This window comes from Acanthochromis polyacanthus, chromosome 1 (assembly GCF_021347895.1).
Source record: "Acanthochromis polyacanthus isolate Apoly-LR-REF ecotype Palm Island chromosome 1, KAUST_Apoly_ChrSc, whole genome shotgun sequence".
Taxonomy (NCBI): Eukaryota; Metazoa; Chordata; class Actinopteri; family Pomacentridae; genus Acanthochromis; species Acanthochromis polyacanthus.
This window is the reverse complement of record NC_067113.1, coordinates 30,907,326-31,051,504: the sequence shown is the minus strand read 5'-3', so window position 1 is coordinate 31,051,504 and position 144,179 is coordinate 30,907,326. Positions and strand designations below refer to the sequence as shown.

At 38.4% G+C, this 144,179-nt stretch overlaps 6 protein-coding genes and 2 long non-coding RNA genes across 18 annotated transcripts; 2 read left to right on the top strand and 6 right to left on the bottom strand.

The window, feature by feature from the left end:
* Positions 1-2,016: 2,016 nt before the first annotated feature.
* Positions 2,017-16,922, bottom strand: si:dkey-33c12.4 (uncharacterized protein LOC560112 homolog). Its single transcript, XM_022216809.2, has 18 exons — positions 16,741-16,922; positions 16,425-16,471; positions 14,460-14,532; positions 13,480-13,661; positions 13,232-13,315; positions 13,084-13,140; positions 12,773-12,955; positions 12,399-12,605; positions 11,372-11,426; positions 11,195-11,285; positions 10,968-11,109; positions 9,310-9,414; positions 8,279-8,387; positions 8,011-8,194; positions 7,607-7,681; positions 6,733-6,835; positions 4,336-4,430; positions 2,017-3,342 (listed from the first exon to the last, which is right to left on the bottom strand). Exons 1-18 carry the CDS (start codon positions 16,766-16,768, stop codon positions 3,189-3,191), a joined length of 1,974 nt encoding a protein of 657 aa, XP_022072501.2. The 5' UTR covers positions 16,769-16,922; the 3' UTR covers positions 2,017-3,188.
* A 19,597-nt stretch (positions 16,923-36,519) lies between these two features.
* Positions 36,520-106,790, bottom strand: dctn1b (dynactin 1b). 7 transcript variants are annotated; one of them, XM_022216846.2, is made up of 31 exons: positions 106,666-106,790; positions 95,470-95,721; positions 93,177-93,255; positions 86,692-86,723; positions 82,151-82,195; positions 70,732-70,749; positions 68,735-68,755; positions 67,260-67,436; positions 63,876-64,073; positions 62,391-62,595; positions 61,276-61,354; positions 61,010-61,169; positions 60,829-60,933; positions 58,802-58,993; positions 58,597-58,713; positions 57,497-57,649; positions 53,932-54,092; positions 53,487-53,655; positions 52,160-52,228; positions 50,538-50,750; positions 50,284-50,445; positions 44,562-44,693; positions 44,322-44,450; positions 43,384-43,526; positions 43,136-43,302; positions 42,894-42,905; positions 41,739-41,866; positions 40,533-40,719; positions 39,390-39,463; positions 39,187-39,276; positions 36,520-38,476 (listed from the first exon to the last, which is right to left on the bottom strand). In XM_022216846.2, the coding sequence occupies exons 2-31, from the start codon at positions 95,695-95,697 to the stop codon at positions 38,339-38,341; spliced, it is 3,783 nt and encodes a 1,260-aa protein (XP_022072538.2). In that variant the 5' UTR covers positions 95,698-95,721; positions 106,666-106,790; the 3' UTR covers positions 36,520-38,338. The 7 variants fall into 7 exon arrangements, with proteins under 7 accessions (XP_022072538.2, XP_022072512.2, XP_022072526.2 ...); XM_022216820.2 differs by lacking the exon at positions 106,666-106,790 and adding an exon at positions 100,502-100,902; XM_022216834.2 differs by lacking the exon at positions 106,666-106,790 and adding an exon at positions 100,502-100,902 and having other exon boundaries at positions 82,175-82,195.
* Positions 46,729-51,027, top strand: LOC127535321 (uncharacterized). The gene is made up of 2 exons (XR_007944175.1): positions 46,729-46,846; positions 47,714-51,027. It is a non-coding gene; the product is annotated as an uncharacterized LOC127535321 (long non-coding RNA).
* LOC127535319 (uncharacterized) lies at positions 103,802-112,653 on the top strand. Of its 2 annotated transcripts, XR_007944169.1 has the most exons (4): positions 103,802-104,062; positions 106,715-106,823; positions 108,786-109,005; positions 112,489-112,653. It is a non-coding gene; the product is annotated as an uncharacterized LOC127535319 (long non-coding RNA). The 2 variants fall into 2 exon arrangements; XR_007944168.1 differs by lacking the exon at positions 108,786-109,005 and having other exon boundaries at positions 103,826-104,062.
* LOC110967038 (probable N-acetyltransferase CML1) lies at positions 107,901-110,906 on the bottom strand. Of its 2 annotated transcripts, none has more exons than XM_051952925.1 (2): positions 110,761-110,906; positions 107,901-109,320 (listed from the first exon to the last, which is right to left on the bottom strand). In XM_051952925.1, the coding sequence occupies exon 2, from the start codon at positions 109,306-109,308 to the stop codon at positions 108,634-108,636; it is 675 nt and encodes a 224-aa protein (XP_051808885.1). In that variant the 5' UTR covers positions 109,309-109,320; positions 110,761-110,906; the 3' UTR covers positions 107,901-108,633. The 2 variants fall into 2 exon arrangements, with proteins under 2 accessions (XP_051808885.1, XP_051808889.1); XM_051952929.1 differs by having other exon boundaries at positions 107,901-109,317.
* On the bottom strand, positions 112,265-114,412 carry LOC110967304 (probable N-acetyltransferase camello). Of its 2 annotated transcripts, none has more exons than XM_022216877.2 (2): positions 114,270-114,412; positions 112,265-113,362 (listed from the first exon to the last, which is right to left on the bottom strand). In XM_022216877.2, the coding sequence occupies exon 2, from the start codon at positions 113,351-113,353 to the stop codon at positions 112,679-112,681; it is 675 nt and encodes a 224-aa protein (XP_022072569.2). In that variant the 5' UTR covers positions 113,354-113,362; positions 114,270-114,412; the 3' UTR covers positions 112,265-112,678. The 2 variants fall into 2 exon arrangements, with proteins under 2 accessions (XP_022072569.2, XP_051808891.1); XM_051952931.1 differs by having other exon boundaries at positions 112,265-113,365; positions 114,270-114,403.
* Positions 114,413-115,759: 1,347 nt separating this feature from the next.
* Positions 115,760-120,156, bottom strand: nat8 (N-acetyltransferase 8). Of its 2 annotated transcripts, none has more exons than XM_051952946.1 (2): positions 120,033-120,156; positions 115,760-116,895 (listed from the first exon to the last, which is right to left on the bottom strand). In XM_051952946.1, the coding sequence occupies exon 2, from the start codon at positions 116,881-116,883 to the stop codon at positions 116,209-116,211; it is 675 nt and encodes a 224-aa protein (XP_051808906.1). In that variant the 5' UTR covers positions 116,884-116,895; positions 120,033-120,156; the 3' UTR covers positions 115,760-116,208. The 2 variants fall into 2 exon arrangements, with proteins under 2 accessions (XP_051808906.1, XP_051808897.1); XM_051952937.1 differs by having other exon boundaries at positions 115,760-116,892; positions 120,033-120,150.
* A 1,266-nt stretch (positions 120,157-121,422) lies between these two features.
* slc39a8 (solute carrier family 39 member 8) lies at positions 121,423-141,342 on the bottom strand. Its single transcript, XM_051956079.1, has 8 exons — positions 140,847-141,342; positions 139,499-139,661; positions 134,567-134,736; positions 134,369-134,491; positions 133,482-133,643; positions 129,730-129,931; positions 125,914-126,098; positions 121,423-121,823 (listed from the first exon to the last, which is right to left on the bottom strand). Exons 1-8 carry the CDS (start codon positions 141,063-141,065, stop codon positions 121,677-121,679), a joined length of 1,371 nt encoding a protein of 456 aa, XP_051812039.1. The 5' UTR covers positions 141,066-141,342; the 3' UTR covers positions 121,423-121,676.
* Between the last annotated feature and the right edge of the window lie 2,837 nt (positions 141,343-144,179).

Here is a 144,179-nt window from a genome sequence, read left to right as displayed (position 1 = left end):
ATTTAAAAAATAAATAAATTTGTGGCACTTTTGTTTCCAGATTTTTGCTATCCTTTTACAGGATTTTTTAATTTAATTTAATTTTTTTTTTTTACAGTGAACAAATTAAGTTTTCCCAATTTGCATTTCCATGTTATTTAAGAAGAGTTATTCAGGCCTATGTACTTAATTGCTCTAATTATGAACAAACTGAAGCTAAATTGCTCAAACTAAAAACGTTAAATTGAAAGTACAGCGTTTGTTTTACAGTGTACAAATAGAGAGAAGCGGCTGTATCGGAGAAGAAGCTGCACATTTTTATTTTATTTTATGCGGAATGGACTTAAAAAACAACATTACAGATAATTGGAAAAATTCAGAATATCAGATTTAATAATCAGTCAACCTCTAATGTAAACAATTCCAAAAGCTCCTGAAATTTCAGTATATTTTCCTTCAGCAGTGACTGTAAATAAACTACTAAATAGACACAACCTGTAGTGTACGTCAGAGCTCTGTGGCTGCTTTGTTTACTGTCAGCATTAAGTAACCCCCATCCAACTGTCATCAGATATTAATTTAGATGTGGCTCTAATAAATCCTGATTATGTTCCAGCAAAGACTTTAAACCAGCCAAAGACAGGAAGACAGAAAGAAACTTCATGCTGGACCACATCACTCATAACAAGCAGCCGACTGCAGGAATTTGTTGTCAATAAAAAGATTCAGACTTTGGTGTGCTGCTCCAAAATCCACACGCTGATATGTTTGTAGTATCATTCCTTCAGAGAAGACAAGCAAACAGCAGCAGCCCCGCTAGGAAGGTCACGAGGTTCAAGCCGAGGCCTGAGAGCCCAGTATTGCAGAGCTGCATTTATTTTGGCTTCCTGAGACGCAAATCAGACTGTTGAGATACAGCACGAGTCAGCTACTCCCTCAAGTCACATCAATAGTTTATTTACCAGCGGAGAGAAACCACAGAATTAGAATAAAAATTAGATTACGTGCAATGCATTCAATTACTGCATCTGAAAACTTCTCTTGAGCTGGAGTGAGGAAGATTTTATTTATTTTTTTGCTGCGTAGCTATTTATCAGAAAGGAAGGAGTGGGAGAGGAGCATGTCATGTCTGCTGGTTCAGTCCTGTTCCCTTTATTTCCTCTGGCTGGGAGGGAGAGAAATCTGCTAAAAGCTCTGCAAACCGCAGTCTTTTAACAAGATGCACTTAATCACGCCGCTGTTTGCTCTGGTGAAGTAAGGGATTGGCTTTGTCCGGACACAGAGAGGCGAGATGTTGATTCCGGCCGGTTTGTGAACCCTCACCTCTTTATCAGCCTTTATCTGCATTTGAACAGGTTTTCTCGTGGGGGGCAAACGCCAAAGTGGACAAACGAGATTAAATATAGACCCATTTTGCAAGTTGTTAATGTATCAACCGCATGTCAAAGTGGGTTCACCAGGAGTTCATGTTATTAGTATTACAGGGCTTTCATGCTCTCAAATCTCACACAGATCAGAAGGGCTTTGTGAGGTATGCCACCATCAGCCAATTAATGCCCACGAGCACAGCTGCTCTGCCTGGAAGGTCGACACTAAGCACTTCTCACAGCCTCAACCTTTTCGTCGTTTTCAGGTAATTATTCAGCTCTTTGGAGGCGGTTTTGTAACTCACACCCCAAACATTGCATAACAGGAGTCGCAGAAGTGACCTTGAACCGTTTGAGTCAAATAACAAACACGGCGGGAGAGGGGATCTACGCAAATCCCACCCACATTAGTGGCAAGGAGACCGAAGAGAGGCATCTTGGGCTTAAAGAACGCTGCTTCAGATAAAATCCCAAGGAGAACGGTTACTTTTCAGGCGTTTAACCAGCGCTCTGAAACTTAGCGTGGCCCAAGATGACCGAGATTCTCACTCTAGAAAAATGCAACAGGACTCACAGCTTGAATTAATCTTAAGTCATGGCTTCCTCTGACCTCCTCACGAAATCCCAAATTCCAACAAGAGACCGGAATAATGGTGCAGACAAATCATGCTTGAGCAGCTTAATCATCATGACTTTATTATTCTTAGTTGTGAGTCATATTCAGGCTCTTCTAAGCTCCTCCACCTACACAAGTCTTTGGTCTTGTGCTGAATCTATGTTTACACTGCCGTTGAAAAGTTTGGGGTCACCCAGACGATTTTCTGTCCTCCACTTTTATTCATGTGCTAACATAACTGCACAAGGGTTTTCTAATCATCAATTAGCCTTTTAGCACGATCAGCTATTGTAGCATTAGAACACAGGAGTTGCTGGAAATGTTCCTTTGTACCTTTAAGTCCATTAAAAATCAGCCATTTCCAGCTAGAATAGTCATTTACCAAATTAACAATGTCTAGACTGGATTTCTGCTTAATGTTATCATCTTTGATAAAAAAAAACTGCTTTTCCTTGAAAAATGAGGATATTTAAGTGACCCCAAATTTTGAGTGGCAGTACACAAATCTAACACTCTGAGTCGAGGCTTGATGTTTCTTTGGACTTACCCTTGATAAACTGTATTATTTTGCATGCAAACATCACTACACTCAAACAGATTCAGCAACAGAAAGAGCACTGCAATAAAATTTTAATGCACAAAACTACAGAACTGAACTGTCGATCACTGCATTCATACAACAAAGGCAGCGTTACGAGTAACGAGCACAGTTTCAGAAGAAATCAAACGTGGCGCATTGAATGTTCCGATAGAACAACTATTTAAGAATCACAGCCTTTAAAATGAAAGCAGACAGTTTGCAGCCCTAAAGCTGAGGGACAAATATAACGCTGCCACCTAGTGGTGACTGGAAAGCAACAGAAAAATCTGTAGAATCGATTTTTAAAAGAAAGAAAAATCACTATCTTTAAACAGATGAGGTCGCAAATAATCCCTGACAAACTCCTAAAGCTGAGGGATGCTGAAAGCTTGAGGCACAATGCAACTATAAAAAGGCACGTGGATTATTTCTAGAGTACAGTAGTATGATAGATGTTTGAGTTTCCTTTAATTCGTACAGTAGCACTGATCATGGAGCACAAATTTCCCACAATTTTCCCCTAAAATCCAAAACACTTCAATTGTTTTTGCCCAATTTTCTCAGCAGAAACCAAAGCAAGCAGGGCCGTCACCGCCACCGCGTCAAATCTGAGAGGAAACCCTGCATGCTAGCGGGTTTATTTTTTTCATTTTTGATTTCCTGCGTGCGGCGGAAATCCAAGTCTGTTGGTGAATTTGCCCTTGTCAATGTTCTTGTGCTCCGGGATGTGTTTGTAGATGCAGTCCTGCCTCGTGCAGCCCGTCGTCCTCCAGAAGAAGCACTCCGTCTTCTTGAACATCCTAAAAAAAAAAAAAAAAAACAACCGGAGAAACAATTTGTCATGAAAAGATTACATTTTAGGGATATATGTTGAGGGCTGCATAGTGAGGTAGTGGTTAGCACTTTCGCCTTGCAGCAAGAAGATCCCCGGTTCAAATCCCCGGGTGGGCCTGGGATCTTTCTGCATGGAGTTTGCATGTTCTCCCTGTGCATGCGTGGGTTTTCTCCGGGTACTCCGACTTCCTCCCACAGTCCAAAAATATGCTGAGGTTAATTGGTTATTCTAAATTGCCCGTAGGTATGAATGTGAGTGTGATTGTTTGTCTGTATATGTAGCCCTGTGACAGACTGGTGACCTGTCCAGTGTGTCCCCTGCCTTCACCCGAGTCAGCTGGGATAGACTCCAGCACCCCCCGCGACCCTAGTGAGGATGGAGGATGGATATATGTTGAAGCTTAGGGTGGATAAAGCTTTAAATAAATACTCTAATTCTGTGTTTTTATTGTTAAAATCCAGGAGCGGAAGGTCAGCTGTGGCAGGGGTTCTTCAAAAAAGTAAGACCAGTTCTGGTATAATTTGCATTTGTAGAACTAATGATGTTTTCAGAAGAACTTTGGCAAACAATCTTGTGAGTGTTAACTGTACTGAATTCTTCTGCATACATTGTTAAAAAATATTTCTTACTTCCACTGAGTTTAAAGTTGCACAACATCAAGATACAAGATAAGCCTTCATTAATCCCACAGTGGGGAAAATTTGCAGTGTTACAACAGCAAACATTTAAGGAATGTAGCTCAAAAATAAAAATAAACCAACATATACGTAGGTAAAGTTGTAGAAATAACAGTATTGAACATTATCAGTGACATTGCAGAAAATCTCTCATGAATAAAATACTGAGAGAATTATACTGATATTGCACAGATCGTAAAGAATCCCATCATTTTTATGATTTTAATAGGTCAAAGTTAAGCTAAATGTCAATACAAGGGGCAAAAACAGTACGTTCTTACCCTGGGCGCATGCCGGCGTCGGTGGACATGCCGAGTCCGTTGTGGGTTTTATATGGATATCGAACCGTCAGAGGAGCCCCCTCCACCACCATTCCCTGTAAGAAAAACAAAAACAATCAACATAATCATAATCGGGTCATTTAATAATCACTTTTTATCCAATAACGCACTGAATTCCGTTAACTTGAACATGTTTGTAAAACTAAAACCCCCCTCAAGCATCTCCGTCTTTCTGTAATTACACTTGAATCTATTTATTTTCCATTATAGATTAATCTCGCCACTCTTTTCTTGAACGACTGATTCATTATTCTGTGTATAAAAGGTTTAAACACGTCTAAAAAAAAATGGCCATCATTTTCCCCAAATACCAAGGGGATTTCTTTAAACGTGTTTTTCTGTTCGACCACAAGTTCAAAACATTTAAAAATACATTTAAAAAACTGCACATATCCACACCTGGTAGCTTGTTTTCCAGGTGCAATATTTAATTTTCGTATATAATACTACTTTTTATGTAATCTTCCTTCCAGTCTTATTTTTGCTGGCTGATTTTATTTCAGTATTTTATCATACTTCCAGTGTATCCCATTACTTTTCTAATTTAGGTACTTTGTCATTTTGTTTTTTCTGAGCAAAATCTGACACAAGAATTTCCTCCGGGATTAATACTTTTTTTTTTTTTTAAATCTCATTTGCAACCAAAATCCAAGCTGTAGCACATGACTGTTTTGCTTAAAAGAAGCCAAAACCTTCCTATGTTTCATTATAGATAACAATTAATTTTTATTCAACTAATCACTTCAACTTCAGTTTGACCTATCGGGGCTAAAATAATAATACTACAGTGCATATTTACACTGCACACAGCTGGAAAAAAGACTAAACAAGTGTTGAAAAATGGCTAAATAGCAAGAAAAATGTGATAACTGATTTCCGTCTGGTACGAAATTTTAGTGAACACTTTTTAAGCATCTATTTGTCCTGAGAAAGTTTCAGAAGCGAGCCGCAGAACTTAAAGAATTAAAGCACCTCCACAGAGAAACAAGCTTCAAGGCTGATTTATGTGATGGAGGAAATAATGCTGCAGTTTTGAGGAACTTTAAAGCATAAAAAAGTTTCCAGAGCAAAGAAAAGCTGTCAGTCACACCTTTAAAAACACCATCAAAAAAAATAAGGTTTTCTCTGTTCTCCAGCTTCCTGCTCTACTTAGAAAACTCTCAAACATCCTAAAATACATTCAGGTTTACCTTTTGACGTTCCCCATGATCACGATGTTTGTTGCCTGTAATACCTCAGGAATCGGCCTATTTTAAGTTCAAACTAACTAAGGATCATGAATTAGTGGCGCCAGCTTAAGATTTCTGGTGAGTGTTTGGTGTAAAAAACACAAAGCTGCCGATTGTAAATAATATTTTAACCACTACCTAAATGAGGATTATTGTTAGAACAAGAAAACATCTCTGTAGATGAACTTTCTAACTGGCAGCACATCATTTGATTGCACTTCCCCACCTATTTTTGGGCACAGCATGGTATTAATTAACCCTGCATGCTGATGAATAGCTCATTTACATACCCTAGTTTTGCACTGATGTGAGGACTGACTGAGGTATTAGCAGCAGAAATATATTCAGTCTTTTCCTGGAAGTTGTTTGATACCTCACCTATAAACTGAGCACCTGCAAAACACCTCAGTAGCTGATTATCTGCTTATTAATAGATGCTATAATTTACAGATGTTCCCTAAACGCCTCACATGCAGGCTGCAGTAGATTCTGCTGAGAAGCTGCAACTGTATGAGCAAAAATGACTTGAAAATAGTGAAATAAGGTGCTGTAATGTTAGATTAACAAGTGGAAACTATCTGCGTTTGCTATGCAGAGCTCATTTTAAATGTAAAATACGAATTGTGAGAAGCCAAAACTATGATTATCATTAAAATTTATTGAAATTTTACAGCTCTAGCATTGCGTTAGACAATTTTAATTGACTGTAGAGTTTTTTTTTCTTCCCTTGCTCGTCTAGTGAGTCCATGTGTGTACCTGCAAGCACCTTCCTCCTTTTGTTTGTGAAAATAATCCGCTGCAAACCGCTTTATTTTTGGAACATGAAACACCTTCCTAGCTTGTTTCACGTGTCAGACAGTTACAGACTCACGGTTTCCACCACGATGGCTTCCTCTAAAGCTGCAGACGGAAACCAAACCAGCCTAATGATCATCAGACGCTCCCACAAATTCAACTACGGGAAATTCTAACTCGTACGCCGTCAAAAAATAGTCGCACGTGCAGCTGTTTTTAGTCTGGAGCCCCAGTTAGTGGTTCAAGTTCCACACATGAGCTAAACGTCTAAACATGCATTATATAAATATCAATCAAAGTGATTTCTACTTGCATTAATACACTGGATGGCTCGGTCACACTCCTCCTTCCTGGTGTAGTTGACAAAGGCACACTGATGCTCCAGCAGCATTTTGATGCTGTAGACCGTCCCGGCTCTGAGAGGGACGATGGAGAGATCATTTAAATATATGAGCAGCAGAGTACCACACACTACCTGTTTTTAATGTATCATTTTCAGTTTGTGCACAAGAAAAGCAGTGTAAATAAGATTTAAACATTAATCGACTGATAGAACATAAATATTTTGATAATCAAGCAATCCTTAAGAAGATTTAAAAGCAAAAATTGCCGTTTCCAGCTTCTCCAATGTGAAGTTTTGAGGGTTGTCTTTTTCATATATGATGCATATTTGAGTGCTTGTGGACAGAACATGATCTGAAGAAACTGTGGGAACTTTTAGTAGGCATTATTCCACCATTTCTGGACAGAAAAACAAATATTTGAGAAAATAAGGACATTATCAATTGTGAAAAACAATCACAACCCGAGGACAAAACAAAACAAAAAATCATGATAATAATCCTATTTCTTACACTTTGCTGATGTAGAAAAAAAACTAAAACAAATATGCAAAACAGTGCATAATTATGATGGATGAAAACTGGATTAATAAGCAAATTTATTCTTTTTTTCTGAAGATTTGATTATTGGAAAATCTGCACATTTTGTCTTTTTCCTCTCCAGTATTCGCTGATATCTCCATTGAAGGCAAACAGTTTAACAGTGCAGGAATTCTTATTATAATTTCATCTTTAGTCACACTATGTGTGGGTTTTTTTCTTGCATTCTCATCTTCATTCCAAAACTGTAAACGGACACAAAGACGTGCTCTGGTGCGTGACGGAGACAAAATTGCGATACTTCACCTGCTGAAGAGCTCGTGGAGTTTCACGTAGGTCATAGCGGGAGGCAAGAATCCAACCCAAACAGAAAAAAGATCCCTTTAAGCAAAACACGAGATACAAATAAAAAGAAAAGAAAGAAGAAATAATTTAAAGTTAAACCTCTGTTGCATTCTGAGCGCAATCAAGCAAAAAGCCTTGAAACCCTGAAAACAAAGCTCATCCAGCCTCGTTTCTACATCAAAACCAGGACATAAAATTCAGTTAATATTAATTTAATCTTAATTTGTCGACTCTATGTAACTACAAATGTGTCTAAATGAATAAACTAACAAACAGCAGTAATAATGCGACATGCTGACAAAGTACAATTTAAGACCACGTTAAACAAACAATAAGTGAAACTCAGCTAGCGAATGAGAACTTACGGTTTTCCTGGATTCCTAGACGGAGGCGTCGGCGAGTGCGATTTCGCTCTGTTTTGGTCCAAAGCCTCAAACTCTCTGCCGTGCTGCGTTCGAGGACGGCTCGTTTGTTGGACGGTCCATTCTCCGTCGTCGGGATGTTCCTGCCCCGCTGACGGAGCTGCACGGTCCCGTCTGGCGCCAGCACCTGAAGAAGCGACCCGACAGTAAAGCTGCTCAGATCCCCTCGGTGTAACCGTTCCGATATCTAGAAACATCTCGTGATGTTCACCTTCAGGATTTTGGTTTCCGTCGCCGGCAAACAGAGCTTCCACAGCTTCCTCTAACGTGGCGTGACTCTTCAAGGCCTCGGAGCTCTGACTCCAGCTGAAGCCCATTTCCTGAAATACAAACACATAATGTAAACAAACAAACAAAAACACACAGATATCAAAGCCGCACATGAGTAGAGATGTGTGTTGTCAGGATTTTAACAGTACTACCACTACTACTTGTACCATTTTTAACCGTACTCTTACCGGTATTTTTGATATTTTTTAAATGAAGCCTGCTTTATTTTCCTCATACGTTCTGCACATAAACAATCCTTTAGTAATATTTTAAGCAGAAACGGCTGTTTGTAGCTTTGCAAATGTGAAGTTTTGAGATATGTCTTGGTGGTAAACTGAAGATCTTTGACCGTTAATTGGACAAAACAGCATCTGAAGAAATTGTGAGAACTCTAAACAGTTTTTTCACTATTTTGTGACACTTTGTTGGGTAAAAACAAATACTTTTCTTTAAATAAAAAATAACGCAGGACGATGTTTTTCCTGTGCAATATTACTAGTTTTTAGGAAACAGTTGAGTCGCTTCTTTTGCCTCCAACAACAACATTCAGTTGTAGAAAAAAGTGTAATATTATTGAACGATGATGCTCTGAATTTTTTAGAGTGGATTCATGAGTTCAGCCAAACAATCTGCTGGTTAATGTTAACTTTCAATCATTAACCAGTGTTTGTATATTTAGTTAATTCATCATTAGCCTGCTAGCAAACGTAACGTATCCTGTGAGCGATAAACTAAAGCTGAGTGCTCTAAAGGTTAATATTCTCCGTCTGTACGGCTGGAACTTCTGCTGGCTGTTCTGACAGATTATATCAGAGGATACAACACAGGTGATAGAGGAAATTTTAGTATTTTTTTCCATTTATTCTCAGAGCTTCCTCATAGATCTCTGAGTCACAGTGGCATTTTTTATTCGGATTTTTTTTTTTTGCATTTCTTTTTTGCTTCGTAAACGGTTGAGTTTTTTTTTCCTACCATGAGGTGCAACGTCTGCGCTCGTTTCAGCTCCTGAGCAGCTTCAACGCTCGTCTTTTCCAGTTTCAACACCTCCTTGTAGATCAGAGAGGCTTCGTAGTATCTCTGGAGGAGATAGATTAAGAAGGATCATGGGCAGTAAATAGGAATTTAAAATCATAATCCAAGTAATAAACCTGAAAAAGCTGGGAACTCACAAAAAGTTGTCAGGTTATTAGGTAAACCAAGTTTAAAATAATGCCATCAAACAATCTTTTAGAATTTATTTTAAGAAAAAAAGGGCAGTTTTTAAATTTTCAAATGTGAAATTTGGAGATTTTTCTGTCATACATGATTGTGAACAGATTACATGACACATTTAAGTAACTTAACAGGCACTTTCTCACCATTTTCTGACACTTTGAGAAAAACTAGTAATTGAGAAATTAATGAAAAACTTTTGCCGCAAATTATTTATATAAAAAAGAAATAAATAAATACAAACTTCTGCAATTTATTAGGTACACCGAGCTTAAGATAATGCATTAAAACAATCCTTAGGAATTTTTAGAGCCGCTTCCAGCTTCACTCCACTTTAAGAAATAACTAATAATTGAGAAATTAATCAACAAGAAAAAAAAAAAAGTTGCAGCCTTAGAAAATTATTTACAAATAAATAGAAACTTTTTTAATGTATTAGGTAAACCAAGCTTTAAAAAATTGCACTAAAACAACCATTTAGAATTTTTAAAGCAAAAACAACAAAAAAATGAAGCCGTTTGTAGCTTTTTTTTCTACACCATACATGATGGTGAACTGAATATATTTGACATCCAAGTAAATTGGAGGAAACAGGAAATTTTTTTCAGACCTTTTTGAGAAAAACTAATTGAGAAAATCAATTAATCAATAGCGAAAAAAAAACTGTTAATTATTAAATAAGTAAAAAATGAAAACAAGCTTTTGCAGTTTGTTTTAAAGCAAAATAGGCAAAAAATGAAAAGCTTTAAGCTTCTCAAATGTGAAATTTTTAGGTTTTCCTGTCACACAGGATGCTGAATTTATTATATTTGACATCTGATTAAACACTCACTATTTTCTGATGCTTTTTAGGAGAAAAACACAATCGAGAAAATAATCAATTAATAAATGGTGATAATGCAGAAAATTACTTATGAAAAAATAAATAAAAATCCCAACTTTTGCAGTTTATTTGGTACATGTGGTTTGAAATAATGCAGTAGATGCAAAAAATTCTATCTATATGAATGCTATAATTTTAGTTTTTCTTGTTAAATTGTTAAGGAGGAGGAAGTGTGTCGTAACGTTAAATAGTTTTGTGCTTTACAGACAGCTGTTCCCATTTTTCTGTCAATGAATGAAGCCTCATTAAATAACAGCATGAATAGACACCTCTTAGCTGAATATAATCACTTTTACGATGGTGGATTAATTGGAGGGTGGCATCAGTTTATCTGCTACTTACGTCAAACAAAAGCTAAAAAATATGCTTCAATCTCACAGCTGCATAATGCAAATAATACATGTTGACTATACTATAGATTTGGTAGATTATAGGTGTAAAAATGTCGCTCCAGTTGCATCATTCAGAGGAAATCTGAGAAAATCATGACAAGAAACACAAGCGGTGTTAAGTGGAAAGAGAAGCAGCGGTTTACCTTGAGCCCGCAGAGAGCTTTCCCTTTCCGAAATAGACCTTTTATCCAGTTTGGTTCCATGGAGAGCGCGACGTCTGCATCCCTGAGTGCATTTTCATACTGCTGTAATCTTTCAAAACACAGGGACCGATTTCCAAATAGCCTGAAACACAATTTGTGGCCGTTAATGGAAACCGCTGCCGCGTGGTTTAATGACAGCGTGAGTCAATCTGTGTCCATCTTCTTACTTAAATTCCTTTGGGTTGTGCTTAATGGCGTCGGTAAAGTATCTCACTGCCATTTCAAACTGTCCAGAGGCAGCCGAACGATTCCCCATATCTGAAAATGAAACCGCAGCGATGCCCTTTTCAGTAGTCCCACATTTTTTATTTCATGTCAGTAGAAGGAGGAAGGTTTTTACTCACTGGCAAGCTCGATGCTTCTTTTTGCAAACTCATCTAAAACCGGTTCCACTGTTTTCTGTAAGAATTAGTGTGAAATTAGACTGTGAAACATGAAAACATGACAGGAAACACAGCATTTGCATAACACTGTGTCTAGGCACCAAACAGTAATTATTATCTTCAAACATGTTTTAAAGCACAAACACCAAAAAGGAGAAGTTATCAGCTTCTTAAACGTGAAATTTTGAGGGAGGTTTTTCTGTCAAACATGACTATGAACTGAATATATTTGATATATTTTTTCATTATTCCCTGATACTTTTTTTAGAGAAAAATACAATCAATCCATCAGTAGTAAAAAAACAGCTGCAGCCGTAGAAAATTATAAAAATAAATCAATAAATGTAGACTTTTGGAGTATACCAAGCTTGAAATAAAAAAAAAAAAAATCTTTTCAAATATTTTTAAACCAAAAAATAAGCTGTTTCTAGCTTCTAAAAGGTGAAATTTTGAGTTTTTTTCTCTCATACATGATTGTGAACTGAATACATTTGTATACTTTTTTTTTTACACTTGAGAGAAAAATAAACAATGAATCCTTTCAAAGATTTTAAAGCAAAAATAGCAACAAAAAAAGTTGTTTCTCAAATGTGAATTTTGAGGTTTTTCTGACATACATGATTATGAACTGAACATATTGGCTATTTAGAAGTAAAAAGTGTTTTTTCACTAATTTCTGACATTTTTTAGAGAAAAAAGAAAATTATGAAAAGCGAATAAACACAGTATTTTGCAAATTACATATAATTATTTTACCCTATAAAGGGAAATAAAATGACCAAATACAACTAAACAGTCAGACTTTAATGGGAAGGAATTGGATTTTTGCGTTTCTAATCTGATGAGAATTTCAAATAAAGGTTACAGGAAAAAGAAATAACTAAACTGTAGTTCTGGTGTAACTCAAATGTGATCAAATTAGTGTAATTCTGACATTAGTTTTTGTATTTTTGACCCTTTTGATAGGAGTATGTGTTAACTTTCCCACCTCTCCTCTGGCTTCTGGTTTCTCTTCTTTTTTCTTTCGAACTTCAGGTTGTTTCTCAGCAACTTCCGGCTTTTTCTCCTCGGGCTGCCGAACTTCAGGTAATTTATTTGTATCTCTTTTTGTTTTTTCTTTTGCAGGACTCTGGTTAGACGTCTCCTCTGGCACCGATTTAGCAGAAGCAGCACATGAATTATGTAAATCCTCATTCTGCGGTGGACAAGACAAGACGGTTGCTGTGGGCTAATCACCTGCAAGGTACTTCAATGAAAAGCTCACGTCATTCCTAAAATTATGATTAATATTAGAAAGCGATTCGTCGACACATGATGAAACGTCTGACCCGAGAACGAACCCAGACTGTTAAAGTCGATTACCTTTTGCTCCTTGTCTTCTTTTTTATTCACCTCAACAACATTTATTTCTTCAGTATTATCACTTTTCTCATGTCCACCTGCCTCAGTTGCATTTTGAGAGGACTCCATTGCCTCTGCACTACTTTCAATTATAGCGGTATCTTCTTGATTTTCTGAAGAATCTGACTTTGCTTGTTCTTCCTCCTAAAATGAAAAAAAAAATGGCATTACAAGTGATCAGACATGAATTAAAAAGACCTTTCTACCTGGATTTTAATTCCAGATTGTAATATTTTCATGCAAAAACAATGAAAGAATGAAATTAGACTCACATGTAAATTTTCTTTTTTTGCATTCTCCTTTTCTAACCGTTTCTTTTCTTTTTTACGCTGTAACGAAAAGAACATGTGCAATTATAAGAAGGAAAAAACAACAACAACAACAATCAGAATCTGGTGAAATTATAATATTTAGGCTCACCATTTTTTTACGTTTGTTTTTCCTAGTTTTTTCTTTACGTCGCTCTTCTTCATCTATTAATTCCTTTGCAATTTTATCAGCCTCCTGACAAATAAGAAGAAAAAAAAAAAGTATGACTAATCCATAGAAGAAATCCCAAACACAGTGTTCAGAGAATAAAGTTAATTTATTCTCCACAAACACATGAGTCAGTGAGAAGCTTCTGTCCGAGTTTCATTTTCAAACAAACAAAACCAGAAGTCCTGTACCTCATCGGTGAGTTGTTTTATCTGTGGATGCGGCTCTAAGGCGCCTTGAACAGCTCTGCGTGGACGATAATATGGATCATTACTGTCGTCATCATCATCGTCGTCTTCATACTCGTCATCATCGTCGTCCTCGTCTGAAAATATGATGTCGTCCTCCAAGGGTCTTAAAAAACCTCCAAGACCTCACAGGAAAAAAAAAGACAATAAAGTTACTCCAAAAGGGTGCAAAATATGTTAAGTTCTCGTACGATTAACGTTCATGTAGTCCTGAGGGTCAAAATTGACCCATTTTAAAGTTTGAAAATGTGGAGAGAAAAAGCTATTTCCACAGTGAAACTTCTGATGTCCACATTTTCAACATTTTTGGGAAATCTTTGGACATTTTTTGGTGGAAAAAAAGAAATGTTAAAAATGTTTCTTTAAGAACATTCACAAAAAAATCATCCAAAATCCAGCAAATTTTGCTGGATTTTGGATGATTTTTTGTGAATGTTCTTAAAGAAAATATGCGTAATCACTTTAGATATTTTTAGGATTTCTTTGGAATATTTTCACTCATTTTTTGAAAATATTTACAAGAATTGTTTTGCCCAATTTGGGGGATTTGGCAAGACAATAATTGACAAAAAAAAAATCAATAAATCAATAGTAAAGAAAACAGCTGCAGCCACAGACAATGAAACATTTTCAGAAATATAAATTTTTGCTCTTTATTATGTTCACTGAGCTTAAAATAAGGCAGTCAAATACGTCCTTCAAAAGTTTTTAAAGCAAAAATAGAAAAAAAAAAAAAAACATTTCTAGATTCTCAAATGTGAATTTTGATTGATTTTTTGTGAATGTTTCTAAGAAACATTTTTCACATTTCTTTTTTGCCCCCTCCAAAAAAATGTTCAAAGATTTCCACCCCTATCTTCATTCCAAATCCGGACCAGATATGCGTTATAAATTCACAACAAGAAGTTCAGAAGAGGCCTCACCGAGCAGGGCGGGTGCGAGAACGTCCATCAGCGAGGCTGAACTGCGACCGCTGATGTAATCCACCATCGACTCCTAAACAGGAGAAACCATCAACAATTTGAAATAAACCAACAACCTGAAACAGTTAGGCGGCTGACAGACAACTTAACAGCATTTAGCTTAAGAGGGGAGTCATAATTTAAATATTTTCCAAGCAAAAATACTCAAAAAGTCACTGGTTTCTTGCTGGTTTAATGAACATGTGAAGACCTTCTACTGATCTTATGGCTGCAGAAAAACGACTAAGTGGACTTTTCAGTGGAGAGCTGTCAAGATTCAACAATTTAACAATATAAAGCTATCGTTTCGTTTCAAACTGAGCTTTGAAACGAAGCAATAAGCAAACTGGGAAGGCTGTGATTAAATATATTCAAGGTGTGGCTATTAAACAATGAGAATAATGCTGTAGTTTAATTTTATTTAATTTGAGCAGACTGCAGCTGTCAGGGGATGTTTAAGTATTGTGCAGGGTTCAGACATGCTGCTGTTGTTGGAACTACTATGATTATTTTTCCTGTCAATTAATTATGCATCGATCAGTTGTTTGTTCCAGTTTCATCAGCAAGCCAAAGATATTCAGTTTACTGTTATAGAGGAGGAAAGAAACCTGAAAATATTCCCATGTAGGCAACTACTCAAAGATTTTAGTTTGTTTTTCTTTAAAAATGACCCTACACTGTTAAACCTACTGTCAGAATATTTGACAACAAACTAGTTTTTAAAATGTGAGCACTTCTCTGTTTTTATTCTGATTGTTAGTTGAAAATCTTTGCACTTTGGTCAAACTGTTATCTTTATAACACGTTTTTTATAGAACCAAAGTGCTTTCCAGTTGAGAAATAAGAACGACATTATGAATTTACATGACAAAAGCAAATGACATTAACCCGATACATCAGGCAAAATAGATACCAAACTGACTCAAAAAATATTAGGGTTGAGACCAAACAATACAAAGCAGCCTGACTAAAAGAACAGTATGATTAAAACCTGGAAATATTACATATAATGCAAATGTATTAGACTAAATTAAATATTAAGGTTAAAACCCAACATTAAATCAAATATAAATTAAGCTGACTCAGATAAATCTTGAGGTTAAGACCCCACAATATTTTATTTTTATACATTTATTGACATTATATGCGTGTTTTATTAATGTACATACACACACAATATTGAGGTTAAGGCCTTACAATGTCATTCATATATATATATATATATAATAACAATTAGCTGATCAAATATATATTAAAACTTTACAATATCATACATATATTGTGAAATGTATCAGACTAAATTAAATATTGAGATCATGATTAAGTATGATGATACACACATACATATAAATTTGTATGTATTCCTATTATTTGCTCTAGATTTGTACATATATTTATCCCTAGTTCTTCATTTTGTCATTGTTGCACTGACTGCTCTGCGTGCCTTTTTAATTGCCCCCTGGGGACAAATAAAGTTTTCTGAATTTACTTATTTTTACACTATATTATACTAGGTACACAAATTTACCAGGCTAAATTCAATATTAAGAACCAAACCAGTTATCTCAAATACAATTTCACTTGCCCAAATATATGTAGTTACACAAATTGACACTACCATAGCTACAGAGTTTGAAAACTGATTTATTGATCAGCAGTGGAAATAACTCTGATTAGCAGCAGTAATCTGCAGCTTCTATGACTAAAGGTCTGAAGATGAAACTGAATTAGCATAATTGAAGCTAGATATATACAAGTGTTTCAACATGTCATTTGTCTTCAGTGCTGCAAAACATGTCATTAAAAGACTTCTACTTTAGTACCGTTTAATTGCACTATTATTGTTTGCGTTCCTAAAACCAGAATGACCAGTTCTGACTCAGCTACAGTGACACTTTATTGCGTCCATGTTTATACAGTACTTACATGTGCGCGCATGAGTCTGGAGTTTTCCCTGATTACGCATCTCGGAGCTAAAAGGTAGAGGAAGACAGAGAAGGAGTCGTAAACAGACAGAAGCATTCTTAACTAGAATACATCCAATTAAAAAAAAAAAGAACACAAAGGTCAGGAGCCACGCTGATAAAATGACATTATCGCCTCTTTAGTGTCCTTCCAAAGCCACAACATGAGCTAGCTGCTGGGCTAACTGGCTACATGTTGGCTGAAGCTGCTCAACTTCTCAGGAAATGAAACTTAAGACACAAAGAAGCGGTGACAACAGTCACTGAGTTATCCTCACCTTTTACCACGTCTTTCTTTTTCGACATGACGCTAACTTGTGTCTTTGAGGTGTCGTTTCAGAGCTCTCTTTAGTTCTGTCAGCCACTTATTTCCGCCTTTTGGATTTTGGACTCTGGACCGGATTCTTCTTCTGCCTCTTCTGCTTTGTTTGTTCTTCCTCTTCTTCTTCTTCTTCGTCTCTTTTTCCCGTTTGATGTTTATTGGCGGTCGACAAAAGGCGAAACAGAGCAGTACCGCCACCAGCTGTTTGCAAACTCAAAGTTCATTTGTCGCGATTATATTCAATATTTTAAAGCTTTTTGTAAACTCAAGCACCTTTAGCATCTCGAAAAGTGGTCTATTATGGGATGGATACACCGGCTCGAAGTACTGCGGTGATCGGAAAACTATTTGTTTGCACAAATTCCAAGTAACCCCGTTTTTATCCAAGCTGCCATTAGAAAGATTTTTAAAAGAAACTTTCTGCTCAACACACCCAGAGTGTTCTCGTCTTCAATCACTGTTCACCAAACTTTGTTGTGTGCTGACAGTGCATCCTGTGAATCTTCTTCACGGCTGGAAAACAGACTTTAGGTTCATTAGCGCATACCTACCTGGCTGGAGTGTTCATCAGTGTTATCGGTGTGCCAGAAATTTGGGAACTGAGAAAGGTGCGGTTAAATACATTATTTTTTTTAATGCATTACATATTTTTTATTAATTAATTAGTAAAAATTAACAAGGGCATAGAGGTGAAAATCGATACATGCAGTGTTGTCTTCATTTTAAATGCCAAAAGGTTTTTGCGGGTCTCGGTGTTTTCTTTTCTGTGGGAAACGGGTCGAAATGTCTCTTTGAGTGTTAAAGGTTGCAGACCCCTGCTCTGGTGGGATAAGCTCAACTTCGTTTTAACGAAGATAAGTGAGCAATGTGTTTAATAGACGATCTTTTGTATTCAAACCTCTTCTCGCGGGATTTCAAAGAGCGTTCTTTCATTTCCTATAGCAACGTTCCATGGATACGAGGAGGAGGAAGCGCGGTCATTGTGGCGGACTGTCATCATCAACAACAACATGGAACTATCAGAGGTAATTTATGCAGCTTTAGCTTGATTCCCGTGTGAATTTTGTCTTTTGTTTCGTCCTTCAGTACACCTTTACGCAATTCTTACCGCGGGAAATCACGGTAAACTTTTGTCGATGTCAGGAGCTAATTAGCTAACTGCTAATCGTTTTGCTAGGTTGTTAGCCAACTAACGTGACTCCCTTTAAACTTAATGCGTCTCTCGAACAAAATATTGTGTGTCCATTGTTGATAATGATGGTTGTACGGACTACTGGCGGTGACTGAACTTTAAGTTAGTGTTAACGGCACGCAGGGCGGAGTCATGTGTCTTTTACTAAGCTAACATTAACCTGTTGCTCGTGGTTAGGGTTTGTGCTAAACTAGCCAATGGGTAAGTAAACAGCCAAAACTGCAGGTGCAACAGGCAGAACAACTGCTTGTTACAGTTTCCACTACTGTTGCTGCACATATAAGTTTTTACTTGTAATCGAAGCATTTTAGATTACATTTACCACAATAATTCGTAGATCGATAGTTAGATCAGCTTTATTCGTATTCCCTTTTAGAATACATTTTCCTTTAGGATTTTTGCAGTCTGTACTTAGACCCTTGATTTAGATTAAGAATTCACAAAAATTACAAAAACTGACTTTTAGCAGAGGAAAAAAATAAATAAGGAAGATGAACTGTAGCTGTATTTCTTTCCCTCTCCTCAGGCAGACAAATACAATATATGTTGTGTGTACAGAATAGAGTAACATGGTGATGAACACTTGATGGATTTTAAATTAAAATTGCAATTTAAAACGATGCAATTATCAAACTGCAAAGGCTGCAGTTCGGGATTTACATTATGCAGCATGTCTGACCTGGGCTTTAAACTGTCGTTTCAGTGGAAATTTATTCCGTCTTCTTTCTGTGACAGTCACACTTTTGATGGCTGTTCATGTGGTAATGCTCCCTCGCATTTTAAAACTATAACACCATGAATATTGAATGAAAGCAGGACTATATATATATATATATAGTAAATCAAATTACAGTTGCAATATCTGCCAAAATAATCACAATTCATATAATTAAAATCAGCTCTACTATATAATAAATGATAAGATGGACAATTTGAAAGTATGTAGACATTTATCTGGTGGTAAATTGATAATTAGAGTATGCTATCAATCCCAAAGAGGAATGGCAGTTGTTGCAACTTAGTTGTCACATAGAACTAATAGGTAGAAGTAAAATACAGCCCAATAACATAAAGTAACTAAAACTAAATAAATTACAGACTAAAAGTAGGGATGTAATCATCAGTTCTAGTATATATATGTTGGTTGTATTCTGTAAAAGTAGAAGTACAAGTCAAGCAGATTTTGGATTGATGGTCAGACAAAACAAGACATCAACAGGTGTCACCTTGAGATTGTTAAATTAATTTTTTTTTTTTTTACTATTTTCTGACATTTTATAGACCAAAAAAATTAGATGTATTGAGAAAATAATAAGCAAATTAATTTACAATCAAAGCAATCATTAGTTGCAGCTCTAGATAGAAATAGCCACATTTCTCATATCTCATGGAAAAAAATATCCTTTATTATCAAAACCTGGATAAGCTTAAATCCAGGATACTAGTGTGCATTTACTTGATTGCAGAGAAGCTCCCTGTCTTACTATAGAGGAGACTCGTTATGCTAAGTGATTGCAGCTGGTAGTGATCTCCACCTGCACTGTTCCTTCTCACCACTGTGATGAAGGTGTTTAGCTGTTTGACCAGCAGTTTGTGGAGGGATTTTGAGACTTTTTCAGGATGACAAACCGTTTATGTGGCATGTTTATTTTCTCTACCAACTCCAGAAGCTACAGAGATGTTACCAGCAGTTGTTTTGTTATGTTTAATGCTACACAGCAGGCACCGGTGTGTAGTAACAGTGAGCTGCTTTGGTGACTCTGTCCACAGAGGGTCGCTGTATCTCCTCACATACCAGCAGATGAAGATGTGAGTCAGTCTGTTGGACAAACATCTGTAATTCCACTGGAAGGCCAAAGTCAGAGCAGTGAAAACGAGGATCAGAGGCAGCCCAGGATGAGCACAGATGGCCTGGAGCTTCCACAGTCAAGGACCCACTCTTTGCAGCTGGGTATGTACTAAAAATAAAACCATACATTTGCTTTATCATGTGCCTTTTTTGTCATAATGTTGATAGGTGATGCAGAGAAATGGGTGTTATTGAAATAATGTGCTTTTAACTTTAAGTTAATTCTTCATTTTACAGTATGTTTTTTGTGTATTTTTTGTCTCGTGTAAATATGAAAAAATTAATTTCAAGTTGAAAATCATCTACTTAATCCATACCAGATGCATTGGAATATTGCAGTCATACTTATTCTGGTAGCACAAATGTCTGTAATTTCTTATTTTCTGTGCAGCATTCATCATCATACTCTTTGAGAATGCTGAAAACGAGATTGAAGAATAGTTGTTTTTGTATCACAATAATGGGAAACTCTGCACTTACCTAAGATGCATTCCTGCCTTTGGTTCATGTAGATAATCGTCAATATGTTGTGTGTCAACAGACTTTCGGGACAGTAATTTGTCTCCAGCCCTTCACCTGCTGCCTGTAAACTCTGGATTGGAACATAACTTCACTGAATATTCTTTATTCCAACAAAGTGATACAGAATTTGCCCCTTTAAGGTAAGAAAAATCAGTTGAGCTTTATTGTTTGTTCTGACACATGTCCCCTGAAAGGTAGAAATTTCTGATTAAATGAATGATCATTATTTATTTACTTTATCAAGGGCATACCCTGACGTTTCTATGGCATCAGAGAGGTTTCCAGCCCCGGATCGTACCTCTGAGTTTGGTTCGTTGTCCCAGCATCCTCTAGCCGAGGAAACCCTCCTCTCTGATGAAGGAGCAAGCAGCAGCAGCTCTCTTTCTCAACACAGTTTATCACTTAGGGACCAAGACAGACAAGAGGAAACGGCTCATCCTCCATTGAATGTGACAGATAGCAGAAAGAAGGACCAAGAGGCACGAAATGACATTCTAGAAAAGACATTAGGAGAAGCAGCTGAAGATGAAACTTTCTTTCTGCGTAAAGATGTTCGTGCCCAGTATCTTCTGGAGCTCCTGCAGAAAGACGTCGACATGCCGAGCAGCAGTAGCAGCGCTGTTTCCTCTGCCTCTCAGACTTCTGTGAAGGAGGAGATCACTGACCAGAGGATGGTTACAAGAGAAGGTCCTCCTGGTGAAGCCTCTTTGCCCCAACAACCTGACAGAGTTTCAAACCTAAATCAGTCCCGAGCACCGTTATCTGAGCTCTCTAACATCACTACGGGTTCTCGCAGCACTCAGCCTGATGATAGCAGCGAAGCGTTGCACAGAGTGCTGCTGTCTGAAGTAGAGCGACGCAGCTGCCGTGAAACTGAATCCAATAACAAACAGCAAAAAACTCCTACACCACCTGCTCAGTCTCACCTCACACCATATCCTAAACAGAGGTCTGAAGGTCAGCAAAGTGCAGTTAGAGCGAATCAGGGTGGTGCGTTGTGGACTTTACCATTTTCAGCCGGTGTTGAACGGATTCACAGAGAGCAGAGCCTCTGGTCCTCTGGAAACCAAACAGGCATCGATGGTTCCTACCTGGGTTTTCTTCCACAGTCTCAGTCCACTCCAGGGGTTTTAAAATCTCCACCCAAATCCAGTGCCGCGCCTAGATTAGGGCAACTTTCAGCCATAGAATCCAGTAATGAACACTCTCGTCAGTCGAGCACGGGGATCTCTGCTGACGCCCGTCACACAAACACAACGAATCAGAGCCAAGAAGATGCTCCTTCTGCAAGAGTCCATTCCCTCCCAAGTCTCAGCTACGTCCAAAAAGTAGATGCTTGGAGGGCAAATCAGACTTCAGGCAAGACTTCACTGTTTGATAGCTTGGCACTGCAGGGATTTTCCGGCGTCTCTCCTAAAAAGAAAGCTTATGATGCCGTGTCTGACACGTTGAATCGCATTCTTAGTCAGCAGGTCGGGAGTTTACAGCAGCCTCTTCTTTCAGGTGCTGCCAGCCATAATGTCTTACAGAACTCCTCCACGGTTCCCTCCAGCTCTTCTTCTCCAAGAAGAGGGGAGGCAGTGGGCAGCGCTCCCAGTGAGAAGGATAACACCGGGCCTGCAGCACCGCCTTCCCCCTCACCGTTTGGCCGTTCGCAGTCCCACTCCTCCCTCAGCACGGTCGTCATGTCAGTCCACAAAGACCGGCAGACAGACGGGCCTCCAGAAAAAGACAAGAGTCAGAGTCAAGATGTTCCTCATCACCATCCAAACACCGCAGTTGAACCTTCACCTCTCATGAGCCTGGGTCGCTTCAGTGACGTGTCACTCGAACAAGATTTGACACTTTCAAGTTCCCCGGGCAGTTACAGTGAAGTGAAAGTAGGAACTTCCATTGGAGCATCGTCTGTTGTCAGCCTGGAGATTGATAACTACGCCCCCTACTGGACCTCAAAACTATCAACACCACCACCGAGACCTCGAGAGCTCAACATTGATGAACGAATACCAGTAAATGAAATACTGAAAATCTGATACATACAGCTTAGGATCTCTGTCAGATATTATGTATAGTATATATCCTGCAAGCTTTTGTGTAATTGTTATTGCAGTTTAAGCTTCAACGGAAATTTAGCACCTACTTTACTCCTTTAGTTGACAAAATACCATAAATGTGCTGACTTGATTGTCTCATACGTTCTGTTTTTGTTTGTTTTTAGCATTATCTCCATAACCTGGGCATAGATCAGTCTCCATCAACAATCTTAACCCCATTTGCACCCAGAGGACCAATCAGAGAGCCTGAATTCTCTCCCACTGATCTCCTAACAATTAAAGGATCTATTGGAACCCCAACCAAGAGCGCCCAACCTTCTGAGGGTACGTAACCTTAAAACTGGCCAGAACAGCAGAAAATATAACCAGTATATGTTTTAGCTTTGTGGTCCAAATACTTTCCATTTAGTCTTCTTTGTACATTGTTTAAGAATTTTAGTAATGATTAAAAATGCCTGAAACTTTTGTTTGTATGGTTCACATGTTTCATATGATTTTACTGTTCTTCACTGAAGTGTTTAGTGCACTATTTTCATCAGCTTTTTTAAATTGGTGAATGCATATTTGTTACCCATTAATAATGAAGGTGGTTTCAATGAAAGTTATTTATGTAGCACCTTTATCACATACAGAGTGCTTCACAGGCAGATGCAGTCAGAATTAAATTACCAATCAGCAACGGTACAGACAAGTTGGATGAAATGCTTTCGGGTTTATAGAATAATTTAAACTAATTGACTTAAACAGCCAAAAAAAGACACGAGATGAGCAAAATTATAGCATCTAAGAGATAAAATGTACAGTATAACGGGAAAGAAATTCATTAAAAAAAACAATTGAGTAAACGTGCAGAAAAGAAAATAACATTTATAAATTTTATGTTGTATTTTCAGGCAGCAGCCCCCATAAAGGAGAGTATTCCAGGTCCAGTGTTCTCTCAGTGGACTCCAGTATCTCCATACCGTTCAGCCTGGACAGTCTTGGTCCAGCTGTATCCGTCCCTGAGCACATCAGACAGCCTTCATCAGATGCAGAAGCTCCCCAGAGTGATCACAGGCTGACAGCTTTCTCTGAATCTGAGCAAGACTCCCATTCCTCCAGACAGCAGCAGGACAGTAATTTAACCAGCAGCCAGAAGATCAACCAGCCAGGACACGAGTTGGACTCTGACGTCTCTTTAGCTGGGGAAAGAAACTTGAAGCTGCAAACGAGACATAGTGTAGAACAAAACACAGAAGAATCATTTGTCAGCTCTAAGGCCCTCTCTGAGATCCGTAAACTGCTCTCTCATGCAGAGAACATGCTGTCCACTGGGTCTTCTGCAGCTTCTTCAGCCTCCCCTACAGCACCACGTCTTCTTTCAGATGAGGACATATTCCTGTCTCTGAGGAAGAAAACCAGCAAACTCCAGGAATCCTCAGTCTCGTCCTCATTTACTGCTGGAGACCACAGAACTGGTTCCCCAACACTGTGGGCCAGATCCTCATCCGACTCCATGCTGTCGTCAGAAAAACTGAGGCAAAGCTCCGTCGGTCGAGAGAGTTTAACGTCAACCTGGCAGCCTAATTATCCACACACACAAGCTGTTATCACTGCACCTGCTACGGTTACATACAAAACAACACAAGATGGCACCGTTAGTAGCGGTCCAGAGACGTCCCCTGTTCTCTCCAAATCAGCCCGAAGGACTGAACCTGAAGGCTGCAGCGCTGCTCCTCCTGACAAAGTCCCACCTCAGCCGGCGGTGAACAAACCTGCTGTCAGTACAACACAGCTCACCTCTACTCCAGCAGATACAGCAGAGGAAGAAGAAGAAGAAAGAACACCTGGAAGTCCTGTCCAGAGCAGCTCCTCCTCGCCCGTCCTGGAGGACGCTGATCAGGAAGTGATGAGTGATGGGAGCAGCGGGAGCTCACTGGCCGTCAGAGTGGCCAAGCTGCTGCAGAGTGAATCTCCAGCCACCGTGGTGTCGAGTACAACCAGCTTCACAGACCACGAGGAGAGCAGGGCCAGAGGTAGAAGGATTCGTATGCTGTCATGTTCAGATCTTTTCTCTAAATGAAACCTTTCTACACACATTACAGCAGGTTGCTGGTTGAACTGACCGCTTATTGAGTGCATAAGTTTTGTTTTTTTTAAACGCATCCATCCAAATGTCTAAACAGTGATTAATTTATAGGGCTCAGATTGTCACACTGCCACCTACTGTATAGTGTAGATAGTGAAAAAACAATTTAATCTTTTGAACCGCAATTAGTTTCTGGGCTTTTTTTCTTTACACTTTTCAAATTTGTACTTATTGTGGACTCATTTCTCACCGTAATTATAAGGTCCTGCACCTCCAAAGAAACAAAACAACCATGACTAGAAGTAGAGAGAACTAAAAATTGTGCTTTTTGACAGTATAAGAAGCTTATAAGAGAATTTAAGAATCCTAAAAAAATGAAATCTGAACTTCATTGATTTTACAAAAATTTAAGCAAACCTCAAATCAATATGTGCATTTTTCCAAATACCTATTGGTGTTAAAGCTGGGAATAAATTGTGACTCTACATGTTACAGGTGTTTTACTACGTACATTTTTAATCGGTTTTCATGTAAATCTGTGTAAACATCCTGCAGTTCAGCTGAATAGGTTTTGTCCCATGACTGTTGGTCATTAATGGCTTCTCGGTTGCACTGAGGAACGCAGACTTTTTCTTTTTCTTTACATAATCTGGTCTAAATGGTTTAATTTTAACCAATTCATAAATGAGATGTGTCAAATTATGTGATTTTTTTTTCATAAATATCCTCATTGTAAGTAGTTATATTTGGATAATTCTCCTGACTGAACTGCGAACATTAGTTCAAGAACCGTCTGAAAATTGAAAATGTACAGATTCTTTCAGTTTTTCAAGTTGTTAAATGGTGTAATTTTTGTTTGTTTTTTTGTAAGATATGCCTTTCAAACCTGGAGTTTATAAGTTTCAAGCCATCTGCTAACACACTGCAGCACTTGCTCTGTATCTGCACCTTAAACCTGAATTTATACAAAGTGAGTGTTAAATTCAAAGTGATACTTTACCCTCAATATAACTTTAAATGCAACAGTATTCTAATATGGGCATAAAAAATGATTCTGCAAATATATTTAGAGAAGTTAAGCTTATATTCATGATGTGGCAATTCAGTTGTTTAGACCACAACATTTTCTCACCACAGCTTCTGTCTTAAACCTCATACACAACAATCCAGCTAGCATTTTTTGCTTGCTCACTGAGTGGTTCTGTAATGTTTATCAGTAGTTTCAGACACGAGCATCTCTACATCAGATTCTAAACTTGTTTTGCTGTTGCAGAGTGGATTAGGTTGAAGATATCTGGACAGACGTGTGAATCTCTGGAGCTGCACCAAGAAGACAGAATGCGGATTGAAGAGATCAAGAGGGAACTTCTGTTGAAAAACCCTCTGAAGGTAAACCTCTAATGAAAATCTCTTTATTATAACACTTTACAGAACACAACACTCTAATAGTAAAAGCTTTATCTGTATATATTTGTCATTTTAATGTCTGCTTCCCATATGTGGACAGTGCAGATCTCATGCTGAAGGTAACTGTTGTGTTTCAGGCATGGTGTGTCAGCAGATGCATTTTACTTGTTTTGAAGAGAGAAAAAAGTAATTCTGAGTGCAGTTTTGCAGTGCAAAAAAAAAAAAGAATCTTTGTAGCTCATGAATGAACACAAAGAGGTCTTCTGCTCGACCGTTAGTGATTTGTATCGAACTTTTATTTGAATTTTTACATGTAAAAGTTCGCATTGATATACCAATATACTCATAAGTTTGCATACCCTGGCCAAATTTGTGAAATATTGTCCTTTATTTTTTAGCAAATATGTTTGTTAATGCAAACATTTTTCTTTCATTTAGGGCTGGTGTTCAGACAAAGCTATTTATTGTCATGTGATTGTATTTCAGTGTTTCCCCTCCTATATGACCGACGAGGCGGGCCGCCTCACTGGTCCACGCCCAAAAAAACAAAAAACGGAAAGCACCAAGCCACCGGAGCTGTTATTTTTAACTTTGCGGGTCCGCCGGCTGCTCTCCCCCGGTCTCCCCCGCTGGCTGGTCGGCTAACACCTGCCGCCGCTCGTCTGCCCGGGACAAACCGCGCACCCCGCACCCGTGCCCCCCCGCCCCCCTGTTGGCCCTTGCATACACCCCACCGCCTCACAGCCATTTCAACCCAGGGGAAACACTGTATTTGCTCTGATCATTCATGTTTTCATTAAAGAATGGAGCACATTTTACAAATTCTGCCAGGGTATGTAAACTTATGAGCACAACTGTAGCTTTGGCAGGTTCTCACACTGCATTTTGAGACTATGTTTGGATGATAATATTTCAAGAACTATTCAAGATAAAATCCTGACATTTTCAGTTATTTCTCATCAAGAGTCGAATTTAATTTGATTAGGCTATCTGGAAATGCTAGTTTTTGTGGTGAAGTTATGAGAGTTCAGAGGATAGAACTTTCTTTACATTTTTAAGTATTTATATTAAAAAATGTTTTATGTTTTGTGTCTCAGAAAGTATTTGACATATCAAAGCTGAAACTTTCACTAAAATCTTTAGAAATATCCATATTTTATGCTTCTAAAAATGTCAGACGAATCAGAAATGATCGAGCAAAACTTTTTTTTCTGAAAATGAGATGATTTTAGATGAAATCCCGTTGGATATCAGTTTAACACTGACTTGTTTTTTGCTTCCCTCAGAGCCAGGGCAGCACAGATACAGACAGCAGCTCGGCCTTCAGCTTTAGAATCCAGGATTTGCCTGATTCCCCTCCGTCTGCTGAGACGTTGGCTGCACCCAGTGAAGTTAAAAAGCCACCAACCGAACCGCTGCAGGACCTCGGTACCAACCCTCCTGACTCCAACGCGCAGCAACTAAACCCTCCTCGCCCGGATCTGGAGGCTAAAATTTGTGAGATTGCCACCAGAGAAGGAGTGACCCTCCCTATTAAAAACCGACGGGGCCTCACATCCATCACCATCGCCACCTGCAGGCGCTCTACCTCCCCATCGCCCTCCACCTCCCCTGCACCTCCCCTCAGCCCAGAACCTGAGCCGCTCCACCTCACAGAGCTCCACACAGAAGCAGCCAGCAGCCAGATTCCCCCACATCTGGATGCAGAACTCCCACAACTGCATGAACCACATGCTAGTTTACACACCAGAAATGAAACTTCTCAGTCTGCACCAGGGAGTCAGAAGAGGCAGGACACCGTGGGAGGACAATTTGAGGAGTCTCCTTCAGCTTCACAGCATTCAGATGACAAGTTATCTGGTGTAGATGATGGAGCACACCAGGCTACAGGGTCATCTGATGTTAAATCTCCTACCAGGACACAGAGTCACATCTCACATGTCCATCTCACTTTATCCCCAAAGCGACCGATCACGCCTCCACCACCGCTGTCCACCCCGGTGCTGCTTCAGGGCCGCCACGCAAAGAATTTGTCTCCCTCAGACACTCTCCGTCTGCTGCCGTCAGCCCAGACGAAGGCGTCGGTCTGTCCAGTCCGCCTGAGTGGTTCGACTTCAGAGAAGCAGCGAGATATCAGTCCCCTGAAAGATCCGACACCTCCACCCTGTTCAGATCTGCTGTGCCTGAAGAACGAACGGCCTCCACGTCCACACCGTCCTTCACAACACGTCACAGATCTGGGATATCACCGAGGTCCTCCACCACCAAAGCACCAGGTAGGATTTTAGGAACTGCACTTACATTAATAAAACAATATGAGTGAAGAGTGATAGTGTAGTTTAACCCCCTGCTCTTGTCACATTTTCACTCACTGTGGGCTCATTTTTCACTGCAATGTAAAACCCTGGACCTCCATGGAAACGGCACAACCATGGCTAGAAGGAGAGAGAACTTGTGTATTTGAAGAGTTCATCTGCAAAAACAGATAACTCAGTTTTTATACATCTTCAGAAAGCTTATTTTTTTATTCTTTACTTGAGATATTTAATTTTTTCTCTATTTTGTCATGTATTTTCGACTGAGTCATATCCACTCAACTTCACTTTGATTGATATCATCTCAAGTAAACAATAAATAAAAGTTTTCTGAAAATTTATAAAAATGGTGTTATGTTTTTGCAAATAAACTCTTCATTCCTTTTGTGTCGCATCACGAAATGATAGTGCCTTAAATCATGAACAAGAAAAAATTTATAATTAATTTCAATTATAAAAATTGGGGGGGGGGATGCCTGCAAAAAAGTGTCTCATCACTTTAAACATATTTTACAACTTCTGTTTTTAATTACTTTCAATACTTGTCTTCTCTTTGGTAAACAGCCTGCAGTTCAGCCAAACAGTCCTTGACATTTTTTTTGTCATGTGACTGTTGACTGTAGCTGAGTCAGTAATAGTTTTTAGCTGCACCTAGGAGAGCAGACACTTTCTTTTTTGTTAAACTTTTACATGAAATATGGAGAAAATGATGATGAAACGGCACAATTTTAAACTAGCATTTGGTTAATTTTTGAGATGGAATTACACTTCACTCATGCTTACTTCAACAACAACTGGCAAATTTAGTTTCTGGTTATTAAATTGTGCAAATTATTTATTTTCTTCTGAGGAATGAAAATATCAACATGATTCGATTTTAAATATGTGCATCAGTGACAGAGGATTTCATGTGTTCTTACTCTTTCAGTGCCGGTCCTGCTGCCTTACAAACCTCACGGCAGCGAGGATTTCTTCTACGTCCCTCGGACTGAAGCTTATGTCTCGTCTACAGAAACCTCAGACACCACCATGGAGAGTTCCCACACAGGTACGTCTGTCTTTTTATTTACTGGTGTGCCGGAGAGTCATTAAAGAAGTAAAAATCCTGAGTTGGGTTTCTGCTGCAGAGGCATTTTGCTTCCCTTCCTCTCACACAAGTCTTGGATCTGATTTTTTTTTGAGTAATTTTTGTTATTTTGCTTTTTGAAATCAAACATTTAAATGTAAAACAGCAACACAAAGAAACAAAAAGAAATAAACATCATATAGAACTGAGAAATGGAGGGAGAAACAAAGAAATTTAAGTGTAAAATTTATATGTAGCATGATAAAAACATCATTGATTTTAAGTGAGTCTGGTTCAAATGAATGTTTTTTATATAATCAAAGAAGGCTGCTCTATTTTCATTCATTTTGACAGAAGGTCTTCTAATTTCCATTTTAATGTCACAATTTTTAGGCTACAAGTCGCGTAGCTTCCACAACAGATCTTGCATGTTGATTTTTTTTTTTTTTTTGTGTGTGTGTTTTTTTATTTTGTCTGACTTTTCCAGGTGGCATCAGTAAACATGAACACAATAAAGGCTGTGAATGTGCATTACCTTATAGAAACCTATGACTTTTCTGTGAACAGAACTGGTTAAAAATGTACATATATTTTATTATATTTACCGTAATTTTCAGACTATAAGTGGCACCTGAGTATAAGTCACAGGACCAGCCAAACTATGAAAAAAAAAAAAAAAAGTGACTTATAATCTGTAAAATACGGTAATTCTTGTCCTCTCTGCTTTGGTTATTTTCCAAAACCTCGTTGGATGGCCACCAAGATTCATCTATACAGGAAAAACTGAAAATTTGTGTAAAAATGATCTTGGAAAATAACTGTATCCATCTTTAATCAACCTTTTAAAAACTGGCTAAACTCAGTTAGCATAAGTCGTCAAAATTCCATAAATTCTAATTAAGGAATTGAGAGTCCAGGGAATTAAAATGTCAGTTGAATGTGTAATGAATGTGGAGGCTCTGCTGCTGTTTGGGCAGCAGCTGCTCCTTTGTAACGTACACCAGGCATCCATTAATTATTCATGTTCAGGGGCCAGTGAAACAAAGGCAGAGAGACGGAGGCACTCAGTGAACATCTTCTGTTCATTACTGACCAGAAATGTTTTAGTGTCTGTTCCAGCAGCGTTATTTTCTGTTATTTCAGACGTGTGGACAGTCGTGCTTTAATACCAGCCGTCATGAGGTAACAGAACATTTCTGAATGTCCACCAGGCTCCGACGACGCCGTGCCTCCTCGCTTCAGCAGCGACGTCCTCGGACACCAGGACCCGGGTTTAGACCGAGGGGTCACCATCAGACACTCAGAGGGAATCTACAGCAAGAGGCAGAAGACTGCTGGCTTTAAAATGCAAGAACCTGCACACACAGGTGAGATAAACAAACACAGCCTCTTTATTTACTCCAGCTATGAAAAGAAACAAGAGATATGAAGCTGTTTTATGTTAGCGCTTGTCACCTCTCTGAAATATTAATAGTTTAATTAATTAATGTAAACATTTGTCACTTCAGTTAAGAAAATAAAACCCTTGAAGAGGAAAGAAACACAGTGAAGAAGACAATTTTATCATTGAAATGAGTTGTTTTGTATTTGATGTATCCAGAAAAACTGAATTTTGTTTAAAGGTAACATCACTAATGGTAATTATTAAATATTTATTGTGGGCAGTCTACGGCACACCTGTGAGGTGGGATGGATTATCTCAGTAAAGGAGAAGGACTCACTGTCACAGATTTAGACAGATTTGTGAACAGTATTGGAGAGAAATGCTGATATTGTGTATGTGGAAAAAGTTTGAGATCTTTGAGTTCATCTCATAAAAAATGGGAGCAAAAACAAAAGTGTTGTTTCTATTTTTGTTGAGTGTAGTTTGTACAGTGACTCTGAGTTGGGAATGAGTTGTTCTTGGCTAATTTAAATGGGAAGAAACTTTGTCTGTCTGGTTTTCTGTAAGTTTCTTCAGTATACAGCTACAGACATTAAATAACATGGTGTCTGTATGGCATGCATCCTGTTCTGTCTCTCTCTTAACAGATTCCTCCACATCAGCAGATAGAGGTTCACCACCAAGCGTGAAACTAACTCCAAACACCTCTCAGGTTTCATCTGCCTTCAACAGAGTGCCTTTATCGAGCACCCAAGAAGCCTTTAAGAGAGACCAGGGGACCAGTCCCATCCGGTTCCTCCAGTACGATCAACCAGAACCCGGCTGGGACAGATTTCAGACGGTTCATGTGGAAAGAATCTATGACAGGGGAAGCAGCCAGGTGGTCCAGACGTCAGTGACTCAGACCAGAGAGGAGCGAGACCACCAGCAGAGCAGCAGCTCTCTGGACCAGCTGTGGCAGAAGTTCTGTCATCAGTGGACCTCAGAGGAGTCACGTCCAACCAGAGACTCTGAGGCTTCTCTGCTGGAGCGTCTGGAGCGTCTGTCTCGCCTTATTCATGGCACTAGAGCCGCTAATGTGTCCAAAATGCAAGAGGAGGACGACGTTCATCCAGAGCAGAAGTTAGGAAGGAGAGGAGAGGAGGTGACACGGAGGAGGAAGGAAAGAAAGGAGGAGGTTAAGAGGAGCAGAAAAACTGAAACTCGCATCGAACTGAGGCTTCAGGAAGGAGAAAGCTCACATCCTGTAGAGAACGACAGCAGAACCTCCTCCTCCTCCAGCTCCTGCCTCAGCCAACATCTCTCAGAGACTCTGTCCACCGTTTCTGGATCCATGTCCTCCGTGGATACGACCCGGCTGATCCGAGTCTTCGGCGCCGACAGAGTCCAGCTCCTGAAAAGCAGCTCCAGCCTCAGCAGACTGTACCGGACCATCGACAAGCAGAGAGAACAGAGAGGAAGAACCTCAGAACATCCTCACAGCATCAGACCAGCAGACACTACGGATGAGTCAGTAAGTACATCTGGAGGTTAAATTAATTTTGTTTGGTAGAGAATATTCATTTATCTCCGTGGAACCTCCACATGAGAAATGGTTTTCATACGATTAATAAAATGCTGCTAGACTGTGTTAAACGACTCATTTCTCAACTATTATGCAGTTGTAAGATTTAATTTTGACATTTCTCCATTTTAATATTTAAAGTAAAGTTTCTGGACAAAAAAAAACATTTCCATAACAAATCTTGCATAATGACCTTTTTATGTGTTTTTAAGGAATTAATTTCTCCATTTTAATGTTTAAAGTTTTCAGACAATAAGTAAAAACATTTGCAGAACAAATGTTTTATAATGATTTTTATATATATGAATGTATTTTAGGATTTCATCTGACAACAATAAGTGTAAAAAGTTTTACCAGACTTGGCTTTAAAATGTAACAGTTGAACTTAAAATGTGTAACATGGTGGCAGCATCGTTAGCTCTGAATCTGAGTGTCAGACATCCTTATGGAAGAAGAGCTGGTGAATTTAGCCGGGTTTCTTGACTGACGAGAATATTAATTCAAAGGAACATGAAGGTCATTAGAAGTCTTTGTATTTTATGTGTGAACATGTTTGTCTCAGAATTAGTTTTCATTCGTGGAGTTAAAAGTTACAGCTTTGTGTTTGTGTGTCTGCAAATGAGCTTCTGGCTAACTCTAGCGTGATTACTTTGAATTGTGCAGTGTTCCTACAAAAAGTACACAATAATATAAATATAATTGAAGTGAAATCGGGCATTAGCGGTGTTAGGTTACTGCTTAAACATGTAAACTGATAATTCTAGGTATTAAACCCTTTCTAATCTGTTGATGTGGCTCTTTGTCTTCAGGTTGCTGCTGATTCTTCTCCCACCGTCCCGTCACACCGCGGTCCGTCCAGGACTCTGACAGCTAAGAAAGCCGTCAAACTGGTCAACAAAGGCGTCCAGGCAGGTCAGAGGAGCAAAACGTGTCGCTCAGACTAATGAGTGTTTGTTGAAGTTCGGATTTTCTAGTTTTAGGTTCTTTTTGGTAACAATTTATAGCAACAATGTTTAGCATCTTTGACTTTAAATGTCTGTGAAAATGTTGCATCTCTTGACATTTTCTGCTTTGTTTTTTTTCCTCCATTTGCTTCATTTTGTAGCTTGCCTTGATTAGACTAGTTTTGGTTTTACTCAGATTTTACTTGCAGAAATGTCTTCAACAAATCTCTATTTTTTTCTAAACAAATTTGAAACCGTAACTTTTTGTTGGCAGTAAACAGAATTTATCCCTGTTCTGGAGCTACTGGTCTGTCTGGAAGATGAATGAAGCAAATCATTTATTCCTTAACAACACTGTGCTCCAAAAACGACGTTCCTGTACAACTGAACTTCGTCCTCGTTTAGGCTTTGAAAGAAACACATTTTCTTCCCCAAACATCAGACGTATTAGAAAAGACTTCCAGTTTGAAAGAACCACAAAGTCTATTACGTGTGAGACCCTTTTTGTTGGACCTAAATGTCTGTTTTATTTGTTTCCGTTTGGTTTTCTTCACTGTTTAAGGTTTATGCACCAAAACTACGTTGTTAGGTTTAAGAAAAAATCATATTTGGGGTAAAATATGTTTGAAGATTCTTCTCTGTTGATAAATTACAACTTATCTAAGATGGGACTAAAAGACTGATAAGAAACAGCAATTAAGGAACAGATGAATGAGAACGCTGACAAGAAATGATGAATTTGTGATGCATCAGTTTTATAAGGATGTAATTTTTGGAGACAGACCTGAAGGCAACACCACCATCGATGCAGACGTGATGGAGTTAGAATAAAATCTGATGTTCACTGTGAAGTTGAAACAAATATGTTAAAGTGTTCTGTTTTGTTCTCAGGTCACCTGGAGATCGTTGGTAACGGGACTCGACGACACACCAGAGATGTTGGAACCACATTCCCTTCTCCAGGAGATACCAGAGCTTTCAGTCAGATCTCATCTTCTTCATCCAGTGGAGGAAGAGGAAGAGGAGGGCAGAGGAGCCCCTCTAAGCCTCAAAGTGTCCAAAAGCAGAGGAAGAGCAAGAAGAGTCCAACAAAGCTTTACCCTGCAGGTAGGACTTGTTTCTTTAACTTTTTTTTCATGTTTTGTTAAAGTTTGATGCCTCTTGTGTTTTTATTTTTTAATTGTCCAGCTGTCAGAACAAAACCAACCCTTTTATTATTTTTTGTTGTAAATGTCTTTTGTCTCCTGCAGGTGTTTCGTGGTTCATCTCAGCTGACAGCCTGAAGTCTGACTGGAGGAAGGAGAACCAGCCGGAGGAGGAATCGTCGTCCTGGAGGCCGAGCACCTCCTGGTTTGAACCGTACAGCAGAATCCCTCCATGGAGAGAACCGCTCAGACAGAGACAAGTCCAGGAGGACGGAAACAAACGGCAAAGTTCTGCACATCATCCTGATCCTGGAACCAAAACTGGACTGACACGAGCTTCTCTCCAGGTTAGTTTAGTTTAACACAAAACAATAAAGCAGAAAAAGATAAAATCATGAAATATAGAACAGATTTTAGGCCTTCTTTGGTCTTTTTCTGACTTCTAATTTGAACATTTTGGGTGTCAACGACGTCGAGATTACAGTCGAATGTGGAGAACCTGAACATTCCCCTTTTGTCCTGCAGGAGGCTCTGCAGATGCGTCATCCGGAGTTTATCTCTCGGTCCAGGCAGCGGATGAAGCGTTTGGCTCTGCAGGTTCAGGAGAGGAAGCTTCAGGCCGTTTTCAGCAGAGAGAGAGACGAACTGTTCGACCAACCAGGAGGACCGATGAGACTACCGAAGCCTGCAGGTACCAAACACAACCTCAGCCGGATGATGCTCCGTTCACCCAGTCAGAGTGCCACACGTGGATTTTAAAGCCTTTATCTTAGCTGGAGCCACTTGTTTAGTGATTTTATTTTCTGTTCTCTTTAAAGGAACTGCTCTGCTCAAGAGGGCCGTTCCCAGGAAGGAGATGATCCAGAGGTCCAAACAGTGAGTATTTGTCATTTTTTTCCCTGTTTCTCTTTAGATATTTTACTCCAAGAATAATGTGAGCTACTCGTTTTTTTTCTATTCGACATAACCTCAGAAGATGTGGCACATTGAATCTCAAATTATCAGATTTTTTTAGAACAGTTTCTGCTCAGTCATCTCTGATTTACCCGAAAATTTTCAGTGGTAAAGTACGGATATTTGTAAAGATACTCATGAAACTTTAGCTTGATGTATCAAATACCTTTTTAAAAAAATGCTCGTTGACCCACTTTTAACATGTTTTTCATACACAGAAAATTGTTTGAACATCGTCGTCTCTGGAACTATTAAGGATAAAAACCCGAAATTTTCACTAACTGATCAACATGTTATTGATTCTGAATCTAATGTGGAAACAAATTAAAGAAAGTTGTATAAAGCCCCACCTTTGAGCACACATTGACAAAAAAACACCGAGCCACGTCACAATAATACAAAACTAAACACACACAATACTTTTAATATGAAATAGTTTCACAAACATGGAAGAAGTTATTTTTGTAGAACTTTGAGAACCCATTGATCGGGTATGAATGGCTGTAGCACAAAAACACAAATAGATCGTCTGGTCCAACAGAGTTTCAAAATATAATCCCCAAGAAAATAGTTTAAATTCTTTATTACCATTAGAAGTCGTTACCAAGGTTCACAATAAACAGAACTAGTATTTTAAAACCTAACACTGATGCTTCAGTTTGTCACCATGAAATCAGCTGATCTATTTAAACCATGTAGCATCAGAGGGACTTGTTTTGACTTACACTGTTGTCAGAATCCAGTTCTTGCTTCTTCTTTTGTACTTTGACTATAACAACTCTGGTTTTCTCTCTGCCATCTTCAGGATCTATGAGAGTCTGCCAGAGGTCCAAATGAGGAAAGAAGAGGAGCGAAGGAAAGCAGAATATCGATCTTACCGACTGAACGCTCAGCTCTACAACAAGGTAGGACAAAAATGAACCGCTTCCCTCCTTCACATGCGTCTGTAGTTACTGGACTCTAAATTAAACTAGTTTTAGATCAAAGCAGCTCACAGACGCATCATTATTTGTCTTTCAGAGAATCACAAACCGTGTCCTGGGCAGAAGATCAGCTTGGCAGTGATCAAACAGAGGGATTAACATTTTTAAACAATTTTAATACAAAACTACCTATTTTAAATGTTGAAAAGTAGAATTCTGATGTTTTATACTCGTCTGGACAGCTTGAAAATGTGTCTGAATGTCAAAATAAAACTCCTCCAAATCGACACGTTTGAAAGACATTTAATCCACATTTAGTTTGAAAGCAGAGACTGTAGACAAAGAAAATCTGGCTTTAAAGTCTTTATTGATCAGTTATTGGTTGTGCAAGAGCAGGAAGCCACACGAGGAAAATGTAAGACGAGTTAGACGAGCTGCAGATTCAGTACCAGGAGCACAGATAAATACATAAATGTCTGCATTTTCCCTCTTAAACTACAGCAGTGTAGATGCACTATGCCCATTAAATTAAACAAAACTTCAAGTTATGACAGCGCTGTGTAAACATAGAATTAATAAATAAAACGGGTAGCACGGATTAATCAACTAAAGGCCTTAAAAACAAAATCAACCATGGCAAATGTGGTGAAACAAAGATTCTTTGGCAAAGATGTAGTTTTGCTTCCAACGTTTGTTCCAAACAAATCAGAAATAAGGCAGGCGACTGATCTTTACCACGAAGGTCTCAGCAGGTTTAAGGCTCAAAGTTTAAACCTACAGCAACAACTTAAACCACGAGTGTCATAAATACTAAATAACTTAATGCTCCGTCTGACTAAAGTGCAGTCAGGCTGTTTTAAATAAACATAAATCTGCAAAGATCCACATTTTTACACCGTAAATCCATGAAGGTTAATCAGCTTTTCTTGTTCTGTGCAGCCCACAAAGGTTAAATGAAATAAATACTGAAATCCTCAGTTTGTTTGCAACTTTACTGCTGCAGCAATAAAGTTAAACCCAAGTGAAGATAATGTGCAAAAAAGTCTCCGATCAAACCACAGTAAACCGTCCACCGCTTTAAAATGGACATTTAAAAGTATCAATAATCCTCCTTTCCCTTTAGACAGTTATAAAAATGGAGCACGCCACAGTGATACCTGATAGAAATTTACAACATGTGATTCTTCATGTCCTGCTCAGCATTTAACAGAGAAACATGAAGCAAAAAAGTTTTGGCCTCAAACGCTCCACACCAGGGCCACGGATAAATACGACACACTAAGGACTGTGGTGAGTCTGGGCGGCATGCAGCAGTGATGGTGCACGAACCTGCAACTTTTTCTGGCCGTAAAACGACAATTTAGATGTTAAAGTTACAAAGATAATCTCTCCATCCAGTCTATGGTTGGCAGTCTGCAGGATTTTAGTCAAAAATCATGTCTCCAACTAAAAGCACAAACATTTAAATCTGATTAAACTGCTTACCAGGTTTCATTTTATGGATCTCATGAGGCCAAAACATCTAAATAATTCTGCTCGAGTTTTAGTTGGAAGAACCTGGGTAAGATCGCTGCTTCCTAATGTAACCAAAAAGTCTGACATCTGCAAAAAAACAACTTTTTTTTTCTGGCCATAAAACTAAAATTATAGACATTTAAATTACAAGGATAAGTTCTTCATCCAGTCTGTGGTTTACAGTTGGCAGGATTTTAGTCAAAATAAACCTAAATGCTTTAATAACTAGCAATACATTTCATCATCCGTGATTAATATCTCCAATTTTCTCAATCCTGCTGATAAAAGTAAACATTTAAATTGAACTTTCCATTTATAATTAATCTGACTGTACATCTAAGAACCAGACAGACATTTTGATATCTGTAAAGAGAAGCTAAAACGAGAGCAGGATTGTTGGTCCTGATCAAAATATTTGCCCTGAATTGTCTGTCGGTTAATTTACAGCTCTAATTGTAGATCGAGACCAAGATAACGAAGGGTCAAAACAGGCACAGAAAAAGTGCTAGAGGTCCAAAGACTGTTCAGCGACTGGCCTTTAACCATCGTTTCAACGTCTTGTAATACCTCGCGGTTTGGCCCTGGAGTGGAGACGAAGCTGACGATGAGGGTGTTGTAGTGCGGCAGGCAGGAACCACCGGGCGGGTGGGGTTTAGGTTCGCAGCAGACTGTGGACTCTCTGCAGCTCCGACTGCGACAGGACGAGACGATGGATCTGCTCCTGACCGCGAGCACACGGAACCATGACCCGACCCACCAGAACGGTGTCGCCCTGCTTCTCCTCCTTCGCCTGAACACACAAACGTGGAGCGTTGGAGACGATCTGGTGTGGCAAGTGACTTTACAGCAAGAACTTTCTGATTTGGATCCCCTAAAATGTTTGTTTTTAAAGAATTTAATTCAATCTGATGCCAAAAAAGTCCTTGCTAAAAGGCACAAAAAATGTACTGAATCACAGTTTGAATGAACGCTCCTGTTGTCTTCACTTATTATGGGCAGAAAAATCCAACAATTCCTTAAAAAAAAAAAAAAGCTCCCTCAAATTTGGCAAAAAAGTTCTTGTGAATGTTTCCAAAAATGTCTAAAGTGACTAAATATATATCAGTAAATCTTCTATTATTTTCTGCAAGAACATTCACACAAAAAATCGACCAAAATCGAGCAAATTTTGTTAGATGATTTTTTTGTGTGAATGTTCTTAAATGTTTTTAGCATTTCTTTTTTTCCACTAAAAAATGTCTTTTTTTTTTCCCCCCCACATTTTCAAGCTCTAAAACAGATCGATTTTGACCCGCAGGACGACACGAGAGTTAAACTGTGCAGGTTTAATAATTCAGCTACATTTTCTGTAGGGAAAAATCTGCATGAGATTGTTTTGATGCCTTAGCTAATCTGTGCAATGTGAATACATGACGATGGAAATTTGATCTGGAACTCAGAGTTTTTATGTAACTCTAATGAAGTGCTGACTATTAACCGAGTGTCTGCAGCTTCTCTCACCTTCACAAACGAGGTCGAAGGAAACGTTGCGAAATCAGACGAGACTCGAGCTCCAGGCTGCTGGTTGACGACGTGTTCGGCGACCTCGTCCTGAAGGAAGAAGGTGGAATTTACTGAGAGGTGAGGACTTAATTTTGTAGATTTTTGGTTTACTCTGAGTGTTTTTTTATTTACAGCAAGCAGTGGTTAAAGTGTTTTCGTACCTTCAGTCTGTCCAGAGTGTCACTCAGGGACTGCAGTCTGGCCGTCTGTTCCAGGAGCTGAGCACCAGGTGTCACTGCAGGACAGAAACACGTTTTATCTGTGTTCTGTGAGCGCCGATTTAAAAGAACAGTTTAATCATAAACTGTATATAAAGACGGACGTAGCATCTGGCTCCAAAAATGAAGCCCGCCCGGAAGTGTCAAAAACTTGCAATATCACGCCGTCCGCTAGGGTTGGCTCCAAAAAGCTTTTTCTCCATAGACCCCAATTCATTTTTGGAAAAATAAAATTTGATAGACTGATTTTCTACAGCTCAGGATTTTTTCCTGTTAGTTTTCATGGTCAAAATGAGAGATTAGGCGGCCGATCTTAAAATAAATCGATACTGAATTTTGAATAAATCGTTAAAGTTGGCGGAGCCAGGGGGCGTGGCTATACTTGATAGACAGTCTTGTCTGGAATGATTGACAGATCCTTTAGGGCAGAGAAGCCTCTGCAGTAAAATGTGGGCGGGATAAGAGAGGCTTCAGCTCTCAGTCTGGCCCGCCCATAGACTGGTCCTGCCCCTAGTTGCTCTCCGGTCCAGCCTGTTTGACGCTTTCTGCCATAGACATAATAAAGAGTAGATGCCGTTTGGGGTGCTGCGCAGCCAGAAATGCGGCCGCCATCTTGGACCGGTCACCCGCTCCACTCAGCGCTGTTTGACAGCCCATTTAATCCATCTTAACTCTGAATATTAAACTGATTTTCACGCGTTTTTTATTTTTATTTTTTGTTGCAAACGTCATACATGTAGCTATGATACAGGACAAATGGTTCGGCGTATTTTAATATTCATAGCGGGAATAATAGATCATAATAATAACAGGTAATAGAATACTCTGATATTAAGCTCGACTGTAGACAGGTATTTTGCAAACACTGTAAACACACACACACTAATATATGTTAGAGAAGCAGATAATGGCAGTAAAGTCAATTATTTTAATAATTTGAAGAGACAATATATGATTACACTATATATGAACAAAATACTGACTCTGATCTAGACTTTAGTGAGAAAGTTAAAGTAAAATATTTTGAACTTGCTCATTAAGTTTTTTTGCTGTTTTTTTTTTTTTTTTTACACAGAGCTTGTGTACCTGGAGATTTTCCGGTGATGTCCACCACCTTGACGTTGGCGCTCATCTGCAGCAGAGTCTCCAGCAGCTGGTCGGTCTTGCGGTAGAGGGCGCTAGAGAGCACTTCAGGACGTCCTCCATCCCTGGAGGGAAGTTTGGTCACATGTAGAGGAGGAAGGGAGGCCAGCTGAGCACGCATCTTCTCTGCCTGGAAGGAAGAAAACATTACAGGTAAATATTGAAACACAACAGCAGCAATTCTAGCTACTAGTTGTACACATGTATGTGACCTAATTCTTGTCTATTCATTTTATTTTTTAAGCGTATTGCACTACTGCTGATTGACCACACGAGTTTCATTGTGTTTTTCCTGCATGTAAACGCGCTACATCTGAAAATTGCACGCATGGCGGAGCTTTCACCTTCAAAGTCTGGCAGATGAGTCGGATAAACACAAACTTTTAAACCAGTGACTGGTGGTGGGCACAGTTTGGAAAAATACTAATGTTAACCTGTAGTTGCTTCGCCAAGGAGGCGGAGCCTCAGTAGAGTTATGTCACGATCAGCGTTTGTCCGTCTGTCTGTTAGCAACATTACTCAAAAACAGAACAATGGATAAGTCCTCAGCGGTGGATCTGTAGTGGGATCGCAGTCATGTGATCGTCAGCAGGCAGCTGATGTAGTGTTCACTGGTTGTCATGGTTACAGTGACGCTGTGCTGCTATCTGGCAATGATGCAGAATCTTTAACAAATTCATGGATCCAGACAATAAGCTCCATCACTGCCTAAATCTGATCACTTGGTCCTTGTGTCATTTCTGACCTTCCCTGAAAATTTCATCCAAATCCGTTGGTCTGTTTTGAGTAATCCTGCACACACACACACAGACAGATGTATGATGTAACTCCACCGCATTCCTTGGTGTAATAATTAATGTGGTTCATCATATTTACAGCATCATGCAGGAGATGAAATAAGAATTTCCTGTGTGCAAAGCTCAACGGTCTGAATATAGATGTTTTAATCAGAATCATTTTGTCAGTATATCCCAATATTATGAACAGATCAAGGAGTTCTGTATTTGTTTGGCCCAGCTTTAAACAATAAGAGAAACACATCAGTTAAAGCGATTTAATGAGCAAATTTACGAGGAAAATGTGCTCTTTCACTCTAGTTTCTGTGTCTGATGTTCCCTCTGCATTTGCTTGTTCTGAGGTTTTTCTTACCTTCAGTCTGTTGTTTTCGTTCTTCAGATGTTTGATGCAAAGTCTTTGAGCTTCAATCTGCTGAGTCAGCAGAGGAGAGTCGATCACCTGGACTCCAGAACCTGAACCGACTTCTGACATCATGCTGGCTGTGAACAGAACAGGTGACATCATCACCACCACCGGATAGATCCAAAACTTTATTTAAACTGTTTCATGCACATTCACATGAACCTCAGCCTCACTGTACCGCTTCCTACTTTAACATTATTTATCTAAATGAAGGATTTTGTCCAAACACTTACTTAAATCCACCATTTTAAAGTCCTTGTCGGCTACTTAGTATTTAGTTTTAATCTGAAAGCAGTTTCTAAATCCATTATTAGCCAACAAAACTATATTCCTGGTTGCAGTTAAAGCTTCCCAGCATTTCAAAAATATTAAAATTAACTCCATCATAACCAGATACAATATTTACAACTAATACTAATCACATATTGCATTTTATAACGTGAACAGGAGCCGTTCTGCTGCATCATAAGTAGTTCTCACTTTAGTGTAAAATGTTTTGCTGCTTTTTTTTTTTACTGTTTGATTAAACCAAAATTGTTCAGTTATCATCTGTGACTTAAAAAAAATGCTTCATTTTAAGACCATGCAAAGAGGAAATGATGCACATGCCACAAAAAATGCAAATTCATTCGACATTTTTACACCATTATCAGATAAAATATACACAAAAAATTCTATTGCAATGTATTACCAGGATTTCTGCAAGCTTTACTGAGCTACATTTAAAACTTTTACACATTAATGTGACACATGTTTGGCCAAAAATCTGAAAAAGGTAGAATATGAAAATAATTTCTAATAATATGATTAAATTCTCACAACCTGGATAAGAAGCAGAAACACTTAGATATTATTTTTTATTAATTTAGCTTTTAGAATCGACTGAAAACACAAAAGACTAAACTTAAAACTAACAGCAAGAAAATGAAAACTTTTGCAAACTAAATGTTTGAGGACAAGCTGCAGACATCCTGAATAAAACATGCTCATCATATGTCAAACCATGCACAGCTAGAACGTCATTTTTTAGGTTAAGCCTCTTTTTTTTTAAAGAAAAATCGGCATGCAGCATCAAAAAAGGTGTGAATAGGAGCCGGTAGATACCTTTTTGTTCCTCTGCAGAGTGAGTAGGTAAATTAGAAGAGATTAAATGAAGTGAAAAGAGGAATTAAACCTAACAGTTGGTGTTAAAATGATGATAAATAACCAGAAAATTCTTTAAAAATACTTCTCCTGCCTGGTTTTAGTGCGTTTAAGTGTAATTTCACCACCAGCTGATAAATCTGTTCCAGCTTCATACATGTGTGGATTTGTAGCTTCTTATCTTCGGTTTTCCCTCCACTCACCTCCCGTCATTCCCGTAACGATGGAAGCGATTCCTGACGGTCCGGTTCCTCTCAGCCCGTCGATGGTCATCTTGGACTGGCTGTTGATTCTCTGCTTCAGCTCGGCCTTCTCTGACTCCAGCTGGTCGATGTCGGCCTGCAGAGCGTCCATCGTCTCCTCGAACTCCCTGCAGACACAAAGACGGCATCTCACAGCTGTAGGCCTCATCACATTTCTACTCTCAGCGCCGCTTGGGCATCATCCTCACTTCTCTTTCTTCTTCAGCAGAGTCTGAGCTTCGTCCAGGCGGGTCTGGATCTTCTCAACGCGTTCGTCTGCGTCTTTGGACGAGCTGTCCAGCTTCTTCTCCAGCAGACTGAGGCGGACGTTGGCCTCGCTCAGCTCCTCTCCCTGGAAACACGATTACCATCGATATTTTAGAGCAGCTCATTGTGAGTAATTTAGTCTGGAAAGCTGTGCACAATCGTTTGTTCAAGTTTCTTTCTGTAGCAATTCAGGAAGTTTGACATAAATCACAGAGGCGTCAAGACAACAACATGAAGCAGCAGGAACTGGAGCTGCAATCATTAAATTAGTCTGAGTAATAGGTTTGGCTAAAAAAGGCTCAAATTCACCGATTCATGCTTCTTTAATCTCATTTTCTAGTTTCTTCCCTCCCCTGTAACAAAAAATGACACATATTTTTTGTTTTTGGACAAAAGAAGACATTTGAGGACGTCTTCTTGGATTTTAGAAACCCGAAGTGACATTTTATCAATCAATTGAGAAAATAACAGCTTTAAAATCAGGCACTTCAGATTACATTTAAAAACATACAAAGTTAAGATATGTGTCCATTAGATGCATTTTTCCCGCAGGTAAATGCACCACATGTGAAAATCACACATGGTGGGTGGTCACTAGATCGTTCAGCTCGAGCCCAGCAGAGGCGTTGGACCAACGTAGCATCTTGGACGCAAAATTTCCCTTTTATTTCAAAAACACTTTAAGGAAAAGTATTTCTGAAAGCAACTGAGGTGAGAAGCACTTCAAAGAGTAACATGAAGGTGTTAGAAATTTCAAAACACCTCTCCTTGTCTGCTGTGATTTAATTTGTGGTACATATGAATCAAATCCTCAGCTGCTGTGTTCACATTATCCTGTGAGTTTGCTTCATGTTTCAGCAGCGTTGTGTTTTTTTCTTACCTTGATCTTCAGCGACTTCTTCAGCTCCTTAATCACCGTCTCTCTGTCCTCCAGCTTCATGCCCAGACCTTCTGCATCTGTGATTTCTGCTCTCAGGGCTGCCGATCTTACGTCCACTGGTGGAGGATTCTGGGAAATAAATGAACTTGGAAATCATAATCTGTGTTGATGAAACCAGAAGCAGTTGAAACATCTGTCATGTTTGATTTTCATGCTTTAAAATCCTTCACTCTGAGTTACCTTGCTCTGAGGCTTCTCTGAGTCATACTCTCCCTCCTGCATGGCCGTCGCCATCTTGTTCATGGTTGCTATGACGATGCTGCAGGACTGTCGCAGACACTCGTAGGGGTTGGCGCCCTGGGATCCATAGATCTGAAAAATTACAGTATGATTGGCGGTTTAAAATACTTCATCTGCTCTTCAGGGGTCAATTTGAGACAATATGTCTGCAAACGTATCATTTGCAAAAGATAAAATCTTGAATACAAAATGACCCTGTATTTATACCGAATTACGTGTAAATGACCCTTATAAAGGTGTGTTGATCAGTTCGTCCCTTTTTGCAAGCCTTTGTTTTGCTCGTCTTAAAAATAACTGTTCCATCCATGCTTTTACTATGAAGGCGTATTTTTAATGCTCCGGGCTTTTATTTTGTCACCATTCCAGTGGCACAGGAAGTGTTTCTCTAAGAAGAGATTTCTTGACATGAACACGCTGTCGAAAACTTTGAAAATTCGCATGAAGATGAAAGAAAACAGTTTCATGCTGTTGCTGTGAAGCAAAGGATGTCTCAACTTGGAAGCAGCTGGAATGAGGACAAACTCTGACACTGTTTCCTGAAGATATGACTGGAGGACAGAAAGGTGAATCTGTGTTCATAACGCTAACACTTGATGTTTTTGGTCACATTTTGGACGACATAGTAAACTACGATGTTTTTTGTGACATTTTAGACGATAAACTAAACTATGACGTTTTTGGATGACATGTGAAACAATGATGTTTTGGTCACTTTTTCAGCTTTTTTTTTTTTGATAGGCAAAGTGAGAGAGTGAAAGGAAACGGGGGAGAAGAGTGGGGGAAGACATGCAGCAAAGGGTGGCAAGCGGGAATCGACCCGGGCCGTTGCATCAAGAGACCAGCTCCTATACGTTGTTCACCTGCTTAACCCATTGAGCTATATGGGCGCCTGGTCACTTTTTGGTCACTTTTTGAACGACATACTAAACTATGATGTTTTTGGTCATTTTTTGGATGACATACTAAACTATGACGTTTTTGGTGACATTTTGGAAGATATACTAAACTATGACGTTTTTGGTCATTTTTTGGACGACATACTAAATGATGACATTTTTGGTCACCTTTTGGACGCCATACTGAACTATGACAATTTTTTCCACATTTTGGACGCCATACTAAACTATGAAGTTTTTTTGTCAGTTTTTGGACGACATACTAAATGATGATGTTTTTGGTCACCAGACTGAACTACGACAATTTTTTTCCACATTTTGGACGACATACTAAACTATGACGTTGTTGGTCACATTTTGGATGACAGACTGAACTATGACAATTTTTTCCTCATTTTGGATGACATACTCAACTATGAGGTTTTTGGTCACTTTTTGGACAACATACTAAACTATGATGTTTTGGTCACCTTTTTTGGGCCTTTATCATTTGATAGGCTAATTAAGAGAGTAACAGGAAACAGGGGAGAAGACATGCAGCAAAAGGCTGTGAGCAGGAATCGAACCGAGGTAGCTGCGTCGGAGACCAGTTCGTGGTTCACCCGCTTAACCCATTGAGCTATACGGGTGCCTGATCACTTTTTGGACGACATTCTAAACTATGACGTTTTGGTCACTTTTTGGACGACATACTGAACTATGACAATTTTTTCCTCATTTTGAATTTTTTCCTCATATGATGTTTTTGGTCACATTTTGGATGACTTACTAAACTATGACGTTTTGGTCACTTTTTGGATGACAGACTGAACTATGACAATTTTTCCTCATTTTGAATGACATACTCAGCTGTGAGGTTTTTGGTCACTTTTTGGACAACATACTAAACTATGATGTTTTGGTCACCTTTCTTGGGCCTTTTTCATTTGATAGGCTAATTAAGAGAGTAACAGGAAACAGGGGAGAAGACATGGAGCAAAAGGCCGTGAGCGGGAATCGAACCCAGGCGGCTGCATCAGAGATCAGTTCATGGTTCACCTGCTTAACCCATTGAGCTATACGGGCGCCTGATCACTTTTTGGATGACATACTAAACTATGACGTTTTGGTCACATTTTGGATGACATACGGAACTATGACAATTTTTTCCTCATTTTGGATGACATACTCAACTATGAGGTTTTTGGTCACTTTTTGGACAACATACTAAACTATGAGGTTTTGGTCACCTTTTTTGGGCCTTTTTCATTTGATAGGCTAATTAAGAGAGTGACAGGAAACAGGGGAGAAGACATGGAGCAAAAGGCTGTGAGCAGGAATCGAACCGAGGTAGCTGTGTCGGAGACCAGTTCATGGTTCACCCGCTTAACCGATTGAGCTATACGGGCGCCTGATCACTTTTTGGGTGACATACTGAACTATGACAATTTTTTCCTCATATGATGTTTTTGGTCACATTTTGGATGACTTACTAAACTATGACGTTTTGGTCACTTTTTGGAAAACATACTAAACTATGACGTTTTGGTCACTTTTTGGATGACAGACTGAACTATGACAATTTTTTTTTCATTTTGGATGACATACTCAACTATGAGGTTTTTGGTCACTTTTTGGACAACATACTAAACTATGATGTTTTGGTCACTTTTTGGATGACATACTAAACTATGACGTTTTGGTCACTTTTTGGAAAACATACTAAACTATGACGTTTTGGTCACTTTTTGGATGACAGACTGAACTATGACAATTTTTTCCTCATTTTGGATGACATACTCAACTATGAGGTTTTTGGTCACTTTTTGGACAACATACTAAACTATGATGTTTTAGTCACTTTTTGGACAACATACTAAACTATGATGTTTTGGTCACTTTTTGGACAACATACTAAACTATGATGTTTTTGGTCACTTTTTGGACGACATACTGAACTATGACAATTTTTTCCTCATTTTGAATTTTTTCCTCATTTGATGTTTTTGGTCACATTTTGGATGACTTACTAAACTATGACATTTTTGGTGAACATACTAAACTATGACGTTTTGGTCACTTTTTGGATGACATACTAAACTATGATGTTTTGGTCACTTTTTTGGGCCTTTATCATTTGATAGGCTAATTAAGAGAGTAACAGGAAACAGGGGAGAAGACATGGAGCAAAAGGCTGTGAGCGGGAATCGAACCGAGGTAGCTGCATCGGAGACCAGTTCGTGGTTCACCCGCTTAACCCATTGAGCTAAACGGGCGCCTGGTCACTTTTTGGACAACATTCTAAACTATGACGTTTTTGGTCACTTTTTGGACGACATACTGAACTATGACAATTTTTTCCTCATTTTGAATTTTTTCCTCATTTGATGTTTTTGGTCACATTTTGGATGACTTACTAAACTATGACATTTTTGGTGAACATACTAAACTATGACGTTTTGGTCACTTTTTGGATGACATACTAAACTATGACGTTTTGGTCACTTTTTGGATGACATACTAAACTATGACGTTTTGGTCACATTTTGGATGACCTGCTAAACTATGACGTTTTGGTCACTTTTTGGATGACAGACTGAACTATGACAATTTTTTCCTCATTTTGGATGACATACTCAACTATGAGGTTTTTGGTCACTTTTTGGACAACATACTAAACTATGATGTTTTGGTCACTTTTTGGACAACATACTAAACTATGATGTTTTGGTCACTTTTTGGACAACATACTAAACTATGATGTTTTGGTCACATTTTTTGGGCCTTTTTCATTTGATAGGCTAATTAAGAGAGTGACAGGAAACAGGGGAGAAGACATGGAGTAAAAGGCCGTGAGCGGGAATCGAACCCAGGCAGCTGTGTCAGAGGCCACTTCGTGGTTCACCTGCTTAACCCATTGAGCTACACAGGTGCCTGGTTACTTTTTGGATGACATGCTAAACTATGACATTTTGGTCACTTTTTGGACGACAGACTGAACTATGACAATTTTTTCCTCATTTTGGATGACATACTCAACTATGAGGTTTTTGGTCACTTTTTGGACAACATACTAAACTATGATGTTTTGGTCACTTTTTGGACAAAATACTAAACTATGATGTTTTGGTCACCTTTTTTGGGCCTTTTTCATTTGATAGGCTAATTAAGAGAGTGACAGGAAACAGGGGAGAAGACATGGAGCAAAAGGCTGTGAGCAGGAATCGAACCGAGGTAGCTGCGTCAGAGACCAGTTCGTGGGTTCACCAGCTTAACCGATTGAGCTATACGGGCGCCTGGTCACTTTTTGGATGACATACTAAACTATGACGTTTTGGTCACTTTTTGGACAACATTCTAAACTATGACGTTTTTGGTCATTTTTTGGACGACATACTGAACTATGACAATTTTTTCCTCATTTTGAATTTTTTCCTCATATGATGTTTTTGGTCACATTTTGGATGACTTACTAAACTATGACGTTTTGGTCACTTTTTGGAAAACATACTAAACTATGATGTTTTGGTCACCTTTCTTGGGCCTTTTTCATTTGATAGGCTAATTAAGAGAGTAACAGGAAACAGGGGAGAAGACATGGAGCAAAAGGCCGTGAGCGGGAATCGAACCTAGGTAGCTGCGTCGGAGACCAGTTCATGGTTCACCCGCTTAACCCATTGAGCTATACGGGCGCCTGGTCACTTTTTGGATGACATACAAAACTATGACAATTTTTTCCTCATTTTGGATGACATACTCAACTATGAGGTTTTTGGTCACTTTTTGGACAACATACTAAACTATGACGTTTTGGTCACTTTTTGGATGACAGACTGAACTATGACAATTTTTTCCTCATTTTGGATGACATACTCAACTATGATGTTTTGGTCACTTTTTGGACAACATACTAAACTATGACATTTTGGTCACGTTTTCTGGGCCTTTTTCATTTGATAGGCTAATTAAGAGAGTAAGAGGCGAGAAGACATGGAGCAAAGGGCTGTGAGCAGGAATCAAACCCAGGTGGCTGCGTCGGAGACCAGTTCGTGGTTCACCCGCTTAACCGATTGAGCTATACAGGTGCCTGGTCACTTTTTGGATGACATACTAAACTATGATGTTTTGGTCACTTTTTGGACAACATACTAAATTATGACATTTTTGGTTACCTTTTTTGGGCCTTTTTCATTTGATAGGCTATTTAAGAGAGTGACAGGAAACGGGAGAAGACATGGAGCAAAGGGCCGTGAGCGGGACTCGAACCCAGGCGGCTGCGTCGGAGACCAGCTCGTGGTTCACCCGCTTAACCCATTGAGCTATACGGGCGCCTGGTCACTTTTTGGATGACATACTAAACTATGACGTTTTTGGTCACTTTTTGGACAACATAATAAACTATGACGTTTTTCGTCACATTTACACGACATACTAAAGTGTGTTCATACTAAAGTTCCGTGTCGGCAGCTATATCTTGCAATTGGTAATCCGAAGCAAATCCGTAGATCCAGAATATGAGCCACTGTGATAATTTAAAGAGGTGGTCCTTTTGTCATTTCTGAAAATCCCTGAAAATGTCATCGAAATCCGTTTTGAGTAATACTTCATACTGACACACAGATTCACAGAAAAACTTAAGTCGATCGTCACATAACTCCGCCGTTCCTTGGCGTTGTAATAAAACCATAATTACTAAACTGTCCTTTCAGTTGTGGATCTAGTCGCATATTTCCTGTTTTAGCATCATTTCCAACGTTCCAAACAAACTGAAGCTCGAAGTTCCGTACCTGCTCTCCAGCCTTGAACGCCACGTCCTCCAGTTTGACGGCTGACAGTCCTTCCTGTTCTCCAAGAGGCGACATCATCTGAGCTCCGGCTGCGGCTACTTCCTGCAGCACGGCCACCACCCAGGTCAGGTGTTTCCTGCAGTCTGAGAGCGTGTCGGACACCTGTGAGGGGAAAAAGGTGGAAAATCAATGTGATTATCAGCAAAAAAAAACAAACACAAATTCTGCTCAGTTGTTAAAGTCTGTATAAAGACCTGCTGTCCGAAGTTGAGTGCCGCTGGGATTCCCGGTGCGTCGGTTCCCGGCATCCTGCGGCGGATCTTCTTGCAGAACTGCCTGATGTCGCTGCAGGACGTCTCCAGGTCCTTCAGCAGCACGGCGAGGTCGGCCTTCTCCTGACCAGTGTGAAGGAATGCCCGGAGACGACCGACCTCCACGGCCATGCAGTCCAAGGCACTCTGGGTAAACTGCACCAAAACAACAGCTGGTAAAGAAATCTCTCTGTAGACATCTTGGTGCAGGGTGTCAAACTCATTTAGCTCAGGGGCCACATTCAGCCCAGTTAGATCTAAAGTGGCCCGGACCAGTAAAAACACAGCATAATAACCTATAAATAAATAAGTTTTTCCTTTGTATTAGTGCAAAAAAGTACATTCTGAAAACATTCACATTTAAGGAATAATCTTTTTGCAAAACATGAACAACCTGAAACTTTTAAGAAAAATAAAATCAATTTCAACAATATTTTGTGTCAGCTTGTCATTTACACATTACAGCTTACAGATCACAGAGTGTCTACAAAGGAACAAAACATTCAGTCACAGGTATCTGGAACTGAATGATGCAGTGTTTTACTTTAAAAAAGACAACAGGACAAAATATTACAAAAATGAGACAAAACGACAAAAATGAGACAAAACGACGAAAGCAAGAAACAAAATGACAAAAAATTAGACAAAAGTTACAAAGCCACAAAAATATGGACAAACAAGACAAGACAAAAAAAATTACAAAAGAGTGAAACAAAATGACAAAAAATTAGACAAAAGTTACAAAGCCACAAAAATATGGACAAACAAGACAAAAAAATTACAAGAGTGAAACAAAATGACAAAAATGCGACACAACATGATGAATAAAGCAAAACAACAAAAAAAAACCCACAAGCGAGACAAAACCAAGAAACAATACGATAAGAACATGAGACAAACAACACAAGTCAGACAACAAAAACAAGACAAAATATGACAAAAATGAGACATGAAATGACAAAAAATGAGACAAACGACAGAAATCAAAACAAGAGACAAAAATTAGATAAAAAAGTTACAAAGCGACAAAAAATGGACAAATAAGACAAAAAGGGACAAAAGCTTGAAACAAAACAACAAAAATGATGGATAAAGCATAATACAAAATGACAAAAATAAGACAAAAAACACAAGCAAAACAAAAAGGAATCAAACGACAAAAACGAGAAAACGACAAACGACCAGTCAGACAAAGAAAAGACAAAAAACAAGATAAAATATTGCAAAAAAAGAGACACAAAATGACGAACAACGAGCAATCTAGTATTTTACTTTATGATCAAAACAACTTGTCATGGTCTAGAAATTATTTTAAATTTATTGTTTTACGTTACAAATTTATAATCTGCAGTTAATGTCTTCTGTAATTTTTACACTTTGAGGGCCGGACTGGACCCGTGGGCCACATGTTTGACACCCCTGTCTTAACGCCATTAAAACCCTCATAACACAAGCAGATTGGACTTTAAAGCAGTTAAGCATCCATGTTATGTACACAAAACAATCCACGTTTTTAAATGTAGTATAGATTATTTACAGACAGTTTCCATGTTGTCGTTACTCACTCTGATGTGGTCGGCCAGCTGCATGGTGCAGTCCTCGTTCTGGTCCACCAGGTGGATGCTGTACAGTTGCTGGAGAGGGACAAATCTCATTAAACCAGCAGCAAGAGTCATTTTCTAGATAAACATTTCTATAATTCCTGATGCAGATTCATGTGTTTTTTCAGGCAGGTTGTGTTAAAGGGTGAATGTGAAACAACTTCTGATGTTCTCTTTGAATTTAAAAAATGCTTAATTTTGAGACCATGCAAAGAGGAAATGAGGTAATAGATACAAAAAAAACCCTTTAGAGCAACACCAGGATATAATACCAGGGTTTCTGCAGGTTTTACTGAGTTATATTAAAAACTTTTACACATTAATATGACACAAATTTGGCAAAAAACCTTCAAAAACTATACTAGAAAATATCCGATCTCCCCGTAGTTTCTAAAAATAATTTCTAATATGATTAAATTCACACAACTGGATCTGGATCAGCAGCAGAAACAGTTTCCTGACTCTTTTGAAAAGCAATTAATTACTTTGAGTAATAGTTTCAGTTAAAAAAAGACTAAATTCTCTGATTCATGCTTCTTAAATCTGAATATTTTCAGTTTTCCTTCCCTCTATATGACAAAATATTATAATTATCTTTGGGTTTTGGACAGCAGAAACACTGACAATGAATGAAACACTTTGAAAACATACAAATGACCTTAACCTTCCTGTTGTCCTCATTTACGGGCAGCAAAAAATATTGTTCCTTCATCAGGAAAAAATCCAAAAATTCAGCAAAAAATAAATCCTCAATTTTTTTAAAAAAAATTGCGAAATCTTCAGGAAGAAAATTCTAAAAATTCCTTAAAAGTTTATCTTAACAATTTTTTTTTAAATTGTAAATTTAAAAAATAAAGAAAACAATTGTATTTTTTTTTAAAAAAGAATAAAAAGCTTCTAAAAATCTTAAAAATATCTAAAGTGATTCCACATATATCAGTAAAACTTCTAATATTTTTTTTCAGAACATTTGGAAAAACATTTGGTTGATTTTTATCAACCAAATGTTGATTCTGATTTTATATTATTTTAATATCTTTTTTTCCCACCAAAAAAATTTCAAAAATTTCCCAAAAATGTTGAAAATGTTTCAGTGAAATTTTTAAAGTAAAATTAGGCAATTATGCTCCATCTCTTACATTCTAGACACTATTTTACTCCTTAATAGAAAAAGGCGCCATGATCACAGCGTTTTCAGGTGTTTACTTCTTAAAAACAGACAAATATTTTACTGTAAGTGCAGTATTTACCTATAAATAGAGTATGAATACATGAAGTACTGGTTTCCTACCTGATAGTATTTGATGGCCTTGGTCAGCGGCTCCACGTTCACCGTCTCGTCCAGCTGGTCTTTGTGCAGCAGGTCGATGAGGAAGTCCAGAGACCTCTCATGGACGCTCATCTCCGGGTACAAAGAGCCGATCTTCTTGTAGACGTCCACGCTGCACTGATCCAGAGCTCTGGAAGAAACACGCAGGAGATGATAGAGTGGATTTATTTCACACTGAGTCACATTCAGCAAACTGTTTCAACATTTAACAGATACCAACTTCAAAATCCTCTCAAACCAACAAAGTATCAAACTAACAACCACCAGGAGCTTATGCTAAGAGTAAAGAAACATTTTAAATTCAAACTTAAATGCATCACTTATCTCTAAATGTTGAGATTTTCATCAGTCTTTAGTGGAACTAACTGATCTCTGGAGGAACTTACTGATCTTTAGTGAAACTTACTGCTCGTATTTGTGCAGCGTCGCCTGCAGCAGACTCAGGGAATAAACCAAACCTCCGGCGAAGCTCAGCTGCTCTCCGACGGCTCCCTTCAGTCCAGCTCGCTCCACACAGTTTTCATTCAGATCAAACTTCTCCTGAGCCTGTTTGCTGATCAGCTCGGCCTAAAGATACACAAAAAAAAACAGTTTGTGAACCTCAGACAGGAAAAAACACACAAAAAAACCACACTACGTACTAAACTTCAAACGGAAAATATGTTCTTTTACCCAGTGGCGTCATTGGGCCTATAACCAAAAAAAATAAAACAAAAAAACATCAGAGTAATATGTCAATTAAAAAGCCTATAGTATAGCATGTCGCCCAACAAACGTCATAGTATAGTCTTTGGTCCAGAAAACGTCCACAGAATAGCAGGTCGTCCAAAAAACATCACAGTATAGCAGGTCGCTCTAAAAGCGTCAAAGTATGACCTTCGGTCCACAAAACGTTGTTCTGTCCCGGCTGTCTGAAGTAGGTGAGGAGCAACACAAAAAGAGTCCAACCGCTGGTTTCCAGAGGGTTAGACGAGTATTTATTTGAAAGAGTAAGTTTACAACAACACAAAAGCAAATGGGTGTAAAATAAACAGAACTGAAAGTGAACTTCATGTTGATATTGATGGGCATTCCAACCAGGAACAAAGTAAAAGATAATCAATATGAAAAAAACTCTTATTGTTCACCTCTTAAAACCCAAAAACACACCACAGTAGCACCCTAAACTAAATTATTTCTCAGAATTCACAGAGAAAAGTCTGAAATGTTTGCTAGGTTAGCGTCCCACATGTTCTATGGCTCAGCTAAAGCTAACTCTCTCCAACTTCTGGATCTCTGAGTTGCTTGTTGTTCAAATATCTTGCTAGAGGTGCTGAAGCTCAGAAAGTCTGAGATGTTTGTTCAAAAAAAGCTCATTCTCAGGTCTTTTCTGAACTGTCTCCTCTTTAGTTTGAACTTTCCCTAAACTTAGGAGTTAATGACAGAGCAGCACATCCAGACTCAGTCTCATTTATGTAGAGATTAAACTTCAGTGTCATTCATTGATGTTAAAGTGCAGTTTTTCACACGTTTGTTGCACATGCTCTCGACCAAACCAGTCCAGGTGGAAGACGATGAGAAAAGCTCCAGAGGACGAATATCACACATTTACATTGGAAATAAATGTCCTTTAATTAGACGCTGTCATACAAAAGTTGGATTTCCCTTTAATGATGTTCAAAACCTTGTTGAGTGTTTAGTTGATGTTGGTTTCTAAATGTTTTCTGACACTCTGCCCCAAAGATTAAAACTTTCTACGGCTCACAATTGCAACAAAAGTATTCGCTCACCCATCCAAATAATCAGAATCAGGTGTTCCAATCACTTCCATGGCCACAGGTGTATAAAATCAAGCACCTGGGCATGTAGACTGCTTTACAAACATTAGTGAAAGAATGGGTCGCTCTCAGGAGCTCAGTGAATTCCAGCATGGAACTGTGATAGGATGCCACCTGTGCAACAAATCCAGTCGTGACATTTCCTCGCTCTTAAATATTCCACAGTCAACTGTCAGCTGTATTATAAGAAAGTGGAAGTGTGTGGGAACGACAGCAACTCAGCCATGAAGTGGTCGGCCACGTAAACTGACGGAGTGGGGTCAGCGGATGCTGAGGCGCACAGTGCCAAAAGGTGGCCGACTTTCTGCAGAGTCAATCGCTACAGACCTTCAGACTTTATGTGGCCTTCAGATTAGCTCAAGAACAGTGCTTCAGCAGAGAGCTTCATGGAATGGGTTTCTATGGCCGAGCAGCTGCATCCAAGTCATACATCACCAAGTGCAATGCAAAGTGTGGGATGCAGTGGTGTAAAGCACGCCGCCACTGGACTCTAGAGCAGTGGAGACTCCTTCTCTGGAGTGACCAATCGCGGTTCTCCATCTGGCAATCTGATGAACCAGTCTGGGTTTGGCAGTTGCCAGGACATCGATACTTGTTGGACTGCATTGTGCCAAGTGTAAAGTTTGGTGGAGGGGGGATTATGGTGTGGGCTTGTTTATCAGGAGCTGAGCTCGGCCCCTTAGTTCCAGTGAAAGGAACTCTGAATGCTTCAGCATACCAAGACATTCTGGACAATTCCATGCTCCCAACTTTGTGGGAACAGTTTGGAGCTGACCCCTTCCTCTTCAACATGACTGTGCACCAGTGCACAAAGCAAGGTCCATAAAGACATGGATGACAGAGTCTGGTGTGGATGAACTTGACTGGCCTGCACAGAGTTCTGACCTCAACTCGACAGAACATCTTTGGGCTGAATTAGAGCGGAGACTGAGCGCCAGGCCTTCTGGTCCAACATCAGTGTGTGACCTCACAAATGAGCTTCTGGAATAATGGTCAAAAACTGCCATAAACACACTCCTAAACCTTGTGGACAGCCTTCCCAGAAGCTGTTATAGATTCAAAGGGTGTACTAGAGTCGCCAAGGAGCAAAAACAGCAAACACTGGTTTCCAGGGGGTTAGGAGGGTATTTATTTGAAAGAGTAAGTTTACAACAACACAACATGTGAGCAGAAAAATCACAAAGTCTGTCTTTAGTTTAGCTGAAAATATTAGTTTTTGACTTTTTTATTGACCAAACTTTTCAGGAAGTAGATGAAGAATAATTAAAGCTCTCATGTAGAAGTCCAACTTATTTTGGATTCTTGTGGAGAGTTTAATCTTAGAGTTTGTAAAGCTGTTGAGTTTTTAGAGTCACATGGATTGTTTTGACATTTAATAGAGAGTTTAGTGTCTGATTGTAATTCTGTTCACTGAATGGATAAGTTATGAATTTATGTTGTTTTTTTTGCTTCAGCACTTTTAATTGTTTAATTGGCTGATTGGCTTTTTTTTATTTGCCTGTGGAACCACTTTCAGCACATTTTAGAGCACAAAATGTGAATATTTACAGACATTTGGGAAATTTAAGGATAATATACCAAATACCTTGCAAGATATATAATTTTTTCTTCTTTTTTGTCTGTGGAACCACTTTCAGCACATTTTTCGAGCATAAAATAAGGATATTTTTTGAAGATATTGAGGAAATATAAAGATAATATATTAAATACTTTGAAAGACATATTATTTTTTCTTTTTATTTGTGTGTGCAACCATTTTCAGCACTTTTTTTTTTTTTGCAAATTTAAGGGCCCTTTGATGGACAATATCTAAGGAACTTTTCAAAATAAAATCCCAAAATTTGACAATTTTGCTGCTATGGTCTCCTCCAAATCAAAGTTTACTGCCTACAAAGTGGGTCCAGAATTAAAGTAGAAATATATGCACATATTAAAAGATTGTTATATTTGGAAAACCATCTGAAACTCTACTACTTTGTCCTGCTTCCATGCGGCATTCCAGCACTGTTTGGTATTTGTTTGTGTGTTACAAATATTTTATGATAAATACTCGACCAGAATATCCCTGGTGGTTTAAAATGAAATAACCAATCATTTTATCAATTTGAAGCCTTTTTGACTTTATTTGTGGTGAAATTAAAACTGGCTTCATACCTTGCAGATGAGTCTGGGGATGAGCAGCAGCACCAGGATGCAGTCGTGATCTCCGCCGTGACGAAGGAACGATTCGGGCATGAAGGAGGTCAGAAGAGAAACGTGTCTGTTGGCCTGATTCACCTCCATCTTCCTCAGCTCCATCTCAATGGCCTGAAAACAAACAACACAAACTATTAGAGCTAAAACTCAGTTTACAGTCATCAGAAACACAAAACAACTCCTGAGTTAAAATCTGCATGAAGAGAACAAATAAAACTTTCAGGCTCAAGTTCCCAGAGTTTGATAAAGATGAAAAAAAAATATCAAAATTTCTGATATGTTCAGATATTTTTAATTTTTATGTTTCTTTTAAATGTTTTGCAGATTTTTTTAAACATTTTATTAACATTTTTTCTATTTCAATAGGATTGTCCTTATGTTTCATCTCAATTTTTGACATTTTCCTTGTGTTTTATTACAATTTTAACATTTTGTTAATATTTTCTAATTCAGTACGTTTTTACTTATGTTGTACTGCAACTTTTTATAAATTTAAAGTTTAAATTTTTTTCCTCTGAATCAAAGAAAAAAATATGATATTTTACTAATATTTTCCTATTATTATGATTATTATTACTATTATTATTATTAAAATTCTTGATATTTTTTCCAGTTATTACAGTATTTTTGGGATATTTTATTCATATTTTATGGTACGTTATGAATATATTTTACTTACAAATATTTTTCCTGGTACTTCCAAACATTTTTTTTACATTTAATTCAAACTTTTCTGATATGTTGAAAATATTTTTCCTGATATTTTATAACTTTTTTGACATTTCACTAATATTCTTCTAATATTTTCGAAACTAAATTTTACAAATTATTTATCATGTTTTTGTTTTCTTTCTCTTACACTAAAAGCCTCTTTAACACTGAATTTTCCTGTTAGTATAAGACTGGTTTTAATCCACGTCTGGAGCCTGAAATGTTTAATTTTGTCCAATTAAACCAAAGAAAACCAGAAAAGCTGAATAAAATGCCGTCTGTTGCGGATTAAAACTCTCAGGCTGCTCTGAGCTACTTGATATTCAGCCCACTTCCTGTTTTCTGACCTTGGCGTACGCCTTTGTCTCTGCAAACTTAATCTTGAAATCGAACATCTCTGCTGGCGGCTGCTGCTGGAGTTCGGCTGAAGCTTCCTGCTGGCTGGTCAGTTCTCTGTTCACCTCCTGCAGCAGAAACACAGAATCAGGAACGAACACGTACGAATAAACCACAACAACAGGAATAAGACACTTCTCCTCCTGCAGCGTCTACCTGCAGGTGAGCTGTGAGCTCTCGGTACTTCTTGATGGTCTGCTGATAATCGGCGACCGTCTCTTGAGCCGCTTCCACTCGTTTCTCCGACTCTCGGACTCTCGCTGCTCCCAGATCCAGCATCTCTCTGAGCTCCAGCTCCGTCTCTCTGGCGTTTTCCTGCAGCTCGTCGTTCATCTCGTTTATGGCTTCCTGCAGGGAGAAGACAGGAGAGATTATTAATGTTGGAGTTATTCTTTTGTTGTATGAGAAGTCGTTTTACTGTCGACACTGTGTTTCTCTGTTTGTGTGAACAGAATGAAGGACAGCGGTTTCGTTTTCTGATATTTTCTTGCATTTTAATCCCATTTTTCTGATGTTGTATGGGCGTTTGTCGGTTGAGAACAAAGGCTCTGCAGAGTGAATTAACAGCAGATGGAGCTGCTGCATGACAATGACGACGGCCCAAAATCTGATGAAGTGACTCAGCAAACTGAAGCACTTTAATTTTCTCCGACCTCAGTCCTATAAATACATGCAGGAGTTCAGGTCAGAAGATGAGTTACTGAGAAACACACCGGCTTGGAGTCGATCCAGATCCTCATTTTTAATCCACTGAACTCCAACGCAGGCGTTTTTTTTTTTTTTTTTTTTGCTCTTGTCGCTTAATTTTTATTTACTGTGGGTTCAATATAAAATCCTGCACCTCCATGGAAACAGAACAACCAGGAATAGACACAGATGAGGACTGCACTCTTTAATTTCTTTGTATACTTACAATGACAATAAAGATGTATTGACTGACTGTGCGAAGGAGCACAGAATTTTTAAATTTTTACAGTGCCTGTTTAGTGCAAACTGTTTATTGTTTTTGAAAATTTTTGACTCAAATTTAATCTCAGTTTTGGTTGTTTTGACTGATGGAAGCATGATGTGTTCGCAGACTGTCAGAACATTAAAAATATCATTATTTGTAGTGTTTATACAGTGTCTGCCTCTCAAAAATGGTGTGATTTTTCCATTTTTTTAAAAAATGAAACCTTTTTTGCTACACACCAGTGATGGTTTCTCTCAGCAGAATATTTTTTTTAGATTTTTTAAAAATTCTTACAGCATCTGTTTCGAGCAAACTCTTTCGTTTTTGCGCAATTTTTGACTATTTCTGACACAAATTTAAACTCAGATTTTGGTTGTTTTCCCTGATGGAAGCATGATGCATTCACAGGCTAAAATAAAACATCATGATTTGTAGTGGTTTTACAATGTCTGCCTCCTCTCAAGAATGCTGTAAGTTTTGCCTTTTTTTAAAAAACATGCTTTTCTAACACAGTTAAAGTTTAAGGCTCAGAGGATCGACTGAACGAGCCGATTCATGTTTATGTTTATAATAATCTGCTCTGATTGTCGATATAAATTAACTAAATACTGAATTTTTGGACTTTTTATAGATTTTTAGAGCATCTATTTAGTGCAAACGGTTTACTTTTTTTTTTTTTTTGCAATTTTTTGACTCAAATTTAAGTTTACATTTTGGTTGTTTTCCCTGAAGGAAGCATGATGCGTTCACAGACTGTTGGAATGTTAAAAATATCATGATTTGTGTGTTTTACAGTGTCTGACTCTCACAAATTCTGTAAGTTTTACTATCTTTTTACAAACAAAAACACGCTTTTCCAACCTGGCAGTGTCAGCTCTGCAGAATTTTGGGAATTTTTTTCTTTTTTAAAGCATCTGTTTAGTGCAAATGTTTATTTGTTTTGTTTTTTCAAATTTTTGACGCAGGTTTAAGTTTAGATTCTGGTTGGTTTTCCTGATGGATGCATGATGCGTTCACAGACTGTTAGAACTTTAAAAACATCACAATTTGTAGTGTTTTTACAGTTTTTTCCTCTCATGAATGCTGTGATTTTTGTATTTTTTAAAAACATGCTTTTCCAACACACCGGTGAATTTTAAGGTTCAGAGGATTAACTGAACGAGCCGATTCACGTTTATGTTGATAATAATCTGCTCTGATTGTCGATATAAACCCTGACTTTCTTACTCACCAGGTCGGTCACTGTCTCTCTCAGCTCCCTGACTTTCTCCTCCAGGTCCAGGTTTCTCTCCGTCAGAGTCTCCACCATCTCCTCGGCTCCCAACGCTGCATCCACCTGGAGCAGAAAACCTCCTCATCAGAACGGCTGAATCACAACACTAAACTAAGCTCCGTTACGGATGAACTCTGACCTGCTCTTTCAGCTCGTCGATGGTCTTCTCGCCCACCGTCATCTCCTCCTGCAGCTTCTCCTTCTGGCTCCTCAGAGTGTCCAGCTCCACGTTCTTCTTCTCCATCTGCTTCTGCAACTTCACGTGTTCCTGCTTCTCCGACGCCGACAGATCGCGCATCCTGGAACATCGCAGCAGAAACACATCATTAAGGACACGATATTCATGCACAAAAGGGCCATTTTTTGGTGAATCAAACTAATAATAAACATTTTGGCTCCGCCTACCTGACCAGCGCTTCCTTCAACCTCCCGTTCTGCTCTTCCAGCTGCTTCACATGATAACTTGAAGCGGCGCCGTCTGAACCTGAAACAAACACAATGAACTTTTCATTTAAGACACTCCAGGACAACTGATATAACTTCCTGTTGTTGCCAAGAGAGATGAGAGCGTCGTCTGTAGCTTCAATCCAACAAACTGTTCTGTTTTTCAGGGGCTGGCTCTGACGGCTGTTAGCTCCACTTGCTAAAAAACCTCAGGATCAATACCTCGCCTCCATCCTGCTGCACTGATGGCTCATCTAATCACATTACAGGCCGTTACAGCACAGCTCAGTGAGGAAACACTGCTCCTAAATAAATTAAGACAGTAAATCGTGTTGCTTTTTTAAGCATTTGATTCCTCATTAGCTCGCAGTTTTATTTCATTCATACAGTGACAGACATGGAGTTTTCTGAGCTTGTTAGACAGGAAATTATTATTAAAAGTACTGATATGACAAGAATAACACGTCATATTACGAACAGTGTGTCAAACAGAGACTTAAATAAATATGCAGTGCACCTGTTTTGCAGTAAAGTTGTGCATTAAGACGATAGAAATCACAATAAGGGCAAAATGCAACATTTTAAGCTGATATCACAACATCACCAGATTTAAAAAAAAAGAAAATTACTTAAACTTAAGAACTTATCTAATCTTCCAGTATTACAGACTGCATCCACATAATAATAATAATATTATTAATAACTTTATTTGTATGGTACCTTTCAAAAACAAAGTTACAAAGTGCATTACATGAAAAAAAGCCAAATTAGACAAAAAAACCCAGATTTAAACAGATCCTAATCATGTGATAGAACTAGTGCTGTCAAACGATTAAAATTTTAAATCTGATTAATCACAGGGTTGCTGTGGATTAATTTTGATTCATCACCAAAAAAAATCATTCATTTTTAATCTATATTAGTCGCGTTTCATTTTGCATGGGCAAACAGACTCAAGTAAGAACGGAATAGATATTAACGTGTTTATTAAACACTGGAAGGAAAACAATAATCAGTTTTGGGCTTTTAATGACGTTCTTTCAGGTTCTAATGACGTCTTGTTAAACGTTCGGTACCTTTCTCCTCGATCTCGTGCTTCAGGATCTCCAGGTCCATGGTGAGTTCGTCCACTTTCTCCTTCAGGGAGTCGACCTCCAGCTGCAGAGACTCGGCTCTCTCCTCGGCCATCTCCTTGTCCAGCGTCGCCATCTCGATGGCGTCCGCCGTGTCCGACATCTCCTCCATGTAGCGCTCCTTCGCCTCCAGAGCTTCTCTGGCCTCCTGCGCACAGAAAAAAACACCTTCTGGATAGTTTTAAAGCTGAATTGAAGCCTTAAACTGTGCCGAGATTATTGTTTATTTAGTCAATTTGAGATTTAATTAGTGTCTGGTAGAGACGATGCAGTTTAAAAGTATCTCCAATATGGTCTAAAAATACAACTTTCATTCTTGTAAAATCGCAAAACACCACAGACAGGAGGTAAAATGAAATATTCTTAACAAAATATATAAATTGTGATGCTTAATTTAGAAAAGCAAACAAAAAAAACACTCAAATAAGCTTCTGCAGTCAATAATTTCCAGTTTTCAGGGATTTTAAATGTAAACTTTAAGTGGAAAATCGACAGTTTGAGGCAAAAAAGTAAACTCAAATGCACCAAATTTAACAGAAATAAAATGTCTCCTTGAAAAGTTCAGCAAAAATGAGACTTAAATCAGCAGCAGCAAGAAAAACAAATATATAATTCACTTTTTAAAGTTAATTCCTCATTTAAAGGCTGTAATATCCTTTATTTGTTCATATTTATGTCTAAATATGTTTGTTTTTCCTGCTGATGCCGATTAAAATGCAAATTAGGCCAAAAGTATAGACCTACAGATAGCAGAAGCTATGTTATCATTGTTATATTTAGTACATTGCTTTTAATTTATGCTTTTATTTATAAAAATGCAATTTTACTACTCTAAGCTTACATTTAAATCTCTAAAAACTCAATTTAAATATTAATCATTACTCTCATACTGGAAATTTATGACAAAATAAGCTAACTGTAGTTGTTTTTCCACTTATGTCTCACAATTTAGCGCTTTTGTTCAGACTATTTAATTTTATTCCCATGTCTATAGTGTTTTGTGTGGTTTTTTTAGAATAAAATATGTGTATTTTAACTATACTGTGAAAAGTTCTCTTTGGAGCACATCAGTTTAATGCTTTGTATTGGAACTATATTCAAAATGCATCAACTTTATCAAAATTTAAAGGACTAAAATAAGCAACAATCAACATAAAAGTGGGAAAATATGTCTTAAAGGATGATTTAAGAATCCATAAAAGGCCTGTTTGGGAAAAATTTGATTAGATTTGACTGACAGAATCTGCTGAGCACGACTTTTAGTTCAGTGTGAGCACCTAATTCTCCTTTCCTGTGGATTAAAATCAATATCTTAACATTTATTATTTCTCCCTAGCTTGTCCTCCCTCTACCCATCTTCACGTTCCCTGACGTGTCTCTGCAGCCATGTTGTGATTTAACATCCAACCGCCTCCTTCAGCTTCTCACCCTTTTAGCCTCCTTCAGCTGTTTCTGCAGCTCGGCCTGCTGCTCCTGCATCTTGTTCTTCCACTCCTGCAGCTGCTCCAGCTGGATCTTGTGCTTCTCCAGCTCCTTCAGCTTGGCTTTGTCCTCTGTTCGCTTCATCTTCAGGGTCTCCAGCTTCTCCTCCAGGTCCTTCACCTGAGCTCGCAGTGCCTCCTCCTCCTGCACCAGAGAGAAAAAGGTGAGATGTAACAAGTTTTAGCTTCATGTTTCTACTAAGAGACGCTGAAATAATCACATTTTTTAACAGTAAAATCACTCAAACACACTCTGTTGCGTCTATTCTTTAATATTTCTCTAATAAAAGCAACCGATCAGGGTTAAATCTCCCTCTGTGGTGGTGGAACTTTCATCTTTTCATGCCTCACGAAGATTTAATTTAAGAATCCACCTGTGGAGACGAGAACACACACTAACAACACACCTGATCGTGCTCACAACGTGTCAGAAAAATTATTCAATCGTGCAGCAGCTCACACCAATTAAAAGGCGTCACACCCTTCGGCAGCTCGTTAAAACGTTAGTGAGAGAAAACAACACTTCAGAGCAGAAACATCAAAATCACACCACGCCAGTGCACCTGTGTTTCCATGGCGACGTCCTCCTGAGGGCAAAAAGCATGAATGAGGACGCCTTAAAAGTAAACTCTGACTTTTACCAAATGTTAAAGTAATAATCTCTGACATTTAAAAACGCGTCAATGTGCTTGTTGATCCTCGACGGCTCGACTGAAACACAGAAATTCAACCTGCGAGTCCGAATAATGAGTAAGTTCATGGACAATTAAGGAACTTTAGTAATTTAAATCGATCAGGCTTAATTAAACTGGACTCGGGAACTTGTCAGCTTCATTTTGGAGAGAAACCAAACTGTTCATTTTCTCTTTATGTCCAGTTGAGAACATTTTTTTAAAAGTCTGTTCCACAAAAAAGTCTGCTCCTCTCATGTCTGGTAGATATGTCTGTGAAAAATCACCTGGAAATGATCAATTTTTCAGTTTTAAAAGCAGTAAAAACCAACATAATCATAACAAAAACTATTATTTGGAGGAATCTCTAACTAGAACTAAAACAAATAATCAATTAATCAATCATTTATTATTATTTTAGTTATCGAATGTAATTTTGCAAGTAAAATGTTTCGTTTTATCTCCAGTTAAAGAAGTTTATTTTGAAAAATCTGCTGCACAACATATGCTCAGGTCTGGTCGATCTTTTCTGAGGAAAGGCACCAGAAGATGATTCATTTATTATTTTTTAAAGCGGTAAAAACATCCAAATCAACAAACTTACATAGTTAATGAGCAATCACTTATATAAATATCTGTGTATATATTTTTAATAATACATATTTAAAATTTTGAGCTAACGTGAGATTATTTAATTTCAGTCTAAGTCAAGTTTTTAGGGAAAAAAAATATTTCACCGATGACACCATGTTGTATATCTCACTACTCTTAAATGCATTCAGCACAATTAATCAACATAATTACAACGAAAACTAATATTTGAGGGAATCTGTGAACTAGAACTTAACCCTTTAAGCTTCAGTGTACCGCCGGCGGTACACCTACTAATTTGCATAGGAATTTCAAGAATGTCCGACGGGTGCAAACGCGCTTATACAAACACTATACACCGATGGAAAGCTTAGATTCTCATGAATCCGCCGGTATAAACCACTTTCAGATGCGATTACCACAGCGGGTGAGAAAAACACATTTGTCCGACAAAAACAAATATCCATCCATCCGTTCTCTATACACGGCTTTAACGCACACAGCGCGACTCACATTTCCGGGTTTATTATTACACACAAAAAAAAAGATTCCACAAAAAACGGCCATAATCCAACCTTTTACATCCAGATGACACAAGCCAGTAAACTATTTTGTCCAAAACATGTCCTGAAGTCGTATAAAATCCCCGAATCGGTCGTTTTCAAGGAAATGCACCTCCCGATGCGCGTCCAATATTCCCCGTATTTTTCGTAATTTTTTTTTATTTAAAAATAGAATATTAGCGATTTTTTGTACTGAAAACGGCTGGAATTGACTGAAGCTTAAAGGGTTAAGCAATTAATCATTAGTTGCCAGAAAATTAATCTCTAATCATTTTAATTACTGACTGTAATTTTTCAAGCTAAAAAAATATTTTTTTATCTCCAATTAAAGACTTCTAAAAAAAATCTGCTGCACAACATATAGCCATGTCTGGTCAATCTTATCAGGGAAAAATCCCCTTAAAAATGATTAATTTAATATTTTTTAAGCAGTCAAAAAAATCCAAATTAGTAGTCACTCATTAATTATGTAAATTAAAACATTTTAAAATCAAATATAATGTGATTATCTCTTTTCAGTCCACTAATACTAAAGTAAACGAACCAAAATAAAAACATTTTCACAGATGACACCAGGCTGTATGTGAACAATTTATCAGCATAATTTAGACAAAAAATAGTATTTGAGGTATTCTGTAAAATAGAACTGGAGCAAATAATCAATGAATTCATGATCAGAAAATTAATCTGCAATCATTTTGATGACCAATTTTAATTTTTCAAGCAGACAAGCTTCAAAAATCAGTGAGTCTACTATTTTAATAATCAATTTGAGTCATTTTTTAACATAAAAAGTCTAAATCCTCTGATTCCAGCTTTGTAAATGTGAATATTTTCAGCTTTGTTTCCTCCTCTGTGACCCTAAAGTTGTCATTGTTGGGCTTTAGGATACAGATTGATATTTTCCACCATTTTTCTAACATTTGTACCAATAAACTGCTTTAATAATCACGAGAATTCTGAACAAATTAACCTACAATGTGAATATTCGTTAGTTGCAACCCTGCACAGAAATCATAACGAGCATTTTTGACTTTCTGCCATTTTAACTGAATCATTAGTTTGATATCAGAGTTTCTCTTTTATCTACATTTATTTTAAATTTATCATAATTCAACGTGTCGCCTTTCATTTTCCTACAAACCTGAGCATGAATGAACGAAAGAATCACAAAAACGCTGGTGTCAACATGATAAATTTAACCAAAGATGACGGGTTTCTCTTTTAATTTAGAGGAATTCCCGTTGGAGAATCAAAGACTTCAGCTCAGGCCTCGGGCTCCTTTCTAATTCAATGGAAACTGACAGCTGTGTCAAAAAAACACGTCTATTTGGAGGAGCGATGACAAGAAGACGTCACGTTTGATTTTACTTCCGTCTTCTGATCCTGCTGCGTTAGAATAACCTTTTATTCCTGATTATATGAAGTGTAATTATGCTGTTTTCAAACATGAAATATTCCGGTTTCTACACTCTGAAGGCTCGGCTGCAGTGATGTGAATCTGACCTTGCTGGGGACGGGGGCTGGAGGGTTTCCAGGGGAGTGCAGGGTGGGGATGACCGGAGCAGCCAGCGGGGTTTGGGCCGGCGTGCTGGGTTCACTGCTGCTCATCTCCCCGGCCGAGGCCGAAGCCGAGCCGGACGCCGCCCCCTTTCCTCCGGTGCCGGCAGGTCGGCTGGGCTGCTGCAGGAAAAAAGATGAAAAAAATGGGAAAAATGACAACGTTTCTTTGTAGAAAAAAAAAAGGAAAAAAACAAGATGAAAGTGGAAAAAAGCGGCAAAAAAAGATCCCATTGTGTGTAAATCATTGCTGAATGATTAAAATAAAGGTGACTAGTTTTAATCTCAAATTATTACATTTTTTTTTAACAATTTCTGCTCAACCACGTGTGATTTTATTTACATTTCTAGACCACAAAATTTAGATATTTACAGAGATATTCGTAAAAATTTTAGCTTAACATATAAAAGACTTTGCCTGTCGATCCACTTCCAGGACATTATTTTTGCGGAGTGAAATTTCAGAATTTTTGAACAATTATTAAAAATAAAAAAGCCTGACATTTATTTCTCACGTCATTGATTTTACACTCTGTTTGGATCAATCTGCGCAGCAATATTTTTGTGGTACAACTTCCTGCTCAGTTATTAAAGTTCAACAAAATAATAATCACATTTAGCATCTCTATAGATATTAAAATAAGAAGCTTTTTGTTTATAGTATTGTAGAGCATGCCTTTTAGAGTCCATCCACCATGAATAATTAATCAATTTCTAACCAAAATCACAGTTTGAAACAATGGAATTAACATTACATCCTAACTTATGTCGTTTGCTTCCTTCTAAAACTAACAAGCCATTTGATAGTTGTCTAGGAGTCTAACTATTAAACCCCATTAACTTCATCTTTTATTCTATTGTGTCTTTTCTTTTTCTTTATTTTATGGTGTTAATGTTCAAAAATGTCATTTAGTCATCGTTTTTATGTCTTACGAGTTGCTGTTAATAATTAAACAACACTTTGGTTGAACTTGTGCTGATTTAAAGGTGCTGTACCAGTAAATTAACTCGACTTGGTTTTTGTTTGTTGCATTTCCATTCAACCTCCATGATGAATCAAGACCCTGAATGCAAAACTGCAACTGAAAAAGACTCAAAATTACATGAAATTAAAGGAATTAATGTGGTGAAGCTTCTCTGGAAGTGAAAGAGAATTGTAAAACATAAAACACCAATGATAATTTGTGGAACTGTGGATAAATACTTAAAACTAATGACATAACATAGAGAATGTAGTGCTTAAAAAGCGGAAAAATAATAAGAAAATGAAGCGACATGAGGAGATCTAGATGCATCAGGTGGAAAGACATGTGTGCTGTTAAGCCAAAATGTGAATCCTGTTAATAAAACGTAATTAATGTGACAAATCACACACGGAAAATGATGCAAACTGAAGCCCTGACGAGGAAAACTGGGCTCACCTTGGGCCTTCTGGCCGTGGTCTGAGGAGAAAAGGGAGGAAAGAAGGAGGAAGAGGAGGAGGAGGAGGAGGTCAAAGGGTAGCAGGAGAGGAAGAGGAGGGAAGGAAACAAACATCCAGGGTTAGTGATTCGAGGCATATCAAACGGGAAAATCACAGACAAAAAGGACGGAATGGGAGGATGAGTGCAAGCTGAACGTCCTCCTTGGTTCTCATGGAGCTCCTCTAATGATCTCTTTTGTCCTCGCTGCTCTCTGAGGCCTCACCGCTTCCTCACACGTGACCCAAAACCTCGACAACAACACCGACACTGTGGCTGGTACCGCTGCGTCCTCACTGACCGCTTTGTGTCCCGACCCGCCTCATCCGAGCCCGGTTCTGTGGCACCACGTCCACATTAGAGCCTGTTTTACTGGTAGATCAGGAGGGTTTGAATCTGACCCCTCAAGTGCCTCCAAAAAAGTGGAGAAACGCACAATATTTTTATATATTTTGTGGATAAGTAACAGCAATACTATATCTACTAAAACAACTCAGCTTTGGTTGATCTTTCTGCATTAACTGATATGTTTCTGTACATACTTCTAATCCACTAAAACCTCCACAAATCTGTAGAAATCCTAATTCTCATTTCCAAATATAATCTACATTTTCTTCCCCAAGTTTGCACAAATGCAAAACTAATTACTAAATGCAATCCGACACTCGATAAACGTTAAATTTAATGATGTGTGAAGAGAATTAAAGTTTTTTCTTGGCATTGCACTTATGCAAAAAAGGTTCCAAATCAAGAAATACTCAATTAACAATGAAGCAAAACTGAGAAAAGCAGCTAGTATTTAGCAAAAATAGCACTATTATCACTTTTTTCTAATATCTTTCATCTCCTACTTATTTCCTAGAAAGCATCCTGGAAGAAACAGCGCAGTTTAATTAAAAACAATTCATTGTTTCCAGCTTTGGTTGATTTTTCTGCATTAACTGATATGTTATTAGTTTATGAAACGCAAAAATAATAGGTAGCTTGTGCAAAAAAGGTTCAAAATCCAAACATATTCAGTAAACAATGATGTTAAACTGAGAAAAGCAGCTAATATTTAGCAAAAAATAGCATTATTATCTCTTTTGTTTCTAATATCTTTCATCTCCTACTTATTTCCTAGAAAGTTCCTGGAAGTAACGGTGCAATTAATTAAAAATTCAAGGAAAACTGAGGCAAAAAATGCTACGTTTACGTCAATTAATCATGTATTATTAACAGAAAGTTGCTGTATGCTTGAGTGGAAACATATTGTGCATTTTTTCAGACTAAATAAGGAAAAACTACCCAATTCTTCAGAGGAATCAATGTAGGATAAAATTCTGAGGCTTTCAGGAGAAGCTAAATTAACCTAAATATCATTACGTTTTGGAGAAACTCTGCCTGCTTGGGAGGATCATGTAATATGATTAAAAGCACAAAATAAGATTGTTGCACCTCCATATTTAAGCAGATCTATGATGCTTTCCCTTCACTGTGTGGTAATAAAACTAGACGGATGCTTTCTAACACATTTCTGCAAGACGATCTCCCTCCTGCACAGCGACCTCCTCCCTCGGCTGGAGCTCGGCCGTCGCTCTGCCCAGTTATCGCTGCTCTTTATTGGATTAGAGGCGCACCATTCAGCAGAAATCAGCCCGAGCTAAACAGCTGTACTAAAGCACAGCTGACAGCCACAGTGTCGAGCTCTAGACCCCAGAACAAGCTGTACTGAAACCGCCAGAGAGTGATTCTGCACGATGAGGCGACACAACTGAGCATGAAATAATTCTGCAATAAAAAAAAAACAAGCCACCACATAGCAGTGAGGGAACGCTGCTGGGAATATCAAGGGTGGGAGAGGGGAGGGAAAAAAAAGGGGACGAAACTTCTGAGTGTGACCTCTGCCAGCAACAACAACACAAAAAATAAAAGGATGACAACATCAGATGAATGAGGATCGTGTGGAGTTTCTGTACCTTCCGGGGTGCAGGAGTCTGTCTCATCATATTTGCAAGAGAAGAAGAAGAAGAAGAAGACAAACAACACAGTCACCACACACACACACACACACACAGAGGAGGTGATACAACAGGATCCACACAAACAGTCGGACAGGCAGCGGTTCAGGCCGGGAAGCTGCAGTGGTGCAAATGGCCGCGGCGATTTATTCCCAGAATCCCCTCCCTCGTCCTCCCGCTGTCGTCCTCCTTTATGTCCTCCTTCTCGGCTCCTCTCATAATCCGCTCGCCCTTTTCGCTGCCTCCCTTTTCGCTGCCTCCGTTCAGGACTCTGACATCCTGCCGCCGACCTGCTACACTGGAGACGCCTCTCCTCCCTCCCCTCTCTCCTCCCTCCTCGCTCTGCTTATTGTGATTTGTCGGCCCAGCCAATGCCCTGCTCCTGCATTACATCACTGAGTTACCCTCCTCCTCCTCCTCCTCCCTCCTCTTCCTCACCCACTCAGCGCCACAGACAGACAGCGGAGGGGTGAGGCAGTGATTGTGGACCGACAGGGGAGGATGTGAGACAGACGGAGGCGGAGCCGAGGACAGAGGTGAGAGGCGACGACCGGCGGCGACGCTGATGCAAGCCTCCGCTGTCTCCTAGCAACCAGGAGGATCCTCCAATGAATGGGCTCGTGAATGCGAGACTGATGACAACAAAAGAGGAGAACCTGATCTGGTTCATTAAGCAGCTAAAAAAATAATTAAGTTTTAACTGCTCAGAAATACATTCTCCAGAGGAAAAAAATCTGGCAGCAAGAGTGCTACAAAAAAAATGTACAAAATGGTACAATAGTTTGTTTAAAAATGTAAAAACTGTGAAAATACTGTCAAATATCTGTAAAATAATAAAGATAAAATAACTACTTGTATTTGATGTGGACATTATTCACAGCATTCTGTGAATTTATGAAATATCTGTAAATTAACAAAACAGGAAAAATCTGAAAAAACAACGCTATAATTATATACTTAGTATAATTAATTTTCCTTTCACATAGCAGTAAAATACCAGTAAAATATTTATATTTATGCTCATTTACACACAATAAAAATTGTGTCATTTTACATTCAAATGTTGCAAAAGAACAAATTATCTTTTGTGAAACACACATTTTTGATGTGGATGTTGTTTAGTTTGGGCCTTTCCATAGTTAACCTGTAATTTAATGCTTTTTACTCATCTGTAATTCTTCTTTATTAAGTGTTTTAAAATAATTTATGTTGCTCAAGGTTTTTGAATTGTACTAAAAAAAAAAGAAGACGGTGAAAATCTGCCGAAAAATAAATTATAAACAACAGAAAGCTGTAAAATAATGTCAACCAGTAGAATGGTTACATTTTCAGCTGTTTTAAAAACACTGAAACTACAATTTTATGGTCACACAAACTACTAACAGATTTTTTTTAAATGGACATAATTTACAGTTCTGGCCTTTTACAGTTAACGTAAATTAATACTTTAATTTAGATTTTACTGGTCTGTAATTCCTCAGTTTAACAAAAACATGGAAAATCTCTGAAACAGCAGCAATAAGTTGATCAAAAAATTATGCTACAACCTATTTTACAGTGTACTTTTCTGTATTTAAACTGGACAGTTCCGTTCTGTCAACAAATCTGACTAGAAAAGCTCAGAATCGACCATGTGTTGCTCTCTAAGTTCTGTCTGATCGTCAGACGGTAAAAAAGCTTCTGAAACTCTTCACTGAGTCAAAAGAAAACAAAGAATTTTTCACACAGATTCTTCTATTTCTGCTACATTTCATATCGACAAATACAGTTTGTGCGGCACAAAGGAAAGCTTTTCAGGAATTTTTTTTTTTAAATGTGCAGGTATTTCATTTTTTCAGTGACGGTTTTTCATCTCGCCTTTGAGTGCCGCCGTTCACAAAAGCTGCAAACGCTTTCAGATTGGTCCTTGCACAGATTGTAAATCTTTACAAACAGCTCACAAATATAAAATTGTATTCCTTTTTCAAAAATAGGCCAAATAGTAAAACATCACTGTACTATAGCTTTTACTACAAAACACACTGTAAAACTGAAAATATCCCATGAAAAAAGATAATTGGCTGCAAGGTACCAGAAAATTTACTAAAAAAAACAGTAAAAATAAGGCAGCAATGTGATTGAAAAAAATGTTAAAAACAGTAAAATACAGAATTGTGACTATAATTGCAAATATCTGCAAAATAATTACATTTTTGGCTGATTTAATACAATAAAATGGTGTCATTTTAGGGTTAAACGTTGAAAAAGAACCAACTACAGTTTCTAAAAATACAGATTTTTGATGTTGCTGTTTACAGTTTTGTTTTCTAGTCAATACAGAATAGAATATCCTTCATCAGTAAATCTACAGCATCTCAAATCTCAGTTAAACTACTCATTTGGTCTGTAAAGCACCAGAAAACAGTAGAAAACGCAAATGCAAAACATTATATAGGGAAAAGTGACTAAATCTATTGTCTTTGCCTGACAAATAGTCCAAAAAGCCACCAAATAATAAGCTTTTTATGATGAAAAAGCAAGAAAAGCTGCAAATTTTCACTTTTTTTTCAATTTTTGCTTTAAAAATGTGCCATTAAACAATTATCCTACTGGTTGTTGATGAGTTTTCTGCAGACTGTGTCATTAAATATACAAATAATCGTTGGGATCTGATCTATTTTGGCGAAACAGGAGCAAAAGTTCTTTCACTTAAATATTAATATGAAGCCCCTGATGGTTAATTTACAGTCCAAGATATAAAAGCAACACCTGGCATATTATTATTGTCAAGTCAAACTGGAAGGAGCTGAAAACTCAAAGAAGGAGAAGCATTTACACACAGGTGTTACACTCAGCGGGGGCGGAGCCAATCTGCAGCTGCAGGTTTGCCACCTGCGGCATGAAAGGGGACATAGCACTGAGGAGGAACTGAGAATGAATGACCGCGTTTAAACAAAGTGGCCTGTTTGGAAAAGCGTCACGATCTGCGGCTAACTGTGCAGGACCGCTTTCATCTACAAAATCCGGGTTGCAGCCGGTAAGAGCAGAATTATGAAGGCTCTAAGAGACTGCCGCTGTTAGCATTAGCCACGGAGATCGGCGTCAGCCACGAGCGGCTTGCTGTCAACTTTCTTGTCTGTACGCCAAGAATTGTCTTGAGTTTTGTAATCGTTCAGTTGAAAATAAGATTGCAGGCTAATTGGTGCTAATTAGAGGGTTTCCAGCTAAGACCAGTTAATTCATCCTGTTTGTAATGGTGGGTGTGTACTATGCACATTGATTGCATCTGGAACTTTAAAAGTCACTTTAGGCACTTTAAATAATTTTAAAAACATGAAGTAAAAAGTATAAAATGGTTAAGAAATTGATAAAAAATGCTAAGAGTAATTTGCTAAAATGTGACTTAAAATCAACTCTTTAAAATGCAGATGAATTCTTGTGTGGTATAGGATTAGGTTTGTGGCTTTAGTTTATGTGGTGTTGAGGCTGACAAACATAAATCGAGTGGAGTAGCATTTGCCAATGTGGTGAAAATGTTCAAAAGGAATGGCTGTTACTATTTGCTGAATGCAGTAATGTGAACATTGTTCTTTTGTGTTTTGCTTAAAGGCTTTTCACCTTAACCCATCAACTAAACATATCAACTTATGGAGGTTGCCACCTCTGTATCCCATGAATTTGCGACCACTGCAAAATGAAAGAGGGGAAGAAAGAAAACAACTGTCTGATTCATGAGTGGAGCCCTGCTCAAACCCTGGGTAGATGAAACTGCACACAAACTCTCAGAAAAATCATAATGATAATCACCCGTCATTGAAAGTGGGAGGATACTTGACAATTATCCTGATCATACCTTATTTATTTAACTGTATTATTCCACTAGAAAAGCAGAAATAATCTGTGGTCTCAAATGAAGCAACTATAAATGTAAAAGGTCAACTAATTTCTAAGGTTTTGCAGTAAATTTCTTCTGGAAAAAAGTCATATTTGTTCCACCATAGTGCGATAAAAATGCATTATTATTACAGCCAGAGCTAAGATTTGAGCTTTAAAATGAACACTGATTGTAGAAAAGGGAGTTTTAAGTGTTAAGTGATTTAATAGGTCATTCGCTCCTAAAAAGAGGCATTTAAGTCGCTATCATAATATCTTCCTCAGCTCCACTAATCTCCTTCTCTGCAGCAACAGCTCAGCAGGAACAGAGAGGGAAGTAAGAGGATTAATTCAATGGGGATACTCTGATTAGCTGTGAGCTTTAAACCTGAAATACTCTCACGACACGGACGTAAACATGGGCAGAAGTCATACGAGACGACACTCGAAGAGGTGATGGTAAACAAACAGCGTAAAGTTTCACGTGTGATGTGAGAATTAAGCTGACGATGGGAAAGAAAAAACATTTATTCTGAGGGAAATTTAAGGCAACAGGCTGGTGGAGCAGAAAAAAAACAGTTTATGTATCCATTACAGAGCAGCTGAGGGGAATCTGTCCTGATAAAATATTAAACGTCTTTTCTGTGTAATCGCTCACTTTCTCGGCCTAAGTGCTGCCCTGAGAGGCCGACAGCCAGAGAGGATGCTGGGTAATGGTTGGAGATGTATCGGGTTTCTGCTTTCCTAGCAGACACAGGGAGGATCGCTGCCTCCGAGGTCAGCGCGATGAGGCTTCAACAGGACAAAAACGGATAAAATTACTGTCCAGGAAGCATTATTGTCGTATAACCCGACAGGCTTGGCTTGATCTTCCTGGATGAAATGGAAAAATACGTGACAGATGCGATGCTCAGACTGCAGTGCAAACATCATTGTAAAAAGTTTAAAGAGTCGTAGTACATTGATTATTATTTTTTTGCCTAAAAAAAGGGATAAAATTACTGTCCAGGAAGCATTAAAAGGTGCCTAACTCGACACGCTGGGCTCGGACTGGCTGCACAAAACGTCAAAATATGAGGAAAACGTGATGCTCAGACCAACTGCAGTGCAAACATCTTCGTAACAAGCTAAAGAAGTCGTATTTAAATGTTCAGTATAAAGGGGACAAAATTACTGTCCAGGAAGCATTATTGGGGCATAACTCGACATATTTGGCTTGATCTGGACACGCAAAACAGCAAAAAGATGTGATGCTAAGTAGGCATGGGCCGGTTACCAGTTTTAAGGTATACCACGGTATGAAAAAGTCAAGGTTTCAAAATCACTAAAATTTTCCGTCATACCGTTCCTGCGGTATGAGCGTTTTTTTTAATGTGACGTCTCATCAGGGAGAAAGTAGAGGTCCCTCACGCTGTGTGAAGCTGCAGCCTAAAGCGCCCCTCCCCCCGCTCACCTGCGCTTGTTGTGAGTGACAAGCAGGCAGCTCTGCAGGCTGTGTGATGGCTGAAGGAGGCGAGCCCCCGGAACTTTTTCCGCCGTCCAAGCGGACTAAGTCGGCTGTTTGGGAATACTTCGGCTACTGTAAAAAGCCAGACGGCCACGGCTTGGAGGAAGAAGGTTGCCCGACGTGCAAAACGTGCTTGAGGACAGTGGCAGCCCGAGGAGGCAATACATCGAATATGATAGCGCATCTACGGGGCACCACCCATCGCTGTATGCTAAATTAAAGGTGCTGTCTTGAAATGAACGAGCGTATTAGCGTCTGACATTAGTGAAATGAGCTTGTTACCGAGGCAGATATGGTAACTACCATATGTTATCTTTTCTTCATCTCTATCTTTTAGTAACTTTTTTTATATTTTAACTGAGGCAGATACGGTAACTAGCTTGCTAAGGATTTATCTTAGCATGCTAGTTACCATATCTGCCTTAGTAAAAAAAAAAAAAGTTATCCACAACTTTTTTCTTTCATCAATCTTTATTGCTAAGATGGATAACAGCTAGTTTACTCTCTAACATTTTAGAGCTGCAATCATAATACCGTGAAACCGTGATATTTTTGCCTAAGGTTATCATACCGTCAGAATCTCATACCGGCCCATGCCTAACGCTAAGACTTGTAGGCATCAAACAGACCGCAAAACATCACAGTAAGAAGTTTCAAAAAGTCGTGTTGTTGAAATTTTCTGCATCTCAGCAATTTCCAGTGAGAATGACAAAGATATGTCCCTCTAACTTTTACATTTAACAAGCATGAGGGATGTCCGGATTAAGTTTTTGTTTTTGCGTCATTTCATATATAGTCTCTGTCGATACCATTTTCTAACATAATACACACCTCAAGTATTGCTGTAGTAACTGGCTGAGCCTCCTACTATTTAATATTGCAGTGATTAAAGGAGGTAGTCACTTCCATGTTAGCAAGCAGAGAGCACTGGCAGTTTAGTTAATGAACGAGCACCGTGACAAAGACTTGTATGACACTTATTGACCTACAGTCAGGGAACCAAAGTTAACCCTTTAAGCTTCAGTCAATTCCAGCCGTTTTCAGTACAAAAAAATGGCTAATATTCTATTTTTAAATTAAAAAAATACGAAAAATACGGGGAATATTGGACGGGCATCACGAGGTGCATTTCCTTGAAAATGACCGATTCGGGGATTTTATACGACTTCAGGACATGTTTTGGACAAAATAGTTTACTGGCTTGTGTCGTCTGGATGTAAAAGGTTGGATTATGGCCGTTTTTTGTGGAATCTTTTTTTTTGTGTGTAGTAATGAACCCGGAAATGTGAGTCGCGCTGTGTGCGTTGAAGCCGTGTATAGAGAACGGATGGATGAATATTCGTTTTTGTCGGACAAATGTGTTTTTCTCACCCGCTGTGGTAATCGCATCTGAAAGTGGTTTATACCGGCGGATTCATGAGAATCTAAGCTTTCCATCGGCGTATAGTGTTTGTATAATCGTGTTTGCAGCCGTCGGACATTCTTGAAATTCCTATGCAAATTAGTAGGTGTACCGCCGGCGGTACACCTACGACGCACTGAAGCGTAAAGGGTTAAATTATGCAGGGACAGATTAGGGCAATAATCCTACATCAGAAAAAAGTGGAACAGCTTAAGAATCTTTTCTTTTTCCACGTGTGACAACAGATTTAAATAATGAATTGGGTATAGAGTTTACGTCGATACTGATCACCTCGACTGACCTCCAGAGATCCTTAGTAAATGTCTTTCCACTGCAAGAAGTCATTGTAGGCACAAGGTGACGTGAACATTTACAGGAACAGGCAAGTAATCGATTCTTTTAGTCCATTTCCAGATTTGACCATGTCATTAGCAATGACTGCTTTCAAAGAACAAAAACAGTAGTTAATGGATGTAACTTTAGTTCTACGAGCACATAGGAAATAGAAACATGGAGGTTTGTTCGTCAAAATGGTGACTTATGTTTTAAAATGCCAAAGTTAGACAGGAGACAACTACTACTACTCAAGAAAGACATTGATAAGGCAGAAAAATGCCGTTATTGTACTCTATAACTTTAACCAACCAGCATTAAGCCCCACACAGCAATTCTTTCAGGGCCACTCACAAGTAATCCTGGATTAAGTACTTTTTTCTTCCCTAAAACTAGTGCTGTGTAATCATTTCTGCACTTATTCCTCATTATCTCCCATATTTCGTCTGCTTTTTAAACTGCTAACCATAGACTGTATCCAGAAGTTGAATGTAGCCACCATGACATCACTTATTGGTTTGTGGACTACCATTTTGACGCTTTGATTTTTAGGATTTGGTTTATTGAAACATGTGATGGATCTAACTGAAAAACCCAGGACACTACACATGCAACCTAAACTATACCCTGCATTTTCGTCTATTTTCCTCTAAACAGAATCATAATTTACAAATTGAACATCATGCTGTATTGAAGGAGACTTAAAACTAGCAACTGAAACCACAAACTCATTAGGAAAATGCTGATTGAAGAAACAAACCAACTAAGAAACAGTCTCTTTTTTTTTAATCGATTCTATACAATCTGACTTCTGAGGAGTCTCCCCCTGGTGGCTGTTAGAAAGAATGTAAGTTTAAATAACTTCACTTTCCGGACATGGAGATCACTGTGAAGTCAGCTTACCATTTGGTGATCAAATTACACAGACTACAACATACTGCAATGACAGATTTCGAAACAGGTAAATAAATTGATTTAACTCTTTTATGAACAAAGGAACATTTACTATAAATATATATTTAGCTGAAATATACAAAGCCCTCTGATGTTCAATTTTAGAAATAGAAATAAGAAAAAAAAACTTAAACTTTAGGCGTTATTACTATGAATTACTGCCGGTGCTGTAAAGAATGACACTGCAAAATAGAAATATGCTATAAAAAGGCTCCTATAACATAAAAAGGCATAAAAACAAATTGGTCTTCTTAATTTAAATGAGTATTTTTGCATTATTTTATCTTGTATTAGATGCATTCGTATTTTATTCATATTTAGTCCTATTAATTGATTAAGAACTGAATACTTCATAGAGAATGGCATTTTTTTGTTCATTAAAGGTTTATAAGGAGGCAAAAACGTTAAATTGCAACTGGTTTCCTTTGGATTTAGTGTAATTCATGCATACTTTTGTCTTTTCTGTAAACTGTCAAATGTTTCCACATTTGAAAGCTCGGTTATATCCAGACTGAACATTTAGGCGTTGTGGTTCAAAGTTCCCCCGCAATGTTGGAAGTCAGCCTGTCGTTGAGGAGACGCAGCGCAGACGGACGATAAAGCAGAAGCAAGCTGACAGGAAATCTTTACTCTGCAGGCGGGAGGGCGGCTGATTTCACCTCGGTCACAGTCTGACATTTTACAGACAGAGCAGCAGGGAAACGCCTGCATGTATGAGTCAGCGGAGGAGGATTGTTAAAAAGCACTGGATCTCAGGATGAACCTCCAGGTGGAAATATGTAAAGAAAATGATATGTGCATGCTGTCTTATTCAGTCTATGCTGCTGTGCAAGACTTCAGGCATTTTAGATTTGCATCCGTCTTGCAATAATCACCAGGGAGTCGTTTGATCAGTCACAAAATTATCCTACAGCGAATCCAAACATACAGCGTCTTAAAGAATTATCTGTAAATGATATAAATAAATTCTCAGAAAAACTGTGGTAAGTTCTTCCAGACGCTTAGAACAACCTTGGAGAATCAGAGCGATTCTAAATGCAAAGGCTGGTCACACCGAATATTGGTTCGATTCAGGCTTTTTTTTTTCTTCATTCCTCCTGCACGCTGCACAAATGCATTCCTTCAAAAATAGTATTGGCATTAGCAATAAGAAGCAAAGTGATTCAAGAAGATGGTAAAATTGGGTCAAATTTGCAGACAAACTGCAACTAAGAGACAAAACAGGGACTTCAAGGTTAAAAATCCAAATATAACGAGATAACTACTATACTATTTTGCCATATCTGTTAAATAAGATAAGTTGAGCCTTTATAAATATGACAGCAGTGAAATGTATAGTCTTACAACATTGGAAAGGATAGTCCAAAAATGTAGGAACATCAGTATAAAAATTAAAGTAAACAAGAAATATGTAAAAGAACTGTTGATACTGTGCAGATTTTTCCATATATGGAGATTCAGATATGGCAAAGAATCCTCTCAGTGTGGGTAATAATAATAATGCACACATATATATATATATATATATGTTCAAAAACAACAACTACATATCAATCTGAATGTCTCTTTGGAAACCCACCACTCCTTCAGACTCACTACGTCCTGCTATCTGGAGCCTGCAGCTAAAAAATATGCAAATCAGTCGAAACCCTGCAACAGAACTTCGGTGGATTATTCAATCTGAAATCATCGAGGCCTTCTGCTCAACCAGCTCTGATTTGCTTGAAACTTTTTAACATAAACTACAAATATTAAAAACTGCACCTAGGAAATTTTAGCTCCATATATCAAGTACTTTCTGAAATAACTGTCTAAAAATTGCCCGTCAACCCACTTCCAGCATGTTTTTTTGCGCATTGAAATTCGAGGCGGAACGACAATATCTCAGGAACTAATAAAGATAAAAGCCTGAAATTTTCATTTTCTTTCAATATGCCATTGAATCAAAAGCACATCAAATATTATCTGATTATGAGAACTATTAGAATTTTTTTGAAAGTCCAGAGCTCTACTCGGACAATCAACAAATGCTTTTATTTTGGCGGTACAACTTGTCATACCTGCTTAATCAGTGATGAATGTTGAATTAAAATTACTTCCTTTGATTTTTTGTGACCAACTATTTCATATGTAAAGTATTCTACATGTTTAGCTTTGTATTATTGTGAGAGAAAGCGAGGTTCGGTTCAGAAAATATCATGAGTTGATATCTGCATTACATATGTTTACTCCGCCAAGGAATGCAGCAGAGTTATGTGACGATCGCCGTACGTTTGTCTGTCTCTTTATCTGTGTGCAACATTACTCAAAGTTGGACTAACGGATTTGGATGACGTTTTCAGGGAAGGCCAGAAATGAAACAAGGATCAGATTTTGGCAGTGATGCAGCTTATTGTCTGGATCTATGGGTTTGTCAAAGACTTCTGTATCATTGCCAGATAGCAGCACAGCATCACTGTAACCATGACAACAAATGAACACTAACTGGCTGCTACGATCACGATTCTACTACAAATCGACCACTGTGGACTTATCAGGACTTATCCAAAATACTGCACCCTCTTAGCGCTTTTCTTGTTTAATATATTTTCATGACGGCTTAAATCTTCTCATATTTCATTTCACCAATAATCAAAGACTAGTTTATGTACTTGTCTAATATTGCAGATTTTAAATCAATGATATGATGAGAAATAAGAGTGAAAATTTCAGGTATTCATCTTTAATAGTTCCTTAGATATTGTTGTTTAAACAGCCTCAAATTTGAATGTGAAAAAACTTGTAGAAAGTGGGTCAACGGGGAGTTTTTTTAGGTTTTGATATATCCAGCTAAAACTTCACAAGTATTTTTTATAAATATCCATATTTTATGCTATAAAAGTTACTGGCAAATCTGAGATGGCTGAGCAGAAATGGCTCTAAAAATGTGATACAAGATGGAACAACCCAACTACTACAACTAGATTCTCCCTTTGAGTTTTGATCTTACATACTAGCATAAATCGCTTTGCTACCAAGAAAGAAAAGCTTTTTTTTCCCTTCAACATGCACAGAAAGCAGACGGACACGGAGCAGACGGACCAGACAGATCAGAGCAGAGAGCTTTTGATGAGGTGACGATGAAGCTTCCATTCAGCTTCCAATCACACAAACACAGGACGCCTCAGGACAACAGAGCAGCGGCGGCGGGGTGGCGAGCTGCCGGGAATCATGGGTAAAAATGAGGATGCGAGAGGCCCTGTTGCCATGCAGCGGGTGGCGAGGCCATTCAGAGCCACGGTTACCACGGTTACCACCACGTTCAACCATCATAACATTAACCACTGTACCGAGGTTAGAGAAACATGCAGCACCTTTTTGGGTTTCACTCCTCGCTGCGTGATCGAAGAGAAGGAAGGAAGGAAGGAGGGTGGAGGTTAAAGAGTTTGTCATGCTGGAGTGAAGGGAGCTGTGGAGGTTCGGTGCTCTAAGGTGGAGCCCCAGGTAGATATTTTCACTTTCACACACTCATGTCTTCATTCTCAAGAAGTCTGTTTTCTCACATGACCGACAAGCATCAAAAATGTGTAAATTTTGTGTGAATAAAATGTCTTCTCTACCTACCTCATAGTGGCATTATCTTCATATAAATATAAGAAACATTCTTTTGGCTAAACAAATTCAGTTAAATCTAACTTTTAATGGTGACTATTATGTTTTGTCACAGATAACTACAACAAAACTGCTCAGTGTCTAATTTTGTAATAAGACAAGTTGTGTGTATAATTTTCGATCACGTTGAATTCCTTTAAAGCTGCTGTCCGGAGTTTCCGTTTGTTTTCAATTTATGTATCTTTTTTTAACAAAGCTTAAATGTGTTAGTCTAGTTCGATACTATAATATAAAGTTAGTATAACGCGATATGAAAATTTATTCCTGAGCTCCGCCTTCCTCTCATAGACCCCCATGTTATTCCAAAAAGCGCCGGTCGCTGCCGACCAATCAAGTTCGAGCTTCAGCTTTGTCATGCTGTCAATCAACGGTTACGCGCACAGCAAGCAAGCCCGTGCAGAGGTGGGCGAGCTACGCACTACGCAACCGCGCGCACATTTGTTTTGCTTGTGGAGGAGAGAGCATCAGGGATCAGCAACTTCCAGAAAAGTTACCAATCCCACGGCTTGTCAGGCCAAGAGACTGCAGGACGTTTTTTGGCTCGGGCTGCTCGCGTCGCTGCCCGACCACGGCCTCCATAGCCCGCCTGACGGCTTCGTTTAGATGCCCGACCTCTGGAGGAAGATGTTGGGGCGTCTGGGACATACTCTTCGTCAGAGGAGTCATGCAATTCTGAACTCTAGATAGAAATAAATAAACAATCTAACACATATACGCGCGTAAATGCACTAAGTTTGATAAACAACGTCATCGAGAGGGATACACGAGTGTAATCACATATTGAAACTTTACTCGTTCGTCCTAGCAGATTCATGTTATTTTGGTATTAGGACAAGTTAGACTCAATACAGCGTTCTAACGTAATTCCTTTATTATTTACTAAATGTACTAAATGCAGAAGAGGGGAAAACAGCAAAACAGGCAAGATGCTGCAGCACTCCGGGCACTTCTCTCATGTACTGCGCGCGTGCACAAATAAAGGGGCGAAATCAGAGGGAGGGAGGGAGGGACCAACAGCGTTTTGGGAGACGCTGCGATTCAAACTCCGGACAGCAGCTTTAAAATGCAGACTAATTTGGCAGTAAACATTTGGGGGACTTTGTGCTCAACAATTTTCAGCTGCAGCACATTAAAAAAACACTACAAATGTATGAATTTTGTGTGTATAAAATGTCTTTCCTAGGCGCCTCTTGACTTCTTTATCTTTACATAAACATGAGACACATTCTGATTCAGTAATATTTCCACATATAGCCCAGTGTAATGTAATTTATTCATATTTTTACTGAAACATTGTTTTTTTTTTCCCACAGATAAAACTACAACAAAAACAAACTATGAGCTGTTATAAATATGGCATCTGTATACTTTTGTTTTTAATTTAATTTTACAACTGCAAGTGATCAAGTCAAACTCCTTTTAAACAGAAACTAATTTTCAGTATTTTTTTTAATAATTTGGCTTCTGGTCACTCAAAGCTTTTAAGAAACACTTTTCAGCTGCAGCACATAATAAAAAGGAATGAGTTCATAAATATAAAGAAATCTGTCAGTTTTACTTTGACAGAAGCAGCCTCCAGGTTTATGAGAGGTGATCAAAAGTTCAAAGCTTAACACTCAGCTGCAAAAAACTGAAAATGTGATAATTCTGTGTGTATAAAATGTCTTCTCTAGCCATTTCTTAACATACATTTCTTAATAAAAATATATCACACATTCTGATTCAGTACTATTTCCAGATACGGCTCAGTGAAATATAATCTTTCTATATTTTTACTGTACCGATTCGTCTTGTTTTTTCACAGCACTATGAGCACTTACAAAATGAGGCACATTAGTGAGTGAGCTCAGAGCGGTCTGTATGCTTTTTCTTTTAGTTTTTATATTGTTTTACAACTACAAGTTATCAGTTTGATTTCTGCTTAAATGCAGATTAATTCGACTGTAATCTTTCAATAATTTAGGAGGAGAATTGAAGCCTGGTTGTGTTTAGCTGTGAAGTTTTTTTAAATTTCTGGTCACTCGAAGCCTTCAAGAAACACTTTTCAACGGCAGCACATTAAAATAATTATCTGAAAAGTGGAACAAGCTCACAGATGCAAAGAAATCTGTCAGTTTTACATGCGCAGAAGCAGCCTCTAGGTTTAATTTTGGTTTTAGAAGAGATGATCAAAAAGTTCTGGGACTGTTCCTGGTGCACAGTGAGCATCATGGTCGCACATATGCAAGCAGTAACTGGTACAAGTCAGGAGATTACTATACATTGCGGTATCAGCATGTATTGCATACTTTTTTGTGGCCAATTTGTGGTTTTTCCATGTAGCTTAAAGTGGAGCAGAGAAGAAAAACATCACATTCTGTGCCTGTAATCAGCTGAATGACTGAACTTTCATGTGGAGGATCGTTACTGGTGAAAAGAGGAGGGTCTTTAGCTACCATCAAGAGACGAAACAGGAGTTTATACAGTTAGTGCTAGAGTGACAGTTTCCAAGACCAAACAAGGCAGATCGGTGAAGAGCACCAATCCTGGCCATTTTCTTTAGCATTCAAACGATTTTGCACTAGGAATTAGTCCTGCGGAGTTCTACTTTTAACATCCTGAGACTTCTGAGGGAGAATATTCAGCACTAATGACCTGAACTGTGGCGTGACGGCATGTGGAAGCTCCGACACGCTGTGCAACCAGTCACAGTGCGGCGATTATGCACGGACTTTTTGGCAGCAGCAACACAATCGTCGCTTTCAGTTCGTCACATTTGGCTTCCTGCCACTTCTCCCTCATCCTGAAGCTAAAACTCACTGTCACTGTTGTGGTGATTCAGCACGAATGACAGATGGTGTTGGACATGTTTACATAACAGGACCTGAAGGGAGCATTACAAGTGTTGCAGGAGCACTGGGAGCAGAGTATCGCTGCACAAGGAGAGGAATTACACAGGGATGGTAGCCAAATTAAAGTCTGGAACAGTTTTTTTTATTTTTGCAGGGACAGTCTTGGAACTTATTGATCACACCTCATATTATAAATAAACAGGAGCTATTCTATTGCACCATAATAGGCAAACAGGACATTTATTTGCCTCTTAATCAGGACACATCATTATTTCCTGAGTCAGTTTTTCTTCTCCAGGTGAGATTAACCTCAAAGAAAATTACAACAATTCCTATTAAAGGTTACTGTAATGGTATCTAGCATTAATGTCAGTAAACAAATAAGACTATAAAGAAGCATTTGCATAATTCTTGAAATTAAAACTGCTGTTAATGTGTCTCTGGACTGCTACAGCATCAGCTAAATCACTGGATGTTAAATTAAAGATTATTTTTTGCTTACAAGAGCTCCTGAATTGACTGCACTCTTAATTTAAAAATCAAATACAGAGGCCTATGCCTTATATGGAAGTGTAATTGTAGGTAAACAGCTCCCTCTGCTGGTCACATAAGAAAACATCCAGCTGTGGATGTAAAAAGCTCTGAGGTGGGGTTTGAGAGACTGTCTAAAATAATTTCAGGGATTATTTAAGAGAACAATAAATTGGAAAGATTTAGAAATGCAAAACTGTTTATATTCAGTACTTCTGAAATATTTCAGGAGTAGAGAGAAAAAACATTGGCTAGTTAAGAAAGTGCAGAAAAATCACAATTTCTACTAATCTCTAACATTTTCCTTGGTCTTTTTACAGATTTGTATGAAGAAGATCTATGTGCACAGTTTATATTATTTGGATGAATGAATCTTACACTTCTGAACTGTACATTTTTTACTTTTAGGTTGCACATTTTCTGTGTAACTTCTGCAGGTTTTACAGATAAGACTAAAGATAACAACAGATGTGTTTAGTAGTGTGTAAGCTAATGAGAAATATAAATGTCAGCCTACCAAATACAGTCACTTCCCACTTTAACTCACACATGTTACTATAAAAGCTGTGAAAATAGCACTTTATGTGTCAGAAATTCTGTCTATCAGTATACCAGCAGTCAGCAGGACAGAAAACACAGCATATTAGTGCAGTGTTGGTATCTGTGTGTGCAGGTGTGCATGCATGCATTCAGGTGTGTGTGTGTGTGTGTGTGTGTGTGTGTGTGTGTGTGTGTGTGTGTGTGTGTGTGTGTGTGTGTGTGTGTGTGTGTGTGTGTGTGTGTGTGTGTGTGTGTGTGTTCAGGTGTTTGCTGCCGGCTTCCTGCAGAGGAACTTAGTGCTGCTTTATCTGACTCACCAGTTTAGTGGACTTGGGCGTCTCCAGGATGTCTGAGGAGATAAAGAAGTAAAACAAAGAAGGTCAGAGGCAAGTTTTCACATCATAATCAGTGTTTAATCCTTCACAAGGTATAGAGTCCTGCAACAGATCCTGGAGCAAACAGAGCAAGATCAACACGATTTATTATCCATTAAACAGATGGTCAACACTGAGATACGATTGTCAGATGTAGGAAACTGCAGGAGCTCTCCAGACTACGCCTTAATTTCATTTCTGTGTGTCCATTTTGGACATAATGAGAAAAATGTTGCCGATTTCTGTCTTTTCCTTTTGCATTAATCTGATGACAAATAATGCCTGAATAAGTACCTTGGTCACCTTTTTACGTAAAAACCACAAAAGCGGCCTCACTTGTAGTATTTCTGGATCATTTTCACTTCTACAGACGCAGAAAGAAAGAGGAAATCTGTGTAATGAATTCCTGAGGATGTGACTAAAGCAGAAGTTATTAAAGAAAATCTTTCACATGCTACAGTAATAATCAGACCACCACTGCATCTTTATTTTTTAATTTTAATTAATGCCATCTACAGACAAGTATATGAATATCTACCAAAATGTTTGTAAAACTGCTTCTGAGATGAGTTGCATCCTGTAATTCAGGGCTTAAACTTCATAAAAAGAGGCAACAAAGCTTGCTCTTTAATATTTTAAACTTGATGCAAAAATATTTTAACTGACTGAGTAGTGATGAAGAGCGTTACTCACGGTCATTATGATCATTTATGGAGGGCAAAAAATGATTGAAGAATAAAGAAACAAACAAATAATGGCCTAAATGAACAATTGAATGCAACAATATATCCATATATCCATACATTAAACTGTATTTAAGACATTTCTGCATTATTCTACATTTGTTTTTATTTTTCCTGTATGTTCTACATTTATTTATGCATGCATTTACGTATTTATGCTTTTGTTCAGTTTATGAATAATAATTTTATTTGTAAAACTGCTTTCAAAACAAAGTGACAAAGTGTGCTACAATAAAACTAATGTCAATAATAATAAAAAGAACAAATAAATACGATTCTAAACATGCAAAATGACAAGATAAAATTGTTGAGTTGCATTTTCCTCCCCCAAATTTTAATAATCTGATAAAGCACATTTAAGACAACAGCCGGTGCATCAAAAAACCTTCAAGTTAAAAGGATTCTAATCAAATATTACAATAAAAATAACTTAACAAGTGTAAATGTTGGTGTCAAGACCCGGCAGTGTCATTTTACCAAAATAATTCACTGTATGGAAAGACAGTTTTAGTGGCTTTAATATATAACCATTTAATAATGAACTTCCACTCCGTATTCTTCCACATTTAAATTCTTGGAAATAGTACAAAAAATTTTCCATTTCTGCACACGGAGTCAACACAACATTTAAGGCCACAGCGAGGAAGTAGCTGCTCAGCGACCTTGTAGACGCTAACAGGATGTAAACGTGTCGGCATCGTTTGCTCGTGAAACTCCTGGCATCGATGCGAAGGAGAACATTAAATCACATCAGGTTGATCCTGGAACAAGACGTCCTGTCATTCAGTTAAATTAATGCGACATCATCTGCCAAGTTCTTCCCACTTCTTTTTTGATTTAGTCAAAGGAGGCGTCTGTGAGGTGGCAGACGAATTTAAATTTAATTACCAATGGCTGGGTTGACCAAGATTTTGGTACTCCACAGATAAAAGATTATTTTGAAAGAAACATATAGCTACATTTTTTTTGAAACACAAACAAGAGGACTGTAAGTACAGTGATGTCAGTGCTTTACTGAAGTTTGTAATTTAGTAGAGGACACAAAAAAACACTTTATAATAGAGATAAATGAGAAATAGAAGTAAAAGTATACATCTAAAAATGGCTGCCACTGCTATATAAGTAAGATATAACGAAAAACCAACAACTCTAGGTGTCAGAAGGAATTCTGCTGGACAATTCGGTCAGATTTTTGGACTAAATTAAGAAATTAATCTGTAAAAACGCAGATCACACACTAATCGATTCGATGTATGCTGAAAAATAAGTTAATATTGCAGTGATTATATGCAGAGGTAACAATAAGTGTTGCTGTATTTAGGTATTTTGGTAGAAAATGTGCAACTAAACTACTGAGTTACTTGCTGGACTAGAAAATCTGACATAGACAGACTCAAATCTGTAACATTTACTGAAAAAAGGGGAAATTGCAGAGCCAAAAGAACACACAGGTACCAGTAAAAGTTTTATATAATGGCTCAGATAATATAATTTGCATGAATCAACGCTCCAAATAAACATTTTACACTAGTGGCAATCTTTAACCTAAATAATGCATTTAAAGCTTTGTTATCATTTCCTGTACACACTGATAATTTCTTAACACATTTAAATGATTGTAAACAGGGATAAAAATGCAGAGAAATGTTTTTGTAGAATCTGGTAGTGCTATTTTTATTCGATTTATTCTGCTGCTGCTGCTTTTAATTATCCCATTCCTGCTTTTATTTATTTATTCTGGTGCTGCTCTCAGTTGGTTTAGTTCTTTTAATTAATCCGTCTGTGTTTTTTAGCTACGGATTGTCAGTTTAATCCCCGTAAACAAGCCAAACAGAGTTTCATTTGACCTGTGTGTGCGTTTAATGACTATAAACTTCATTCTGGGATTTAAAGTTGGTTAAAAAAGAGGCTCGTTTTTGTTGTTTTACTAGCAGTGGCAAACTATTTTAATATTTAAGATGACACAATGCTTCTCTTTACTGCTGTGCACAGAGAAGCTTCTAGTCTCCGCTCAGTTACTGCAACTCAGACAGATGTGTGACCAGAAATTTTATTAAAAAATAATAAAATTAAGACATTTTTTTCTGTCAGATTAACCAAAGATGATGATGTGTACATCACTAGAACTAATTTTGTTGCTGTTGTAATAATAATAATAAGAAAAACGATAAATTGACAGCAAAAATGTTCCATCAAGTGTCCCTATAAGTCATTTAATTCATAGTACTGAATCCTGGCTGCAGGTATCTTAATAAAATTGAGCCTTTTTCATATTATCTGCTATATATGTCACCTGTCTGTTGTGAAAAAGGTCTAAACGGTGCTACAGAAAAGCATTAACTGCCTAAATGTCTTGCTCGTCTGTCCACCTTAATTTTAGCACGCAGCTCTGATCCAAGGCCTTCCCTCAGAGTCGCTGCTTTAATTTGAAGAAACATCTTGTTGCCAGGTAACAAATCACTCAGTCTCACTTTGGCAGCCTTCGAGCAACAATTGTCCAAGAAGATTACTTTTTAAAAAGCGCTTAACGTGTCACCACTTAAACTCATTTTCTCCGAACCAGCGAGTTATTAATCCAAAGCGCCAACCACCACCTCCTGTTTGAGGTGTAACCATGGAAACGGAGCCCAAATCCATTCTCTAGTGCAGGGTGTCAAAGTCATTTTGGTTCAGGGGCCACATTCAGAATAATTTCATCTCAAGTGGACCGGACCAGTTAAATCAGAGCATAATAACTTATGAATAACTCCAAATTTTCCCTTTGTTTTCGTGCAAAAAAGCTATTATGAAAATATTCACATTTAAGGGATTATTATCTTTTTACAAAACATTATGAACAAAGTGAAAATTGTTATGAAAAATAAATTCAATTTCAACATCATTCCTTAGTTTATCATTTATACATTACAACTTACAGCTCATAGAGTGTCTACAAAGGAACAAAACATTTAGCTACAAGTATCTGGAACTGATTGATACAGTATTTTAGCTTAAAAAAGACAAAAAAAACAACAAAATCAAGACAAAATTAGACACAAAATCAGAAACTATGTCGCAAACTTTATAATATGAATTATTTTGTCACCAACAAGAATGTTAATGAAAGATGAAAGTTGCTTTTGTTTTTTATTTTCATAACTAATAAAGCAGGTATGACAAGTTTAACCACAAAAAAATAGACAGCCTGATACAAGTAGAACAGAGTTTCAAAATGGTTCTCAAATATAACTAAGAAAATACATTTTTAAAAGAGGAATATTTTTCATTTTTTGGACCCCACTTGTAGGAATAATGGTTTGAGGGAGGCTTATCCTGCAGTTTGTGCAATTTCTTTGGGAATTATTACTACATTTGGCTAAATTTTATTAAAAGGAAGATGTGCTCTATCAACAGACGGCCAGATAAAAAGCTTCCTGGACTATCAGCGCTCACAGACAGATTCAAACCCACAACCTTGACGGTGACAGCACCACGATCTGCTTGATCAGCCGTTAATGACCACAATGAAACCCGACAGCGTTCCTGTAATGAGATATGTACCGAAGCACATTTATATTTCAGGCCTTCAGCCGACACTCTAAACCTCAGGGAGCAGGTCGGGCTGTGCTGCCTTGCTGAAGGGCACGTTTACACTGATGCAGCCCAACGGCACTGTGAACTGGCACAACAAAAGAGGCTCTTCTGAAGCCAAAAGGACTGAGATTATGTATTTAGAGAGACATGGAACGGCTAAATAAACAAGAGGTAATATAAAGTCCTGCACCTCTATGGAAACACAACAACCACGACTAGAAGTAGAGAGAACTCAACATGTTATTTGTGCAGTATGACTCAGTTATAACGCCATAAATCATTAAAAACAATCCATTTCCTTGATTATCTATCTTACAAAAGCTAAAAAAAATAAAATGGAATACGAAATACTTGGTCACAAATATGGAAAGAATGAAAAGCAAAATGAAATACAGAAGTTACAATTAAGTAAACATAGCTTTAAAAAAAAAAGATTGAAGTAGCTACAGTTAAGGTTGGTCCATAACACTCATCTGGTTTCCCTTAAGTACCTTTAATTTGGGTAATTTTCCTTTTATCTGTAATATCTTCATATTTTTACATCCTTCCGAGACAGATCAGACAGAATTCAGGAAATATGCTGCTCCAATGTCTCACCAAAAACTAAGATCTGTAAAACATTCAGCCTGAACCCTGAGAACTTCACACATTTGCGGCGATTACAGCTGTGATTTTACTGCTGTTTTATTATGTACGCTTCTAATTTGCCTCCAAACTTGTCTCTGATCTGCTCTGTGCAAATGCAACTTGCAGTTGAGCTGAAGAGTCGCTGAATATTTGTCATGCGACTGTTGCTCACAGCTGAGTCACTAATGGCTTCATTGTTGTGTCGAGGAGGACAGGATTTTTTGTTTTCATCAAATCTGGAAAGAGCAAAAGGTTTATTTTTTTAGCAGTTTTTAAAATGAGACCTGCTGAATAAAGTGGCTCTGATGAAATATCACTTGGATTTGGATAATTTTTCCATCTGAACTGTTATGTGGTTGAAGTGTAGTTCAAGGACTATTTGAACATTTAAATCAAATTGTTCTTTTTCTTGAAGTTCCTGGCTCTGACTAAAGCTATAATTTTAGCCATTTGAGTTTAAGAGGGTTAAGAGCACAAAGTCAGCTATTTACAGCAGCTTGATTTTCTTTTGTTCTGAGAAATGTCTGGCATTTCGTGATAACCAAACTTCAATCTTATCATTTCTATATAAATGCAAATTGAATGTCTTTGTTGGCTGGAGAAGAACAACAAGCAGTGGGAGGAATTTTTCAGTATTTTATACCTAATTTCTTATAACATTAGCAATCAGTTAATGAACAAATAATCAGAGCAATAAGTAATGATTGTTAAAGAGAATTAATGTTGATGATTGTTGATATTTAGCTAGTTAGCACATTTAGATAGTTCAAGGATGACTGGAAACTTCAAAATTCATTATTTTTTGGGGGTTTTTTTTCAGTTTCCGGTTCAAATAAATGGTGTAATTTTAATGATTTTTTAAAAGATAATACATACAGCTGGAGACATTTGAACCGTTTCAAAATGTTTGATCATTTTTCTAAGTAACACCTGGCAGAAATAAAATAAATTTCACGTTATAATATGCTATGTTATTGCATACTATGCCCTCACGCTATGTTACGCTGTTATATTATGCTATGCTGTCATGCTATGTCATGCTATGCTATGCCCTCATGCTATGTTAAGCTATGTTATTGTATGCTATGCTGTTATGCTGTGTTGTGTCATGCTATGCTATGTCATGCTATACTATGCTATGTTATGCTTTGTTATGCTATACTATGTTATCTAATCTTATCTTTGGTGGCGATAAAACCTTAAACATGTCAAGAGGTCCTGATGATGTCAGTCTAATCTGTTCCAATCATAGAAAACACGCAAGGATGATTTTTATGCCCTCTGTGTCCTCACTTATGATTTTGTCCTTGATTCAAATATGGCTGCATGTTTAATCTTCTGATCACGCGTGTCTCCAAGGCTCTGAAAGGTCACGATCGACAAGATCTCTCTGTGTTTTGGCGTTTATTTCTTCACTGTTTCATCACCTGCAGCGTACTGAAGGCGATCTGCAAATGGCGACCTTCTGACTGTGTGCGTTCGTACCTCGTTTGGGAACCTTTCCGGTGCCGGGCTCAGGTGTCTCCGGGGACGTCGTGTCGGCTCCATCGTCAACCAGCTGGATCTGAAACGGAAAAAACAGTCGGTCGTGACACAACCCGGTTGGGGTTTGACAACAGGGACGAAGCGGAGTCACAGAAACAAAAAAATTGGGTTGTTTATTGATGTTCATTCAATCATAGCACTGCGGAAAACAACAGTGGTAATTTTGCTCTGTCACCATGGCAACCTGCACTGCGGGACAGCCAGGTCAGCCAGTGTTTTATCACAAGTGGGAGACATAATGAAGAGAATTAGTAATGCAACACCTAATCGATACTGAAGCCGACTGCTGTGTGTGCGTCACCTGTACAGACGGGCCAAAGCAGGGAACACAAATACAGATTTAATGTTGTAGCAGGAAAGGACAGAGGAAGTATTTAGCTTTAAATATGTCCGTGCTTTGAAACGTAAATAAGGCTCGTGTTTAAAAATATGAAACTCGGACAAAATGTGCACAGTCCTTTATAAATATCCTTGTGACCCTGAATAAGGAGAGTAGATTAGAGAATAGTCTATACAGTCTATTACATCATTTTTGAACAAAAAAATACCACAGATGGGTATGAAATTTCAGGATTTGCTGCTTTTTTCTGTTTTATATAAATATAGATGAATATTTTGGGGGGTTTGTGGGGAGGAGAGCTTTTCTTGAGCACAGAGAAGCAGTGAGAGAATTGTTTTACAACCTTTACTCGCAATTTATTATGATCTGAATAATTAATCAAAAAACAAACAACTATCAGATCAATCAGTAATGATTTGTCGTAAAGGTGGAGTCTTTATAGAGAAAGATCGCTGACAACTAGCCACTTAGCCTGTGCCAGATTTACTGTGCACAATCTCAAACTTGTATTCTTTTCAACCTTAGTAAACCAAATTGTATTAAACAAACACTGGATTTTTATTTTCAGTGAACACACAGTTATCAAACTGTGAGGAGACATTTGCTGAATTAATAGAACGTATGCTGAATTAGAATCCCAAGCTCCATTTTTAAGATTTGTTAGGATTCTGCAAAACCCAAAAATTGCTTGTTGAATGAATATAACGTACTGAAGTAATGAGATTAGATCCCTTAGATTGCTTTAAATGCTGAAAAACATTACACAACAGTCCAGTTAGCAAGAAATCCACTAATGCAAACAGTAAAGTTTACCTGTGTGTGTACTAGTGCTGCACCTTATACTGAAACTAGTAAAGTTTTGCAATACACAATACTGAAGTTAGCAGCAGTTAAGGGAAGCACACCTTTAAGTGATAAACAACCAATTGTTTTACACATTTTAATGATGTATAACCATGCTAGATATATTAAGTAATATTTTTGGACCCTTTCCTCTGGTGAAAATGCAAAAAAAATGACATTTCACTGCATTAAACCAGGTCTTGATTAAAAAGTAGTATCATATAGACGGGTTAAATGTGGACTAAATGATGGCAGAGAGGCTAAAGACTGTTTAAAAACACAGCTTCTGATTTACAGCACTGGTTTGTAGTGGTGAAATTGAGCCAAAGCAAAGACAAGCCATTACTGCAGCTTCTATATAATCACAGAATCACATAAACCCATTTTCAGCATTAAAATCTAATGCAGTAAAATTGGCAGAAAGTTAATTAAAGTACATTTAATCAATAATTTAGCAGGCCTTGATGCAGATCACAATGACACGATGAAAGGTTATTTTTTCATCTTATCTCTATTTCTATAACACCACTTTGGATCAAATCTCTTCACTTAAGCGACCTTCTAAGAGGCCTATTGTATTTACAGTATCTACAGTCTGTGTTCTGTGGGTGTCTGTTTACTGTTTTCACACAAATAAAACCCACCGGTGTCAGAATATATTAGCAGCTTTGGGACAAAACTGGATAGCGGTTCATAAAAAGACCCAATTACTGCCCACTGTTTACATATTTAGTTGCATGCAGTGTATGCTATTGCCCCCTCCAGGCCACTATAAGTGATCTGTGGTCACACTAATAGGCAGAGAGGACGCTGTGCAGTGTTTCTCTGGGAGAGAAAAATTGAGCTGCTGTTGATCAAAACATAGCAAAGCACCCCGAAGCAAAAGAGAAGTGTAGGCAACCTGCAGACAACAGAGGAAAATATCAACCCCCACACAGACAGACTGCGTCAAATAAAAGGAAAACTAAAGTATCATTAAAAAAACACAATAGTAGGTGGAGGTGGAAACAGTCCTGGATTAGGTCTGTAGTCGATAATCTAGTTAGTTACCTGTGACTGTCGGACAAAAATCCCGTGATTCTCCTCGCAGGTGAAGTAGCGTTTTCCCTGCACCGTGCCGTCGTTCTTGCCTTTGGGCTCGTCCAGGATGACGCCGACCCATTTCCCGGAGGCGAAGAGCGTGGTGCCGATGTAGGCGACAGTGCCCCGCTGCCCCTTCCCGATCACCTCCACCAGGGAGCCCACTTTGACGGGCCGCCCGCCCCCATCGGAGCTCATCCTGCTGCTGCCACTGCTGGTGGTCTGAGGGGGACAGAGAAAAAAAACATTCATGGTCAACTCAACACACTGAAGGGGGTTTCATTTGGACAGACACGGTATATTAAGGGATGTTAATTTAAATCACCTTTCTTAAACGATCATGTTGGTCATGTAAATCAACCCATATTTGATTAATTGGTAATATAAATGACACAAGATCTTCACTGGGCTGTTCTCTTTTCTGGATCTTGTGTCACAAGATCCAGAAAAGAGAACAGCAGGTAATGGTTGTTGGAATAATGATAGCACTGACCACACCTCACAGAGGTTAAAAGCTGAGGCAACACCAACCACCACCAGAACTGAAGAAGCCTCTTGGATGAGAGATGAAACGATTTTAAGGAGCTTTCTTAAAGTCCAGTTGGATTGATTTAAACAACTTTGGATATTCTGGATGATGCACTGCCAAAGATTTGTCTGTACATTAGTAAAAAGAACTTTTATTATTATTAATATTATTATTATTATTATTATTATATCTTTTGTCCTTGTAGCTACTGAAACACACTTCAAAAGAACTCAGACATGAAATGAACTTAAATGAAACATTCAATTAGATGCTTGAGATAAGTCAAACTATCTGTAAAATAGATGAATTGCTGGGGGAAAAAAAAGAGTCTTCAGTGGCAGCTTTTCTTCATGACTTTAACACTATAACTCCATTTGTCAGATTTTCAGTGACAGTGCATCTTATAGACGTGATAAATGGACATGCAGAACAATAGGTGGTTTTATAGGATGAGGTAAAAGAAGCAAGAAGAAAAAAGGAGTAAAATTAAGTTTCTTTTTGATTCACTGAGGCATAAAAAAAAAAACACTAAGTGAAACCGAGGCCTTGTCCTGACGCTGCACTCTCTAAATGTCAGTGCAAGCTTCAATAGCACTGCCTCTTTTTTTCCAGCTAAAGTGGTACATTTTTTGGTCTAATTCAAAGGCAACAACCACATGAGATTTCATAATTGCTGCGCGGTGGAAGAAAACAACGTAAAAACGACGGCAAATTGAGTTGAGCTGGAATATTCTGTAATCAAAAAATCCCACATAACCCAATTTACAGCGTGATGTCCTAGAACTGATGGTGACTCAGCAGAACAGCACAGAGGAGCAGATATTATTACCCAGAGAGAGAGAACGAGCTCAGACTCTCCTTGAGTTTACTGTAAATATACACCGTCTGTGAGCTGCCGTTTAACTTAAAGGTTGAACAGCACACAAACCTACACAAAAAAGTGAACCAAAACAGGCACACAGCAGCAGCATGAAGGCTGCGTACCACAAACCTGTCAAACCTGCTGGATAGATATTTCATTCCTTCAGCTAATTTTAATCTCTATCATGTCAAGAAATACCCAGTTTGGAGCCCACGTTTCACGCAGGAAAAAAACATCAAATTTACAGCCATCTTAGATAAAATTCTCAACAAATATGAACAAAAAACTTCCATTTCTTGTGAATTTCTTTGATTTTCTTGCTCTAATTGATATAGTTGCTAGTTTCAATCATCCATAGCATGTTTTATATGTTTTTTTCTTACACAAACACCCAATTAAACAATTATAGTTTGACAAGGATCTTTTAAATTGTCTTTCTTTCTTAATAATGAACATTTTTCTGGTGAAAAATAAACTCGTCAGTGCTCTCTGATGGACAAATTATGCTGCAGGATGCTATTTCTGATCTCAAACACAAAGCTGCAGTGTATTACTCACAAGCCAACAACCTCACTGATATATCTTCAATACGCTTCAGTTCAGCACATTTTCCAGTCTTGCTCTAATGGTCACATCATCCCAGTGAAACTCCTCATATCTTCGTCCTCTCCGACCCGCACAGAGATAGAAGAGGCCGATACCTTTGCCTGCAGTGAACGCTGTTACATTAATGGATTAATTATCGACTTCTAAATTAACAGTTTCTTATCTTTATAATCTAATAGTCAGCTTGAGGCAAAATTCTTTGATTTCTGTTTCTCAAATTGGACTATTTTTTTAGTCTCCTTGCCAGTAAACTGAATATCTTTGGCATTTGGACAAAACAGGACATCTGCCATCTTGGGCTTTGGATGATTGACATTTTTCAACATTTTACAACCAAACAGCTAATGAATTAATGGAGAACTACTCCTCCTACTCCATTTGGGGAACTTGCTGCGTTACCACATTTACAGGGAAATTAAACCGTCTTAATTAAGCCAATTAACTCACCAATTAGGAAAGATGTTTCTGTACCAAGACATGTCTGTGCACACTCCGTGTCTGGTATCACTTTGAAGCTTTTCCCTCATTAAAATGCAAATCTATGTAGAAACTGATCCAAAATCTGGTGTTCTTCAGTTCCAGTGTTCATTAAAACATCAAATATAAGTCATATCTGGTTAAACTGCATAGCTGCAGGTCTTAAACAGTCAGCTGTACATGTTACCCAATGTAAGGGCATTAAAGCAAACATGAAGAGTGCTTTGTTTCAGTGCTCACACAAAGAATTTTAATCATTATAAACCCATAGCTTCTGGAAAACATACTTTTTTCTATTAAATTGTGTCGCTGTCTTCATCTAGAATAACTCAAAGCTCAAAACGGTGACTGTGTACAAAGAAAAACAGCCAAATCAGAGGATGCGCTCGTGTAATTAAAGCTACGTCATCAGCTTCTCAGTACACTACAGCTCCAACTACCAGTTATTCCCATTGCCAAAAAATCTGTTGGCCATTTTCTCAATTAATTAAATAGTTGCTTGATCTAGAAAATGCCAGAAAATGGTGAAAAATGTCAATTAGTGTTTCCTCAAGCCTCAAAAATATTCAATTTAGTGTCACAGAGGAGCAAAAATATCACAAAATATTCAAATTTCTGAAGCTGGATTCAGAGTTTTTGAAGTTTTTTTCTTTAAAAAATGAATCATCAAAAAAGTTGATGATTAAGATAATATTGAATCATTGCAGCTCCAACAACGTCAACTGCTTGTGAAGTCTGACAACAACTACAGGCGCCTACCGCTGAAATTCAGTTAAGCAAAACCTGGATTCCCTCGTTTGCTTAATTAACCCAGCTTATAATTCATGAACAACATGGAGACAGACATTTTATCTGGTTACGAGCTTTAATTGCTGCTTCCCGGATCCTCTGAGCTTTTATTCGGCATCTATTTAAAGCCGTCAAATCGCTTCAGTTTCATAACAGAAGCGTGAATCTTTCGGTTCGCACGCACCTGCCAGCAATCTTCAATCAAACATCTATTGGGATTTGCACTCGACGCCTTGCTAAAAGCAACGTAATGAAAATGTAAAGTGTTCTGCTTCAGCTAACAGTCTGTGATGATGCATTCGGGGTTGTTCGGTCGCTGTTCGCCATGTGCTGGAGGCAGACGACCCGAGGAGGGCGAGTTGAATTATTTAGTGCCACTCTACTCTTACAACACACGCGAGCTCACACCGACAACAATGTAAGAATAAGATAAAATAACACAGACACAGTCCTCATTTAATGCAATGCAAAATTTACAGTCGTGGTTCATTTGTTTTTTTTAGAAAAATGAGCAACTAAAAAGCTGCAATCACAGCTGCACATTTTACCCACATTAAGAGTGATAAATTAAAAACTATACAATCGAATAAGGAAAAACTAACATTGATTTTTAGTTGCTGAATGCATTGCAAAATTAAAGTCAAGACTCTAAGAACTTGATTTGGAGAAAATAAATCATCCTAGTACAATTGGGGTGATATTGTAGGATTATAGGGGAGTAAAACTGTCGAAAATGATTTCAATAAAGCCAACAAAATACTTGCAAAAGCATCTAAAGTAGTAGTTTAGAGTCTGGTTTTGCCATCATAACCCAGAATATTGTGTCGCCGGTTGCAATAATTGCAAAACACTCAAAAGAGAACCTGTTTTTGGGCAACAGCATCCTTTCCGTCGCTGAAATATTTCCACATAACTGATTTCTTTTTGCAAACAAGTGTGTCCCTCGCTCATTTCGCTGTACACATGTAGAGCCTGCATGTCAACAAAAACTCCTTGTCTTATAAATAAAGTAAATAAACACAGATCAGTGTATTTGAGAAGCCTTAAACCGGAGCAAATTACATTCTATCACAGACTTCTCTTGCAGATGACTCATGGAAAATCAGAACCGTGTGAGTTTTCTTTCGGCAACAAGCAGCAAAAAAAAGTTTCTACGACGTGACATATGCGCAGATAAGGATCCTGAAGAGATATGTATCATTCAGCCCCACTGAGGACTATTCCTGACTAATGAGTGAGTGATGTTTTGTGATTTGAAGGATGAAAGGAGTATCTGAAACAGAAGATCAAACACTGATGTCATCCCTCCCTGTGACAGGAAAGCTGCCTGACTCAGAGACGGATGACAAACAGGATGTCTTGTAGTTCTCTGGGTTTGTTCAGTCCATCGTCTGCTGATAACAAAAAGCTTTACGAGCCAATTACCTGCCTGTCATGTATCGTCTCCTTGTCGAGCCATAGCGGAGGTCTGAATTCTAACATCTCGGCGGCGACGTCAAGCCCGGAGGGGCATCCGAGCCGAACAAAGAGGCGACAATTCAGACTGAGGAATGCAGCGCTGAAATGGATTAGAAACCCTTCTATTGAGGGCAGAAATCGACTGGGAGGAGATGACAGAGTGAAACTAATCAAACAGACGCAACAGAAACAAAGACGCGCTGATCGAGGCGAACTTAAAGCACCCCAGTCTGGACGCTCATCACCTACTCGGGATGTATACACAGTTTGTACACACTCACCCGGGTGTACGTGGTCCTCCTGGTCTGTGACATGTTTCCTGCTCAGCTAGCCCACCCCTCGACCCTCAGTGTCCCCACTGAAGGAGGGTGTTATTGGGGAGAGCCAGACAGTAGGGGCTGAGGAGGTGGAGGGGGTTCAGTGATGCTGCCGGAGCGTCTTCCTCCCTGTCTCAGAATCACACCATCCCTCTCCTGAGCCCCACAGTGCAGCCCGAGCTCCAATGAACTCCCCTCTTACCACCTCTCTGCTGTCGTACGGAGCTCCTGTATCTGATTCCTCTATCAGGAAGTTTGTGTCAGGCCGGACGGTGCCGATCCAGCCGGCCGACGGACAGACAGGAGGCAAACAGCAAAGAGAAGAAGTGGAAAAAACAGCCGAGGTTGGTGTGCTGTGAGTGCATCAGCTGAGCAGCAGCACTGCGCTGAGCAGCTTCTGCAGGAGGGAGGTGGTTTAGGCCCAGACAGGGCAGCTGGGTCCTAAAGCCTGCAAATATGGTCCTAAAGAGCTCCTCAAAATAGACAGACGTTATTCTGATTCATGTCCTCTTAATGTGGGACGATGCAGAGGTTCAGACTGAGGGCTGGGAGATGAAGCCGAACAGCTTATCACAATGAAATGTTGATATAATTATTAGTAGCTTTAAATGATTATACTTAATAAATCTCAATTTTTATCCACTTAAGCCTACTAATCAAAGGATAATTACTTAATGCCAGCACATTGTAAACATTTCAACAACTTTTTAATGCTTAACATTCCTTGAATTGGCTAAACTTGCTCCCCATTCTCTTATAAAACTTCCTGTGTAATGACTTGCAGTTTTTCAACTTTCCTTTTAGATGTTTTTGTCCTTTTTAAAAATACAGTACTTGTCAGCGTTTACTGTAATGCACCAAATCCACATCAATGTCAAAACCTACTTGGCACTAAAACTGATTCTGAACTTTAACTTAAAACATACAAATAAATATATACGTACACACAAATGAAAATAAAAAAGGATATATAACGGACAGATCTCCCCTGGATACGCATTAAGTAAATAAAGCAAGTAAACCTCGGAGGACAAGCAGGGTGAAGCCGTCGCACCACGCTAAGGTTAAGCTTTTTACATTTTAACCAACTAAATTATCAGTCCATAACTGTATAAACATTGAAGACAGCAAGTACAGTGGCCATTTTTCTGTGTGCTGAAGTTATTTTCAATCACTGATATTTTATGTTTGCTGTAAAAGCGACTCACTTCGTTAGCTACACGGCTATAGAAATGCCATCCTGGCAGGCACTGGCTTGTTTTCTACAAAAAAATGCGACTAGGGACACAAATTTAAACAATCTTCTTTCTATCAATCAAAAATCGAGTAATCATCGAAGCAAATTTAGCACTTTCACATACTGATAAGTCATTTTTAACCACCAACGTTTAGCATTTACCTAATAGTCAGCTCAAAAACACTGGCACACTGCCTCCATACACTGCATTGGAAGTCATTACCTGCTCTTGCAGTCTATGTCATGGTGCCCACTGCTGGCCAAACCCCCACAATGCTCTCTGCCCATAGCCTGAGTGACCACCTCCTCTGGTTACAACAGCAGAATAAACCTTCTATCATCATATTTAATTGCATTTAACTGTTGAGGTGCAGCTAATAAGTTGTTTAGGTTTAAATGGAGCTTTTCTTTCTTCCTGGAAATGATTCAACTCCATTCTCTGCATAATTAGTACAAAACACCACGTTTTAGTTGTCGGAAACTTTAGTGGAAATCAATAAAATAATGAAAATAAACTCCATGGAGAGAAAAACTGCAAGTCTGTACCTAACAAGCGGCGCAGGTTTGTACCATTCAAGAAAAAAGACACAGTTTCTATGTCTTGATCAACAGTAAGATGCTCCACCTGGTGGCCCAACCACGTATTACAGCTAACCTGCAGGTTATTTTCCAACATGCACATCCTTCATTTTCTCACTTTTTGGCTACTATAGTTGGAATCGGTTAAATTATTATTGATTTATCATTAACTCGGAATTGGGGACACAGGATCATGGGTGTTTATAGACCGTATATCTCATCTCGAAAGGTTTAAACTCTAGAATCCAACAGCGGCAGCACCCACCAGGGGAGATTTTGGTGGTGGACTAGCAAACCTCGGGAGACCTGCACAAAAATCAATGGATATGATCGGCTTCATGATTTCACTATGTGCCTACATAGGGGTTTGCATCTAATACATTTAAGTAGAATTATCAAATTCTATTCTATCAAGCTATTTTCTAATTGCTGGTGATGAAGTGTCTTCGTTTTTAAATATTTTTAATCAGGACTGCTCAGTAGGTGGCCAAAGAGCACTTTCAGTCTGGATTAAACAGATCATTAAACAACTAAATCCTATAATAACTCCTCGAGTTGTAGCTGATCTATCTGTCAACAAAAACAACCCCTGCTTGTGTCATAAACGCAGCAAAGAAACAGTACAAATAAGGCTGGTAACCACCAAAACACTTCTCTCTCCGCACTGCAGTCTTTGTCAGATTTCTGTCAAATTCCAAAAGAAAAAAAAAATAAAAAGACGCCAGGAGGATAAATCACGACATCTAGTCTGGAATTGAAAAATCCAGAAAACTAGATGGTAAGCAATTTTTAACCGAGGGGGGTGAACCAGTTCAGCTCAATCTGATGCTGCTTCATTGTGGTGGAGCACAAAAGGCCCAGGTGATGCTCTGTAATGCAGCACACTGTAAGCAAAAGCCAGCAGATTGCATGAGGGCCTGATATTGTGGCCCATCACAGAGCGAGGATTAGCTCTCTTTTATCAGCTAACTGCACGACCAGAGCTTTTTTTTTTTTTAAACTCACACTCCTCTATTTCTGTGTTGTCATCTTTTTGCCATGGAGGCAAACGCTGCAGGGTTTCTGTGGAAAAGCTTTCAGCTCAGACGCCGGTGGGAAATGTTGGGAGAACAAAAGAACCCCCAGTATTTTGGAGAGGGAGATGTTTCCCCTGTCGATTTAAATAATGCGTCGCTTATCAAGCTTCAGGAGAACAAATCACACATCTGTAGGTGCATTATTAAACCACAAATACAGTCTGGAGAGATCTTGTTTGCAATGTTTGTGGCTGTAGAGCTAAACTAAAATTAAAAACATTTTAAATTATGTCCAGAAAAAAAAGGCAGATATAGAAGACAGAGGCTGAAATTCCAGGGGTTATGGAGAGTTTGGGATGTTTAGGGACACGCAATAAATCTCTGCAGTCTCTTTGCACCCTTTTATGCAAATGAGGAAAGGCCGAACCAAAAAAAAAAAAAGAGGGGGGAGTCCTCGTCTCACACACAGGAAATCAGACCGGCAGAATGAATCGAATCAAAGCTCTGCCTCCTCACAGAAGATGAGGACAATGGCGTAGAAAGAGGCGTCACCGGCTCGGGCCAAACTCCATCATCGTCTGCTCTGAGTCTGTTCAGACCAGAGGAACAGGACGGCTGCAGGAACGAAGGAGACGCTCGGGGATTTTAAGGAGGAACGTTACGACCTCCAGGAGGAACGGATCGCCGCACAAGGTAAGGGTGAGTTTAACTACGCCCTGCAGGAGAAGTTTTTGAAAGAAAAGGTCGCCTACACTTAAACAGCGGCTGAATCTTGACCTAAAACTGAAACTGCAGAGTCACAAGTCACTCAGGTATTTTAAAATACGCCATCAAGGTCAAGAAGTGAGTCTCATTTTAGGCTGCAGATAATGACCAAGCTTATCGTTTAATAGTCAGCTAAAGTTAAATTGGTTTATTTTACATAAAAATAACAAAGAAATGCTAATTGTTAGTTCTGAATTCCACAGTGATTTATGCCAGTAAACCAAATCTTGAACTGAATAACGAGGAAACACGTCAACTAATTATTATTTGAATTAATTAATTAGTTGTCTATTACAGCTGCGACAATTAATCAATTAGTTGTCAAGTAATAAATTACATACACTACTGTTCAAAAGTTTGGGGTCATTTAGAAATGTCCTGAATTTTTCAATCAAGATAACATTAAATGAATCAGAAATCCAGTCTAGACATTGTTAATGTGGTAAATGACTGTTCCAGCTGGAAATGTTTAATGGAATATCTCCATAGGGGTACAGAGGAACATTTCCAGCAACCATCACTCCTGTGTTCTAATGCTACATTGTGTTAGCTGATGGTGTTGAAAGGCTCATTGATGATTAGAAAACCCTTGTGCAGTTATGTTAGCACATGGATAAAAGTGTGAGCTGTCATGGAAAACATGGAATTGCCTGGGTGACCTCAAACTTTGGAACAGTAGTGGATATACTTTGGCAGCTATTTTGATAATCCATTCATCAACAAGAGTATTTTTTAAGAAAAAACAATCCACATTTTTTAATTCCAGCTTCTTAAATGTGAATATGTTCTCATTTCTTTACTCCTCTATAACAGTAACCTAAATATCGTTAGGTTGTTGCATAAACGAGACATTTCAAGATGTCATTTTGAAATGAAACACTGACTGACAGTTTGCACAATTTCTGGACATTTAAAGACCAAACAAATAATCGATTCACCAAGAAAATAACAGACAATAAAAATATTAAGCAGTTGAAGCCCTGAGGTTTATAAAATCTGTGTTTTCAAAGCTCACAGTGACGCCCTCATGCGTTTCCCTTTGTTCACAGCCCAAAGATAGACAGTTTGCCATCACAGAAAGGGTAAAGAAACCAGAAAATATTGAATTTTAAGAAGCTGGAATCAGAGAATTTCAACATTTAAAAAAAAAATCCTCAATTAATTTAACAGTTCACAACTAATTGATTAATCATTACAACTTTAATTAAGATACAAATAATCAGAAGTAATTTGTTCTTTTACCTGATAAATAGTTTAAAATATTGATCACTAGTTTTTCCTTCCTTTCGTCCTCAATGCAAAGATATGCAATTTACTGTCACAGAGGACAAAGGACACCAGAAAACATGCAAATTTAAGAAGCTGGAATCAGAGAATTTTAATGTGTTTTACATTAAATGGCAATAAATGAGGTGGTATAGAAACATAGTTAGTCCACCAGAATTCATGCTTGGTTTTCAGGGCTGCAATTAATATTTTTATTTATTTTAGTCTATTTGTTTGTTGATAATTGACTGGATGTTTGGTCAAAAAAAGGAAAAAACGTATTATATTTTTTTTTTACTTATTTTGTCCTCAACCCAAAGATATTCGGCTTTTTAAGTCCGTATTCAGGAACAAATAAAACATGCGTTTCTGCTATGGCTGCACTGCATGCATGCTAATGATGAACCATAACAAGAAAAGTAGGTCACGTAAAGAAAATATGGGCAGAGCTCAAAATTAATTCCAGTTTGTTTTAAATTAGCATTGAAGTATTCCCAAAAAAGCATTTAAAAAACATCCTTTTAGTATATACTTTAAAATATCTGCAGCTCTAAGTGTCAGATAGAAATACTAAATCTGTCATTTGGTGCCATCTAGTGTGATTTAAACCTTGTAGACACTGACATTCTTCTGTATCAATGACCAGAACTGTGCTATTTGAGATATTTAGCTAATACAAACAGCATTTAAGCTAATTATTTCAAGAAAGCTGCAAAGAAACACACATTACTTTCCTGTCATTTGAGGTGACACTAAATAAATCACAGCATGGGTGTGGCTGCAGCCTGACATGACACTTTCTCCTGGCAGATGAACCAAATTAGACGAGAAATTAAGAAAAAAACAAAGTGAAATTGGAGATTAATTCACTTAACTGAGCACTAAGCTTAAAAATCCCATTAGGATGTCGATATGCCGAATCTACACCGCCTCTATAATCACCAGCAAAAGCTCATTCAATATTTGTAATGGCCTCGGCTTCGTAATTAGCAGATTTAATGTGAAAATACTGCATTTTAAGAGCTGAAATTGATATTTAAATGCCGTTTTTGGACGTTGCTGTCAGCTGTCAGTGAGACACTCCCTGACCAGCTGCTAGCAACAGCAGCCATTAGCATCGATTCTAACCGGCGGTTGGGGGGTAAAATCGTGTTTTCGGGTTAATTTAAATAAAAAACACACATATTTATTTTTGAAACAGGCGTGTTGATGTGTTTTAAGACCAAACGCCACCGTCAGGATGTGAAATAAGCGCTTAATCTTACCTGTTAGTGTGGAAAAATCCGGCTAACGGCTCAGCTTCGTCCCTGACAGGCTACATCCATCCATGGAGGTCTGACCGGACACATCCGGGCTGAGGTGGCCGAGCTGCTGCCTGACTCGGCCCGCCTGACACAGAGCGAGGAGGCCCGTGGAAAGAAAGGTAATTTACCGGCTGACATGGTTTCATATACAAGCAGAAAATATCATTAAAATGAGAAATAAAAATGTGTGTTAGACTTGTCTGTTGTTCTTTTTTTTGCAATATAATTTTAAAAAGGCAATTCCTCCTTGTTTTTGCTGAGTATTACTATTTTTTCCACATATTTTCACTTTTAAAACGTCATATTTTCAATTATTGGCGGAGTTAATTAAGTCCTTATGTGGAAAAAATACAAAACTATAAAAGGCAGCAAGAAAAATCATCAAGGGCACTGTAGAAATTGAAATAATAATAATAATAATAATAATAATAATTTATATGGCACCTGTTAAGCTTAAAACAAAAAGATTACAGATGCAAAATTAATAAATAAATACAAATATAATACTTGAAGTTACACCTCAAGCAACAACCCTTTAGAAAAATGGCTTTCCAGTGAAGAAAAAGTCAATGCAATAAATTTACCTGACTGAAGTACATGTTAAGACCAGGCACGTGCATTTTTATATATAGACAAATTAAATATAATATACATAAATATAAAATATAGAACTGTCTTGAGAAAAGTGGATAGTCAAACTGAATAAAAGCACAAATACATTTAAATCCATGATTTCTGTATCATTTAGGGTTTTTAACTTTATTATTAGCACTACAAATAATAAAGGGCAGATTATGAATCAGCCCCATGGAGCAAATCCATGGCTATAAAGGTAAGAAAATTAAAAACAAGGACTCCAGGAAGAGTAGCCACAGTTAAACCGTCCAATGTCTAACAGTGATCTAACTCCAACTTCAAAATAATAATTTATCAGCGTTGTTGAAGCACCTGATGCTGGCCACAACAAGGTTTGAATCACTGACCTTCTGACTAGTAGTCCAGAGACTTAACCATTGCTCTACTGCTTCTACATTACACCTGTCATGAACATGAGCACCTGCCCCTCCAAAGGTCTCTGCACGGCCCTGGTTAAGACCTTGAAATGTTGTATAAAACATAAATTATGATTCTTAATTATTCACCAGAACACCAGAAAAAAATTATTAAAAATCCAGAAAGAAAGCCAAAGAGTTAAATTCAGCTAAACCATAGTTGTTTTATTTTAGTTTGAGCGAACATATTGCCAGTCGTTTTGCAATTTTTTCCACAGTTTTGTAAAAATGTTTTGTTTATGTAATGTTTCTCCATTTTCAAGTTAAGAGAAGAAATCCAGTCAGTATTTTTCATGGCAGAAATGTAAATATTCAACCCAAAAAACAAAAAATAAACATTCAAAGAAAAGTCAAACAAACATCCATCCATTCTCTATACACGCTTTATCCTCACTAGGGTCGCAGGGGGTGCTGGAGTCTATCCCAGCTGACTCGGGGGAAGGCAGGGGACACCCTGGACAGGTCGAAGTCAAACAAACACATTTTTAAAATTATTTGAAATAAATAGGTAAATTAGTGAGACCACATTTGAGTTTGTGTGGGGATTTTATCAATATTTTCTTAGTTTTTTCATTTCAAGTCAGATATCTTAGCTGCACAATTTTACACTTGCAGACATTTGAGTTAAAGCACCTTTTATCCCAATTTAAATGAGAAATATATCTGCAAGCTGCTTCGGCCACGACTTTCCTGACTCTCATAAAGAAGGGATCTGGTTTCTGTGTTTGGCTGAAATGGAACCAGCTGCACAGCAGTCATGAAAAATGTAAAGCTGCAGGTTCTGCAGTCTGCCTCCACAGAATACATTCAGAAGAACAGAGGAAAACAGCAGTAAATAATTCCCCTAATGCGGGTGTTGTCAGTGTTTATGCTCCCTTTAGTCTCTTTTTCTGTCCTGCTGTAAATCAAGTCTGTATTCTAACAGAGTGAAGTTCATTATTTTGGCCCAAACCTCTGGAAGAACAAACTCTCTTATCATCTTGTAGCCCATGTGCTCGTACAGTTTCTGACCGTCCGTTGCCACCACAGATGTGTACAGGATGACGGCAGCGTAGCCTCGGTCACGGGTGAAATCAGCTACAGTCCGACACAGAGCCTTGGCGATGCCCATCCCGCGGTAACTGCGACGCACCGACATGCGCTTCAGCTCCAAGCAACCCGCCACCGTCTCATTGGGGACGCAACACACCGTGCCGACCACACGACCGTCGCTCTCCGCCACCCAGAAACACGAGTCCTTCTGCTTCAGGTACGTCTCGCTGATGTTGTGGAGGTCACTCTTGCAGGACGTCTCGATGTATTTGTTGAACGTGTGGACAACCAGCTGCCGGGCTCCGGCCAGGAGGAGGGTGATGGCCAGGATGGGGAGCAGGAAGGACTTGGAGCTGGCCATGAGGGCGCAGAATGTGCACATGAGCACCATCTGGGTGGGCGGTTGCTTGAGCATGTGGGTGAAGGTCGAAGGGACGTGCTCGCTCATTCCAAACGTGAAGATCTCCTTCACGGCTTCAGCGTCTTCATCCCGATACTTCCGGATCTGAATGTTGGTCATGGCTCGGCTCTGCTGTTCAGTAAAACAGGAATTCACAACGTAAGAGGTGGCAAATCAAGCACCGAAAAGAAAGAAATAATCATTTTCCTCTAAATATAAACCCTTTGATGTGAAAATGGGTCAAAAGTGACTCAAATCCAATTGAAAACGGGTATCTCCTGGCCCACACTGTGCATCAAAAGGTTAAAACAACCCACAAAGAAACACAGAATAAACATAAAAAGAGCATAAATGAATAGAAGGAGAAACAAATGACCACAAAAACATGCAAAACAGCCACTAAAAGACACTGAATCAACAGGAGGAGGCATAAATAACCACTGAAGACAAAAAATACCACAAAGAGATACAGTAAACCTCAACAGACATCTAAAAAAAACCCACATCTAACCCGTTCTTTTTCACAAAACCACAAGAATTAACTTTGTTAAATAACATGAAAAGAATCCTGATGAAGATAAATGGGGAGATGACACTTGTAGATGAATATCTGTGGATATACCAAAGCTCCAAACAATCACACATGAACACAAAACAACCGCAAAACGACCACAAACAGACGTTAAACCAACAGAGACGCAAAATAACCGACAAGAAGCTTGACAGAAAAGGAATACTCCAACATGACAACAATCTAAAGCCAAGACTTTCTATATAATAGAGTACCTTTAGATATACAACACAACCCCTCCAATAAAGAGCACCTATCATTTCTGAAATTCGTACAACACTGGTATCCTCCATGCAGAGAAAGACCGAGTCTGTCAATAAAAATAAAAGTGAATGTAACAAGGACTAAAGAAACACATGATTTTGATCTCTGTTCAGACTTTTGGTGCACTGAGTTCTTGCTGAGGAGCGTGTAACTATGAGATAGTACATCTACACTGTTAATTTTAAATCTTACATAAGTCAAAATCCCTGTTAAGAGATATAGTTATTAATTATTTGACATTCATTTAGATTTTACAGGAATGTAGTCACCTCTGTTGTATACTATATTTGCTGAAATCAATACATCTGCAGTGAGCTGATATGCTTCTCTCAAGATTGCTGATTCAGTTGTTCATTAAATACAGAAACAACACTTCTGGCTTTGGTGTTTTCTACTGTATCTAATAGTGCACCATGGCTGCAGGTAGTTTATGAAAATCAGGTTCACCTCTGGCCACAACGGCTCAGTTTGAATGCATGTAACGTAAAAACGAGGTAACTAACGCCAACTTTACTTGCTATTATGCCTACATGCCCATAAAAATCACTCGACATTAAACAAAACACAGATTCAGACAATAAATTCCGCGTGTCCTTCAAGAAAACGTTAACAAACGAGTCATTACTAGCTAACAGCGGGTAGCATCAGCGTCAGCCTCACAAAAGTGCCACAGATTTCACTTCGGTTCGCTCTGAATTCTTTCACCAGAATAAAACAAGCAAAGAAACACGACTTACTTGTTGTACGTTGACGAAACTCTTGAGAAATGAGTCCTTAAAAAGTTTTCTGAGGTGAAAATCCTCTCATTTCTTCTCCCTCGTAACTTCCGCCCAGCTTATCTATGGTGCGTTCAGGGCTGCTCGGAAGACTGAGCAAAAATACAGCGCAGGTATTACACTATGAGAATAAGAACAGGTGTTGTTTTATTTTATTTTTTTTACCGCAGCCATTTGCCTCGAATTTTTTTTTGCCATATCTCATTTTACAAATTTGAAGATACTATAGCCGTGTAATATAGCCGAAAAAAACTGTTAATGTTTCCAAATAATTCCAGGTTTTACAAACTGCCTTAAATGCAGCATAATCTCTTTCTGCTGATTGGCTGCCACTTTCTGACGAATAAGGTAGATGACAAACAAAGAGAATATATCAGTACTTCATATATCACATTATAGTGATTCAGAGTAAAGTTTTAAATATTTACTGAGACCAAATTACATATTTGCAGCCGTAGATAACGATGACTGAGATAAAGTAATGTGCAAAAGTCCAAGTTTGTTCATTATAATGACTATACAAAGACTTCTTTCTTACTGTTTGTATCACAATAATACATGAATGGGCTTAAAATGTGTACACAGTATTAAGAACACACCAAAAAACCTCAGAAAAATACCCCCAAAAGTGGAAAGTATTTAGTGTGACCTTCTGTATGCAGCAGTAAGGTCACTCCCAAAGGCAAATCAGCAAACAAACTGGGTAGTATTCGAGCGTAGTAAAGAAATTTGGAGATTCTGAAGAAGAAAAAGACAAAAAAGGAGAAGTCTCGTGAATACCTATTTGCATTTAAGGGTTTCATTTGGATGTAATGTTGATCCTTCCTCACTTTTAAGGACTAAAAGGTTGAAATAAACAAAACGGCCCAAAAACTGTGGAGTAAAGATCAATGGAGAAGAGTGCTCAAAGTTTGAAATGTTTGGGTCCAAAATTCACAACAAAATGGCTTTTATGTGCTATATTAAATATTTGATGTGACCTCCTTTGAAATCTTCAGTTGACAGTCTTAATATACAATTTGACAAAAACTGAACGCAAACAAGAGTTCAAAAAGTGAGAAATATCATAGTCATAGTATGTAATGACTGATACGTGACTTTGTAGGTTTTTGTTGTCATTTTTTCTTTGCATTTAAGGTCTCCAATGTACCGTACATTATCCCTGAAGGTTTAAAAAAAGGCAAAAACTCAAAACATACATGACAAAGTATGATGGAGATCAAATATAACCAGACCGAAGTCTCATGATTTCTTAATATTCAAGAATCGTAAACTTGTGATTTTGTTATATTTTGATTTTCAATGGAAAAATGTTAAGATGTGCAAGTCCCACCGATTTTTTAAAATCTTGGAATTTTGACAAGAAAATTCCAGAAATACAACCAAAAGGTCAAACACAGCTGCTATAACAGGCCAGAAAACACAGCATCAGTGAGCTCAAATAAACGTAAGATATTCCACAATGTACGAAGACTGAAAAAAATAATTTATTGTGTTAATTTTTTCACTTGCTTTGACGGAGTAAATATTCCACTAAATCGATACTCCAAAAGTATAAAAGTCTTTTTCCTCTTTTCAATGTTTGATTTTGCTCGTACAAAACATTCCCTTTCCTGCTCGGCTGTGTGAGCAGAAACAGAAGCAGCTCAGGACCTCCTTTTACTGCAGTTTGTGTCTCTTCTATCACAGGTTGATGTCACTCACAAACATGGTGATGAGCAGGATGATGATGAAGCCGGTGAGCAACCCGGCGTTCTGGATCAGGAAGAAGACGATCTTGGAGAACGTGTGCATCTATTCCCGCACAATGTTGATGTTCAGAGGAAAACAGCAGTAAATAATTCCCCTAATGTGGTTGTTGTCAGTGTTTATGTTCCTTTCAGTCTCTTTTTCTGTCCTGCTGTAAATCAAGTCTGTACTCTAACACAGTGAAGCTCATTATTTTGGTCCAAAACTCTGGAACGACAGATTCTCTTATCTTCTTGTAGCCCATGTGCTCGTACAGCTTTTGAGCATCTGTTTGCACCACAGATGTGTACAGGATGACGGCAGCGTAGCCTCGGTCACGGGTGAAATCAGCTACAGTCCGACACAGAGCCTTGGCGATGCCCATCCCGCGGTAACTGCGACGCACCGACATGCGCTTCAGCTCCAAGCAACCCGCCGCCGTCTCATTGGGGACGCAACACACCGTGCCGACCACACGACCGTCGCTCTCCGCCACCCAGAAACACGAGTCCTTCTGCTTCAGGTACGTCTCGCTGATGTTGTGGAGGTCGCTCTTGCAGGACGTCTCGATGTATTTGTTGAACATGTGGACAACCATCTGCCGGGCTCCGGCCAGGAGGAGGGTGACGGCCAGGATAGGGAGCAGGAAGGACTTTGAGCTGGCCATGAGGGCGCAGAACGTGCACATGAGCACCATCTGGGTGGGCGGCTGTTTGAGAATGTGGGTGAAGGTCGAAGGGACGTGCTCGCTCATCCCAAACGCGAAGATCTCCTTCACGATTTCAGCGTCTTCGTCTCGATACTTCCGGATCTGAATGTTGGTCATGGCTCGGCTCTGCTGTTCAGTAAAACAGGAGGCCACAATGTAAGAGGTGGCAAATCAAGCACCGAAAAGAAAGAAATAATCATTTTCCTCTAAATATAAACGCTTTGATGCACAAAATGGGTCAAAAGTGACCCAAATCCAATTGAAAACGGGTATCTCCTGGCCCAAACTGTGCATCAAAAGGTTAAAACAACCCACAAAGAAACACAAAATGAACATAAAAAGAGCACAAAGTGAATAGAAGGAGAGACAAATGACCACAAAAACATGCAAAACAACCACAAAAAGACACTGATTCAATAGAAAGAGACACAAATAACCACTGAAGAAAAAAATAAGCCAAAATCACTGTTAGGAACTTCAGTTATGAATTATTTGACATCTTAATTAGACTTTACAGGGATGTAGTCACCTTTGTTGTATAATGTATTTACTGATATCAATTATCTGCAGTGAGCTGATACCTTATGTTTCTTTCAAGGTTGCGGATTCAGTCATTTATTATATACAGAAACACCATTATTGGCTCTAGTATGTTGCACTGTGTCTAATGGTGCACCATGGCTGCAGGTAGATTAATGGTAAATCAGGTTCACCTCTGGCCACAATAACCCCACGAATGCAGATCAGATCACATGACTCAGTTTGAAGTTACTGAACGTAAAAACGAAGTAATTAACGCCACAACTCTGCTTGTGAATTCACCTACGTCCCCATAAAAATCACTCGACATTAAACAAAACACAGATTCAGACAATAAATTCTGCGTGTCCTTTAAGAAAACGTTAACAAACGAGTCATTACTAGCTAACAGCGACTAGTATCAGCGTCAGCCTCACAAAGATGCCACAGACTTCACTCCGGGTTGCCCTGAATTCTTCCAGCAGAATACAATTAGCAGAGAAACACGACTTACTTGTTGTATGTTAACGAAACTCTAGAGAAACGAGTCTTCAAAAAGTTTCCTGCGGCGAAAGTCGTCTCATTTCTTGTCGCTCGTAACTTCCGTTTAGCTATTCTATGGTGCGTTCAGGGCTGCTCGGAAAACTGCGCAAAACTACTGCGCAGGTACTACAGTATTAGATTAAAATATGTTTATTATCTTACGGTAGCCATTTGCCTCAAGATTTTTGTCACGCCTATTTCTGTTACCAATTTAAATATATCATCGCACTCTAATATTGATTTAAAAAAAAAGTTTGTTCATGTTTCCAAATCACTGGAGGTTGTACAAACCACAGTAAATGCAGCATAATCTCTTCCTCCTGATTGGCTGCCACTTTCTGACGATTTAGGTAAATAATAAACAGACGGGATATGTCAGTACTTTTAACTGTCACTTTGTAATGATTCAAAGTAAAGTTTTAAGCATTTACTGAGACTTGGTCACATATTTGCAGTGATAGATCATGATAACTGCGATAAAGAAATGTGCAAACGTCCAAGTTTGTTCATTATAATGACTATACAGACATTTCTTACTTTTGTATCACAATGGTACATTTATATACTTAAAATGTGTGCACAGTATTAAGAACATACAAAAAACCTCAGAAAAGCAATGTTTTTTCTCACTAAAGTGGAAAGTATTTAGCGTGACCTTCTGTATGCAGCAGTAAGGTCACTCCCAAAGCAAGCAAACTGGGTAGTTTTCAAGCTGCAGTAAAGAAATTCTAGATTCTGAAGAAGAAAAAGACAAAAATGGAGAAGTCTAGTCTAGAACTTGCTGCATCAGGCAGTTTTAGTTGGATGTAAAGTTGATCCTTCCTTGTTCTTATGGACTAAAAGGTCAAAATAAACTTCCAAAAAATGTGGAGTGATGATCAATGAAGAAGAGTGCTTAAAGTTTGAAATGTTTGGGTCCAAAATTCACAACAGAATCACTTTAATGGGCCAAATTTAGTATTTTGTGCTGCTTGAAATCTTGAGTTGATGTCTACATATATAATTTGGCAAAAACTAAACGCAAACAGAGTTAATAGAAAAGAGTGAGAAATATCATAGTCATAGTATGTGATGAGTGAGACGTGACTTTTTAGGCTTGTGTTGTCATTTCTTCTTTGCATTAAAGATTTCCAATGTACTGTAAATTATCCCTGAAGGTTTAAAAAATTCAAAAACTCAAAATATATATGACAAACTGTGGTGAAGATCAAATATAATCAGATTCAAGTCTTGCGATTTCTTAATATTCACGTATCTTAAACTTGTGCTGATTTTTGTTATATTTTGATCTTCAAGGGAAAAATGTTAAGATGTGCAAGTCCCACTGTTTTTTTAAAATCTCACTAGAATTTTGACAAGAAAACTCCACAAATACAACCGATAGGTCAAACACAGCTGGAATAACAGCCAGAAAACACGGCATCAGTGATCTCAAATAAACGCAAAATAATCCACAATGTATGAAGACTGAAAAAATAATTTATTGTCATGATTTTTTCACTTTTTATGGAGTAAACATCCCACTAAATCAATAGTCCAAAGGTATAAAAGCATTTCTCCTCCCTTAAACATTTGGTTTTGTTCGTACAAAACATTCTCTTTCCTGCTCGGCTGTGTGAGCAGAAACAGAAGCAGCTCAGGACCTCGTTGTACTGCAGTTTGAGTCTCTTCTATCCCAGGCTGATGTCACCTGTAAACATGGTGATGAGCAGGATGGTGACGAAGCCGGCGAGCAGAGCGGCGTTCTGGATCAGGAAGAAGACGATCTTGGAGGAAGTTCAAGACTGTTCCCACGCGATGTTGATGTTCAGAGGGAAACCGCAGTAAATAGTTCCCCTAATGTGGGTGTTATCAGCTGACCTGAGCATGGAAACTATCACCCTGAATGTATCACAGTGTTTATGTTCCTTTCAGTCTCTTTTTCTGTCCTGCTGTAAATCAAGTCTGTACTCTAACAGAGTGAAGTTCATGATTTTGGCCAAAACCTCTGGAACGACAGATTCTCTTATCTTCTTGTAGCCCATGTGTTCGTACAGCTTTTGAGCATCTGTTTGCACCACAGAGGTGTGCAGGATGACGGCAGCGTAGCCTCGGTCACGGGTGAAATCGGCTACAGTCCGACACAGAGCCTTGGCGATGCCCATCCCGCGGTAACTGCGACGCACCGACATGCGCTTCAGCCTTAAGCAACCCGCCGCCGTCTCATTGGGGACGCAACACACCGTGCCGACCACACGACCGTCGCTCTCCGCCACCCAGAAACACGAGTCCTTCTGCTTCAGGTACGTCTCCCTGATGTTGTGGAGGTCGCTCTTGCAGGACGTCTCGATGTATTTGTTGGATAAGTAGACAACCAGCTGCCGGGCTCCGGCCAGGAGGAGGGTGACGGCCAGGATGGGGAGCAGGAAGGACTTGGAGCTGGCCATGAGGGCGCAGAATGTGCACATGAGCACCATCTGGGTGGGCGGCTGTTTGAGCATGTGGGTAAAGGTCGAAGGGACATGTTCACTCACCCCCAATGTGAAGATCTCCTTCACAATTTCAGCATCTTCATCCCGATACTTCCGGATCTGAATGTTGGTCATGGCTTTGCTCTGCTGGTCAGTAAAACAGGAGGTCACAATGTAACAGGTGGCAAATCAAGCACCAAAAAAGAGGAAATAATCATTTTGCTCTCAATACCAAATGAAATTTACTTACAAAGCACATTTAAAAAACTACGGAGCCCCTCTGATGACATGGTAAAAAAATAAATAAATCGTGGCCATGATATAGCTATAACGTGCGCACGAAGTACTAATTCGTTCCTACGAAATACTAATTCGTGCCCACGAAATAATTCATTCATTCGCACGAAATAGGCATAACGTGCGCACGAAATACTAACTAATAAAATCCTTCCTGGACAGCTGGGTAAGCAAATCGAGTGCACCCTCTCTACAACCTGCAATAATATGTGTACGGGCCGTACCTACATGATGTTCCTAAAATGGGTGTCTTTTCTTAGCTGTTCTAGTCCATATCTTGTTATCCCGAATTTAGGAAGTGTAGTGATATGCATAAAACAGTATAGGAACTTTGTCGACACATAGTGCAACCCAGACCTGTATTAAGCGAGGTAAGTTGAGCATAAAACCGGAGTTTTCTGTGTCACGAAGGCGTCTCTGTTTTAACCGGACTAGATCACCATGCTAACTTATGCTGCAGACCAAACCTGGTCCGGACTACATTCTGCTCAGAGTTTCAGCTTAAAATCGTCTTAAAAAGTGCCTTTTTCACTGATCATCTCCTCTGAAAGTAGCATCATGTGTGTCAGATTCTTAGCTGAGGGAATAGATGGGCTATATGAACCACAGCGTTTAATGATGCTACGGGACAAAGCCGTGCAGTTACGGTAGCGCTCTCTGTATACGTTGCCAAGGGAACCAGTAGCCTATCAGTGATCAGAATTTAACACAGAGACACCTTCGTGACACAGAAAACTCTGGTTTTATGCTCAACATACCTCTCTTAGTAGTATGCCTACACCCCTCAGCTGTTGAAAAGTGTCCTGATATGTGTGCAGGGCTGCAGCTCCTACAGACACAAATGAGTTTACAGCTACATATTAGCACAACAAAACAACGTGTAGTAACAGGATGAGGATAAAAAGTTTGTAAATCGAGTGACACGTCATCAGATAGACAGATAGATAGATAGATAGATAGATAGATAGATAGATAGATAGATAGATCCTTTATTAATGCCACAGCGGGGAAATTTACAGTGTACAGCGGCAAATAGAACACTTATTTACAGCAAGATTTTTATGTAATTGCACAGCATCAGTATTTACATTTTTTACTGCAGTTTGTAAATGGGTGAACAGAAACTACTGGGAGCAGGTTTGATTGTAAAGTCGGACTGCAGCAGGAAGGAAGGACCTGCGGTATCTCTCCTTTAGACACCGTGGGTGAAGCAGTCTGTCACTGAAGGAGCTGCCCAGTGATCTTACTGTTTCCTGCAGGGGGTGGGAGATGTCCTCCATGATAGACAACAACTTTGTCATCATCCTCCTGTCTCCCACCACCTCCACAGGATCAAGGGGGCAGCCCAGGACAGAACTAGCTTTCTTTACCAGTTTGTTTAGTCTCCTCCTGTCTGCAGCCGTGATGCTGCTGCTCCAGCACACCACTCCATACATGATGGCTGATGCCACCACAGAATCATAAAAGGTCTTCAGAAGTGCTCCCTGCACCCCGAAGGACCTCAGTTTTCTGAGCAGGTGGAGTCTGCTCTGACCTTTCTTGTAAAGTGCGCTGGTGTTAGTAGTCCAGTCCAGTTTGAACTCCCAGGTACCTGTAGGAGTCCACAATCTCAATGGCTACCCGTTGCAACAAAATATCAAACACAGGCCTAAATAAATAACTTCCTAAATGCGGAATAACAAGATATGGACTAGAACAGCTAAGAAAAGACACTAATTTTAGGAACATCATGTAGGTACGGCCCGTACACATATAATTGCAGGTTGTAGAAAGGGTGCGCTCGATTTGTTTACCCAGCTGTCCAGGAATGATATTAATAGTATTAGTTAGTATTTCGTGGGCACGTTATACCTATTTCGTGCGAACGAATTAGTATTTTGTGGGCACGAATTAGTATTTCGTGCGCACGTTATAGCTATATCATGGCCACAATTTATTTGTTTTTTTACCATGTCATCAGAGGGGCTCCGTAAAAAACAACCTGAGTAGAGCAAAATGCTGTACATGTTATCAACAAGCAGCAAAAATGATGAGCAAACATTGAGAAAAAATAAAATCAATTAATAAAACAACAAAAAATTGCATAAAATACTAAAACAGGCAAAAGGGGATAGCAACTGGTTAGACCAATTGTTGAAATGTCTCAGTTTTGGACTTATGGGCTTCGTCTATCATGACTCACATGGAAAATAATTTCCAGAGAAATAGAAAAATGTAATTATAAGACTCCACAAACTTAGGGAAATGATGCAGAACTTCCCAGCCCTACTAATAATCTGTGGAAACACAGTTTCTGTAGAAATAAAGAAATAAAACGATAAATAATAATAATAATAATACAATAAAGAAGAAATAAAACAAGTCATAGTATTCCTCTAAAATGACACCACACACACATCTACTTCTGCAAAACATAACCAGTATGTTTACTGTAATCTGACCAGAACTACCACAGTGAATGCAATCCTGAAAGTGATGCACAGAGATGGAAGTGTGAATATGTGGGACTGCATGAAAGCAAAAGGTGTGGGAAATTACATTTGTAGATAAATGTCTCTGGGTATACCAAAACACAAGACAATCACAAAGAAGACACAAAATGACCACAAATTATCCTTGTTCTTCAGGAAAACGTTAACAGCAATAACAGTCTTACAGCACGCAGATGTTCATTCATACCATCTGCTGTAAGACTACAACATCAGCATCACTGTTTAATGTTAACATAAAACAGATTTATATCTTACCATCAGCATCATCTCAAACTATAATAAATGCTGCTGTAAAAACGTTGCTGCTGTAATACTGTAAACTTCCCCTGGCGTGGGGAGCAATAAAGGATGATCTCATCTCATTTTATCAAACGAGTCATTATTAGCAAAAAGTGGCTAGCATCAGCGTTAGCCTCACAAAGCTGCCGAGGATTTGACTCCGGTTCGGTCTGAATTCTTCCAGCAGAATAAAACGAGCAAAGAAACACGACTTACTTCTTGTACGATGACGAAACTCTTGAGAATTTAGTCTTGAAAAAGTCTTCTGAGGTGAAAACACCGGCTCATTTCTTCTCGCTCGTAACTTCCGCCCAGCTAATGCATGGTGCGTTCAGGGCAGCTCGGAAGACTGAATAAAACTACAGCGCAATTATCACACTATGACATTAAAAGTCGGTGTTGGTTGATTTTTTACTGTATGAACTTGCTTCATATTTTTTGTGACGTATATCTTTGCCAATTTAAAGATATCACAGCTGTGTAATATTGCTTATATAACTGTTTGTTAAATTTTACAAATCATTACAGGTTGTACACATTGCCATAAATGCACCATAATCTCTTCCTGCTGATTGGCTGCCACTTTCTGACGAATAAAGTAGATAATACACAGAAGGAATATATCAACACGTCTTAATCTGTCAGTTTGAAGTCATTCAAAGTTAAGTTTAAATATCTACTAAGAGTATGTCACGTATTTACAGTGTTAGATAATCAAAAATGATACAAAGTAATGTGCAAAAGTCCAAGTGTGTTGACTTTAATGACTATACGTAGGCATTTCTTAGTTTCTTAATCACAAGAATATATTAATATGCTTCAAATGTATACACAGTGTTAAAAACACACAAAATACAAGAAAATAATGATTTTACCCACTAAAGTGGAAAGTATTTAGAGTGACCTTCTGCATGCAGCAGTAAGGTCACTCCCAAAGGCAAATCAACAAACAAACTGGGTAGATTCACGGATTAAAAGATTTATTTCGATGTAAATTTTTGTATTTTAAAACTCGTTTTTTGTTTTCTAGTACCCGTTTCAGAAAGTAAAATCCAATTACTAGATCCGTACGCGGACCCTTCAAGCTGTGGTAAAGAAATTTGGAGCTTTTGGTGAAGACTAAATTATGTAAAAATAAATTAAATAGAAAAAGATTTTAGAGGCATTTTTTCTTAGAAACCTTGTTATAAGTGAAGTTTTGGTCACAATACTAGATTTCAGAAAGAAATCCGTGTGCATATGAGGAATATATCATTTGGTAAAAACTAAATATGGATAAGGTTCGTAGAAAAGAGTGAAGGTTTCAAATGTACTGTAAATTATACCTGATACTAAAAAAATGCAAAAAATTCAAAATATGTATGATTAACTGTGATGAAGATTAAATATAATTACATTCAAGTCTTGTGATTGCTTAATATTCAAGTATCTTAAGCTTGTTGTGCTGATTTTTTGTGATATTTTGTGCAAGTCCCGCTGGTTTTTTAAAAATCTTAGACAACAAGAAAACTTCAGAAACACAACCAAAACGTGAAACACAGCTGCAATAACAGGCCAGAAAACACGGCATCGGTGAGCTCAAACAAACGCAAAATATTCCACAATGTATGAAGACTGAAAAAATAATTTATTGTCTCCTTAAAATAAATCTGACAAGATTTCATACATGTTGATTGTGAAGATTTTTCCCCTTTTTTTTAATGGAGTAAACATTCCAAAGGTACAAAAGCATTTCTCCTCCCTTAAACATTTGGTTTTGCTCATACAAAACGTTCATTTTACATTCACTTTCCTGCTCGGCTGTGTGAGCAGAAAGGGAAGCATCTCAGGGCCTCACTTTTACTACAGTTTGTGTCTCTTCTATCCCAGGTTGATGTTGCCGGCATACAAGGTGATGAGCAGGATGATGGCGAAGCCGGTGAGCAGCCCGGCGTTCTGGATCAGGAAGAAGACGATCTTGGAGGAAGTTTCCTTCTGTTCCCGCGCGATGCCGTCCATCTCTGGAAACTGGAGGGAGGAACCACAGTCAGATACTTGTGTCACGCACGTTAATAACAGACAGTCACCAGCCGGCATAACGGGACGTGAGAACAGACAGGTTGAAAGTATGAGTAGGCTGGCTTGTCTGGAAAACAGCGAATATATTGTTCTCCTGTAGTCACACAATCGTCAAAACCGGAAGAGTTTTTGTGCAGGAAAACTGTACGCATCTTGTTGCCATGGAAACCTATACGGGTCAAGTTCCTGATGCAGAAAATAAATGTGGCATAAATGTGTTCTTATGTTTGACTCTGATTAGCAGTCGAGTTAGTTTTACGCAGCTGGTACTACAGCTGATGGAACACAGATCAGAAATATTCAATCAGTAACATTAATTTCACCTGAGTGGGTTTAGTTTGTGTGGGTCAAACATGACCCGGTGAGGTCGTTTTCTTGGAATATCTTTGTAATAAAATGTTTTTTATCATTTCATTTTCCAGCTATTCCTCAAAAAACACGTTTTTGATATCATTCCATTTAAATTTTTCAGCTCCCTTTTGTACTATTAAAGAAATCGTAATATTTGTATTAATACCCCAAGCTTTCTATCACTGATAACATCATGTAAGAGGTGACAAAGTGCACAAACATGGAGGAAAATAACAGGAAAATGTCAAGAAAATGGATGCTGACATTCTTCCATTGCTGTTCTGTGTAATATTCTTCTTTTTCAATTCTCAAAGTTTTTCAAAATCTGTCTTAAAGTGAAAATTAAACATATTTAAAACATGAAGTCATTCTTGTGCGGACCAAAATATAATGCAAACATTAATACAAATGTTTATTCTGAACCAAAATGACCAAAATGACATAAAAACACATTGATTCCCATACAGGTCATTTTTGACCCACTTATGGATGGGTGTAAGGTCCAATCACTGAAGCATCTAAAGGTTAAACACACAGACTGGAGTCAAAAATGTCAAATAGTATCGAGCGTTTTTTTTTGTTGTTTTGTTTGTTTTGTTCACTGATGATCATTAACTATCTTTAGCACAACCCTGATGTCCCGCAGCGCTGCTCATTTTCACACCCTTTTAGGCCCTTTTTCAGACATTTGATATGTAACTTTGCTGCTTTTTAATTTGTTAAAGTGACAAAAGACCAGTTTTATGCTTCATTCTGAGTTAAAATGAATGAAGCTGAAGCTGTTTTCTAAAATCTACTTAACAGAGAACAAATTTGGTTTGGTTCTAATTTGCTGCCCAGTCAGTTTTACGCTGCGGCTAACAGATCAGAAAGATGATTGGTTTGTTAGTTTTTATTCAATTAATGATATTAATTTCACTTTGATTTGGCCAAAAACTAAAGTGATTTCAGTATCTTTCATATTGGGACAGCGTCAGACCAAAAATAAATAAAGTTTAAGTGCGCCATTGAGCAGCTGTCATGTTAGAAATAAGCAGCTTACCACACTCCCATCTATCATTTCAATGGACCAGACAGGCTTTATTCAGGGTAGGCATTCCTTTTTTAATCTGAGGCGAGTGTTTAATATTGTATACAACTCAAATGTTTCTACTTCCACAGAAGCTTTAATTTCACTAGATGCTGAAAAGGCATTTGACAGAGTGGAGTGGAATTATTTGTTTTTTATTTAAAGAAATTCAGTTTCGGTCCCAAATTTATTTCATGGATCAAACTACTGTACTCCTCACCACAAGCCACGGTAAAGACTAATGGCCTAAGTTCAACGCCTTTCTTACTTGAATGTTCCACAAGACAGGGATGTCCACTTAGTCCCCTCTTGTTCGCTATAGCTATAGAGCCTTTGGCTATCGCCATACGTGGCCACCCTAAATTAACAGGAATTATTAGAGATGGGGAAGAATCCAAACTTACTCTTTATGCAGATGATCTACTCTTGTTCACTTCAGACTTATCTCAATCTATTCCAGTAGCACTTTCTATTATTGACTCATTTAGTAAGATCTCAGGGTACAAAGTGAATCTCAGTAAGAGCGAGTTATTTCTTATTGGTCAACATTCTAAAAATTATCCCCTTCAAAATGTTCCTTTCAAATTAGCTGGGTCAGGTTTTGATTATTTAGGCATTCATGTAACTGACACACATGATAAACTACTTAAAAGAAACTTCACCTCTCTGATGACACAAATTAAATCTGATTTTGACCGTTGGTCCCTTTTATATTTATCGGTAGCTGCTAAAATCAATATAATTAGAATGAATATTCTACCTCGTTTTATGTACTTGTTTCAATGTATCCCAATTTTTATTCCCCGCGCCTTTTTTCGTAAACTTGATGGCATTATCTTGAACTTCATTTGGAATAAAAAAACACCCAATCTAAGACTACAATCACTTCAGAGACCAAAAGATCTGGGGGGGATGGCGTTACCAAATATGTTATTTTATTATTGGGCGGTGAATATAAGAAATCTTAATATTTGGATTCAGTATGGTAACCTTGAGGCTCCACCTGTGTGGTTAATTATGGAGGCTAATTCTGTTCACCCGGTTGCGTTGCAGTCTTTACTATACTCACAGCTTTCCTCCTCGGTCTCCAAGCATACAAATAATATCATTGTGTTGTCATCACTGAGAATATGGGTCCAGTTCCGTCGTTACTTTGGCTTCCAATCACTCTCCACTAAACTCCCCTTATCTGGTAACCAAATATTTACTCCATCACTGATGGATAATGCTTTTTCAGTTTGGGCACAGCTAGGAGTGAGGTGCGTCAGGGATTTATTTATTGATGGGATATTTGCCTCTTTTCAGCAATTAGTGTCTAAATTTTCCTTGCCAAAAAATCTTTTTTTCAGATATCTTCAAGTGCGAAGTTTCGTTTCTAAGACATACGCATGTTTCCCTGCCTTACCTCCTGATTCTGACAATGACAGCTTCCTGATTGTTTTTTCATCCCTTAAAGGAGCTGTTTCATCTATATACTCTAACATTCACAAACTTAGGTCAGACTCCTTGGAGAGTTATAGAAGAACTTGGGAAACTAGCTTAGGAATGGAAATCTCTGGAAACATCTGGGGTGAGGCTTTACGTAGGGTGCATAAATCCTCTATTTGTGCCAAACACTGTTTTATTCAATGTAAAATTTTACACCGTGCTCACTACACTAAAGAACGTATGGCAAAGATGTTTAAGAATGTGTCACCATCTTGTGATCGCTGCCATCATACCCCTGCTAATTATTTTCATATGTTCTGGCAATGCCCACTTCTTTCTAAATTTTGGCAAGAAATCTTCTCCACGTTATCGATAATTATAGGTGTATTGATTCCACCATGTCCATTCATAGCTGTTTTTGGAGTTCCATTGCCCCCACTCAGCCTCTCCTCCTCACAGAAAGACACCTTGGCCTTTGCTACTCTTCTTGCCCGGAGGCTAATTCTATTAAGATGGAAATCTACTCTACCTCCCACACACATGCGGTGGCTCAGGGATGTCTTACACTTTGTAAAACTTGAAAAAATTAGGTTGTCGATTAATGGACAATCAGAAAAGTTCAGTAAGATCTGGAATCCATTTTTTGTCCTGATTAACAGCACACAATTTACATTTATACCAGATTGAGCTGTTGTTTGGAGTGATTTCTATAACTTGATTCACTAAGGTCACGCCACAGAATATGCTAAGAATTTTATTTTTTGTTCTTAAGATTATGAGTTATTTTGTTTAACTCTTTATGTGCACTTGGGCTATGTATGCCTGGCTTGTCCCACGTCCTTTTTATGGTTTATTTGTTTTGTTTTGTGTAGGAGAAAGGTACCAAAGGGAAAGGGTGGAATGGGGTTATTTTTGATTTATTTCCTCATAATGTATTTAATTGTTCTATTTGCACAATAATGTTGTATTTCCTTTGTTAAAACAATAAAAAGAAGTTTTTTAAAAAAAATAAGCAGCTTTGTGTGAAAATAAATCTAATCTATATTAACAGTTTTCTACCAGCATTCTTCTTGTGTATCTTTGTGGGGCTTTTTGGTGCGATCGATTTTTTTCATAGCCCCTCATTATAACAGCCTTTTGACTTTCCCTCATCACCTGCTGACACATTCCCAGATAATGAAGTCCACTCACCATGTCTGCCAGTGCAATGTATAGGAACATTCCTCCTGCGATGGCAAAGATTGCGTTGGGGGCAAAGTTGCTTCCTAGCAGGATGCCAAACACCAGGCCGATGTAACACGACACCGCCGACAGCAGGTTGAAGAAAACGGCCTGCGGGACGCTCATACCGGCGTTCAGCAGGATAACAAAGTCACCTGCAGAGAAAATGAAGCTCAATAAAAACACAAGCATCCGGAGTGTCGTGATAAAAGATAGAAGGGGCAATAGAGGCAATTCTTCCCTTATCTTAGCCAGCACAAATCTAACACACATCCTTTGTTTACATCCGTTCTCACATCGTAAATGTGAAAGTTTTCTCAGAAAATGCAGCATTATCAATCAATTAATGATTATTTACCGATATGAAAATAATAAAGACATTTAATCAATGCTGAAGCTGCTGTTTTAAACCGGACACATGATATGGATCACGAGTTTATTCCAGCTTTTGTAACACGTGTGCTTACCGGAGGTCATTAGGTGCATCTGGTGAAACTCTGTCGTAATGTTTCTCTAGTCAAGGCAATTCTTAACTTATCTTAGTCCACACAAATCTAAGACACATCCTTTACGTCCGCTCTCACATCATAAATTTAAACAAATGCAGCATTATCAATCAATAGCTGACTAATTATTAATGCAAAATAACGCACAGTGGACATTTAATCTGTGCTGACACTGCCGTTTTAAGTCACAGACACATGACACAGACCACAAGTGCCTCTGGTTTTGTTTTTTTCAGCTTTTGTAACACACGTGCGCTTGCCGGAGGTCATTAAGCAGCACTGGAGACTTTGTCATTGTGCCCCTTTATTCACCACACCCTGAAAATCCTAAAACATCCCTCTGGTTGCTGCAGCATTAAACAATAAGAAGACAATAAAACCTGGTATTACAGCTCGTCTACAATACTTGAAGTGTGTATTATCTAGGAAAGTGAAATCAGATTTGTATAAAATAAGGGAGGAAATAGCTAATAAAAGAGCAATATTTGTGTTTCCTTCCGTCTTGTACTTTGCTGTCAGTTCGATTGTGCTTTGAAAGGCAGTTTGCAATATAACTGACTAAAAGATTTCAAGGAATTTTGATTGAATCTGATCTTAATTCTACTGAAAATACCCAGAAAACCGGTTTTAACTGTCCTGAAAATGCTGTTTTTTAAATGTTATGGATGAGGTTTAAGATGCAAAAGATTGTTCAACCCTCCAGATACTTAAAAATTCTTTTCAGTTTTGGCAAAAGCAAACGATAAATCTTTAAATTTATTATGGTTTCATGCATTGCATAACACTGAACATCCTCTTCCTCCTCTGCTACATATTTCTGTCATGTTGGGAAACAAACATTTTCATTTGGAGGCTTAAATATAAGACGTGACAGACGACACATTTCTGGTGCAGTTCTGCAGTTTGTCACTAGATGTTGTTAAAGGTTACAGAATCCCTTTCAGCCCATTCAGCTGGAATTAAAACAATCACATTCTGGATCGACAGCTTGTCATTAAAGCAATGTGATGTTTATGTGTAGTAAAAAATATGGGTTTAAAGGTGTTTGCCATTCCATCAAACAGGAAAATGACACGTTTCTTCATTTTATGCATGTTTAATCAAACTTCAAGCTGGCAGTTTTGATATTTTTGGTTACTTTGGGATCTCTGCAAGAAGTTAAAATGAAAAAATGCGTGTTTCAATAACATGTGGCAGCACAACATGAGTTTGCAATGACTCACGTTTGGACTATTTCCTTTAAATAAATGACCATTAATCACTATTTATCGCAGAATAAAGCAACAGAATGGATACTGAGTTCACTGAGATGAAAGTGTTGCCTAGTTGTGGAGCACATCTGCAGACATTCTTGGGTAAACTGTTGCATTCAGCTGAATATTTTCCACCACTGCAGCTTCACGATAAAAGAGATTAACTGGTGAAAAATTTGCTGTGTTTGTCAGTGAGTCAACTGGAACAAGACTATTACATTAAAAAGGAGCATTTAGGAGGTTAGAGGTTGTGGTATTTTCCCTGAGCTATCAAATTTAGGTGGTGATGTCGCTAAAAACCTCATTGTTTACTGCAGCTTTCTCTGACATGCTCAGTCTATTTTCTTGTCTTTTAACCTCCTAAGACCCGAGCTTTGGTTTGGTTTGAATTTTATTTTTTTTCTACTTACTTGGGATAAGGAGTAACCAATAAATATAATAACTGGATAATATCTAATATCTGATTATTAGGTTTATTACATTTACATCATATATATATATATAATTTTTTACTAGATTTACATTGTTATTACTATTATTATTATTATTAGTAGTAGTAGTAGAAGCAGTGATATTAGCATTATTATTAGTATTAACAATATGCCCTTTTGGAAAAAAAATTCAAAAAACAAAAACGTCCACATATGTGGACGGCAGGTCTTAAGAGGTTAATGCACTTTCATGATCATAATGTCTACTTTTATGTTTTATTTCTATGATTTTAATGTATCTCTGCCTTTAAATCACTTTTCTGAATGTATTTCTTTGCCATTGTAAAACACCTTGAATTGTCTTGGGTATGAATTGTTCTGTACAAATAAACTTGCCCTGTCTTGTTAAAAACAAACATCCTGAAACTGCAGCCTCCTCATCAGCTGATAACCAACTCATGCCACATAAAATCTGATCATTTTTGCTGACAGAGTGATGAAAAAGGCTCATTCGTGCCTGATTTATTTATTAAACGGAAAATACAGCCCCCTTTTTCTTTTTTCTTTTTTTGCTTTTGTTTTGTTTTCGTATGTTCTAACTGTTCATTTCTTTTTCTATGGAAAAAAGAAAAAAAAAAACGAAGTGAATGGTATTTTGAAATATCTGTCTTGAACATGCTTGTAATGAATCCCACTTCCTGAAAATAAAGAAGAACAAAAAAACAGAAAATACAGGGGGTCCTCGACTTATGTTGGAGTTCTGTTCCTACGGATAGATGTAAATCGCAAGTCCGGCAAAAACGTAAACAAAGCCGTCATGTGCGTCACAATATCAATCGGTTCTTCGGAAAAGTCATGTTCCGAGCATTTTATTATATCCAGTTTTACTTCTATGCAGTTGGCTTTTATTTTCAGAAGACTCTGACTCAGGCTTGGGAGCCATAATGAAGGGCAAAAAGTTAGCAAATGTAGCACAATCCAAGGTGGCGTACAACCGGTACACGTAAACAAAACCGTCTTACAGCGCCGCATGACGACGTATTCATCCGCTCCGCTCGGCAACTAGTTCCACACAACCAGCTCCGACGTAATGACGAAACGCTGTAGGTCGAGGACGTCGTAAACCGAGGACCCCTTGTGGTTTGTTTTGCTGCTCTCAGATGACTGGATGCATTCCAATATCCATACTATCCTAATATATCGTACGCCAGAAAAAGATTTTTTACATCTAATATAGTCTAACAAAAATACCCAGATGTCCGTCTACTATATTGCAGTAAACAAGCCAGGATGATTTTCTGGTTAGCCTGATCCTCATAAACAGATGACAGCTTATGTCACACTACAGACAGCAACTTTTAAAGCCTCAAGCGCGATAATTAGCAGTGTGGCTAAAATGGATGTATACTGCATGAAACGGTTAATGAGAGCGGCTGCAGTATGTACTTGAATTTTAAGGAAAAACAACGCATTTTGTAAAGGACTAAATCACATTTGCTGTTACCGTCTTTAACTACAGGTGTCGCCAAACCAACCAGGACTGAGATCTTTGAACGGTGGAACTTTAAACGGCGGGCGTGTTTGCTGATCGCTCACCCAGCTCGTGAGGAAACTCCTCGCACACGATGGCGGTGGAGGTGCTGAAGCCGGTCAGGATGGACACCGTGAAGGAAGCTCCGATGGCCAAACCGTCGATGAAGTTGTGCAGCGCGTCGCTCAGCGTCACCATCCAGGCCACCGTCTTGATGCTGGTGATTCGTTTCCCTCGCAGCCAGTGACACATCACCGCCTGGCCGTCCTGGAAGAGGGAAACCGTAAATAAGACACCTGATAGCGGAGCGTTTTACAGCTGCTGGAGCTTTACATCTTCCTCCTTTGTCTCCTGCTTCTGACAGAAGGCAAAAAGGAACAAAAACACGTTTAGGTGCAGCTGGTGTTTGATGAAACACTTAGATGCAAACAGAGGTATGTGGATAAAGCGAGTCAAAAAGATATTTAAACCTAGAGGTAATATTATCAGGATTTTAAATGAGTTCCTTTCTTTCAGCATCTAACTATAGTTGCAGTAATTTGTAAGGGCAATATTATAAATTAAAGAGAAATATATGTAGAGTCAAGCCCGAAATTATTCATACCCCTAGCAAATTTTGACATAAAGTTACTTTTATTCAACCAGGATTTTTTTTTTTTATTGGAAATGACACAGGTGTTTCCCAAAAGATAATAAGATCATGTACAAGAGGCATCATTGTGGGAAAAAATAATTTCTCAGATTTTATTTACATTTAAAAGTAACTTTAAGTTCAAATTTTCTAGGGGTATGAATAATTTCAGGCTTGACTGTACGTCAGAGTCAGAATCAGAAACACTTTTGGTTATGTACAGTTGCTCCCAGGAAAAATGTAAAATGTGCTTTTTCTAAGAAAATAAAGCTCTGGTTTTGAAAGCTGCACTAAAACATGCAGTTTGTGTGCTCTTTGGTGGTGTGTCTTTATTGATCTAACTGAACTGAAGCTGAAGGAAGTGTTATCAGTTTTGCTGTTAGTCATAAATAACATTTAAGAAATGGAGCTTTGACGGGTGCTAGATTTAGCTGGAGGATCACCAACAGGTTGCTTCATCTCAAACTATTTTATCATAAACCACAGATATTAAAATTGGAATCTAGAGGATTTAATTGATATATCAAATACTTTCCAAAGTCATTTTGCTTTAAAAAAAAATTCCCATCTGCCGATTTTCAGCACAATTTTTTTACAGAATTTGAGGCTGTTTGAACGATAATATCTCAGGAACTATTAAAGATAAAAGCATGAAATTTTCACTGCTAATTCTCATCTTATCAGTTCAAAATATACAATATTGGACAAGCAGAGCAAACATTTTCAACTCCAAAACTGGATCAGACTATCCACCAATATTGTAGTTTTATGATACACCTTGTTATATCTGCTCAATGCGTTCTCTAAGTTAAATAGAAATAACTTATTTTTTCATTTTTGTGACCAGGTGTTTCTTCCTAAAAGTACTCTACATGTTTTGTTTGTATTATTGTGACATGCAGCTACACATAGCACAGAAAAAAACAATAGTTGACTTCTGTATTACACTTTTTTTGTGAATGTGTACTCAAAGACGGAACTTTTTTATGACGTTTTCGATTTTTTTTTAATATTTCAACTCAGCCATAATCAGATAATATTTGACCCACTTGTCCAACATTGCAGATCATGAATCAGTGACATGATGAGAAATAACTGTGTAAGTTTCAGGCTTTTATCTATAATAGTTCCTGAGATATTGTTGTGCAAACATTGCAAGCTTTCAATTTCAATGTGCAAAAAACTGTGGTGAAAGTGGGCTGATGGGAAGTTTTAAACAATGTTTATCTCAGAAAGTATTCGATTTACGAAGCTAAAATTTCTCAAATATCTTTATAAATACTCATATTATATGCTATGAAATTTTCAGGAAAATCAGAGATGGCTGAGCAGACATATTTATGAAATATGAGCTGGAGTGACCTCAGTATTACAACAGTCCATCATAAATGGAAAACGCCTAAAACTAGTCGTTATTTTTCCAGTAATTGTTGAGACATTTTACACAAAACTTGTGGTGGTGCAAGATGGAATCACTCCTCAGGAAGAACACAAATGTTTTCATGTTGTTTCTGCTATCAAGGCTGAAAATAAAGAAGCTACTGGAAGCCTTTAATCAACAGAGCTCGTCCATATTGGATCCACAAACTGTACCAGCTCCAGGAAATATTTCCTCTAAGTGGCCGAGCTGCACGTCCAACACAACTCTTCAATTACAAACATAAAGGCTCGACTGTTGTCAGCAGGAAACCTTAGAGCAGTCGGACACAAACAGAGCCTTTGGGACTCAGCTGAAGATATTCTGCAGCGACAGAACGCCCTTCTTTTATAAACGAGACCCAGAAGAACAAGGAGCCTTTGTGCTGCGTTCGGAGAATTCCAGCATTCACCAGGAGGGGAAGGATCCGAGATCTGCAGCTCCATTTCGCCGCTTCATGTCGTCGGCACGTGTGTTTGTTTAGCATTCGGATGCTTCCAAAGCCAGATTCCTGCACGTGTTAAATATTAACAGCCGCTCTAATCGACCCACGCCACTGATAACGGCTCAATAAATGACTCTGAAGGGAAAAACTAAATACCAAACACAGTGTCCAAATCATAATCTTGCTATTATCTACATTTCCTACGCTGGACATCCATTGCATTAATCATTTATAACCGGCGATTAATCCGGCCAGGTGTGTCTGTGATGGAGGAATGGGGCGCACAGCAAATCTCTATCAAGCACACACTGAGCAAAGATAAGATTTCAGTGAATATTTACTGTTTTTTTACGAGCCAATCTTTAGACTGAGCTACTCATTTGATTAAACATCACCGAGGACAAGGTTTAGTGCTGTGTAGGTTAATGTGACATGAGGTAGACTCGTGCTGAGCTGCTTCTCAGCCTTTAGATTGCAAATCTAATTTATGATTCAACTATTTAAAGAATAAATTAGTTAGACCAGATTAATCTAACTAATGTAAATAATAAGGCTAAGACCCTTCAACATTGTAATTATCTAAAGTAACCTGACTGATATAAAAATTAAACATAAGGCCCTACATCATTAAGATTATGAAGATTAATCTGACTAATATAAACATTAAGGTTAAGACCCTACAACCTTATAATTATGAAGATTAATCCAACTAATATAAATATTAAGGATAAGACCCTACAACAGTATAACAGAATAGAATACCTTCATGGCATGACGAACACATCATTTTATTTTATTATCTAGATTAATCTAATATCAATATTAAGGCTACACTACCTTACAATAGTTTAATTCTATAGATTAATCGTAACTAATGTAAATATCAAGATGAAGACTTCGCGACATTCTAATTATTGAGATTAATTTAACTCTACTAAATATTAAGGCTAAGACCCTACAACATTACAATTATCGAGGTTACCTTGACTAATTTTGAGCTAAAGCTGCCTTTTTATTAACCAAAATATACATGAAAACCCAACAAATCCAAAGATTTCTTGGCTCCCCTTGGTTGCATTTTCATTTTTACTTCACGTAAACCTAAATTTTATTTGTTTTATTCTATTTTATAGTGTTTTTATTTGCAACGATAAAGAGGAATGACTCCCTTGTAACAGGATAAAGCCTCCAGCAGAGCCGGGTCCAGGGAAGGCAGACATCTGCCTCAACCAGTCGGGTTGAGGGGTAAAAGTCAGAGAATAGATTGAACAAGAGAAGCAAGACAGCATAAAACACTTTACGGATGACTTGAAATGGTACCTACCGTCATATTTGCGTGCTGAACATCCGGGTTCGGGCTGCTCTTGTCGGTAGCGATGGTGCTGATGCCGGTCAGAACTATAGAGTCCTTTTTCCCCAGTATGTCCCCGTTGTGGACAGAGTTTTCTTGAACTGGCTCTGCAGGAGTGAAGTGGCTGTGGCCATGCTGAGAAGAAAAAAATATGAGTTAATATAAATAAATATGCATAAATTATCAAGCATGCACAATTTTGCATAGAAAGTTTGGAAGAAACAAAAATTCTGTATTAATTCTCAATAATTTGATTCATTATTTAATAAAACAAATTAAAAAAATGCTTAGGGTTCAGCTTTATTAAAGTTTAATGTGTGTTTTTTTTAATATTTTGATTCCGGTTCTGGAATGGGATCTTTATCTTTATCTTTTATTACCAAAATGAAGCAAACTTCGCTGGATTTTGGTTGATTTTTTCGTGAATGCTCTTAAAGAAACATTTTTAGCATTTCTTCTTTTCCACTAAAAAATGTTCACAGATTTCCCAAAAATGTTGAAGATATAGACATCAGAAGTTTCACTGTGAAAATATATATTTTTCCACATTTTCAAACTTTAAAACGGCTCAATTTGACCCGCAGGACGACACATGGGTTAATAATATTAAAGACATCTCTTCGATACAAGTGAAGTGACACTATTATATAATATATGCATAAATGTGCAAGCATTTTACAACCCAACCTTTAATTTTAATCCTTTCGAGCTTCCTCCTCAGCTATTATTACCTCCATTATTACCTCTGCCCTATTGTTGGTCCGTTCTGCCATATTCACACCAAAGGTCACACAACTCCAACTGAACGATGTCGGCGTGCAATAAAATAAAATTGCTTTGCACCTAATAAACTCACTCACCTGGTGCTCCACCCGCAGACACATTTTCAGGATCCTTTCCATGAAGAACAGCAGGTAAAAGCCTCCAAATATCCCGACCGCCTTGTCTACGTAGTTGTCGGCTTTGGGGTCGAACCCCAGAGCCTGCAGAACGACAGCAGAGGCGATTAAAATACCTCCAGCTAAAGATTTCTGTTTTGTTTTTTAAATTAAACAAACCTCTGGTATGAGCTGCAGCACAGCGTTGGAGAAGAGCGTCCCGATGGCGAGGCCGATGAAGTAGGTCAGCACTTTGGGGAAATAAGGCTTCTTGGTGAAGGGGATCAGCAGGAGGCCGAGCAGAGACGAAAGGTTGATCACTGTGACGGCCAGAAAGCCATAACCCCAAACTGTCAGGGCAGAAAATTACGGAAAAACAATTACTAACAGCTAAACTACAGAACTGAAGCTTATTTCTCCCATTTCTGGACATTTTCAGTTCAAATTAGTGCTCATAATGGTTTTATTATGTCATTTTTATTGCTATTTTAGGAACGGATCTTACAAGTTGCTTTTGTTTTAGCATTTTTATATTATTTTATTTAGATTTATAAATTGATTTTAAAAGTTTAATCCTATCTTGATGTTTTCTGCACATAATTTTCTAATTACACGTTCAGCACTTTGCTAATTTTGAAACATGCTATATGCATAAATTTGATTTTATTTGATTGAAATTTACAAGATAAACTGCCTTCATATGAGATATCACTTTTAAATGTTGCTCCATGAGGAATCTAACTGTTTAATGATGCTGCCTCCGCCATGCTTCACAGTGGGGATGGTTGTAGAAGTGTAGTGTAGTATCTGACCAGATGTGCTGTTAGACATGTGATTCTCATGACTTGAGACAAGTGATGTTGGTGTTGCTAGGCATGTGCTATATGTCAGAATGGAGTGTATGTTCTTGTTGAAAGAACTCAGTGTTGTATTAGTAGTTCCTGTGTCTAGGGAATTATCCTATGGATTTCGCCACAGGGTTTATCAATGAGGCGCTTGTTTTTTGGTCTTTTGATACAAATCACATGTTGTGACAATGGTTCCACTTGTTTAAAATATATAAAAGTGATCTTCGTTTATTGTTCGGAGAGATTCCTTTGGCCGGATCCTCCCAGACAGTCTCTCTGTCTGATCGATGCTGTTCTTCCTTATAATAAACTTATTATTAAGCAAGTCAGTGTCACGGACTTTTCTCCTTCACCTGCACATCACGGACATCAGAGAGAAACCACGACAGTAGTTTATTAGAAAAATGATGCATCTTTGCCTACATTAGCAGATGTTAAACCCACAAATATCCTTGTCTGAAGGAACAAAGGCGCTGAAAGCGAGAAGTTGATGAGTGACAAGTTAGTGTCGCCTGAAAGACTAAACTCAGGGCAAAAAATCACAATGAATCCTGCTGTGAAACAGTGATCGCTAAGCCCATAGCTCTGGGGCTGTATGGATACTTTGTAGGCCAACAGTCACCATGCTTCACGTCATGATGCTGCCACCACCATGCTTCACATTATGATGCTGCCACCACCATGCTTCACGTCATGATGCTGCCACCACCATGCTTCACATCATGATGCTGCCACCACCATGCTTCACATCATGATGCTGCCACCACCATGCTTCAAGTCATGATGCTGCCACCACCATGCTTCACATCATGATGCTGCCTCCACCATGCTTCACACCATGATGCTGCCACCACCATGCTTCACACCATGATGCTGCCACCACCGTGCTTCACACCATGATGCTGCCACCAACATGCTTCACGTCATGATGCTGCCACCACCATGCTTCACATCATGATGCTGCCTCCACCATGCTTCACGTCATGATGCTGCCACCACCATGCTTCACGTCATGATGCTGCCTCCACCATGCTTCATGTCATGATGCTGCCACCACCATGCTTCATGTCATGATGCTGCCACCACCATGCTTCACGTCATGATGCTGCCACCACTGTGCTTCACATCATGATGCTGCCTCCACCATGCTTCACGTCATGATGCTGCCACCACCATGCTTCACATCATGATGCTGCCTCCACCATGCTTCACGTCATGATGCTGCCTCCACCATGCTTCACGTCATGATGCTGCCACCACTGTGCTTCACATCATGATGCTGCCACCACCATGCTTCACACCATGATGCTGCCACCACCATGCTTCACGTCATGATGCTGCCACCACTGTGCTTCACATCATGATGCTGCCTCCACCATGCTTCACGTCATGATGCTGCCACCACCATGCTTCACATCATGATGCTGCCTCCACCATGCTTCACGTCATGATGCTGCCTCCACCATGCTTCACGTCATGATGCTGCCACCACTGTGCTTCACATCATGATGCTGCCTCCACCATGCTTCACGTCATGATGCTGCCACCACCATGCTTCACATCATGATGCTGCCACCACCATGCTTCACGTCATGATGCTGCCACCACCATGCTTCACATCATGATGCTGCCTCCACCATGCTTCACGTCATGATGCTGCCACCACCATGCTTCACGTCATGATGCTGCCACCACCATGCTTCACACCATGATGCTGCCACCACCATGCTTCATGTCATGATGCTGCCACCACCATGCTTCACGTCATGATGCTGCCACCACCATGCTTCACGTCATGATGCTGCCACCACTGTGCTTCACATCATGATGCTGCCACCACCATGCTTCATGTCATGATGCTCCCACCACCATGCTTCATGTCATGATGCTGCCTCCACCATGCTTCACATCATGATGCTGCCACCACTGTGCTTCACATCATGATGCTGCCACCACCATGCTTCACACCATGATGCTGCCACCACCATGCTTCACATCATGATGCTGCCTCCACCATGCTTCACGTCATGATGCTGCCTCCACCATGCTTCACACCATGATGCTGCCACCACTGTGCTTCACATCATGATGCTGCCACCACCATGCTTCACACCATGATGCTGCCACCACCATGCTTCACACCATGATGCTGCCACCACCATGCTTCACAGTGGGGATGGTGTGTTTGTGATGATGTACAGTTTTTGGTGTTAAACAGAGCGTCTAGTCTGATGGCCAAAAAAATTATTTTGTTCTAATCAGACCAAAGAAGTTCATTCTGGTTGACTTCAAAATCTCCCACATGGCTTCTCGTGAACTCTAGCCTAGATTTAATATGAACAACCTTAAACAGCTTGTAGCTCCTTCAGATGAGTCATAGGTGTCTTGGTGGCCTAGCCCACTAGTCTATTTCTCGCTCAGTCATGCAGTTTTGTGCCATACTCCTTTAATTACTCAATGATGGATTAAATCAAGCTCCAAGGGGCACTCAGTGGTGTGTGACCTGAATATTTTGAAGGAAGCACTGCTTGAACTGACAGCAAAGATAACGAGGAGCTGCTGATTAAGATGCTTCACACATAAACAACAGATAACAGTGATGTAATCAAGAAGTAATGAGGGATCCAGTGAGTAACTGCTCAGCGTGATGTACCACTACTCTGGAGGGCAGAAGCAGGTAATAATGAATGAGTAGTTACTGTTTAACTCAGTGTTTAGATCAGAACTAAAGGATAGTTCCAGTGTTTTTAAAGTTTCTGAGCTTAAAAAGACACTAAATTGTTTGGAATCGGCCCAATATTCAGGGAGAACATTAGAACAAACTTTGCTCGGTTTATTAAATGCGCCTGGCAGGAATAAAAAATGTTTTATTTTTGTTTCGGAAAAGCAATTGTAAGATCATTATGGAGAATATGGAGCTCATACAGACATTTTTCAGCTACTCAGCTTCCTCTCATTGGCATGCATGAGCTGCACAACCATAACAAAGTAGATCATGATCAAAATATTTATTATCTTGAGTCATGTTTTATTGACTTGTACGTGGTTGGAGAGCAGAGGCCGAGTTCACAGTAAGGTAATGCTGTTTTTGTACCGTGAAATAATACAACATGCGCTTTAAGAGTTTATCATCTCTGAGGAAAAGACTCACCACAGTTTGGCTGACTAAGACAAATCTAATTGCATAATGTCCTACATTTCTATGGTTAAAGAGTTTTCCTCATTTTGCATGTCAAATTGTCGATGAAAAGTCTTCTTCCTGATAAGAAACAGCAGCAGAAAATGGAACATTTAATTATTACTTTATTGACTTCATGTTTTTAAATAGGTTTCAGGATTTTTTGATGAATAATTTGACTAATTTCTGATAAATACATGCACAATGATGAACATTTTACGCTGTTTTCCCGATTTTTTTTCAATTTCATCCCTCAGTTTTTGCTTCTACATTTTACACTAATTACATGTACTTTTTTTGACATTGTATAGTGCTAATAAATTTCCTAAATGCTGTTTATTAGTAAAATATCTCACTGACTTGTTCTCATGTAGGCATTTTGATGAATAATTTCATTCATTTCTGATCAAATGCGTGAATGTTAATGAGCCTTTATGTCATTTTCTTCACTTTCTTCAGTTTTATAATTCAGTTTTTGCGTTTAGAAGTAATTCCTGCACTTAAAGGTTCAAATATACAAAATATAAGTTAGATATTGATATTAAAATATGCATACGACTAAATTTTCTGTGGTTTTGCTGAATTTTTTAGTGCTTTTTTTTTAATCGTTTCTACTTTGTTGCTGTTTCATCCCCTACCGATGAGAATAATTATAGTAAAACTTTATTTAAAAGCTTATTTTATGCAAAAATACAATTTTATGAGCTCATGATTAAAATTTAGCAATCCAAGAAGAGGGGATTAATTCAACTATTACGATTTTTGTGTGTTGTGTTTCTATCGTGACAAATAACAGAGATAATGGTCATTTTTTGGGGGTATTAAGGAGCGATTCCTCTCTAACAGACAGATCATAGCTTAAAAAGGCAATTCCAGCCTCACATATCCATGTTTTTTAAGAGAATATGAGTAAAGAAATGCATCCGTTGTCCACAGGATTCACCAAAAAGCCTCCAGTCTTTGCGTCACCGTGGATGAAAGCGCTGCCAGAACCAATTTCAAGAAACAAACCCCCGTCAACCACCAATTATTTGACTTGCGGGGGTCTTGACAAATAAACCAGCGCTGTGAAGTCAAGCAACTTACCAGAGTGGTCGACAGGCAGGCCAGTCGTGGGGGCGGTGTAGGGGCAGGAGGGCAGCAGCACCTGGGTCAACACGGCGGGGCAGATAGTCCCCAGATGTCCCACAGTCAGCTGACTGACGTTAGTGAAGCCAAAGAGGGACAAGATCTGCTCCGCCGAGGGACACTGAGGGCCACAAATACACTATTAGACAACTTTAAACACTTCATTTGTCTCTAATATTCTTCCTGCTGAGTTATTAATGCTCATTTTTCTGCCATCATTTCTAAAACGCATCTGATTGCACAAAAACAGCGACAGAAATAAAGTTTTATTATTATTATTCTTCCTGGTAGGGGATGAAACACAACATAGAAGAAAGGACTGGAGAAAAGGGCAAAGAAAATGAGCTGAAAGACAGAAATTTCAGTTATGTACAATGAAGATAGATTTCTAGACAGAAATAGTGTTTGCAAGTGGACATCTGAATGCAAAAACGTACTGCTAAAGCAGGACAAAATTTGGAAAAATATCATAAAATGTGAATTAATGAACATGCATTTGGTCAAAAAAGTCAAACCTTTCCTCAGAAAGTCTACAGATAACAAGACAGCAGGGCTATACAGTATCAAAAAGTATACGTAGTGAGTGTAAAATGAAGAAAAATAAGAGTAAAGTCATATTTTTCATAGAAAATCCTGCTAAACTGAGCAGAACTACATAATACAAACTACAAAACACTGCAAATGATCAATCGTAAGTTTGAACAGTGACAACAGCAGCACTTAGTCAGGATTAAATGTACATCAACAAAGTAGAAAAGACTTTTAAAAAGTTAAAAGCTGAAATTTGGATACTTCAGAACAGAAATAGTTCATATTAATAAACCTTTAATAGCAAAAATTGAGCCCTAAAACTGAAGAAAAATATGAAGTCTATCATAAAATGTTCATTACCGACCAGAGAAAGTCAAACTTTTCATCAAAAACTCTACAGTCAATTACTACTAAATAATTCTTTCAAAAATGTATTAGTACTTCACAATGTTAAAAAGTATATGTTCTCAGTGTAAAATGAAAAAAACTAAGAGTAAAGTCTTATTTTTTCATTAAAAGTCCTTAAAAACTGGGTAGAACTCCATAAATACACACTACAAAACACTGCAAATGATCAATAGTAAGTTTGAACAGTGTAAAAGTACAAGTAACTAGTGTCAAATGCACAAATTAATAGTCAAGTGATTTTTTTCATTATAAATCATTATAATTAGGATAGAACCACATGTTACACACTATAAGACGCTATAAATGATCAATAATAGGTTGAAAAGGTTAAAATATCAGTACTTTAGTTTACAGTTTCTGTCCATACCTCTTGGTTTTCCAGGGGATTATTCACAGATATTAAGTCAGATCTCCTGGCTGAGATCAGCTGCAGTAAATCAGACAGGTCGTCTGTGCTAATGGATTTATTCTCTCCATAAAAGTGCAAAATATTCTCCAAAAACTCCTGTCCATCGGCCGCGATCGCATTTATGCTGTGGCACGCTGCAGCAAAAGCCCAAATAATAAAACATCTCAAGTGAAACATGTTGACTTTTAAAGGTTCCTCTGCTAAATAAACTTTCTTTTTCTTCTGTTCTTCTCAAAGCATTTCCTCTAAAAATCAAGATATCCGAGCGCAACGCAGCGTCTCATCCATGGCACAGACTGAGCACCAGCAGCAGTTTGTCCTTTTAAATAGTGCAGCTTCTTTCCTTTTTAACCCTTTTGATGTTTCTGCTGCTGAGATCAGATCATCTATCAGGAGGTTCAAAGATCAGACAGGAAAAAAATGGAGATGACCGACCGCGTGTTTTCACTGATCCGGTGCCGTGTTAACGTGGTTTGCAACGTGCTCACACATACAAACAAACACGCACGCACGCACGCACGCGCACACACACACGTTATGGATGTGTGTGTTTGTGCTGTTAAACAGATAAAGCACGCAGCTCGTTTCACAGCTGCGTCTCCGTTTGTTCAACCAAGAAACAGCTGGAAGTGAAGAAGAAAACAAAACACAAACATGAGTTTTTAAAGCTTCCTGTCGCCCCCTGGTGGCTGTTGCTGGTCGGTGCAGGTTACAGTGTGCAGCATACAAAACATTCATCCATCCGTTATCTCTGCACCACAACGGTCCAGCATCCAGATGTTTGTGAGAACAGGGACACAAGATGCTGTGTTTTGCAGAGTCTCATCAGTTCATCACTACACATCCATCTCTCTCTATATATATATATATATATATACATATATATATATATATATATATATATATAAACTCTTCATATATATACAGGGTTATTTAAAAAGAATGAACCGATTTCATGAGACAATATTTTAATAAGGAAAAGCAACAGAAAACTCCAGCCAAGTCACAAGTGTTCTCCTCACAATCAACTTTTATTTGGTGTTCAAGGTCATCCAATGACATGGAATAACAGCAGCAGCAGCCAGCTCAGTGGATCATGATGTGATGACACGTGTCTGGGAGGAATTCTCTTATGGTGCTGATGCTGTCTGTGCTGCAGGTGGAGGCCACACTGAACACTTTTAAGACAGGAAATAAAAGCTGACTGTGAGTAGAACTTGACTGTGTTGCTTTTCCTGACTAAAATATAATGCAATGAAATCAGTTCATTCTTTTTGAGTAGCCTATATCTATATTTATATCTAGTATGAATCAAATTGATGTATTTTTGCAACACTGGGTTTTACAGGGTTAAACTAAAAAAAAATGTTAGTGTTGTGTTTCCCTCATCACCTGCTGACACATTCCCAGATAATGAAGTCCACTCACCATGTCTGCCAGTGCAACGTACAGGAACATTCCTCCTGCGATGGCAAAGATTGCGTTGGGGGCAAAGTTGCTTCCTAGCAGGATGCCAAACACCAGGCCGATGTAACACGACACCGCCGACAGCAGGTTGAAGAAAACGGCCTGCGGGACGCTCATACCGGCGTTCAGCAGGATAACAAAGTCACCTGCAGAGAAAATGAAGCTCAATAAAAACACAAGCATCCGGAGTGTCGTGATAAAAGATAGAAGGGGCAACAGAGGCAATTCTTCACTTATCTTAGTCAGCACAAATCTAACACACATCCTTTGTTTACATCCGTTCTCACATCGTAAATGTGAAAGTTTTCCTCAACAAATGCAGCATTATCAATCAATTAATGATTATTTACCGATATGAAAATAATAAAGACATTTAATCAATGCTGAAGCTGCTGTTTTAAACCGGATACATGATATGGATCACGAGTTTATTCCAGCTTTTGTAACATGTGCGCTTACCGGAGGTGATCAAGCATCACGTGAAACTTTGTCGTGATTTTCCTCTATTCAAAGCAATTTTTAATTCCATTTCAATATTTCAGTTTATTCAGTGTATACTCACCTGTTATTGAATATGGCATACATATATTTAATTCATGGTGCCGTATTCCCACTTCTTTTTTTTTTTTGGAAAATACATTCTTACATATTTTCTCACAGTTACAGCTGAACTTCTGTCAAAGTCACAAAACACTTTTTCCGAGACATTCCATTATTCGGTTATCCAAATGTTGCCCATCCAAAGTATTTTTATATTTTTTTTAACAATGTAACATATTTAACTATATACAGTCACACGTGGGAAGCTCTTCAGTCCATGGTTCACCAGAGTTCTACAGTAAAGAAAACAAACTACTGCTTTTACCTTGTTTACACACAAGCATATCTGCACATAATCCTTCATCAGATGCATAACCACATACATGTTTTTGATAGCCACATCTACATTTCCTGTTGTGTCCAGTATATAAGTTTGTAAATTGTGTCAACCTCACTTCAAACAAATTGTTGAGTTAATTAAAATCTGATCTAACTGGTTTAATGTATTCAGTCCATTTGGACCAAATCAGGTAAAAAAATTTTCCTTTTGGATCTTGAGGAAAAATGACAGTTTCTCCATAATATAAATTCCATGCACTATTTCTATCCACTCTTCAACAGCTGGTGGTTCTGATTTTAGCCATTTCCTCGTGACAGCCTTTTTACTTGCTGCCAGAAGGATACGAGCAAGTTTCTTATCATTATTACTCCATCTATCTACTTGGATATCACCCATATACACAGACTCACATCTGAAAGGGATATTGCCCCCCCCAATACATTGTTAACATGCATTTCTTGCCAGTAGGGGACAAGAACCTGACAGCCCCAGAATATGTGGAAGTGGTTGGCATTGTCTTCCCCACAGAGCCTCCAACAACTGCTACCCCTCCATAATGTGCTTTTGGTTGTGGAGTAATAAAAAATCATACTATATGTTTCCAGCAGAATTCACACCACGTGGATGAACTTGTTGAACTCCACTGTATTGCACATATTCTTTGCCAATTCCCGTCTGAGATATTTAAATTACCTTCCGTCTCCCACTTATTTTTATGTAAAGTGAGTTATCTGATTTACATTGTAGAATACCATTGTACTAGCCTAGCCGCGCTAGACAACCCACGGCAACGAATTTAATTCTCTGCCAGGGTGGGTCTAGTTACCCTCCATAAGGTTCGAGGCTGGATTCTCCTAAAACTGGCCGGACCAATCACCATGAAGTGTAGAGTCAGAAGGCGGGCGTAACTAAGTGACGACAGAGGCACAACGATTCTGACAGAA

Excerpts from the sequence above, each read along its gene's own strand:
- si:dkey-33c12.4 (XM_022216809.2), bottom strand. The coding sequence starts at position 16,768 with ATGTCGAAAAAGAAAGACGTGGTAAAAG. Across the intron at positions 11,110-11,194 it reads CACAACCCAAAGGAATTTAA|GCTATTTGGAAATCGGTCCC; the intron begins GTAAGAAGATGG and ends ATTGTGTTTCAG. Across the intron at positions 3,343-4,335 it reads GACGCCGGCATGCGCCCAGG|GATGTTCAAGAAGACGGAGT; the intron begins GTAAGAACGTAC and ends TTTTTTTTTTAG.
- LOC110967304 (XM_022216877.2), bottom strand. The coding sequence starts at position 113,353 with ATGACCAACATTCAGATCCGGAAGTATCGAGACGAAGACGCTGAAATC.
- slc39a8 (XM_051956079.1), bottom strand. The coding sequence starts at position 141,065 with ATGTTTCACTTGAGATGTTTTATTATTTGGGCTTTTGCTGCAGCGTGC. Across the intron at positions 133,644-134,368 it reads GTCTGCGGGTGGAGCACCAG|CATGGCCACAGCCACTTCAC; the intron begins GTGAGTGAGTTT and ends TTTTCTTCTCAG. Across the intron at positions 129,932-133,481 it reads TTCAGCACGCAAATATGACG|GACGGCCAGGCGGTGATGTG; the intron begins GTAGGTACCATT and ends TCCCTCTTCCAG.
- LOC110967038 (XM_051952925.1), bottom strand. The coding sequence starts at position 109,308 with ATGACCAACATTCAGATCCGGAAGTATCGGGATGAAGACGCTGAAGCC.
- nat8 (XM_051952946.1), bottom strand. The coding sequence starts at position 116,883 with ATGACCAACATTCAGATCCGGAAGTATCGGGATGAAGATGCTGAAATT.
- dctn1b (XM_022216820.2), bottom strand. The coding sequence starts at position 100,534 with ATGTCACAGACCAGGAGGACCACGTACACCCGG. Across the intron at positions 67,437-68,734 it reads CCACGGCCAGAAGGCCCAAG|CAGCCCAGCCGACCTGCCGG; the intron begins GTGAGCCCAGTT and ends TTTTTCCTGCAG. Across the intron at positions 52,229-53,486 it reads AGGCCATCAAATACTATCAG|CAACTGTACAGCATCCACCT; the intron begins GTAGGAAACCAG and ends GTCCCTCTCCAG.